At 37.5% G+C, this 138,343-nt stretch overlaps 2 protein-coding genes across 10 annotated transcripts; one reads left to right on the top strand and one right to left on the bottom strand.

The window, feature by feature from the left end:
- Positions 1–1,623: 1,623 nt before the first annotated feature.
- RNF6 (ring finger protein 6) lies at positions 1,624–11,204 on the bottom strand. Of its 3 annotated transcripts, none has more exons than XM_019736583.3 (5): positions 10,925–11,204; positions 10,172–10,251; positions 8,450–8,648; positions 7,040–7,135; positions 1,624–4,486 (listed from the first exon to the last, which is right to left on the bottom strand). In XM_019736583.3, the coding sequence occupies exons 3-5, from the start codon at positions 8,637–8,639 to the stop codon at positions 2,724–2,726; spliced, it is 2,049 nt and encodes a 682-aa protein (XP_019592142.3). In that variant the 5' UTR covers positions 8,640–8,648; positions 10,172–10,251; positions 10,925–11,204; the 3' UTR covers positions 1,624–2,723. The 3 variants fall into 3 exon arrangements, with proteins under 3 accessions (XP_019592142.3, XP_019592143.3, XP_019592144.3); XM_019736584.3 differs by lacking the exon at positions 10,925–11,204 and adding an exon at positions 10,705–10,830; XM_019736585.3 differs by lacking the exon at positions 10,925–11,204 and adding an exon at positions 10,379–10,518.
- Positions 11,205–30,526: 19,322 nt separating this feature from the next.
- CDK8 (cyclin dependent kinase 8) lies at positions 30,527–132,069 on the top strand. Of its 7 annotated transcripts, none has more exons than XM_019736571.3 (13): positions 30,527–31,402; positions 73,137–73,212; positions 82,110–82,220; positions 86,315–86,455; positions 111,680–111,737; positions 114,029–114,160; positions 121,199–121,342; positions 123,745–123,814; positions 124,584–124,656; positions 127,319–127,416; positions 128,127–128,205; positions 128,329–128,487; positions 130,789–132,069. In XM_019736571.3, the coding sequence occupies exons 1-13, from the start codon at positions 31,275–31,277 to the stop codon at positions 130,912–130,914; spliced, it is 1,395 nt and encodes a 464-aa protein (XP_019592130.1). In that variant the 5' UTR covers positions 30,527–31,274; the 3' UTR covers positions 130,915–132,069. The 7 variants fall into 7 exon arrangements, with proteins under 7 accessions (XP_019592130.1, XP_019592132.1, XP_019592131.1 ...); XM_019736572.3 differs by having other exon boundaries at positions 30,753–31,402; positions 128,332–128,487; XM_074330051.2 differs by having other exon boundaries at positions 30,753–31,402; positions 121,229–121,342; positions 130,789–131,061.
- The last annotated feature ends 6,274 nt before the right edge of the window (positions 132,070–138,343 follow it).

Below are 138,343 nucleotides of genomic sequence, written 5' to 3'. Positions count from 1 at the left end.
CACTATAAAGAACATGTTCTAAGAACATGACATGGAACATAATATTCAAATGAAGAATGTTAAACTACTTGTTCCTTTCTACATTGGAACCATAAAGGGTACAATCAATCATTGCTAAATATGTAGCTGTAAATAGATAATGAGGCTTTGTATTTGTCACATGTGTTGTTTACTGGGAATGAATGAAAATATTAAAGAAAATGCTTCTTTGTTCCCAACTAGGATATCAGTTTACAAAATCCATTAAGCTTTCCTGCTGCTTTTTGGGAACTTTCCATACAGTACACCATTTGCTTCTATTTTAAATGTGTATTTGGGATCTCCTCACATGCTTGTCCTACCGTGTCTTGCAAAGGACTAAGTCAAAGAATCAATGTGCTTTTTTTTTTGTTAATCCCTACTTTTTCCATTTCCCCTTTTTTCTACTCTCCTCTTCATTTTCCTAACTATTCAGGCCAGGGGAGGTAGAACTTCCTGAGGAATATTCCATATGAGCAATAAATGCTGGACTTACTCTCTCATCATACTGGGGACAAACGGTAACACTGAAATCAGAGCGTGTGAATAGGGCTGTTTAAAATAAATGTCTACAGATATATGGTGATGGAAGGAGAACTGACTCTGGGTGATGAACACACAATGGGATTTATGGATGATGTAATACAGAATTGTACACCTGAAATCTATGTAACTTTACTAACAATTGTCACCCCAATAAACTTTAATTAAAAAAAATTTAAAAAATAAATGTCTACATTGGCATAATTCATACCTTGTAACAGCTCTCTCAGGTGATTCTCCATCTGTGAATAAATGAGTCTCCCACCTCTTCATACTGAATTGGAAACCAAATGTCTTTTTTTTTCCCCAACATTTTTATTCCCTCTTTCCAATTTCGTTGACACCACTAGGTTAGATAACAACTGATAATGAGAACTGATAATAAAAACTATCACAGTAATTCCTTTATTGGTGGTTTTGCTCTTCGGTCCATTGCATTCTGAGCACTGTACCACACCAATCTTCCTGAAACATGAAAAATGACCCTACCATTCACCACTAAAATTCATCAAGAGACACTCAAAGTCTGCAAGGTAAAGTAAAAATCCCTTAGTCTGGTACTTAAAGCTTTCAAATCAAACTTCGCAGTCCTATGTCCCATAACTGAACTACAGAAATCATTTACTCCAAACCAAGTCATGACCTTTAATAAAACCTTCCACTCCAGGTTAAATGTACTCCCGAACAATTCCTGTGTATGCATCTTATCTATTGGACTGAATGTAATGATGAATCATAAAGAAAAATGAAATCTTAGATGTATCTAAATCCCATAGAATCTGTGCTTGAGGTATGTGTCCTAGTGGTTTTGCTCAAGCAGCATCATCACAGGAAGACGGCGTCACATATCCATAAACAGACATGAAAGTTGCAATAGTAATTCATTTTGTCAATTGATTTGTCTTTCCTGTGAAGACTGGGGCTTTATCTTTCAATCCTCTGCTGAATTCTCAACACTAGTAAACACTGCCTGGCACCTAGTAGATGTGAAATAAGTGTGTGTTTTGTATTTTTTTTTTTTTTTTTTTTGAGTGAATAAACCACAGTGGGACAACAGAAAAGTTCACATACAGCTTTCTTTTAATATTTATTGGTAGAAATAGATCTTCAATGCATACTTTGTGTTTATATAAATTCTACATTCTCTTAAAGATATTTTGTTTCATTTCATTTGGAGTTTTTGGCCTCCCAGTGAACTTAACATATTATCTATGCATTTGATTCTTTATAGACGTTTTTTTAGACTTTAAAATGAAATCTGAGAATCCATGCATATTGTATACTTTACTTAATATAATCCAAAGAATTGTTTGCACTTTCATAAAAGTCACAAAAAGGTTGAACTCAAGTTAAATAACCTTTATGTTCTAAAATGTCCATGTTCCATTTCTGAATCGAGAAATACTTGTTCAATATTGTATATTGCTTGTTGTCTAATAAGTCAGATTGTCAGAGACGCTTCAGTAAATTATCTCTATTTTTAAATATCTCATTCCACTTCCTCCCAGAGATGATCCTGTAAATATTAAATATCGTGCCATCTGCAGTATTAACCTAAAAGCTTAAATAAGAACCAAACTGGTAATTTTTAGACTGAATATTTTAACCTTAAAACTATATATCTATATATACACATCTGGTATGCTGCAGATTAAATTCAACATTTCAAGTAACTTAAATACAGTTAGCAAACATTCAGCCAAACATTCTTTCATGAAAATATATTGTCCTTAGAATAAAAAGTTAATGAAAGGCTTATTTAGACACCAATATCTGGATATAGTACTAAGCCCCTGGAATTTGAAATTCCAAGTAAAGTCTGGTGTACTATTAAGAAAAAGAAGATTGATTTTAATCAACTGAACTGTGCAGTGTATACAAAAGTGCTTAGCATGACAAAATTACCAAAATAAAAACATTTGAAAGGTTATTTGGTTCTAGCAATATTAACTATTCAGTACTTTTGGATAATTTAACATCTGCATTTTAAACCTCATATAAATTTTCTCTTTTTAACAAGTTAAAAAAACAGTCACACACAAAAATAGTTCAAACTATAATAATCTGTTAGTTTTCATCCTGGTCGGCTCATCACAAATAACTCAACAGAAGAATGGCCTGCCTACTCAACTCGACTAAAATGCACTGTTTGAATGGCCCCATCATTCCCCAGTGCGTGCTGGACTGGCCCCCAAGACAGGCTGCCGACACACAGGACAAGTGCAATTCTCTGAGAGCCAGCGGTCGATGCAGTGGACGTGAAATTCGTGCATGCAAGGTAACTGCCTGAGCTTGTTTCCAGTTACGTAGTCACTGATACAAACACTACAGATTTTCCCCAGTTCACCGTCAGTACTGCTATGCTCATAGTTCCGGGTGGATAGATTGTCAATCTGCTCTTTGGTTAAACCACGTCCGCGGTCATCATCGTCACCTTCGTTTAGTAAAAAGAAGTGAGCCAGGCGAAGAATAGGTAGTGTTCCAGCCTCAACTACGTTATTGGAGTGTGGCGGCTGCCTACCACCTCTGCTGCCGCCGTTTCGGGTGTGCGGCTGGGTGGTCTCACTTTCACCACCCATTGCCTCGCTGCCTTCTTGGGCCCGCCTGCCCTGAGAGGAACCTTCCCGGTGCTGGCCGGTGTCACTGGCTGCACCCAGGTCACTCAGTTCTGAGTGCGTCTCTGGTGAATGCTGAGCACGTCTCTGCATCTCTGACTCGGATTCGTCCTCCATCAGAGAACTCAGTTCTCCGAATCCCGTCATGATCTGCCTTAAAATGGACCGTAGAGCCACTGAGGATGGTTCCACAAGCTCATTCTCAGAGATCCTGCGAAGAGGAACCATTATGGTGCTCACGTAGGTTCGAACACCTGACCGCTCTAAGTGAGAAATAGTTCGGCGGAAGCCGCCACTATTGCTTTCGATAGTGACTGTGTTTTCTGCGAGCCCTAGCCTAGAGCGAGTTCTGTTTGCAATACTGTCCCGATCTCTGTTTTCTCCAGGACGAATCCTTCTCACTTGAAGGTCCAGTGTGATTGTTGGATGTCGTGCAGCATCTGAGGAGCTCCCGGATTCTTCTCCCTCTTCTACTGTTATTCTTGACACAAGCCTTGAGTTAGAGAACCGGGTATACGCTGTACCTCTGCGTGTTCTATCTTGTTCTAAAAAGACACGAGTTATACCTCTCCTCCTAACAGACCTCCTAGCGCTGTGTTGTAAAGGTCTACCTTCCCTCTGTGAATTATGATAAACAGTGCCACTTTGTCTCTGAATTGGCGAACGGCTTCGACTTTGGGATGCAGACCGCAATCTTATTGGCTCTAATCTTTGGTTTGTATTCCTCACTGTAACATTAGTTCTAGCCCCATTTTCCCAAACATGTGCTGCTCCAAATCGCTGCCCCTCCCTTTGCCTGAGTTCACTACCCCCAGACCGGTTTCTGTGGCTACTGAAATTGGCCTGCGGTGCTCCAGTTCTAGGAATGCCAACTGCTCCCCCAGTTCTGTTTCTTAACCTTTCCGATGTTGAGAAAGATCCTTCTCCTGAATTCTGCCCCCTTGAGCCAAGTCTAGTCCTTGGAATGCTGGAACTACTACCACTGAAATTCATTGAGGTTTGGCTTCTGGTTCGCCTAGCCACAGGACTAGTAGATCTTTGCTGCCTATTTGTAGTATGATCTCTGTTAATACCTGACTGTGGAATGCCTGTATAATCTTCACCACGAACTTCAAATCCTCTGTTCTCATGATTTATGTGGATTTCCAGACTAAACCGAAACTCTCCACTATTTGGGTTTGTTCGACTCACAGCTCTCCACGTTTGGTTCCCATTTTGTCCACTTCGAATTGCATTTCCTGTGCGATGAAAGGAATTCAACCATTCAACCAGAGAATCTTCACTTGAATTTTCTCTAGGGACTTCTGAGTCTGGAAAGCAAACCAAATCAACTTAAGATCAAGTTTTAAAATCTGTTCTTAGATTTTTATTGAAAGCTTATAACATAAAGCTTTTATTAAATTAATCCTCTGTGCATTTTAATGAATGAAAAATGGAAAAAAAAAAACTGAACTTCCTCAAAGGTGTATACCATGAGCATAGTAGAATACATACTTACATATTATAAAATTTTAAATACTATTTATGCCAAGCTGAGAAGAAATCCTCACTCTTGCTTTCTATATGCCTGTTACTGGCAAATGAGAAATATTTCCAATACCGAAATTGTGTAATTAAATTGTTTTATTCATATGGCAATATCAACAAAATACAGTGGCAAAATTTATATACCATGCATCTTAAATTCGTGGAATCCTTCCGGTAAAGGTAACTCAATCAACATTTTTACAAGTAGGGGTTTTTGTAACCGTAGGAATTTCACCCTGTTTCTCAGGAACTGCCAAAAATGTACATCCTGAGAAATCTGGCTTTCTGAACACCATGTTAGAACTACATTATCTGTCTTCAGGGGAAACTGGGAAACTTTAGGCATGTTATTTAAGTTCTCTATCGCTGTATCCTCACCTGTAAACTGGAGATGATAGTAATATAAATGTCAGAGTTATCATGAGGATAAAATAAAGATACTGTATATAAAATGACTACCTGGCACATAGGAAGCACTCAATAAATGTAGCCATTATATGTAATATAACAAAACACATGTTCTGTTCATTTAGAGTGTAGGCTCCATGAAGACTAAGGGTTTTGTCCTATTTGATTCACTGTTAAATCTTCCACCTTACAACAGTATCTGGTATAAATCAGACTGTCAATTAATATTGTCGAAGGAATTAATTTTGAAATAAATGTGTCCCTGATAAACTACTTTGACCTGATACTGCTATTCAGGTAAGCTTAAGTTTTCCACTTTTAATCAGTGGATTACACAAAGTGCAAAACTGAATGAAAAGCATCCTAATGCACATGCATGTACAGACTTTAACCTTAAAGTCTGTTCTATCCCAAAACAGCTATTAAATGAGATTGCTTGGGTTTCATTTCATTCTCTCATAAAAAAACTTTTAAAAATGTTGACATTAAAGCTGTTAATCAGCTGCTGGTGTCACAAAATAAATAGCAACTTTAGCCATATTCAAAAGGTATAAGCTATTTTACATTCGATGAGTACATTTTCAATTAAAATAAAGGACCAGTATTACCAGTCTTACCAACATAAACAATTTACATATCTAAACATAAAGTAGAAAAAGGGCTAATATCCAATTTTCATTTTAATTTGGAAAATGAGTAAAAGGTAGGTAAACATTAGTCATTCTAAATGCTACTTCCTTCTTTAATTACTAAAATGTAGTGGTAAGGGTGTATGTCAGAGTTCACTATTTATCTAAACCTCTCCTACACTTCTTTCATTGTGAATGGGCCTGTGGACACCTGGCACTTAGGTGTGGCCATATGACCAAGTTCTCATCAATGGGACGGGGGTGGAGTGATATGTCACTTTCAGGCTGGAGCCTGGCTCTCCTTCCTGCCAGATGGAATCTAGATATGCTTGTGACTTAGCTTGATTGTGCAAACAGTACCCTGGAGCAGCAGTGTCCAATAAAAGTTTCTGTCATCGTGGAGATGTTCTATATCTGTCCTGTCCAATGCAGAAGCCACTAGCCACATGTGACTATTAAGCACTTGAACGTGGCTAACATGACTGAGGAACTCCATTTTAAATTCTATTTCATTTGAAGTTGAGTAGTCACATGTGGCTACTGCACTGAACAGCACAGTTGTAAAAACTCACTGGCTGGCTGGCTCCCAGGAGGACTTGTGGAGCAAAGTTTGCCTGTCTTCCCTGGATTGTTAACATGAAAGAGAAATAAACCTCTATCTTACTGAACCATTGCATTTCTGGGTTTTTAATTGTCTGTGCCCTAACTAATAGAACGATCTTAATATTACATGTGAAACTACTAGTAATGAATACCTCTGGGGAAGGAAGTGAAACCGGTAAGAGGGACATTATTTTTAACTCTACATACTTCATGTTTAGTTTGAATTCTTTTCACAAGCACTTTGCTTTTTATCAGAACTTCTTATACTATGACTTAGTGTTTGTTCACTAAAATGACAAAGCAAACACAAAAACAACAAAACAAAGCAACAAGAACAGGTTTCCTGACTCAGTCTTTCTGTATCGCTCTGCATAAATTTTTAGCTAAGTGTAGTTACGTTACTTTAAAAAAAGTAGTGTGTACATTCTAAGATTAAAAACAACTATGCTGATAATTAACTGCATACTATCTTATATATATGAGCTACCTGAAGGCAATCTGTGTAGGACATCTTTGTATTCAACCTGTCCTATATTGCCTCACTATACTGCTTTGCGTACAATACATATATACTAGCTGAGTAGCATATCAAAACTGGAAAATATGAAAAATAACCACATTGTACAAGATCCAGTAAGTTCATTTCTGCAATCGCTCCAATCAAATCTGTTCCTTACGGAAAAGAGTCTATAGTACCTCTGGTATTTGTCCCATTTCTCAAGTCAGGCTGAGATGCTAGTCGTTCCTTGACTCCATCTAACCGCTGTTGTAGTTCTTCTGATGTTATTTCTCCTAAAACAATGAAAAATTGCTCACTGACACTGAAAATAAAAATTTTAAATTACTAAGTTTTATTATAACTCATGAAGGGTGAGACTAATCTTTAGCAATCTGTAGAAGACATTCTATCATCATGTTCTGTAAATCAAAGTTAAAAATATTTAAATGATGCAAATACCCATCATTTTGGTTATGTTTAATTTATTAATGTTTTGTTAAAATTAAGATTTAATTTTAATAATTAATAAAGTGCTCTCAGTTGATACACTTAGGAATCTATAAGTTATAATTCCATGGATTTTTGTCTTAATTTAAAAAAAAATTAAGAAGGAAGTATTTCCACAGAAAACATCAAATCTTTATTTACTTGAATTTTACCTCCATAGTTCAGTATGAATCATCAATATACAATATGTAAACATGCAATATAAAAAATATACTAGACAAACATACAAGTTTCAATGAGTTCATCTGTGTAATGAATTTATAAAAAATTTATGGAGCACACAGGACTTTTGGGGAGTTATTAATTTAGCTAAATAAATTAATTACAATATCTCAAATGAGTTACAATTGGGTTTTAAATACAGTAATTCCCCCCTACCTGCAGGGAATACATTCCAAGACCCCCAGTGGATGCCTGAAACTGCATAGTGTTGAACCCTATATATACTATGCTTTTTCCTATACATGCATACCTATGATAAAGTTTAATTTATAAGTTAGGCACAGTAAAAGATTTTTAAAAATAATAAATAGAACAAGTATAACAATATACTGTAATTAATAGTTATGTGAATGACTTTGGGATCGTTATTAAGTAAAATAAGGGTGGCTTGAACACAAGCGCTGCGATGCTGCCACAGTCGATCTGATGGCTACTCAGCGGCGAATGTATGCAGTGTGGGTACGCTGGGCAAAGGGAGGATTCACGTCCAGAGCTGGATGGCACAAGATTTCATCATGCTACTCAGAATGGCATGAAATTTATTTATTACCATGGGTAACTAAAACTGCAGAAAGTGAAACCGTGGATGGGGTGGTAGGGACTACTGTAGAGAAACTGATTTGACACTATTATGTACATTAACCTTTTAGTTTGGCATTTGTATAACAATGCTCCATGTCCAATATTCTTACCTACATATAAAATACAGAATTAAGCCAGTGATTTTCTATTTTGTTATGGTAAAAAGTTCTTAGGTACTCACAGAAACAGTATATTAGATTTTGGGATAGGGAAAAAGGGGTGAAAAACTCTCCTTATTTTGAAATTCCTCCTTATAGTGATAAAAAAAGAATCTCCTCTTTTACCCATTCTCTTACCAGGAGTGCCTAAAAGATTGTGGTCTCTCATTAGCCGGTAATCTTCATCACTGAGTTCATTAATAAACTGATAATAGGCTTCTTCTCTGTGGAGACGCTCTTGCTGCCATCTTCTCTCATTTTCACGATGATGGTCTTGAAATGAGGTTTCTTCACCACCATCATCTGATCTAGATCTAGGTTCATTCATACTGTCTTTCTGTTCCAATATATATAAAAATCAAGGTGTTAGTCATGCACTACACACGGTTTATGCTTTTAATTTACAGTTTTTTAATTTTCATTCTTAAATTTTGTCCCCTACTCAAATATTTCATGTGCCAAATCTTGCAGTGAAGAACTTACATATAAAATGAAAAACAGCTTCTATGAGATAGAACACAATTGGACCTACTTTTTTACCTAAAGCCATTATTTAAGTCAGACTGGATTTGGTTTCACCACACATTTCCCATACCTGAATACGGAAGTGATTACCTCAGTTTTATCCTTTGAGTATCCAATAAAGTTGATCTAAAAGCCTTCAGTGATGTTTCAAATATCTGGGTGCTTCACATTAGCATACAAATTTTAAGCTTGAATCATACACATTCTTTACTTAATAAGCAAAAGGCTATTAGGAGGGTATTGTTTGCATTTATTTCCAGCAAGGGTATTCTTCCCAAAATAAAGCTCAGAAATGTAATATTACCCACCCCCATCCATTGCACTTTGCTGAGGTAAAAATGGTTTAGCCTACTGTATCTACTGAGCAGACTTGGAGTTGGTCTCTCCTTAAACCTAACAGGAAACAGTACTCACCGCATGGCTCTGAGGACTGCTCAAGTGCCGCCCCACCCCAAACCTCATCCTAGACCTGGAACGGTTAGTCCCAGAGCTTTCTGAGTGCCAGTGAAACTTCCTGGCCCTGCCTAGGCAAACACTCTTTTTGGATTATATTTAAATGTCTTCCCTAGTTTACTTTTAAACTTAAGGAAATCAAGGGAGGAAATTGTTTCATACATATTTCCAAATTTCTTAAATACATTTAGTAAGTCATTAAGCAACAGTTCTCAATGGGGAGGGTACATCAAACTCACTTGAGAAAATTTAAAGAAATATAGATACCCAGATTTCATCCCCAATCCTCGGTCAGAATTTTCCAGGGTAGGGCCAGGTCTACATTTAAGAGCTAATTTGGGTGTTCTGTGGATGAAATAAACTATTCCTTGACAATTTATGGTATGTAATAGATAGCACGTGACTTAAGGGATGCTGGAAGATCAAATGACTAGGTTGCCAATGAAGCCACTGTTCCAACTCTGACTCAGTGTTTCACAAGCAAACTACTTTAAATATAAAGTGAAATTACCCTACAAGTCTAAACTATTGTATGAGTAAGCAACTATCCAAATTCATGCTTATTCTAACATTAAATTAAAATTCCAGGATTTTTTACAGCGATTATTACATCAATTAAGGATAGATCTAGTAGCACTATCCAAATGCAAATTAAAATTACTAAAGGCTCAAGATTTCTTTGCATTTTCAGATAATCAGAACTAGACCATCAGCAAAGAGCATATTTGGTGAGTACAGTAGTAATATTTTTGTATTAAACAATTTAAGAATTTGAAACCTATCATAAAATCAAGCTACCCTAATAGTATTTAAAACTTCAGAGCTTCTCCTCAAAGGTTATTCTCACGTACAATTAACCACAAATTAAATCAAATTGAATACCTTATTTTCCTTTCAACATGCTTTTAATATATGCAATGGTATCCATCCTTCAATGGTTTGTGTTTTTGCGACCTGCCCATCTGAAGCAATAAAAGAGAGTTAAATTATTCAATAAGTTGTCTCTTTGAAGGCTAGGAACTGCTGGTTGTCTCCCAACTCTACTGCAAAATCAAAGCAAAATCTCCGGTGGATTTTGTTAGACCTCACCTAGAAAATAAGATTCCCAAACAATTAGATCATGAAAATCTCCCGCGAGGCCCTTTCTCCACCAACAGACACTAGGCCTTGCCTCCTCCCTTGTCACTCTGTTCCTGGGATTACAACTGCTCTCTCGAAGGCCTCCCTTCCTATCCCGTTCCCATTCGGATGTTGCCAGGGTTAGGTGTGCCCAGTTTACTTCGAAACCTGCATTTTCTCACCACCCCCGCCCTCCGTCCGGCTACTGGTTCCTTTCCTGGCCGTTAAGACTTAAGCTCGCGCCGGGGTACGGTTCCCACTACAATAAACAAACTGCGCTCAAGGGCCCAACCAACCTCTTCCCAACCGAGCCTCCAGTAACGCTTCCCTTAGCGACCTAGATTCCCACAGGCAAGCAGGTGACAGACGGTGAATCTGAACCAATCACCAGTTAGGGGAGCGCAGCAAGAGAGACGTTAACCAATCGGAGAAGAGATGGGGGTCCCCCAAGGACTGCCTGTTATCTCAGCGTCTCCCGGAAGTAGTGGAGGAGCCCAGAACGTTTCCCGAGCTCACCTCTCCGGGAACCGGGCCGCCCTCCAGCCCGGAGAAAAATCCGCGGCGGCGGCGGCGGCTGTCCTCTCGGGTCCCAGCGGCTGTGACCGGGAGGCGGGAGGGGCTTGCCTTCGGAGGCGGCTGCGCCTTCTAATCGTCTACTGAAGAGAGCGGCCGGAAGCCCTGCCGCAGCTTGGGGCCGTCCCGCTGGAGGGGAGCCTTGGAGGGGAAACGGCATGCCCCAGACCTTCTTCCCCCACGGCCACGCCACCCCTCAGTGGAGAGGAGACGCTCCACTGGCGGCCTGCGCTCGCGGGTGCTCTTGAGAACTGGGTCCGGCGCGATCCCGGAGGGCGACATGCCGGGTTCCGCCCTCAATGTCGCGGTCCCAGCGCTGGGCGCCGGGCCACCTGGAGTGCCAAGTACGCGGCCGCTCTGCGCTCGTAGCGGCCGCGCACTCCCAGGGACACAGCCTCCGCTTTCCGCTCTTGGGAAGTACCAGCACCTCCTCTGCGCTTTGGTGTCGCTTGTTGCGGAGCCTGGCCGCAGAGTGCGACCCAACAGTCTGTTCCTATCTCTTTCAGTCCAGGTATCACGTAACTAACCAGCCAGGCTCTTTCCCTTCGTGCGCATTGAGACCTGGAAACTCTGGAGTGCTTATATTTGTGTTTCTTCACTTTCCTGCTAGGAAGGCACTTTGAACCCCCCCCCCGCCCCCCCCCAAACACACACACACACACACACACACACATTCAGGATTCTGGTATTGTTTCTGAGGTGAGACGCTTGTCGAACTCACCATTAGTTTAGCCCTTGACTAGGACTCTGCCCAGCCTGGTTATAGGCGACTTTCCTGACATCCCTACCATCCAGAAGACTTAATTACTGCAGTGTGCACACTGCTGTTACTCTTCATTCGTTGGTTCATTCCCTCCTGGAATGGGGAGCTGCTCTATCCCCACGATTATGCTGATCACCTGGGTGACAGATGTAGTCTTGAGCATCAATGAGCTACCATTGTAGTTGGAGTAGATGGACAAGTGAAAACGAAATCAGCGCCTTGTTACAGACACTAAAATGGGAATATATAAATAATGCACTCTACAAGGCCCTTCAAATATTTTTGCTGCATACCTCCACAGACTGATTTCTTCTTGGCATGGGGGAACTACCTGACGTTCCTCAACCATCATGTAGGAACTCCTCCACACCCCCCAAACCCACTGTTACCTATTTTCCTTTATCCCCTGGGACTCAGCTCATTTTCAAGGAATTTTTTCTGATACCTCTGAAGTGATACTCTCATCCCACCCTCCAGCCCAATATCCACATATAAAAGTAAGAAGATGTCCCTTTGGCGCTCCCAAAGCTCCCTCTGTATAACGCTATTTTAACACATTCATTTACTTAAATACTTACTGATTTCACTATGTACTATGTGCTAGTGATAACAGCAGAGAATAAGACAAAGAAGGTCCATGCCCTTCTTTTCAATGGAAACAGACAGCCACTGAGCAAGTACTTACCAATGATTTTCTGCTAATCTATTTGTAGTCTACTCATCTAAGAGTCTAAACTCCTTACATTTGAACAAATTATTTTATTCATTCTTGTAGTCCCAGAACTTAGCACAGCACCTGGCAGAACATGCTCAGCGTTCTGCATGGATAAGCAGAGAAAAGTGCAAACTTTTTGCCAACAGGATCAGTGTATGTTAGTACAACAGCCTCAGAAATTGTGAGTGCAAGGCAGAGAAAACCACATGTGAGATATCCAAAGTTCAAGCAGAAATCATTTAAAATACCTATACGAGTTTTAAGGAGTATAATATTCCATCAAGTGCAAATACTTTTAAATTGAAACCCCCAAATCATGTGCACATCCTAAGAGTAAAAAAATAATGCCAAATCCAATCAAGTGATTTAACTGGTGAGAAGCTGCAAATTTTTGTGAGCAGATAGGTAATACATGTAATTTGAATCCAACACCTTGCTTCAGGTTTTGTAGTCTAAGACAAAGTGACTAGAAAAGCAGACTAGATATGATAATTGGCACAGAGAAATGAATCATTCTGGATATCAGTATTTCCAGGCCTCATGACCTGCCGAAATCTCTGCTCTAATTAATGTCAGTTTATTGGAATGGTACCTGGCCTTTTTAGTGTGTATGCATCTTTTAACACAAGGACTTCTTACAACTAAGAATTAAAAAATGTAAAATAATTAAAAATATAACATTAAAAGAATCATCTGTATCCTTGGTGTTTTATGTTCATACAATGCTTAAGTGATTTTGGCATCTTAGAATGGCAGTCTTAATTAAAATTTAAAATACAAAATTGAATAGTTGATTTAGGCATTAAAGTTGAAATCTTACCAGTTTGACAAGGAGAAATTTAGGATCATATTATGTTTTATGATTAGTTTAAAAAGTATTATTTAAAGATTCAGGAAGACATTAAATCCAACATTTGATGTACGTATGAATGAAATGAAATATTAAATTTATAAATGCATTTTCAAATGTTTGAAGATGATTAAAGAAGTATATGAACGAGATCTAAAGTTAGTCAATGGTTAACTCCAAGTGACTCTTAAAGTTTACTACATTTACCAGTAGACTAAGAAGGGCTGTCAACTAAGCTTAAAAGCCTAGGGTTTAATTGGGACACTGAATTTGGAACTTGAGAAATTGCATATTAACTGTTTAAAGTAAAAATTTTTCTGAAAAAGAGTATTTCCTTTATTTCTCTTAAGATGTATTTTTAAAAGCTTTACTGAGCTGTAATTCACATACCATAATGCTCACCTATTTAAAATATATAATTCAGTGGGTTTTAGTATACTGACGGAGTTGTGCAGCCATTACCACAATCTAATTTGGGAACATTTTCATCACCCCCCAAAAAAACCTGACACCCATTAGCAGTCACCCCATTCCTTGCCACCCCACCCCCAGGTAATCGCTAATATACTTTCTGTCTCCATAAGTTGGCCTATTCTGGAAATTTCATGTAACTGGAATCATACAATATATTGCCTTTTGTGCCTGGCTTCTTTTACTTGGCATGCTGTTTTCAAGGTTCATCCATGTTGTAGCATGTATCAGGACTTCATTCCTAAAGAGAAACTTTGGAATAGTCTTTTTCTGGTATATAGAAACTACCCTCAATGACACTCCCTGGTATGGGCTTAATTGTGTCCCCCCTCCAAAAAAAAATATGCTTTGAAACCCCAGTATCTCAGAATGTGACTGAATTTCAAGATAGGGCTTTTAAAGTGTTAAGTTAAAATGAAGCCACTAGGGTGGGTCCTAATCCCATCTGTCCTGTGTCCTTATAAGAGGAGGAAATTTGGACAGAGAGAGACGCCAGGCCACGTAAGCGAACAGCAAGAAGTGAGCGCCTGCGAGCCAAGGAAAGAGGCTTCAGAAGAAACCAAACCGGCCAACAGCTTGATCTTGGACTTCCAGCCAACAGAACTATGAGAAATAAATTTCTGTTGGTTAAGCCACTGTCTGCAGTATTTTGTTATGGCAATCCGAGCAAACCAAAACCTGCATCAATAGTTTAGAGTCCTTCAGGGAAATGGAGGACTCAATCTTCTAAACCTGTGTGCTAGAGATAGCCATCATTTCCTTTCAGAGAACCTGCCCACTGCTTGGAAGGAGCAGTTCTAACTATGTAACCCCACCTCCATTGCCACAACTATTTGAAACCAGATACATGTCCCAGATTTTCTGGGAATTTGGAATTATGTCATGGAGACTTTTGTGGGTTAACTGTGAGTAAAAAAACTGAAGGGTTGTTTAGACTAAGAGGCTAAGATCTCTCAGACGGAGGCCATAGGCAAGTAGATACATAATTAGAAAAACAAAGAGCTTTCTAGTTCCCAAGGGGCTCAGTTATTTTGCCAACTAATGGGTCTGTAAGATTCTCCTGTGTCTTTACATCATTCTCTCTCTTTAATTGGGTTCTTTCACTGAGGGTTCTTGCAGCTAAAGAATCTTCCTCTGATCAGCCAGCATTCAAGGCAGGATACAAAAATCACTCTACATTTGTAAACAGAAAGGTATTTATTACAGGGAGTTGGATACCTACAAAATCTTTGCAATGGATAGGGGAGTGGGCAGTAAACTGAGTCTCAGACTCCTACATTCTTACAGGATGGACCTGGGAGAAGTACTACCTCTGAAGTTACCGCTGGAATGTACTGCCTCAGCTGCTGCAATACAGTGTTCTGGAAGCCAACACCAGAAAACCTCTGCCACCAGAGCCTTCATTACCTCTTAACACCATCAAAGCTGGTAACTGAGGAGCTGAATCACCACTGCAGAAAATCCTCACCTCTTCAACATCATCAGAAAAATAGCCCTGAGGCGGTAAAAATATGGCCTCTGCTTTGGTTCAGTTTTCCACATCTTGATGAATACATTTAACTGGCAGAATCTGTGGTTGCAAGAAAGTCTGGGTATCATCACTTTTAATTTTCTAGATTTTATACAAGATGGCACACTAGAGGAAGGGAAGAATGGAGGTCGAGCAAAGGAGCCCAAAATACCCAAAATTATTCTTATCAATCTCACCTATCCAATTAGGCAGAGACTGTCTTGGGTCAGGTTCTCCAGAAATAGAGCCCGAGGCAAGGATTTTTGTTCGAGTGATTTATTAGGGGAATGCTCTCTGGAGAAAGGGAGTGAAGGAAGCAGGATTGGCCAGAAAGACGAGGACACAAGAATGAGCCTCAGCAGATCCCACACATTTCATCAGCAAGTCTTAACCCAAAAGGCCAGCTTTTTGTACCCCTATGCCATGGGCTGAGGTCTGCAGGGGCAGGAGGGCAGCAGTGCCTCATTGGTGATGTGGCTCCTGTTTTTGACAATTCCGTAGACAGGTCAGCATCTGGAATTATCTAACACAAGAGCTGGAATAGAGATGCATTAGCTTAGAAAGTGGGTTTGGGCAGGACACAAACAGAATTCACTATAGCCCACCCTTTATAATGCTTAGGTCACTTACTTTTCACATTAAGTTAGTCCATCTAAGCACCATTTCTCTAGAATTCACATTAGTCACATTTTCTGGGAAATGTTACAAGAGCAGAGTAATGGGACAAACGACAGTGCTGACTGATACAGCTGGGGACCAGCTGTAACTGATACTCATTATCTCCCTCCCCACCAGCCTTCCGATTGCCCTCTGCTTCAGCTATCACTTGTGAAGCTGTAGGTGGCTGGACTGATGGACTGATCCAGGCACTCATCTCTGAGGGGTTTGACACCCTGGTTATCATGCTCTTATCAGGCTCGAGTTGCTGTACTTGCCCGTTTAGTTACAATCTGGCACGGAATACCAAGACATGCCCCCAGTGGACCTCCTGAGTGCCAAGCATTTTCCTCTCTGCCTCCGTTATGTAGCAGCCCCACCTCCTTCTGATGATTTGCTTGTCAGTCTCCCGGTGTTAGGAACCCAAAGTGACCAGAGAGCAGCCATAGCTTTAAGTTTACTGGGACTCTGATAGTGTCCTCCGATGGAAGCACCCACATCTAGGTATCAGGATGTCTATGCTAGCAGAGCGTAAAATTTCAGGGACAGGAAACACAAAGTGTCCAAATGGATCACTGGGAGCGATGGTGACCCCACTTCTATCCCTTGATCTCTGGACCCGTGTATTCTACTTACTAGGATAGGGACACAGAAATACTGGGCTTACTACAAAGAACTGTATCATAACCATTGATTTCAGGAGTATAGTGCATCCTAACAGCTAATGTTCCAACTTGACAAGGTGTCATTTCCAAGCTGGAGCCTCAGCTATGCCCCCAACAAGCCATTGGGCCACCCTATCAATCTGACAGGTTCTGAGTGGTGTGGTATATGGTATGACCACTCTGGTCAAGTGCCCACCCCCATACCCTCTTGCTGTAAAGTGAGTCTTTGTTCTGAGGCAGTGTTATGTGAGATCCCAGAATGTCAGACATTCTGTGAGTCCTTGGATAGCGGTAATGGCTGAAGCGCTGTGGGCAGGAAAAGCAAACCCACACTCAGAATACATGTCGAGCCAAGTCAGGATGAAATGTTACTCTTTACAGGTCATAAGGGCCAGTGTAATCAACCTGTCACCTGGCAATTGTGTGGCCTCCTTGAAAGCTCAGTGTTGGTCTCTGCTGCCGACAGGTCAGACATCCAGTAGCAGTATGAGCTCTATCAGCCAGGACTGTCCACACTCCACCGAGGGCTTCATGTTCAGCCATCCAGCAGGAGATGCAACTCGAGAAGTCCATCCTGCTTCCTGGGATTCCTCCAGGTACCAACTATCTTAGGTCAGATGCCATGGAAACAGAGCCTGAGTCAGTGATTTACAATGGAGCATTCTTCAGGAAAAAATTCTCAGTAGTGAGGGGGAAAGGACCGAGAAGAGGAAAAAGCTGAGTGAGCATTGGCTACAATCTAGCCTAGGTTGATTCTTTTATTTAGGGAAAAACTCTCTCTCTCTCTCTCTCTCTCTCTCTCTCTCTCGTGCGCGCTCTAGCACTTTTGGGACTCATCAGTTCTGACATCTCTTATGGAGAAGATTCACTGACCTCCCTGGCCTGTTAGGTTTTCCTTCTATGTGATCTTGTAGTAACCCATGACTTTCACTTATTACATAGTATAATTGTCTTCCTACTTGTTTGAAGAAGGGACAGAGAAGAATTTTCCAAACTTCATACGGTACTCCTCTCTCTAAGGATCTCAGTGTGCTTTAGGATAAGTGGAGGGATAGGCAAGGCAATATATACACTTTTCTTTTAATTCCCCCAGGTAATCATGATATATTCACAGTCCTACCCTAATTAAACCCCTTCATACCCACTAGCCCAGTGGATCTCAATTCTCGCTACATATTAGAATCCACTAAGAAGCTATTAAAATTTTTGATGCATGGGCTGGATCGACGAAACATTTAGATTTGATTGGTCTAGGATGAAGTCTGCCCATCAATGATTTTTTTTTTAAAGCTCTCAGATTATTCTCATGTGCATTTAGGATTGAGAACCACTGGTTAAACTATGATGTCTATGGGGCAGCCTCTGGTATTATTCCTGTAGATATTTCCAGACCCTACCTCAGTATCTGTGGTAGGCACACAATAATATTGAATAAATGAATAAACGATTGAAAAAGGTAGAGAGATAAGTGCAATTTCTACCCTATTTATGATATAAACTGACATTTAAAAATATTAAATCAGAGACAACCAAGATGGCTCAGTAGGTAAATGCTGTGCTTACCTTCTCTCACAAGCACATCAAAATTACAACTAATCTACAAAACAGCCATTATTGGGAATTGCCTAAAATCAAGGTGAATTGAAGCCTTTCAATTCAGAACGTGCAGAAGAAGCCACCTCCAGACTGGTAGGAAGGGCAGAGACATGGAATGGGCTGGTCCCACACCTGTGTGTGACCATCAAAGATCAGGAAGAATATTTCAGCTTCCAGAGGAGCAAGAGGTCCCAGCTCCACCCCAGACCAGAGTTCCAGTGATGGGAAGAGAAGTCCCTGTAAATTCTGGTTGTGAAAACCAGGGGAAATTGTGACTGAGTGAGACTGAGTGTGGCTGCACTCACAGGTGCTCCTCTTAAAGGTCCGTGCGCGTACTTATCAACCAACGGAATCACTCACTCTGAGGCAGCAGCTGGAAAGGCGGCAGGGACAAATAGTGGGGAATTGAGTTGTCTGGCTTGGGACAGAGGCTGGAGAGGGAGCTTTCTCCTGGACAGGGAATCTGGTGGAGGCCATTGTTTCTTTGCTGAGCCCTCCCCCTTCCCGGCATGTGAACAAAGGCGGCTGCCATTTCTGAATCTCCACCATTAGCTCACCACACCCTGGCAATTCGAGAACACACCCCACCCAACTTTCAGGCACACCCAGGCTGCTTCCAGTGGCTTTTTTATGCAGACCGCCTTGCCTGCCTTAGCTCATGCTGCACTTTCCCAGGGTCTCTCAAAGGTTCGCGGAACCCAGACAAGCAGCATCTAGCTTGGGTGTGTCCTGTACTCTGGCTGAGCAGCCCTAAGCTGGCACTAGCGGCAGAAGGTCTTGGTTCGTGGCTCGGCCTCTCAAGGTGCTTCCAAGCACAGCACAGGCAGCAGACATCTGCGGATTTCTTTGTGGCTCCTGCCAAGTGGCCCCCGGTGAGGCACAGCCTGTGGCTGAACTTGACATACAGAGGATCCCCTCCAAGGTGGTCCTAGGGCTGGCACCCCCCACAGTGGCCAGCTTCAAAATGAGCAGGAGCATTACCCAGCCACCTCCAAGTACGATACATGCAAGAGGCAGATGGGGCAGGCACCAGAGTCCTGCTGAAGCAGATCCTGCTCCATAGGCTCAGCCCTTGCACAACAACTCTTCTGCTGTTGTCAAGGCCCGTTCTCAAAACCAGTAAGCCCAAGGGTCAGTCCCTCCCACTGATGTGCAATTATCAACCAAGGCTCAACTACAGGAGGACACACACAACCCACACAAGGGACACACCTGGACTCCATGCCTCAGGTGACCAGAAAGATTGTGCCACTCAACCCCATAGCACACCTACTACATAAGGCCATTCTACTAAGACTGAAAGACATCGCAGCCCTACGTAATACATAGAAACAAACACAGGGAGGCAACCAAAATGGGGAGACAATGAAACATGTCCCAAATAAAAGAACAAAACAAAGCTCCAGAAAAAGAACTAAGCGAAATGATGATAAGCAATATATCAGATGCAGAGTTCCAAACACTGGTTATAAGAATGCTCAGGGAGAACTTCAACAGAGAGGTAGGAAGCATAAAAATGGAGATGGAAACCAAGAATAGGAACCAGTCAGAAATAAAGGACACAATAATGGAAATGAAGAATGTATTACAGGGAATTAACAATAGATTAGACTAAGCCAAGGATCCAACCAGCGATGCAGAAGATAAGGTAGCAGAAAACACCCAACCAGAACAGTAAAAAGAAAAAAGAATCCAAAAAATTGAGGAGCGTTTAAGGGTTCTCCAGGACAATATTAAGTGTACCAATATTCGTATTATAGGGGTACCAGAAGGAGAAGAGTGAGAGCAAGGAATGGAAAACCTATTTGAAGAAATAATAACAGAAAACTTCCCCAACCTGGTGAAAGAAACTGACATACAAGCTCAGGGAGCACAGTGAGTGCCAAACAAGATAAACCCAAAGAGGCCCACACCAAGACACATCATAATTAAAAGGCCAAAGTTTAAAGACAAAAAGAGAATCTTAAAAGCAGCAAGAGAAAAGCAGGCAGTTACCTACAAGGGAGCCCCCATAAGACTGGCAGCTGATTTCTCAACAGAAACTTTGCAGGCAAGAAGGGAGTGGCAGGAAATATTCCAAGTGATGAAAAGCAATGACATACAACCAAGATTACTCTACCCAGCAAAGCTATCATTTAGAATTGAAGGACACATAAGGAGCTTCCCAGACAAGAAACAGCTGAAGGAGTTCATCACCACCAAACCAGTATTACAAGGACTCAGAGGGACTTCTTTAAGATGGGAGGGGAGTTAAAGATGGGTGAATGGGGAAGGGATTAAGAAGTACAAATTGGTAGTTACACAGCAGTCATGGAGATGTAGGGTATAGCATAAGGAATAAGTCAATAATATTGTAATAACTAGGTATGGTATCAGATAGGTACTAGATCTATCAGGGTGATAGTTGGGAATGGTGTTGGGGGAAGGGTGAAAAAGGCGAAGGCATTAAGAAATACAAAGGTAGTTAATACAGTATGGGGAATATAATCAACAATGTTGTAAAGATCATGTAAGGTGCCAGATTGGCACTGGACTTATCAGGGGACTCACTTCATCAACTGTGTCCAATGCGCTATACACCTGAAGCTAAAGTAGAATGATATTGAACGTCAACTATAACTAAATATATAGGTATATATAGTCACAGGATGTGGAGTACAACACAGGGAAGATAGTCAATGGTATTGTAACACCTCTATAAGTTGTCAGAGGGGTAGTAGCTTGGGGGTGGGTTATTCCTTTATGAGGGGTTTAACTGTCTAACTATTATGTTTTGTACACTTAAAACTAATAAAAAAATTTTAAATTAAATTACATCTATAAATAAAGTTGATCTAAGCTAACTTTCCATTTTGATGGTGATCAGTATCCCTGGAAGCATGACCCACAGAGGAGTCCCGTGAGTCCCTAATAGCTATAGGCAACTTTCTGGCTTTCAGCCTCCAAAGATAATGGCCTCTGCCCTGTATACATTAAGTAGTGGTCAAAAGTTATCAAATTCTACTCAGACTTATAAAAAGACAGCCTTGGCCTTGGCAATGGAGTGTAAAATTAAAGCATATCAATTTTACTAGAAGAGACATCAGAACAGGAATAGACAAGTTCATATGAAGGTCAATGTCAATGGAAAAGGAAACAAACATTAATGAGTACCCACCATGTTCCAGACACCAGACCAGCTGTTTTCATAGCAGCCAGCGGGCACAGAATACAATAGGGGCTGAATAAATATTGTTAGATGAATAACAGACTGGGGATAGAGCAGAGGGCAGGTGGGAGGGGGAATAACTACTGTGTAAGAAATAGTCCACAAATGCCCTATTGAAAGCAGTCTTTTTTAAACATGAAGATGTCATATCTGGAAGAGACTGCGATGAATTGGGTGGGAGTGGGGAGAATAGGAGACAAAAACATAAAATAGGAAGTGATGGAAACTAATTTCAATAAGCATTATTTGTAATTTAGAATACATATTCTGGGGGGAAAGCATGCGTGGTAGTTCCCAGGCTGTTCCAAAAATACACATTTAATCTGTAGTGGATCTAAATTATTAATAGTCCAAATAGGGGTTTTACTTCCTGGAAGCAGATGTATGTACTATAAAGAAAGTATTGTGGGGAGGAGTGGGGGGGGTGAGGGGAGTAGAAGAAGAGGATTTTCTGACAATCACTTGCCTAGAAATGAAGTTTCTCATCTACAAAGTGATTGTGTTTGAGTTTGTAATTTGCTTATCAGAACTCATTTTATTAAAAAAAAAAAAAAAAAAAAAAAAGGTACATGTTGGTTTAGTTTCTAACTAGTCCACAGAGCTTAAATGGTAATTCGGTTGAAATTCATTCATTTTTTATTTGATCCCCTCCTGTCCTTATCCTGTAGGTTTATCCTTTTCTTTTTTCAGTTTCTTCTTTTGCCATCTGTGTGACCTTGGGCACATTACTTAATCTCTATGAGCCCAAATAAGGGTGCAATTGACTTTGACTAAAATCGAGAGGGAACACAGGAGACACTGTAGGTCACTGTGGGGACAGAGCCAGGAGTGCAGTTTCCAGGCTCTCGCCCTCACATGGAAAGGTGCTCACTCAGATAGTAAAGGGCCATCAACTGTGATCGGATGGCCATCAGCTGTGGCTAGTTGGCCGTCAGCTATAACCAGTGAGCCATTGGCCACTAACATAACTGCCGTGGCTACGCTAGCAGAAAAATGGGGGGCTAGCAAGAAGATGGTGGCTGAGGTAGCAAGAGCAGATTGCAGTTAGCACGGCGAATTGCAGCTAGCAAGTGAGGTTGGTTGGCAGAGAGAAGTGGACAGCAGTTTGCGGATAGTGTGGCTCCTGCTTCCTGTGTCTCCAACCCAGCTGCCCACGAGAATATAGTGGTATGACTCCCCTATCTATGGCTCTGTGGGTGTTCCTTTTTGGCCTCACCATGTCCTGTTGTGGGGACAGAGCCCCAAAGAGCAGTTTCCAGGCTCTCGGCCTCACATAGAAAGGTACTGGCTCAGGTAGTAAATGGCCATCAACTGTGATTGCATGGCCATCAGCTGTGGCTAGTTGGCTGTCAGCTGTAACCAGTGAGCGATTGGTCACTAATATAACTGCTATGGCTACGCTAACAGAAAATGGGGGCTGGCAAGAAGATGGTGGCTGGCAAGCGCATAGTGTGGCGGAGTGTGGATTGCAGATCGTGTGGCTCCTGCTTCCTGTGTCTCCAACCCAGCTGCCAACGAGACTGTAGTGAGATGACTCCCCTATCTATGGCTCCGTGGGTGTTCCTTTCTGGCCTCACCATGTCCTGTGTTCTTATGTGGGGAGCGGGACCAGAGACCCCGCCTGCCACCCTGCATGCCAGTCACCCCAATGCTATCCCACTCAGAGGCCATGAGAACAGCAGTATTCATATTGGTACCATAGTCATCAGGTTAAGGCGAGGGTGGCTTGATTCCCAGGTACTTCAGCTTTGTGTGCAGAAAAGGGTTCCACTAGCCCAAGGGTGGTAGTCCCACAAAGAGATAAAGAAATCTGAAGGGATACGGTCAGGGCACAGACTTGGCATCTGCTACATCACCATCATCACCATCACCATCTCCCCCAAAACACACAATAATCCATAATGTGAAAGGCATTGTGTTAGGTTCCAGGAATAAAAAGAGCTGTAAGAAATAATTCCTGTCCTTCTACACCTTAGAATCCTGATGAAGAGACAGGATAAACACAAAGGTGAAAGAAGTATGTGTGCTAAGTGCCAAATAAGTGTAAAGAAGGCATTGCTATGGGAGTGTATGGGCATTGGAAAGATCCAGTAGTACCTGAGTTGAAACTCAAAGAGTGGGTAGGATTTTGGTAAGTAAAGAAGAAAAGGGGAGTATGGGTGGGAAAAGGAGTGGAATGATGAATGTTTTAGGGACAATCAGTAAACTTGTTCTAATGTAGTGGCTTTCAACCTTGAATGCTCATTAGAATCACCGGGGAGCTTTAAAAATCCCAATGCCCAGCTGTAGCCCAGATCAATCACATCAGAATTGTTGGGGTGATTCCCACATATTTCCAAAGGACACCCAAGGTTGAGAACCACTGTCTTACCGGATTGGAAGCAGCTTATGGTTCCAAACTGGTTAGGATATTAGAGATACAGAAGAGCACAGATTGTGGACAACTTAGCTATGTGGAGCTAATTTAATCTAATTCTAATGTTTCTGTTGCAAACTGCCTTAAATCATTTTCATAAGTCAAGCTAAAGTAAATAAAGAGCCTGGAATATTAGATGAACTAGTTTGAATTTGTGCTATAGGCAATGAAAGGTGACACAGGGTCCTTGAAGATTTTTGAGCGGAGGAATGATGTAAATAAAACAACATTTTAAAATTTAAACAGGATGCAGGGTTTCAGAGCAGGAAGGACAATATCTGATGGAACTTGACTTTGGCTGGTAGGGGGAAAAAGGTATTAAAGGAGAAAAAATTCCAGAGGTTCTAAGTTTGGTGTTGCATGGAAACAAATAGTTTTGGATATCAAGTGTCAGGTGGTTGCAGAGGTGACCTAACCATGTTTATGAGCGATAGAAAGAGAGCTCTGTGGTCCATGTTTGTACAGGAACCAACCAGAAAAGACTTGACTTTTCAGGTGATTGGGTTTAAGCAACATAGACCAGCTAGCTCAAAGGTGAAACATATTGGAACGAGAAGCCAGGGTAATATATTAAGCCTTGAAAAAGTAAACACAAAAGTAAACTGTGTTTATATAGATTACTTGCTATGCTGTTTATTGTGTAGCAAAATATATTTTGAACTGAAAAATAGAAAGTAAGATGCTTATGCAAGAAGTAAGATGTTCAATAGAGGGATAAGATCATAGCACCGTATATCACTTTAAAGGGGTAAATTTTCCCTAATACTTATAGAACCTGAGAGAAGAATTCATCAACAATGAATGTGAGAGATTTTCGGTGTGGGTTGCTCTTATCAGTCATAGCAATGGGACTCTATTAGCTAAGAACAGAAGAATTCATTCTTAATCTGCTACTTACACTATTTTCAGCTATTTTATTTAGTATGATGGAAGGGTCTTGCTACCATGCGTAGGTATTAAGGAAGCAAGGAGTGAGGCAGGTATTTATTTTTTAAATATCTCGCCAAAAAAATTAATTAACAAAATTCAAGCTAGTGTTATGATATAAAAGGGGAAACCCTGTCCTCACTTTCCTCCCTACCCAGCTTAAATGTCATGGTCTGTCATTTTGTCTCCTCTGCTGCCAATAATCCTAACCTCCCTGCCTCATCTTCTTTTCATCATATGCACCTGGCGAGGCCCTAAGCCTGGAAGAATCAAACATCTGTCTCTGCCCGGCCTCCACCTGGGCTGTTGAGTGCTGGTGATGAAAATCTCATAATAGTGCCGATGAATTTGGTATAAATGCCAGGCCGCACCTGCAAACAGCTCCTCGACATTGGCTGAAAGTCCTACAGTGACATCCTGCCAGTTCTCCTTCTTGTTCTGCCCGGAGATTGTTTGAAACCTGCTGTCTTTCCAGACGTGCAATCATTGCTTTTCTTTTTCCTTCCACCTCTGTCTCTTCATCATAGCAGGTGGACGTTTCTTTTACCTTATAGAGAAAACCAAAGCCATCTAAAAAGGAACTGCTTCAACTTTCACCAAATCTCCAGATTCATACGTACCTATACCTGGGTAGACCAAAAACAATATTTTTCCCTTCCTGCCATCAAGAAGTGGAGTCTACTTGCCCACTCTTTGAATCTGGGCTGGTCTTGTGTCTTGCTTTCACCGGCAGAATGTGGTAGGAGTGATGCTGTGTGAATTCCAGAGCCCAGGCCTCAAGAGACATTAGAGTTTTCACCGTTGCCCTTTTGTACATTCTTTTGAGGACACCCACAAGATGTAAGGAAGTTTGAACTTGACAGCTGAATGGGGAGAGGCCATGTGACAGCACCATGGCTACGAATATATAAATGAGGTCATCTTAGACCCTCCAGCCCATCTGGCAACTGCCTGCAGCCACATGAATAACTTCAGGTGAGACCAGCACAGCCACTCAGCTGACCCCGGCCCATCCATGGAACTGTGAGAAATAATACATCATTGTTTTACACCCTACATTTTGGGGTTGATTGTAGGGCAGCAAAATATATGTGATAATGATTCTCATCCTTTTCTCCTTCCCACCTGTTAACCACAGAAAAGATGCTCTAGCACAAGCCTTCTGCCTATGCTCTGGCCCATTCTCTCTTGCTATGTACAGAGCTATCAATTATCCCCAAGATCACCCTTGCAACTGGTTCCATCCATTTAGCAATGAAACACCTCCAGTCTCTTCTGACTCATAAAGCCTCCTTCAGTCCCAGGTTCACTTCCAGTGATAGCCCTGATGCTGTAGGCCCTATCTTTCTTCTCCCTTTCAGAGTTAACATTGTGAATGAGAAAAATAATAGCTACCATGCACAGACCACTTACCATATGCTAGGCACAATTTAAATACTTTACACGTGTCATTAACTCCCTTAACCATCACAACACCCTGTGAGAGAGTTACTACTACATTCCAATTTCACAGATGAGGAAATTGAGGCACAAGAAAATGAAGCATCTTGTCCTGTTGCTCGTTCGTGTACAGAACCAGGCTGCATGGCTATGGAATTAGTTCTCTTAACCATTCTGCAATACGTGTATCTATATTCATTGTTCCATTTCCTTAGTTCAAACTTACTCTTCAATCCAGTGCAGATTGGCTTCATCCCGTACCTCATCACCAAAACTACTCTGAGTGTCAAAAATGACCTATAAACCAATTGATAAATCATGCATTCTCAATGGTGTGATATCACCCTCAAGAGGGTAAAAGTTGGTTCTTCGGGGGCCAAAAAATTCTTACATATTACAATGGCTTGTAACCTTCCAAAGTGCCACACTACATAAACAGATATACAGTATATCTGTGAAATTAACATTCTATAGAGATGGACAATTAGGGGAAAAAGTCTGAAAATGTTCCTTGGTGGGGTGGGGAGGGGGTTGATAGTTTTAAAAGAGGTTGAGAATCACTGATATTTATCTCGCTTGACTCCTTGGCAGCATTCAACACTATTGACCATTCCCTCCTTTTCAAAACTCATTCTTCCCTTGACTTTTGTGATGTCACATTCCCTAATTTCCCAAGTAACCCTCTGGCCACCTCCTCTAGGCTCTCTTTCTGGCTCCACCTCTACTCAGCCCTTGAATGATGGAGGTGCTCAGGGATCTGTTCTCTTCCCACTATAACACACTTTGCAGGTGATAGAATTAATTCTTGCAGTTGGTAATTTCCAAAGTTTATGTCTAGCCCTGACCTTTCGTTTGAGCTTTAGACTCCCATATCCACCTGCCCGCTAGATAAGTACACCTAAGTTTCTGAGACATCTCATGTTTGACGTGTCCAAAATGGAGCTCTTACTTTTTTCTCCTCAACTTGTTCCTCTCAAAAAGTCTTCCCCATCTCAGTAAGCATAAGTCCTTAGGAGTCATTTTGACTCCTTCTTTCTTTAGTTCACACCCAACTGATCAACAAGTCCTCTATCTATCTATCATCTATCTATCTATCTATCTTTCAATCTTTCCTAGTACAATCTATTCTTAATATAATAGGATATTCTTTTTAAAGCATAAATCATATCTAATCACTCCCCTCCTTACAACCTTCCAATGGCTTTTTATTGTCTTAAAAATAAAATCCAAGCCCCTTACTATGGTCTAAAAGGCCCTATATAATCTGCCCCCTGCCTACCTCTTTGTCTTCATGTCACACAACTTCCTCCTGCACTCATGACGTTCCTGTCACACAAGCTTCTTTCTGCTTCTTGGTTCCCAGCTTAAGGCCTTTGCACTTACAGTCCATCCGATTCACCTGGACCACTCTGCTCTCTCACTTTAGCAGGTTTCGCTAATCATCAGTCAGGTCTCTGCTGAAGCATCGTCACCTCACAGAGTCCTTGGCCATCCACCCAATCTAAAGCAACCTCCTTCCCTTCCCACTTCCCATCGCATGGCCCTGTTTCCTTCACAGTACTTGGAGCTTTCTCTCTTTTCCTGTAAGCTCTCCACCCCATCTCCCTCATCCCTCCAAATAAAGGGGCTCCATCATGTGACCCTTCTGTTGTGGCTACATGGTGTTGGTCCAGGATGGGCACCTGACCCCGCTGAACCAGAGCCCTTCCTGGAATTTTTAGAACAGAAATTGAGAAGCAGAATTTTCTCTAATGACAGGTGTGGTCTGATGTAAAATTCAGCAACTGCTAGTGGCCATGTTTCCAGTCATATGGAGGAAATGAGTCTACAAGGACAAATGACACTCACATGATGAGGGGGAGAAAAGAAATTAATTTTTGAAAGTGGTTTTTGGTTCTGGTTGCTTCTAAGGTCTAAATTATATTCTGGATGATTATAGAGTTAGTTATAGTTGAGAAACTTTTTGCATCGATATTTTCTTTGAAAACTTAAAAAAGGCTAGAGTGTCCATTGATTTAACTACTTGTTCTTGTGCCTAACACTGTACTCAGAAGTAGATGCTCAGTATGTACTTTTGATGATAAAAATGATGAGCACCGCACCTTCAGAATGGAAGGTTGGTGACTTTCCATTTAAACCTCACTCTGAGACTCAGTGAGAAAACGGAATCAAAGGTTGTAGAGACAGGAAGTGATCAACTGCGAGAAGACCCACTGGGCTTTTTACATTAATGTATCAAGATGCACTAAATCTTTTTGCATGCTCCAAAAAGTTCATGTTTAGAACAAGACTGAGGCAAGATAGTAAATGTTTTAAAATGACTCCCTCCCTGCCCCCCTTTATTATTATTAAGGTCTATTTCAACCTTTAGAGAAATCAACCCAATTAAACATATTCTAATTAAATATAACTATGCAAACGATGCGTTGGGCACTGTAGGAGATGCAGAGAGGAATCAATCATTAAGGGGTTTATTAAAGGACAGATGTTTTTAAGTGTGTAAAATACATGACTAAAATACAACGTAGTGGTGATGTTTCTATGTAAGTTATGCATAAAATGCAAGGGCACCAGGGATGGAGTTCATGGTAAAGAAAGGTCATATTCAGTTGTAAGAGCCAGGACTTCATGACCAAGTTAGGCTGTACCTTGGAGGATGGTAGGACTGTAAAGGTCAGAGATGGCATGAGGAAGCATCCAGCCTTTGAGAACAGACAAAGGCATATTTGGCCATGGCTATGAAGGACAATGTACAGCAAAGGAAAGTCTGAACTCATGGGGTTGGCAGTGAAACAGTAGGATGTCTGTCTACTAACATTGCTATTTGCAGGAATGGCATGGCATGATATGTTGTTTCAGAAATTTCAAGTTTGACATGATAGTAGAATACTTCCTTAGGCTGACCAGGAGGAAGATGAAAGATGGAGCTGGTGTTTGGAGGGGCATGTTAGACTTAGGATGTAAATAAAACCACATTTTATGAAAAGAGGCATGAACATTATTTGTGCATTGTTTGGAACATGGACCAATATGGGTCATAAACTCTACAATGTCACTGGCAGTCATCATGGAGCAAAGAGACATGTGATATCAGCATGATCTGAGGTTGAATATCAAACTGAAATGACAGTTCCATGTCCCTGATATATCAATTCATTCAAACAACAATTAAATCTGAAGCCTCATCCCTTTGATCTATGGGAAGTCCATTCTAAAAACAGGTTCCATTCCTCAAGTTTTCAGAATACTAACACATGCTATGAGTCCTTCCTAGCTCATTGCTTTGGCTCTGCAGGCCACTTCTTACCTTTTATAACTGAATTTCTGGCTGCTGCTCTTCCCTTTACTCATGCAAGTATGGACACGGGCTCCTCAGGTAAGACCAGGGTGATAGCTGGGGATAACAGAAGGAAATTACTGCACAGAACAGAAAAACCTAAAACTGGATATTAGATATTATTGCTCCTAACACATTAGCCAAGCTCCCCTGCAAGGGTCCTTAGCTGCCCATCCTGATGCTGTGTTGAGGGACCAGCTTACCTCACACCATCAGAATCCACCAAACTGGAGTCCAGACCCCTAACTCCCACCCTAGCTTTCTGTTCCTGGTTCAAGGGCGGCTTCCGTTCCTGGCCCAGAATTACTAACAGTAAGAGCACTGTTAGTTAGTTTGACTATAGTAATCATTTTACTATGTATATGTATATCAAAACATCGTGCTATGCATCTTGAATCTATACAATTTTTATTTAAATAAACACTCAACTTCTTCAAGGAGAATTCTTACCTTCACCCACAGAGTGGATCGAGTCAAAACAGTAGTCAAAAGTACATTATAAGAAGTCTGTAAACTTCAGTGTTTGGGAATGTCATATGCAGGTGGTAGAGAAGACGGGTGATGGGGGCTGGCACACACAGTGCAGAGCCAAGCCCAGGTCCATGGTTCTTCACAACTTTTCCTCCAGTGTGGTGCCTTAGTTTCTTAAGATCTATGAGTAAATACATGGACCAAAAAAAAAAAAAAAAAAAAAAAAGACACATCACTCAAGATGTGTCCTTTAATACCTGAAGTTCAGAAGTGGCACAAAATGTGATGTCAATAGAAACTAGCCTCCCTCACACGTGAATTTCTTTGGTTAAGTTTACGGCCCAAATCAGACACTAACGATATCGCTGCTAAAAATAATTTTTCCTAAGTGATTGAAACTCATCTCACTTTGGACTACTAATTCCATCATGCAATGCTCCCCATGTACCCACTGTATGGGGTGGAGTCGTAGAAGGGGCGGCAACAGCGGCGGCTAGTGCATTCTGGGCATTGTAGTCTGGGGCCCTGGCCGCCGTCGGGACGGTCCACGTGGTGAGTTTGGCAGCAGCTTTGGGCAGCGGCTACCCGGCTCCCTTCACACTGTCCTGCGGGTGCCGGCCCCGGCGGGGACAGACAACCGCTGCGGAGCGGGCTGGAGGGAGGGCCGGAGGTAGCCCGAGCCTTCGCGACGTTTTTGCGACAGCCGCGGCCGTGTTCCGCGATTCCCCTCCCTCCTCCTCTCTCTGAGGAGGTACCGGCTGTTGTGCGCGGCTGCCTTTCTGTTTGAGTGTATGGGAGAGTGAGTGAGTGAGTGAGTGAGTGTGAGCGTGTGTGTGAGAGAGGGTGAGGCGTGAGTGCGCGTTTGAGAGGACGAGAGCCCGCCGTGGCCGCCCCGCCGCTCCCCGCAGCGGGAGCAGAACGCGCGGCCGGAGAGAGCAGAAGAGCCGGCGCCCCGGGAGTCCGCGGGGACAAGGGCAGAGACACCCGCTCCCCACCCCCAGCCCTCGTCCCTCTGCTCTCCTGCGCCCGGGGGAACCTCCCCGTCCCACCCCACCCTCTGCCGGCCTCTGCCCCGCTGCCTCCCTGGATGTCCCCGGCGCTCTCGCGGGGCCTCCTCCTGCTCTTGCCGCATCGGTCGGGCTGGTGCTGCGGCCGCCGGGTGTAGAGCGGGCGGGTTCCCGGGGGCTGCGGCTGCCGGTGCTTCCCGGGTCCCCACCCCTGTGCCCCGGCCCCCTGACCCAGCTCCCCGGCCTCGGAGGCTGTGACAATGGACTATGACTTTAAAGTGAAGCTGAGCAGCGAGCGGGAGCGGGTCGAGGACCTGTTTGAATACGAGGGCTGCAAAGTTGGCCGAGGCACTTATGGTCACGTCTACAAAGCCAAGAGGAAAGATGGGTGAGTGTTTGTGTCTGTGCCGGTGTCCGCGCTGGGCGGCGCTCCCGCAGGCCCAGGCAGGTAGCCGGGAGGGAGCGCGGAGCGCTGGAGTGCGGGTCTCCCACTTCCTAGACACCCGCATCTGTCCCCGCCAGCCTGGTTTGGAGAGGAAGTGGTGGACGAAGGAGCCAAACCCGCACGAAACCCTGCGTGCTGCTGCCTCTGTTCTACTTTGGTGGCTCATAGGGAAAAGCAGCCTCTACCCACGGGCTGTATACTTTTCAAGGGTTTCGGTACCAGATTTTAAAAAATAAATTCGTTATAAAATGTCAGTTTAAATGATTGTGGGGGGTGGGGAGGTGTCGATTTATTATGGTAACCTGGGGATTTCCTCACCCGCTTCTGGAGTGACATCCATAAGTCTGGAAGGGAAGCTGTGATCCTTTCCTCCACCAGTTTGTGATTGATTTTTTTTTTTTTTTTTAAATAAAATCCGGATTTTATTTGGGGGAAGAGAGCAGCCGGTAAATCCGGTTCTGAAGAGTTCCTCTGTGATCAGCTGCAACATAAATGTAGCAATTGCTATTTAGATACCATTAGCTGTGGGTTTTACATAGAACAATGGGGGTTGGTGTAGGGTGGGTGGTGGGGAAAAAGGCCAGTGACACACAGGGGTTATCTTGTTCAGGCCGTTCCCCCCAAATTTAGCAGCTGGCAGTGAACTTTAAATAGGCTCTTTGCTTTAAAGATTCTCCCCTAGAAATAATTAAGTCTATGACTGGTAATGCTCCCAATTTAGTTTCTGAAACAGGCAAGTGAAGTGTTCATTTTTCCTTTGTCAGTAGATGAATGTCTTGTAATATTGACAAAAGAGAAGGCAATTCTTAGTTGAGGAGAAAAATATATTTAATTAAGTCCTTGTTTTCCTCTTGTAAAAATGGATGTTGTCGCTGTTGCCTTAGACACTATAGAAAATTGCTGGAAAGACAATACCAGAGCTTATTATATAATCTTTAGATTTTATTATAAACAAAGTAGCTTTACTTGAACATCACTGTTAGTTTGGTTAGCTGCTGTTTAACAATTAAAATAATTGTTTTTTCCCCCCAAAATTAGCTAGGAGGGTATGTTTAGAACTATATGAGCACTAAAAAATGAAACCATTCATAAAGCTGAAATAAGTTACCAACGGGGTGGGAGGGAAGCCATATTTATAACTACTTTAGTATTCTGGATATTGGAAAGGAAGTGTATATCAACATTTTTCTTAGATTTACGGAGATACCTTTCAAAAAAACTTAAAATGGACTCTAAGAGTAAAATACTAATTCTAATTAATTTGGAATGTGCATTTCAGTGCTTACATGCAGCAGTAAAGCAGTACAGATATCTGCAAAAGGTAGGGATTTGCAAACTTGATACTCTGGGTGCTGCATGTATTGAAAAGTACTTTTTAGCAGAAGGGGTAGTCTGGTGACATTTGAGACATCAACGTCTGGAGATGGTGTTGACTCTTTTTTAATTATATTTCTCGTTGAAGTATTACTCTGTAATAACATATTTTAAAAATTGTCCTTGTTAACTTCCCATACAGTATTTTTCAAGCCTTAAACCATTTTCCCATCCCCCAATGTTATGTAATTTGGGGTATATTCATCAAGTCCCCAATCCCATGAGATTAGATATTGCAATACATTTTTGACCAGTCTGTCATCTGTTTTATAAAATTCTGGTGACTTTAAATTACTTTTAATCTCTTTGAGAGAAGCCAGTTCTGTTTTCATAAATTTTTCATAAATTTAAGATAATAAAATATGTAAATTTTATTAACTTTGATTTTTAATTTAAGAACTGTGATATTGCATATTGGCAAGAGGTACTTTTAACCACATTATATGTCTCATGGTCAGATTTTAATTTAGGCCAAGAATAATTTTAGAAGAATTATATAATTTAAAAATAGCTGAATGTATAGTATATGAACATTTCTTGGTCATCTGTGATAGCCGAAGAGTAGCACTGCATTTTGGGGGAAAAAAACAACTTTTTGTTAATAATTATTTGGGCTTGTTTTCCTGCAACCCTTAATGATTTTGTTTATCGCATAAACTTTTTTAAAAAATGTATCAAATGTCAAGAGAGTTTTAAAATTACTTAAAAACAGTTTTGTTTTCCAGAGGGAATATTTCTTGGTTTAGCCTCTTTTTTTTATAACCTAACTCTGGTAAAATACTGCATTGTATTTATGAGGTTCTTTTGATCTTATGTCAGTGAAATGTAATTTAATGCATTTTAGTCCTGGTAAAATAAATTTTGTGGCTGTTTAATCTTTTATAAAAAGATGATGATCAAATAATTTGTTTCTAGTATTGATTTGCTTTCAAATTAAATTATATATTATGTAACTGAAATTTCAGAGTATTCTAGGAACTCAGACAGTAGCACCTTCAAAAAGAACCCTGAGATTTACAGTAAAATGAAATGTTTTGTTTAGACGTATTTGATTATTAAAATGAATGTATGTATATGTATCCTGTCAGTTGTGCAGCGAGCATCACAGAACATGAATAATTAGTAAAAAAAAATTTAGAACAGAGGAGTTAGCTTCTGAAATAATTAAATTTTAGGAAATAAACAATTCAAAAGGTCATTTCTTTGAGTTGCAGAATTAATAATACTATTTTGCTAGTATACTACACTTAAGATAAACTCAGCATTTTAGGAATGTGGAGGAGAGGGAAATACTTTATTTGAGGCATGATTACATATGTGGAAATAGGGCCTTTTATAATTGTGTTAATTTCAGATTCTAATAGAGTTAATAAATGGACAATAAATTTTGGGAATAATTTTCTCTGTCATCATAAATGAGATGGAGAGTGTCTTTGTGTCTGAACACCAAAAGGTACTTAGTGAGAAGCAGAGGGATTCATTTTCTTTCTGAGTCAGTTGCATTTCCTCTTTGCAGAATTTAGGCAGCCAAACTCATTTTGTTCCAAAGAATGGAAAACTGAGAAAGCAGAAAACAATTTGGTTTTTAAATTCTAAAGTCACATTTATAGGCACTGGACATTTTGTAGAATTTAAAAATCAACTTGGAATAAGAGCTTGATCTCCCAAAAAGAAAAGTAAAAGGAGTTTTCTTGAATAGGATTCTTAGACACCTATATCAATGTTCAGAAGAACAGATAATATATAATTGGGTGTATGTGTGTTTTAAATATATAGAAAACTTTTATTGGGGCACTTTTGTTAAAAATCCAGAGGTTAGTAGGCAGTGATAATGATAATGATGCTAAATTATTGAGTAAGTACTAAGCCTTGGGTGGAGTGCTTTACCATCATCATCTATTTAATCCTCATAAATACCATATCAAGCCAGTTCTGTTTTTCCTAAACACTTGCAGGTGAGGAAACTGAGGCTTAGTAAAGGTTAAGCAAATTTGTCCATGGTCACATGACTAATTAAATGTCAGAACTGGAATTAGAGGATCACAAGCAGGTCTTTAGAGCCCATGCTCTTAACCATTGTGCTTCTTATAATTAATACATAAAAAAAATATCAACATAGACATTGAGATTTGGTTTTCAGTGGGTCATTCAGAAAACGTGAATGCCTTATCGAAGGACTAGTCTTTTCAGTTAACTGGTACACTTGTTTTAGTACATTTCTGAACAGTGGGGTGTTTTTCAAGTACCACAAAAGTATGTATGTAGATATGTGGGTGGTATGTGTGCACACACATATATATATGTTTACAGATACACACACGTGTGTGTGTGTGTGTGTAGGACCAAACTCTAATAAGGCATGTTAAGATATGAAAGTTCTTTGTCTAGTGGAAATAGCTCTAATTTGGAGAGACTGGAGGCCTGAGTTTGAGTTCACACTCTGCCTCTGATTACCAGTATGACCTTGGGCAAGTCATTTGCCCCTGTAGATCTTGGTTTCCTTATTTGTAAGATTAGGGGGGTTGAGTTGATAATTTTTAGGGTTTTTTCCTAGTATTATGATTTAAGGAAGTCAAAGTTGTGAATATAAAATGTAATACTTTTACATGATTATTCTTTTTGTTTGTTTGAAAAATTCACTTCAAATGTGGTTACCCAACCTTTTTTTTTTTAAGTTTATTGGGGTGACAATTGTTAGTAAAATTACATAGATTTCAGGTATACAATTCTATATTACATCATCTATAAATCCCATTGTGTGTTCACCACCCAGAGTCAGTTCTCCTTCCATCACCATATATTTGACTTTTACATGATTATTGAACAAAAACTTGAGACCGAGGTGCACTTCCGTATTTCTTAGTCTCATGCTTTAGCAAAGTGAGTTCTCATTAACTACCAAAAAGAAGTTAGGTAACTCACAAAGATTCATCAGCTACTGTACCTAACATGTCTTGTACTACCTTAACATTTCTTCATGTTTATCTCCTAAGATGTTGGGATTTATGGACCAGTGCCTGCTCCCACTCCTGTGAACCATTCATTTGGAGGCTCGCACAAGTGACTTTTCTGATTCAGTCTGAATTGGAGCTTTCATTCAGTTTTAGTGCCTTAACTATGATCAGAACTTGGTTGGAACCCTTTATTTCCCCAAAGGGTTCTAATAGTTTTTCTCCTAAATAGTTGTGAACCCTGTATTTAAGTTCACTTTGATTGAAATATGTCTTTAGATGTCAAAAATGCCAAATACAACATGTAATAATCCCCATCACTGGGGATTTGTATGCCCAATAGTGAGTATTCTTTACAACCTTTAAAAAATGTGATGCAAACGGACAAGCAGAGTATTTACCTTGCACTCCTTATCTACTGCCAGTTGAATTTATTATCTGCCTTGGGTATCAGTGCATTCGGATCCACTGTTGAGTCTACTTAGAGGTTTCATGCTTAGATCCCATTTTCTTACTAGCAAGACTGGCAAATTAAATTTGTTCCTGTGGGATTTATTTATTTGATTAGTACTTTTACTGTTTCTTCCAACATTTGGAGAAATCCATTCAACAAATATTTATTGGACCCTTCTATGTGCCAAGCACTGTCCAAGGTATTAGGAATGCAATGATGAATAAAATATGCCATTATTTGAGGATTTATCTACTGGGGAAACAAACATGTAAATCAGTTAAAACAATATAATACAATACAATATAATACAATACAACATAATATAATCTGTAATAATTAATACAAGATGCTTTGGAACACAGAGATGGATACTCCCAACTGCTTAGGGTTTTCAGGGAAAGCCTCTCAAGGATGACAAAATTTTGTTTGACTCTTAGAAGACGGGGAGAATCTCATCAGAAAGGGCACTTCAAGAGGAATGGGACAAAGAGGGGTGCTTTATAGCAAATATTGTGGGATTGAATGTTTTCTTCCCACACCTTTCCTCCCCACTCTTTTCCTTCCCACTCCTTTCCCCTTGCTGGCATTTTTTAGCTCCCGCTGTATGTGTAGTATATATATATACTACAAGTGTTCCCTTGTACCCATTGGTCATGATGAGGTCTGTTATTTAACAATGGGGATACATTTACAAGCATGCACTCAACACCTTGATTGTCTGGGTGGCAGTTTTCCATCACAAGAATGTTGGTGAATCAGAATACATCCAAGCAGCCTCTGAAATCCCGCTGTCTGGCCTCAGACATGTAACACTGCCGTGGCAGAACGCCGTTTTGATTGGGGCTCTGGGTAACAGATGATTCTGCTTTGGCCTCACCTACGTGAAGAGTAGGAGCCAGACCAGACTCTTCTGTGCTGCTGCGATGGTGCTGGCAACAGATTGGAGGGGGGATTTCTCTTGGTGGGACTCTCTGATATGTGAATACACGGGAGGTAGGGAAATGGCTTCTGGCGCACTGGATTTCAGCTAGGAAAATAGAAACCATGACAAATTATTATAAATTCCTGTAGGCCATTTGCAAACTTAAGTACTTTTTCAAAAATTATTTCTCTGGGAAAATGTGTTCGGAGTTGTGATATACAAACGTTTGCAATGTGATCCGTATGTAAGTTGGGAACTGTCTGTGCCAATCAGTGTTGATAAATATGTATATACCCTGTGGCTGGTGTCATCTTTCTTGTCTTTTATTGTTGAATCCAATCCTCATTGTCTCTTTATTCTGTTTTATTCTTTTTCTGTCCTTAGCTGCGTCTAGAGAATGAAACTCCTACTGTCCTTTCCTCCTTCAGAAAAGTTTGTAAATCCTTTCCTTCACTCCATCTTAGGTGGGCCTTGGTCATCTCTTTGTTACTTAGAACCTACTGTGATATTTTTTGTCCTTAGATATCTATTGTCGCCTCAAGGCAGGTCTTGATGTTGTCACTAAAAAGTGACCTGTTGTTTTGATCTCGAGGCTTGAAGACCCTTTAATATAGTGATTCTCAAGCTTCTTTAATATCGTTATTGTCAAAGTCACAAAACCAGCTCCTGCCGTACTCAGCTTCCTTTACTGATGGGGCTGCCGTGTGCCGCGGACGTGTCATGGCACAGCCAGAACGCTGCGACCCCCTTTCAAATTGAGATATGTCACAAACCATAAAACTCATTCTTTTACAGTGTGCAGGCCCCTGGTTTTTCATATATTCAAAGGCTGTGCAACCATTACCACTATCCTATTCCAGAACAGTTTTATTTCCCACAAAAAGAAACTTTATACCCATCACTAGTCATTCCTCATTCCCCCTCTTCGTAGCTCCTAGCAACCGCTAATCTACTTCCTGTCTCTGTGGATTTGCCTGTTCTGGACATTTCCTATAAATGGAATCATACACTGTGTGGCCTTTTGTGTCTTTACTTAGCATAATGTTTTCAGGGTTCATCCGTGTTGTGCATGTATCAGCATTCATTCTTTTTTTTATGGTTGAAATAATATTGCCTTGTATGGATAGACCCTATTTTTTTATCCATTCATCAGTTGGTGGACATTTGGATTGTTTCTACTTTTTGGCTCTTATGAATAATGCTGCTGTGAACCTTCCTGTGCGAGTCGTTATGTGCATATATGTTTTCATTTCTTCTGGGCGTATACCCAGGTATTAAATTGCTGGGTCAGAGGGTGACTCTTACGTTTAGCTTCTTAAGAAATTGCCAAACTTTTTCTAAGTGGCTGAGAACCACTTTTGAGTGGCTTTACCTTGACTTTGGTTTAGGACCAAGATGTTTGTGCATCCTTCGTCTGTAAGACCCGACTAGCCTGCCTTATGCCCAGGACGGTGTTCATTTCACACTCTAGTCTATCCTAGTGATTCTGAAATACAGATTGATACAACTACTCGTGCATCAAATCAGACCACCATTCTCAACCTTTTCCCAGGCAGCCTCTCGTGCTAGGAACATTTTTATCCTCAGCTGACATAGGTTCTAACATTTAACTCCAGAAATCTTAACTATTATACTTTATCTTAACATACAACTCTGACAATTCCCTCGTCACTCATCACCCCACAAAACATAGTCCTTCGTAGATGTGTTATGTAACTACCTCAGTGTATATGTGGTTAATGTTTATATGTCCTTTGGGTCTTTCTGGTGAATGTTTATGGGATAGGTATTATAGATTTCTTCTAGGGTAGTAATTGTGTTCCCCTCCGTTCCTGGCACGTTGCCACGTGTTGACAGGTATTTAGTACTTTTTTTATTTTTGGTGTTCCTAAAATTTGTATTTGAAAGTCTTCCTTTTAAACTTGCTAAAATTAAAAACTTGAGCATTTTATAGGAGAAGAGAAAAGCAGCACCTCGTGGAAATAACCAGAGAAGGAAAGTTTGATGGGCTGGCTCTATTGATACCAGGTGCAAAACCAAAAGCCAGAGGCAGAGGCAAGTTTTGTTAATTGGCTGAACCAGATAGAAGGCCCAGATATTTGAAAAATTGAGCCACTATAAAGAATAAAGTATTTTTTGAAATGTATCTTGTAAATGAATCAGTTTAAATGGGAATCAAACTATATTTCTCAACTTAAGGAAAATATAGTTTCTGAACCAGAGTTGGCATCTGATTTTGTTTAAATGCATGATTGTTTCATATTTGAAGTTTACTTTTGTTATACGAGTAAAAAATTATTTAGGTTAACTACTACTCAAGTTAACTCAGTTACTCATCTCTCTAGACAAACTCTTTAAAATCTATAACTCTATGATAGCCTATGAATTCTAACAAATAATCACCCTATGGAGAAGAATTCTTTGCATCGTGATGCAAAGCCCACGCTGGGTATTTCTATACACCTGCATTTATAGGTTGTCTAGAGAACTAAAGGGATCACAAAAATCCAAAACTTGTCCATTCTTGGTATTATGGTTTATGTTAAATAAGTCATATTTTGGGGGAAAGAGGAGGCATATATTGAAAAATTATTGTTATAAGGCTTCTGTTTTATGGAAGGCCAATAAGTCATGTGAAAATTTAAGTTTATTTAGAATAGATAAATTTGTTTGGATTTTTTTTTTCACTTATGAAAGAATCTCTTTAAGTATGTGAACTTGCCTTGTGAATTTATCGTGTGACTCAGTTTATAAGAAGTTCCGTTTGTATACAATTTCCAAGAAAATGTCAAGCACAAAGTAAGACATACTTGTAATTTGTTTTCTAATGCTGACTTAACATTGAAGTTTCTTTTAAATGTAAAATTAAATCATTTAGATATTTGACATTTCATTATAGTTTCATTTTTAGCTGTAGTTGTTTTTGGTAACTTTGTATATCTGTAATTCATTTGATAGCTATTTCCCAAATGTCTGTAATATGCCAGTTTCTGTTCCAGACACAGGTGACTGAGCAGTGAGCAGCCCCTTAGGGAACGTCAGACTTTTGAGTAAACAGGTACTTACAATATTGTGGGATAGGGCTGCGATAGGGAAATTGGAGGTGGCTGTGGTGGTACCTCATCTGCTTTTGGGGGCCCAAGGCTGATATTTCAGTTGTGACTTGAAAGATAATTAGAAGGTACGCAGGTGAATAGGCAGTAAATAAGAGCGAGTGGGGTTGTAGTGCAAGACTTATAGTGCAGGCTAGACGGGTAGCATTTGGTTCCGGAGTTTCTTTACACAGTATAGGAAGGGGTACAATCAGGTTGAAAGGGGAGTACAGTAGGGGTTGGATTATGGGTAGAAAACAGATGTTAATCTGAGGTCATTTGGGGAGCTTGTATGTTGTAGGGGAGAGTAAGGCTCTTCCCAGCACCCATTGGAGCTGCCACGAGAAGCGTTTACAGAGATTGGAAGGAAAGATGCTATGGTGAGCGGATTGCCAGAAAGAATTTCCTTGCCAGATCTTAGAGGGGAATAAGGGGTGTGGCGAGAGGTAGAAAAAGTAAAGTTGGGAAGTAAGTGGGGTCTTGTAAATCGTGCTCTGGGCTTCGTCCTTTATTCTGAAGATAGTGTGGACCATTTGTGGATTTACAAAGGTAGCATCAAGTTGATGAATCATCTGAAAATATTGCTTGGCAGTACAATGAGAATGGCTCTAGGAACTGCAGTTAGCAGAACGTAATAGTCATCCAGGTGAGAGGTGCTGGGGGCTGGAATTAGGGAAGTGACGGGGGAGGGTAGGACTTGCTGAATTATTGAATGTGAGAGAGGAAGAAGTGAGAAGAACCAAGAGTGATGCCGAGGTTTCCGGCTTGAGAAGCAGGACATTGCCATTCACATCGCGAGCCAAAGCAGGAAGGGGAGCAAGTTTAAGGGGGACGATGACAAACGGAGGTTTAATATACTGAAGTTTAGTTGCCTGTGAAACATCTAGAAGAAACGTCCCTTGGGCAGATAGGTGAATCTCGTGCTCGAGAGAGAGAGCTGCATAGAGACAGATGTGGGAATTACCAAGTACTGGAAGTGGTAGCCTCGAGTGGCCTTGAAATTGCCTAAGGAGAGAGTGTAGAGAGAAAAGGACCTAAGGAGGGATGTAGAGAAAGAGCTGTCTATCCAGGAGGTCAAGAAGTTGAGTCCTGAGAAGGAGCAAACCCAGGGTCACCCCGTGTGCAACAGGAATTTGCAGTGTGCAGCTTATTGGCTGTACACAGCTGCTCGGAGAAAAAGCAGGGCCTTGTAGGTACCGTCCTAACAACCAGGGAGAGCATTTCCAGAAAGAGTGGTAGGCAGTACCATGTGCCACATGGGGCAAGGGGAATACTGAGCTCTCTGGGTTAAGTAGTGAAACAAAACAAAAATTCAGCTTAAGCATTTTTGATATGAGAGCTTAAATTATAATACACTTTGCAGATTTCATCCAAAATGTTTCGGTACTTTCATGATTAGCCTTATATTTCGGGGCCAAGTAATGAAAAACTTCACTTCCATCTTTGGTTCCCCATTGGCTCTATTTCTTACTGAAGCTAAACCTGTAGATGCTGGTTATTTATTTCTTTATTCTATGCTATTCAATATCGTTTTTATGTTTTAAAAAGAAAATAGCCTTTTTTCCCCCTGATTATGATGATACACGTTCATTGTAAAAAAAATTCGTAGTCCAGAAATGTATATAGAAACTAAAAGCTCTAACTCTGCTACTAGGAGACAATTATTTTCCTCGTTGTCTTTGCAGATTAACAATATGAATATAAGTATAGATTAATGAAATCTACAATGATCTTATATTTTTTCATTCAAGACTATTATGCATCTTTCTTGTCAGTAAATACAGCTCTAAGTTTTAATTACTGCAGGCATCACGTTATATGTATGCATGTAAATATGTACCTAGTTAACCAGTTCTCTAGTGACAGGCAAAATTTAAGTAGTTTCCAAATTTTAACCATTACAATTAGCAAAGGACCTCCTGCAAAATATGTCTGTGCTTTTCCATTGTGTCAAGTCCTTGAAGTGGAATTTCAGAGTCAAAGGTTATATACTTTCAACAACTGTATTTTTATTATAAAATAAGATTAGATTATAAAGTTAATATATTCTCATGGTAAAAAATTCAAATAGTACATAAGGGTACCCAGGAAAAATCTGTCTCCCTCTTTAGGGACAATCGTTGTCAGCAGCAGCTTGTGTGTACGCATATGAAAGCATATATGTATGTATGGTAGACTTTCCCTCAAATTTATTTTAGTGCTTTATCCATTTTGAGCAGATAATACACGCATATGGAAACAATGTAAATATACTGAGGAAAGGAAAACTTAAGTCTTCTCACTCCTATCTTCCCAGCCATTCATTTCCTCATCTCAGAGCTGTCTACTGATTTGTTTCTTGTGTATGTTTTCCAGTTTGTGGAAACAAACATCTTTTCACTTTGTTTATGATATTTTCTTTTTCTAAATTAATTATTTTAATTTTTTTCTTTTATTATTTCATTTACAGTTGACATTCAATATTGTAGTTTCGAGTGTATCTACTAATTTATTTTTATTGTAGACATAATATTATGGTATTTTTCATGTGTAACATTTATTTTTATGAAGTCATATTTATCAATCATTTCTTTAAAGGCTGCTGGGTCATGTGTCTTAATTAGTTAGAAAGGTCTGTATATCATCTTTAAGCACAAATTGCTTGATACCACATGTATTATCCTGTGCCTTGCTTTTTTCAGTTCCTGTGTTTTGGAGCCGGTATCAGCACATACAGTGCAATTCGTTTCATCAGCTCATCATTCTGTTTTATGGATATAATGTGATTATGCGTATACTGGTCCAATGAGAGGACATTTAGGTGGTTTTCATTTGTTCATGCTCTTACACAGTATTGCAATAAATGTCCTTTGCTGTGTCCTTGTACACCACACCCTCTCACATGGAGACAGAGCTTCCCCGGTCCTCCACGCTCCTCGCAGGGATGCTTGCTGTGGATGAGGCCACTGGCGAGAAGCGAAGTGTTCCTGAAGCAAGAGAAGCTCCCTGCTGTGATCGCAGGGAGTTTACCCGTCCTGGCCCCTCTCAGCAGGTCCAGAGACCGAGCATCATGCCCACTGGTGACAACCCCAGTGCATCACTGCAAGACCAGTGACGTGCACGTCGCTTTCCCAGGAATCTCTTAACGGACCTGGGCTTCTGGTGCTTCTCAGGGCCAATCTTGTGTCTTCTGAAAAGGCTGCACCAATTCCATTCACAGAAAAACTCCCAAAACAGAACTTACCTGGAAGGAAGAAATGGAAGTAGATACAGTAATGCCACATTTCAGTCCTGAGCGTTAAATGCGTTATAAAGTTAGAAATGTTTAGATTATTCTTTTGGAAATTCTGCTTTGGGTTTTCTTTCCCCACAGAATCCTATGTGTTTTAGATTACTAAAAAATGTATGAGCCATTGTGGATATTTAAACTTACAGTCATCGTTAAGTTTGCCTCTTCTTTTATGTTCACTTGCATCAGATTTCTCTATTCCAGCTTAATACTGCTGCTACTTTGTTCCTGTCAGAAATGATTGATGCTCTTAATATATTCTCTCTGCCCAGTTATTTAGCTCTGGCCCTTAGTACTCTTTTGCTCTGCTTAGATGATCTCTCTATTTTTTGTTGCTTGGCTTTAGTCTTCCTCTCATTCCCTGCTCAGCACTGACCTTCCTTTACCAGTCTTTTCCTTTCTCCCCCTTTTTGGCTTGTTTTGTACTGCTTTTGGCTTTGGCTTTGTTCCTTGTCACCTGTTTTGGTTGCATTCACCTCTGGACTTGGCTCCATAGACTAGGAAGCTAGTGCCCCTTCTGCTGCCGGTAATTGCTTGGCTTTGTGTGTTCAGCAGAGGTGATGGTTCCTGCTAGGTAAGCAGGCAGGCTTACCCAAGACGGTCCTGACGTGCTTTGTTAATTTCGAAGAGATTTAAAAAATGTTTTAAGTGCTGCGAAACAATTCTTCATAGACACTTTCTGCTCAACAGAAGTTGTCAAGTACTTACTCCTTATGGATGGGGTGCTGAAGAAGTACACAGCTATTTTGTCTTTTGGTCTGAAAGTCTGTTTTAGTACAAATGAGTTCAGCTCTGCTAGAGAATTTCAACCAGATCTCCTGGAGCTGAAAGTTGTTACTATTGTCCAACACGAACTGACCTCTGCAGGTCCCCTTTGGGCTTATGACACAGGCTAGACTCGGACGTGCGTAAGTCACAAGCATAAGGAAATCTATCAGAGTAGCGCATACTTCTCATACTTCCTCTATTTTTCTTCTGGATTTATTTTTGGATGGGACTATTCTGTTCTAAAAGATGATTCAGATGGTCTTTAAGTACTTGAAGTATTCAGTGCAAGCCAAAAATACTAACCAAATAGACTACTCTCGTTTTTTTGTGTGTGTTTTTTATTTTTATTTTTTACTTTGGTCATGAACTGTATTTGCTCTATTTCTATTGCATTTTGTGTAACTGGACTCACTGAGCTTAAGTATGTTTTCTGGTTTCAAATTAGAATGCAGTACAATTACATTTTTCCTTAGTGAAATTCTGTACTATAATTATCCCTGAAATGTTTTGCAATGTAAGATAACATTTGCCACTAGTTATTTATTTTTAAGTGTTTAAAAAGTAGTTTTGATTTAGTTGCGGTGTACTAAGTAGGGAAATTACATCTCTGTTATCTTCATGGAGAAAATATTATTAGTAATCCGTTGCAAGAAGTTACAAATTTGTAGTTTATGATGTTTTTAATAGCTTTATTGAGATAGAATTCACATACTATACAATTTACCTATTTAAAGTTTACCATTCGTTCTTTTTTAGTGTATTCATAGGTTGTGTAGCCATCACCACAATCTAATTTTAGAATATTTGTGTGCCCCCTGAAAGAAGCCCTGTACCGTTAGCGGTCAGTCCCTTTCTTTCCAGCCACTGATCTGTTCTCTGCGTTTGGATTTGCCTGCTCTGGACATTTCATTTCAATGAAATCATACGATATCAGCTCTTTTGTGACTGGCTGCTTTCTCTTAATATAATGTTTTCAAGGCTCATCCTTGTATCACATGTGATACATTTAGCATGTATCATATTTTGTTTAGTCTCATCAGTTGATAGATATTTGGGTTGTTTCCACTTTTTGGTTATAATGAATACTGCTGCTGTGAACGATCGTGTACAAGTATTGGAGTCCCTGCTTTTAATTATTTGGGTTTATTCCTAGGATTGGGATTGCAGGATCATATGGTAACTTTGCTTAACTTTTGACTAACCACCAAACGGTTCCCCCAGCAGCCGCACTATTTTATGTTTCTACCAGCAATGCATGAGGATTCCAATTTCTCCTTGCTAACACTTATTTTCCTTTTCTTTTTAAATATAAGCCATCCTTATGAGTATTAAGTGGTATCTCATTGTGATTTTGATTTACATTTCTCTAATGGCTAATTATCTGGAGCATCTTTTCATGTGCTTACTGACCATTTGTATATCTTCTTGGAAAAATGTATTCAAATCCTTTACTCATTTTAAAATTGGGTTATTTATCTGTTTGTAATTGAGTTGTAGGAGTTCTTTATATATTCTGTATACTAGACCCTTATCAGGTATATGATTTGCAAATATTTTCCCCACTCTTTGGGTTATCTTTTTACTTTCTTGTTTTGTTTATGGCACATAATTTAAAGTTTTAAATTTTGATGTAGTCTTATTTTTCCTTTTGTTGCTTGTGCTTTTGGTGTCCTATCTGGAAAAAAAAAGGAAAACATTGTCTAACCCAAGGTCAGAAAGACTTATTAACTCCTATATTTTTTCCTAAAAATTTTATAATTTTAACTCTTAGATTTCAGTCTGTGATCAGTTTTGAGTATTGTGTGAGATTAGGTCCAAGTTCTTTTGCTTGTAGATAGCCAGTTGTCTCGCCATCTTTGAATTGTCTGGGCATCCTTGTTAAAAATCAATTGGCCCTAAATGTAGGATGTTTTTCCTGCACCCTCAGTTCAGTTCTGTTGATCCATATGTTTGTTCTTAAGCCAGTAAGTACTACAGTGTATTGATTGCTGTAATTTTGTAGTTAAGTTTTAAAATTGGGAAGTGTGAGTTCTCTAATTTTGTTCTTTTTCAAGATATTTTTCCTTTTTTCTTCTTTTTTACTGTGGTAAAATACATATAATATAAAATTTGCTATCATAACCATTTCAAGTGTATAATTCAATGGTATTAAGTAACATTCCTACAGTTGTGCAGCCATTACCACCATCTATCTCTGGAACTCTTTTATAAAAATTTTGAAAAATAGAAACTTGGTCTCTGTTAAATAATGACTTCCCATTCTGCCCGCTCCCCAGCCCCTGGCAGCCTCCATCTACTTTTTGTCTCTATGATTTTGATTGCTCAAAGTACCTCATATAAGTACAATCATACAGTATTTGTCTTTTTGTGACTGACTTATTTCACTTTGCAGAATGTCCTCAAAATTTACCCATGTTGTAGCATATATCAGAATTCCCTTTTTAAGGCTGAATAATATTCCATTGTATGTATACATCACATTTTGCCTATCTATTGATCCATTGAGGACACTTGGGTAGCTTTCACATTTTAGCTACTGTGAATAATGCTGCTATGAATCTGGGTGTACAAATATCTTGCAACCCTACTTTCAGTTCTTTTGGATGTATACCCAGGAGTGGAATTGCTGGATCATAGGGTAATTCTATTTTTAATTTTTTGAGGTGTCACCATACTGTTTTCCATAGTGGCTGCACCATTTTACATCCCCACCAACAGTACACAGGGGTTCTAATTTCTCCACATTTTTGCCAACCCTTGTTATCTTGTTTTTTTGTTTGTTTTTTAAGTAGCCATCCTAGTGGGTGTGAGGTGGTGTCTCATAGTTTTGATTTTAATTTTTCTGATGATTAGTGATGTTGAGCATTTTTTATGTGCTTATTGGCCAATTGTATATGTTCTTTGGAGAAATGTCTACTCAGGTCCTTTGCACATTTTTTAATATGGTTGGTTCTTTTTTTGTTGTTGAGTTTTGGGAGTTCTCTATAAATGAGGTGTGATCAAACAATGTGGTAAATGTTTAAATAAAAAAAATTTATTACAGTAAAAGACGCATTGCCATTAATCCTCCTCAATATACACCCCTCCCTTCGAACACACTTATTCCATCCTTCTTGCCACTTTCTGAAGCAGTTCTGGAAGTCCTCTTCCATGAGTGTCTTTAGTAGCTCTGTTGTGGCTGCCTTGATGTCCTGAATCGATTCAAAACGTTTACCTTTCTTGGTCATTTTGACTCTGGGGAAGAGCCAGAAGTCGCATGGAGCCAGATCAAGTGAATAAGGTGGATGAGGACACACCGTAATGTTTTTATTTGACAGAAATTGTCGTACCAGAAGCGATGTGTGACACAGAGCCTTCCTGTCGTGATCACAAAACACGGCGAATGCTGCTGCCGAGTGCCATCCAACGGAAAGGAAAGGATCTTCAATATGGGAAGTGGCGCGTTGACCCTTAGGAGCAGTGTGTGACAAGTTTCAACTTGTTCGGTGCAGTCAGTTGGGTGTGAGCCACGGTTGAGAGAAGGTGTATTTTAAAGTGTGCCATAAATCATCCTCCATCGTGACAACACTTTGTATCAAATATCGCTTCTGGTATGGCAATTTCTGTCAAATAAAAACATTACGGTGTGTCCTCATCGACCTTATTCAACGGATCTGGCACCGTGCGACTTCTGGCTCTTCCCCAAAGTCAAAATGACCATGGCAGATAAACGTTGTGAATCGAGTCAGGACATCAAGGCAGCCACGACAGAGCTACTAAAGACACTCATGGAAGAGGACTTCCAGAACTGCTTCAGAAAGTGGCAAGAACGATGGGATAAGTGTAGTCGAAGCAAGGGGGAGTATTTTGACAGGGATTAATGGCAATGTGTCTTTCACTGTAATACATTTTCTTAATTTAAACATTCACCGTATTTTTTTATTACACCTTGTATTCTGGGGATTAATCAATCCCCTGTAAGATACGTGATTTGCAGATATTTTTCTCCCATTCTTTGGGCTGCGTATTTACTCTGTGGATGTTGTCTTTTGATACACAAAATTTAAAAATTTTCATGAAGTCTAATCTACCTGTGTTTTCTTTTGTTTCCTGTGCCTTTGGTGTTATGTCTAAGAAATCACTGCTAAATCCAATGTCATGAAGCCTTTGCCCATTTCTTATGAGCGTTTTATAGCTTTAGGACTTACATTTAGGTCATGGATCCATTTTCAGTTAATTTTGGTGTATGGTGTTAGGTAATGGTTCAGCTTCGTTCTTTTGTATGTGAATATCCGCTTTTCAACCACTTGTTGAAAAGATGTCTTTTCCTTCATTGACCAGCCTTGGCATCCTTGTCAAATATCATTTGACAGTACATGCAAGGTTTTATTTCTGTACTCTTTATTCTGTTTTATTGGTCTGTATGGCTGTCTTTATGTCATTATTACACTGTTTTGATTACTATAGCTTTGTAGTAAGTTTTGAAATTAGGAAGTATGAGTCCTCTAGCTTTATTCTTTTTTTTCAAGATTGTTTCGACTATTCTGTAGTTCGTAAAATTTAAATTCTGACTGCGTCTGGTATTAACTTTCATTTTTCTAATGGATCGGGATGTTTTAGAAATAATGTGCTCATATGGTTCCAGGTTACTAAGTTTTCTGGGTAACTGATTCACTTTTTATTCACCAAGCCTTCATTTTAATCATTGTGGATAAAACCCATCCTAAAATATGTAATTTATTTATTTATATGTTTATATGTGTGTATGTATGTATGTATGTATGTATTGGCTCCTGGACTAAGTAGTTTTGTATGTATTGGAGTTCATCTGTCTATGTTTTCTTTTACTCTTCTCTTGTTGTCAGCTGTCACTTAAAAGAGAAATGTTTTTTAAATGATGAGTAATACCGTGTTTCCACAAAAATAAGACCTAACCGGAAAATAAGCCCTAGCATGATTTTTCAGGATGACATCCCCTGAACATAAGCCCTAATGCTCTTTTGGAGCAAAAGTTAATATAAGACCCGGTCTTATTTTCAGGGAAACATGGTAAGTATCAATTGCAGAAAATGCAAAAGATTCTAAGAAGAAAATAAAATTCACTTTGTTTGCCCATCCAGACCTTTTTTTCTAGGCAAGTTTTAAATCATATTATATTGTGCCTATTGTTTTGAAACCTGATTCGTTCCCTCAACAATTGATTATGTATATTCTATGTCATTAACTATCTTTCTGATCTTTCCATTAAGTTTTAATGTGCATATTTATTGTATTGTGTGGTGGCATCATGTTTTGTTTGTTTTTTATAACTTACATCACATTTTACTTTCATATTCCAGTTTTTCATTGCAATTAAAATTTTGTTGTTACATCTTTGTCTCATGACACTCTTAGGAAAAAATTCTAGAAGTGGACTTGCTGGATCAGTTTTTAAGATTTTTGATATATAAACGCCAGGTTTTCTCCTAGAAAGTTTGAACCAATTTATAATCTCATTCATAATGAACAGAAGTAATGTTTGCTGCTGACTTGATTTGTATTTTAATTGTTTTTTTTAATCTTTGCAAATTTCATAGGAAACCTATGGAATCGTGGTTTTATTTACACTACATTTGTTTCATTAATATTTAAATTTACAGTTTATTGTTTATTCATTATTTAATTTCTTTTGTGCCCAATCATATTTTGCCCCTTTTCCTATAATATTCTTCTTAAAACTTTTTTTTTGGTAGTCTTTTGTTTGTTAAGATGTTAACTCTTTATTCATGTTACAAGTATTTCCAATTTTTTGTCTGTTCACATTTATGATATTTTAATGATAATCAAATTTGTCATTCTTTTACTGCTTCTGACATTTTTCTATTATATATTTTTTTCTTACATTCTAACATTTTTATGGATTTAAACATTTTTTGCAGTTACATTTTTATTTAATCTTACATTTATTTGTTATCAAAGGGCAATTGCAGCCAAGAAATCAAGAGAAGGCTGAAATTTAGAAGGCGCACAATGGAAGAATTAAGAAAGGTCACTAAGAACAAAGGTCTGTTATTAGACCCCAAGGCTAGGATCACCCACAGCCTTGTGTTCCCAATGACTACCTACAGATGCTAAAGTTGCAGAGTGAAGAAGGCTGCTAGGAAGAAAATGGGTTCATTTCAAATAGGGTGTTGGGGGAGAGCACTACGTATACCCCGGAAGGCCAAGTATGAGTTGGAGTGATTCCATAAAGGAGCCAGAGGCATGAGTCACAGGAGCTGAGCAGGGCAGTGAGGACAGGACGTGTAGATGTCACTCATTCATAGGGTCGCCCAGTCACAGCCAACTCTGTCAGCCGACTCAACAACACGTAATGCATGTAACAGGTTACATAACTGGAAACTTTCTAATCCTTTTAATGCTGTCGAATAATGCTGCACAGTTGATTTGAAATACTTTTAATGCTGCACAGTTGATTTGAAATACTACTTTTATCATTGCCCTAAATTCTCATGTATGTCTGATGTTTATTTCTGGACTTTATCTACTGTTTTGTTGATCTGTTTATTCCTGGGCTACTTCCCTATTCTTTTAAGTCTTGCACATTTATAATATATGGTAAGGCCATACCCTTTCATTACTCTTTTAAAACATTATAGTTTTTCTTGTCCATTTATTACAGGTAAACTTTAAAATGAATTCAAGGTCTAAAAAATATTTTTTGACTTGGGTTTAAATTATGTTAAATATCTAGATTACTCGTCATACGCAGAAGTGTGGTTATATTTTTTTCATTTCAAATTTTATGAATCTTGATAAAGTCTTGCAGTTTCTTTTATATAGATCCTATATACTGTATTTTATTTATTTTAGTAGGCTTATGCACAGTTTTATGTACCAGTTGGTCTTGTGCAATATTTGTCGCATACTTATACTAAAAAATATGTATTGACTATTTGTTATGGAATTAGCAAAATATACCCCAACATAAAGACAGTTTAAATGAATTAATGTACCATAGCGCTCAAATAGCCATAAACTTTCTGCTGTTCCTGTCTTAGTTAAAAAAAGTTTATTATATTTGTTAATCTTTCCTATTGTATTTTTAAAATGCTTATTTCTAGTATGTAATGATGTTTGTATAATATATACTTGTTTCTAAACACTTTAGTTTTTTGTCTTGGATTTTTCTAAGTAGGTACTCATAAAATCTGCAAATACTAATAGTTTTATTAATTCCTTTCTAGTACTTCAACTTTAGAAAATCCGATGTTATTGCATTGATTGTAACTTGTTAACAAATAACTTTTTAATAATGGCAGTGTTGGTATTTTTGCCTTACTTTTAATTTTAAATGGGAATGTGTCTAGTGTTTCTCTGTTAAGTAAGAGTTCTTATTAATTTTTTTCTCATAACATTAGATATGAGACTGACATCTTATATGCAGTGCACTAGCTTTATGAGCTTGAGCAATTCATTTAATGTCTCTGAGCACTTCAGGTTTCTCATCTGTAACGTGAATTCAGCTCACAGACTTCTTTTGTATAACGTAATAAGATAACACATGTAAAAGTTTTCAAGTTCTCACAAGGCCATGTAAGTTACATGTACTTTAATATATTTATTAAATTAATCTCATTTATTCAGTCATTCATGACTTCCTAATTCTCCAGTGCCCAATTATGCTAATTCACATTTTTAGAGAAGAATTTAAGATGTAAATAGTAAATGATTTTCCTAAATATGTCTGTTTCCAGGTAGCAGCCTGTAGTGCTTCTCCTCCTGCATCACGGTTGTGTTTCTGAGAAATCGCTCATAAAAAGAGCTGTTTCATTGGGGGTGGGGGCTAGAGGGTTAATGTAGGACCTGATATAAATATTTTCATAGCTGTAATCTAAAAATAATATAACTGTTGACTAAAATTAAGAGAAATAAACCAAATGTTTCCTCCTTTACATTTACTCCACTCAGAAGAGTCTAGGATTCCCCTGTCACCTTTGTCCTTGACCTGCAGTTCTGCTAGCAGTACTGTTGCCCCTGCCAGTGGTAAACAAAAGAATAGAAGAATGCTTGGATAAACACAACCGTTCTGTTCCAGAACAACACCCAGACACTCAAACAATGCCTCTGTATGTGCCTGTTCTTTGCATGCAGTTATTATTTTTCCTCTTTACCCTGTGCTCATTCCAGTTTGCATTGTAATAATGTCTTCGTGTGGTGATTTTTTCCCCCTAATTAATTGGTGATGTTACAGCCACATTATGTTATAAAAACTCATGCTATAAGAGATTTGCCTATATTTGCTAATACAGGGTAAATAGTAAGTCCTGTAAATACTTGTTGATTGCAGAGGACCCATGTCATATATTATTTCAAGTTTGGCTTAGTAAACTATGCTTAGTGGATAAATATGGTTGTTCTTGTTATAAGTATTTGAACGGGTTCCAGAAAATTCCAAGGGGGCAGGCATCTCTAGAAAACACATGTGGGGGGTAGGAGTTGGGCGGATGAAACAGGTATTCAGTGTATCATTTAGACTATATGTTGAAAACAAAGTAGAAAATATAATCCTATTATACAAAATCATAGTACCTCTTTACTTTTGACAAGTGTTGTCACATTGTAGGAAGACAAGAACTAGAACAGGTTTGGAGAAAGACAAAATGATTAGGGTAAGGGTACTGTAGTATATAAAGGGAAAGGAGTGGATTTGAGGTATAGAAAACTGTGACTATGCAGGTAAGTTGAACATGAACTTGTTTCTAAATCTCAGGTTCATGAGCTGGTGTTTCTTTTCCAATCTTGAAGTAGGATGATTGGATAGAGGCTCTACAGGCCTTGCTGCTGAAAACATCCTTAATTTCTATATAAAGTTAGGTATATTCATGGATGACAGATCTATCACTAGTTACCAAATGAAATTAAGCTATTTTAAGGTTGTATCCTCAGTCCTCCGAGGTTTAAATCGAAGATGTAAGCATACTTGCCCGGGCCTGTGGGTGCTATTTCAGGTATGTGGAAGAGGAACACAACTTCTTTGTGACCCTAGATGCAGACTGTGACCAATGACTTCACACTAAAGAAGACACACGTGGGCACTGTCACACAGGGAGCAATTTTGTAACAAAGTGGCCTAAACACAAGTGGAAGGCGGAGAATTCATAGTTTCAGCGTGATCCATTGATGGAGTTGTTGGAGAGGAAACTCAAGTACTAGATGGGTGTTTGGATTAAATCACTGATACGGTCCTGCAGTTCTGAGATTTTGAAATAAAATGTCAGGAACCATTATTCAGAAAACATTGGACCGAATGGACTAAATCTAGAAAAAGTACTGTAAGTTTTGCTGAGAGCTGGACATGTTTGGTTTGCCTTTAAAAGTTGATGAGCACAACAAGCTCATCATTTTCACATTTTTACACAATACTTTTTAAAATGTGAAAGTAATGAAATGGTCGTGGAAAGAAATATAAACAGTAAATACACGGTACATGGAAGGGCATGAACTGGGAGTGGTCGTGCTGCCGTCCTCCCACCACCCTGTGTCCTCGAGGACTAGTAGGGAGACAAAGGGAGGGTGCGGGTTAGTCCGCGGTTTCCGGCCTTCAGCACCGAGTGATGGGGGTGCGGCCATTGACGCCGAGACCGGAGGCGACTGGGAAGAACAGGAAGCTGTGTGGGGCTGTCCTACTGCGTTGTCGTCATTGTCTGATTTAATTATTTAGGTCTCGAATTCTGTTTGCTATCTAGTGACATCTCTTAAGCTGTCACATTACGAGTATTTCAAAAGGAATAGGAGTGACTTGAAGAGGTTTTTACTGGACAAACTTGGGATAATTTGAACATAAAAAGAATAATAGATTACACTGTGTCATATAAAGAATCCGTGAATCCCTATCGATAGTAAAAAAGGGAGGGAGAGGGAGTTCTTTACAGAAGAATGCCGGTTGATAAATATGGAAAGAATGATAGAATCAGAAAGACCATTTTGTAACTCCCAGTGTAATAATTGATTCAAACAAGCATCTATGGATACTGAAGCTATTTGATGAAAGTTTGTTGGGAAGTAAAATATGCTTTTCATCTCCAAGTATCACCTCATGAGTTATATACTACTAATTGCAAAGGAGAAAGCGGACCTTTATGTATGGAGAGATCTGGCCGCTTAACAGAATGATCAGTCTTAGCATCGTGAATAGTAGGAGAGCCTGTCATTATATGTCCTCCGATGTGATGCAGTAAGAAAAAAAATCACTTACGGTGTAGGTGTATTCTTGTCCCAAATGTTTAACTTAAATCTATCTACAGGTGTTTATTATACTATCCCTTCAACTTTTCATTAAGTTTAAAAACTTTTAAGTCATAAATTTTTTCAAAGCATGATTTTTTAATGACTGTTATAATCCTGTGTAGCTGTGTATGACAGTTTGCTAAACAATTAAATGTAAATCTTTCAAGATTAGTTAGGGATGATTTTATACATGGTGGCTTAGGACTTTAAATAAACTCTCCAATATTCATTTAAACCTATATTGTAACAAAATAACACTGAAAGTAACCTTGAGTGACTCCGTAACTTTGTGAACATTTTACCTATTCCTCCTTGGAGCTTCCTCCTCATTAGAAGCTGATCCCTGAGCCTTCAGAAGACTAAATAAGGACATGGGAATAATGAGATAGGGGCACTGGCAACTAGATAGGTCCCGTGGTCCCATAACAGTAAGGAGCTCAAAGTGACTCCCATAGTAACTTGGTATTATCTGTCTACCGGGGGAACCAAAAAATGTGTACAGGTAGACACTATGGTTAACGTTGCTCAAGCAGTAGTTCGCCGTAATCAGAAATGTCTGGATGCCGATGGCAACCACTTTGAGCACCTCTTGTAATTGCAGTAGACAAATGTGACTTGTATTCATCTTTTGTTATGAGTATATGAGGTCTGACAATTAAGTTTGCAAACTCATCCTAGAAAAAGTGCTACGTATCTCATTGCTGAATATCACTATGGTCACCTCCAAAGTACTCCCCCTGGGAAGCTATGCACTGATGCCAGCGCCTAGTCCACCCTTCAAAGCAACTTTGGAACTCTTTTTCTGGAATGGCCATCAGAGCCGTCATCATATTACCCTCGATGTCCTGAATGTCATCAAAATGTCTTCCTTTCAGTATTTCCTTTCTCTATGGGTAAAGAAAGAAGTCATTAGGGGCCAGATCAGGTGAGTAGGGAGGGTGTTCCAATACAGTTATTTGTTTACTGGCTAAAAACTCCCTCACAGACAGTGTCGTGTAAGCTGGTACATTATCGTGATGCAAGAGCCAAAAATTGTTGGCGAAAAGTTCAGATTGTCTAACTTTTTCACACAGCCTTTTCAGCACTTCCAAATAGTAAACTTGGTTAACTGTCCAGTTGCTACAAATTCATAATGAATAATCCTTCTGATAGCCAAAAAGTTTAGCAACATCATCGCAACAAGTTCGCAAACTTAATTGTCATACCTAGTATATTGAGTATTACAATTTTAATAGTTTTTTCCTTTCTTAAAATGTGTATACATTTTTTTTTCAGCACCCTCAGTATATATTTTGCCAGTAAGCCAGTGGTGGTATGTAGTGGTTCGTCAACGTCATTTTAGTTTTCTTTACTGATAATTAGTGAATGTGAGCACCTTTTCATATGATTAATGGCCACTTAAATATCTTCTTTTGTGAAATACTATTTAAGTCTTTTGCCTGTTTTTCTACTTTTTTCTTACTGATGTAGAAAGTCCTGTCTTTAGTGGACTATAGATATATTGCAAAATTTTTCTATCATTCTGTGGCTTGCATTTTTACCTTCGTAACTGTCTTTTGATAAACAGAAGTTCTTAATTTTAGCACAGTTTAATCCTTTTTCTTTTGTGAACAGCAATTTTTTCTGTCCTATTTAAGCAATTGTTGCTTACCTCAAGGTTGCTTTTTCAGCATTTAGATCTACAATCCTTTTGGGATTTTTGATTTGTGTATTTTTTGTTAGATAGGGTCAAGATGCATTTTATACACTGTTGTAATTACTGTAACTTTATAATAAGACTTTATAATAAGTATAGTAAGTCAGGTAGTATAGGTCTTCCAATTTGTTCTTTAAGGTGATCTTGGCCCTTCTAGCTCCTGTTCATTTCCATACACATTTTGGAATTAGCTTATCAATTTCATACACACACACACACACACACACTACTGGAATTTTGATTGTGATTACTTTGAATCTGTAGATTACTTTGGGGGAGAATTTACATTTTTATGATACTGAACTTTCTAACCATGAACATGGTGTACCCTCCATTTATTTAGAACTTGAACTTTTCCCAGTCTTCATAGTTTTCAGTGAGGTTTTTACACATCTTTTGTTAGATTTTTACGTAGGTATCTTTTTTGTCTTATTGTAAGTTGTATTTATTAATTACATTTAATCTTTGTTTGTTGTTAGTATATAGGAATGTAATTAGTTTTTGTATGTGGACAATGTATCTAGCAACCTTTTAATTTGCTTCTAAATTTTAATAATTTGTCAAAAACTCTTCTAATTCTTGGTTTTTATCCCTGAGATCACCCTACCATAATCTAATACATCAACACTATTTTGTGTAAAAACTATTAGATTTTCTTGAGTGCTATATTGCATTTGGATTAGAAGTCAGATATTTGATATTCAATTAATGTGTTATAAAGGTTGACTTTATTATCTACCAGTTGTAGTCCAAATATTTTATTAAACAAAATCACATATATATATATATATATATATATATATATATATATATATACACACACACACACAAAATTAGAGAAACCAGACCCATAAAGACGCTAGTTCTTACCATGAGTTTTCTTCTGGAAATAATTTTAGCATAACCCTGTATTGTGTTAATTAAAGCAGTTTTAAAAACTGTAATCTGATTTATGAAAGTTGTGCTTTTCAGAAATACTTCTTATTTTTCTTTCATTTATTATTAATTTTTCAAGCATTTATAAAGTACCTGTTGTGTACTTAACTACTCAAAGAGCTTAGAGTTCAACAAGAGTAGGAGTGGGTGTTCAGAAGCAGATAAATAGTTATAGAGAGTGATACTAATCTGATTATAGTATGCTCTGGATGATATAGGCGCAAACCAAAGGGTCATCTAACCCATGCTGGAGGAGGACCCTATGCTAAATATTAAAAGTGCAATTGGAATGTGATTGCTGAATACAGTATATATACTTTATACAAACCTTTTCTCTTTGCCTAGGTTCCTATGAACAGATTTCTTGAAAGTTATTTTAAATCTACCTCTGTTGCTTTCTTTTCACTGATGAGTTAACATGAGTTGATATCTCATTATATTGAGGTATATGTATCTCAGTATATTCATTGTATTAGTATTTGGGTTTTTAAGGAAAATAACATTTGTTTTTTCATATCCTAAATGTAAGATATGTTTACTTGTTAAAATGAAAAATTTTTTAAAATCACATGAAATATTAAAATGAACACATATGTAGAAAGACAAACAAATTCAGACTGGGAGAGAACATGCCAAGGCAATGAATAGTTCTTTCTTGAGGCAAATAAATGACTTATATTTCAAAATTCAAAATTTATGCAATGAACTGTGTTATTTCCTACTATTTGATTATAATATAATATATTTAACAGAATTCCTGTATTAGAACATTAAGTTGTGATATAATCTAATCTGAATCTTGGTTTAAGAGTGTTCCTTGGACAAGATTCCATGTGTTTATTTTAATACAAATTATAAATCACTATAATTTTTTTGGCAGAAATATTGTTAAACCTTGCATGTGCAAAGAATGCCTTTATTTAACTTTGTATTGTTCACAACTTTGTATTAGTTAGGTTCACACATCAGAATCGTTAGGTTCAGACCCAAATTTTGTGTATTTAGAAATATTTTAAGGAAAGGCCATTATTCCTTGTATTTTTTAAAAAGTCACTTTGGAATGTGTGTCACTTCGGGCTGTGTGTGTGTGTGTGTGTCCCCATCTGATATCCTCCACCCCATCTCGCCCCCTCTGCTAAGTGGTTGAGGGAAGGTAGAGTGGGTCTCCAGGGACCCGAGTGCCTTCTCTCTTGTTGTGACACCATTTTCTGCTCTTAAGCCTTGCAGCTCAAAGTATGATTCCCAGAAACAGCAGCCGCACCATATGAGAACTTGTTAAAAACACAGACTCTCAGGCCAAACCCAGGCCTACTGAGTCAGAGTCTGCATTTTCACAAGACTCCAGGAGCTTCATGTGCACATACAGAACTGTCTGTGGTTACTCTTGACCTGTCTGCTCAAAGGTGGCTTGTCACCCTGTATTCTTATGCCATCCAGTGAGACGGGGGAACAGGAAGCAGAGGACATGCACATTTGTTTTAAGGGCGTGAACTGGAAGCTGCCCCCATCCCTTTCACTCAGATCTCATCAGTCAAGTTTGTCATATAGCCACACCTATTAGTAGAGTAGTGACAGGGGAAGCAGGAAATGTAGTATATTAATATTTAGTTACGTGGGTATGTGCCCAGCTATACTTGGCAGGCTCTGTTACTAAAAGGAAGAAGAGAAGAATGGATATGAGGGTAACCTAGCGTGATACTTTTGCTTGGTATGGAATTCTAGGTTGCAGGTCCTTTTTAAAACTGCAGAGTTTTGAATATATTGTTACTCTTTTACCTTCTGTGTTGTTGGGAACTCCAGTGCCATTCAGACTCTGGATCCCTGTATATAACTTGTTTTTCTTCCTTGCTTTTAAAATCTTATTTTTACACTTCCATTTTACATAACTATAACAATTACATACATATGTGGGTCTTATTTAATTTTTTTTTATTTTTTATTTTTTTTTTTTTTTTGGGGGGGGGTCTTATTTAATTTATTGTGCTGAATATTGAGCTGTAAGACAGGGAGTTTCAGTTAGAAAACACTTATCCTTAAGTTCTACAAAATGTTCTTGTTTATTTGATATTTTTTCTCTTGCATTTTCTTTACCTTTATCTGGACTTTCATTTTTCAACTTAGTCTTTCAACCTTTTTTATTTTTTATTTCTGCTTCACGTATATTTTCGAGTTTTCATCTGAATATTCTTTTATGTAATCTTGCTTATATTTTATGCATGTAATAACATCTCTTTGTGATGATATAGTTGTTTAATGTTCTTTTCTCCTTTGTGCATTGTCTGTTTCCTCTAAGCTATTTTGGTCTCTCCTTATTAGAGACTGTTCTTAAATATGGTGATTCTCAACAATTTATTGACATTTAAGCATAAAACACCAAAACATTGAAAGATCTGCCTGTGGAGGCAGATCCTCGCTTTTAAGAAGATTAGATAGGGAACAAGCCATTTTTTGTGGTCTCCCTAAATTTCGGTATCTGTAGATCTTTTCTCTTGGGCTTTCCCAAAAGTTGAGCAAGGTATCTTAATAAAGCAAAACCTCGTTTAGTGTGTACTGAGGTAAGGGAGTCATCTGCTTTTACAGAATCTTAGTAGTGTCTCAGAGTGGGGAAGGACATTTACGAGGTTTTGGGGGCCTAGTTCAATGGAGCTCTTTCACCGCAGAGGCCTGATTGGGATGAGGCAAAGATAACGGCAATAGACAAGTTTCAAATTGAGTCTTAAAGAGTAGAGTTTTGGTAAGCTTAGTTGAGTGACTTGTTGTCCTGATAAGAGGGTAATGAGTAGTTTATTTTTTAGGTAAATGTATTTTAGGGACATTCCTGAAACATACAAGGTTATTTGTAAGTTCATCTTCCTGGGCAAGTGTTCCTGGAATAATAAAGTCATATTAAATCAAATAGTAAAGCCATGTTAATATAGACAGTGTGTGTTTTTAGATGGTTTGGGTTCTCAGCCCCGCCATCCCCCCGGCCCGAGCATTACCATCTGGGAATACGATCAATCCAGATCTTTATCACTTTATGAGGTCTCATGAGGAAATAAGCTGTGGGCTGTGGGGGGAGGGGGACGGGTCACTTCAACCTTTATAAGAATCCAAGTTTCCTTTATTGCATGGTCATTTGTTGGACCATTTGATTGGGCAGCGGCAGCGCAGCAGCATTTAATCCTCTGGAGGTCACACACTTAAAGCACTACAACACAGACAAATACTAAAAAGGATTATGATTAGAGTCTGCAGTCCACTTAAAATTAAAAAAAAAATTAAATTATAGTTGACATACAATATTACACTACTTTCGTAATACAACACAGTGATTCAACATTTGTAGGCTTTGCGAAGTGATCACCACGAAAAGTCTAGTAACCATCTGTCACCATGCATAGTTATTACGATATTAACAACTATAGCCCCTACACGCTACATCTCTGTGACTTACTTTATAACTGGAAGTTTGTACTTCTTGATCCCTTTATCCTTTTCCACCCATCCCCCCACTCCCTTCCCCTGGCTTGTTTTCTGAATCTATGAGTTTGTTTCTGTTTTGTTTGTTCATTTGTTTTTTAGATTCCGCATGTAAGTTAAATCATAGTATTTGTCTTTCTCTGTCTGACTTACTTTGTTTAGTATAATACTCTCTAGGCCCATCCTACATTCACTTCTAATCTGGGAGCCAGGAGTGCCAAAATTAAACCAAGAAAATAGATCCCACTTTATTCAAAAAGCCCACAAAACCAGATGTGGGGTTATTGGCAAAGTAACAATTTTATGACTATTTTCTTTGCTTCTCTAGTCTTTTTAGTAGTAGTAAAGACCCCAGAAATGATTGAAGGGTGGTAAGCATGACATTCCGCCCTTAGAACAATATTATATCTAAAGTGGCTCTTTTCTGAACTACAACCTATCTGTTTTCACAAGCCTCTTAGACGAAGCATTCTTTGGTCTTGTTTGTGTTGTCTAGTTCCCTTGCTGTTCTCTGAACCTCAATATGTAGAATTCTTCATACTTAATGGGCCTCTTGTTACAGCTGGAAGTGAAGAAGCTTGATGTGAGCAGGAAGCAATTCAGAATCTTTCTGAGTGGTTAGGGAGTCAGATTCTCAGATGGTTTCCCAGCAGGGAGACTGGTGGGCCTACGTGGGCTCTGGGTGATATTAGGAATGTCCCAAAGGAGGCATCCGTTTACCAAGGTTACAATCCCTGACTAGTTGGCAAGTAGTAGCCAATAGACTTTTATGCCACAAATTTAATATCAGTCTTTAGGAGCCACATGGTGAGCTGTTGGGACCAAATACCCCTGTTGGAGTTGTCTAAGAGTATTGTAAGATTTTGATGTCACCTATCAAGAGTGATCCACTGGCGGGTGATGAAATTTGTAGTGTCAGTATCATAAGGTAGCTCTAAAGCAGAAGAGCTTGGAGCTGAATGTAAGTAGTCTGTCTTCACTGTGAGGTCTGTGAAAGGGAGACAGCCTCCACACATACACCATCTATTTTCTAGTCTTTTTCCAAGGCCTGTTCCTCCCATGAAAGATTCCTGTGTATTGTTTTGGTGGAGATAGCAACCTCTTTTCCTATGAACTATATGATAGATGGCCTTTTGTGGGACTTGGCATTTAAAAAGTTACTTACCACCTGAATCCAGTTGCACAGAACACAAATTGATTCATTACAAGGATCTAGTACTAAGGGAAGCTGGGTGACTCCCAAAGGAAAATATGTATAAACCCAGTAGTCAGTGTTATGGACTAAATGTTTGTGTCCCCCCAAATACATCGATTGAGACCTAATTGCCATTGTGTTGGTATTTGGAGGTGGGTCCTTTGGGAGGGCAGGCCCTCATGGATGGGGTTAGTGTCCTTATAAAATAAACCCCACAGAGCTCCCTCACCCCCTTACCCCCCACCAGCACGTGAGGACACAGCAGCCAGACAGCTGTCTATGAACCAGGCGCTTAGCACACACCGAATCTGTCAGTGCCTTGGTCTTGGACTTCCAGCCTCCAGAACTGGGAGAAATAAATTTCTGTTGTTTGTAAGTCACCCAATCGATGGTATTTTTTGTTACTGTAACCTAAATAGACTAAAACAGTGTGATTGTATGCTTTAGCCACGCATGAGTACATTTTAGCCGGGTATTGGGCTCATGCCAGGGAGTGACTGAAAATGGAAAAAACAGTTTTAAGATTAGGGGCCTTAGAGGTGATATAGTTAAAGGTAACCTTCAAAGCAAAAGAGGAAAGAAGAGAGCTAGGAAAATAAAGAACAGAATAGTAGAGATTAAAGCATGACGATCACTAGTCTTGTTCCGGAGGTCTTTAGTTGGAGCACTCTCTTTCCAAAGACCTGCTTCTAGAAGATTCCTGAGAACCTTCAGCTTGAGGTCTGATTGGAAAGTCTTTCAGTGACTCAAGACTGACTTAATGCTTTTTTCGTCAAGAGACATGATTCCAAGCTGTTTCACTGCCATACTAGTTAACAGTAGATACGTTCTTTCCATCAGATTCAAGGACTGTCTTCCAAATGACTGTGTCTCCAGATTTTAGTCATACAGAAGTTGTTGAAGAGCATGTTGAGAAAAGGCTGCTTGTACCTGTTGGTGGTGAGCCTGGGTATATTGCATGGGTTCCTGGCAGGCGTATGGCTGTGCCTGCTCACAGCAGTAGTGGAGTCTAGTGTTGGAGCTAGCATTCCTGAGTGTACGGGCTGGCCTGTGCTGACTCGTCACTGAGCCCTGGAAGGAACTGATCTCATTGTCATTAAAGACAATGGCAGTAACTTAGGCCACAGAATTTCTAAGACCTTTGCTAATATTAGTTTTAGAATTCCCTTTGCTCTTTTTACCTGTCTTGAAGATGAGAGATGATGTGGGCAGTGACGTTTCTGAGTACGTGGGAGGGCTTTGCAAAGCTCTTGAATAAGAGCTTCAGCAAAATGGGTACCCCCTGGTCAGAGAGAGAGGTTAGAATTCCTCAGGCTGGGAACACAAAATTGAGTAAGTTTTTGGCTACTGTTTGAGCTGTAGATTTCCAACAAGGAAAGGCTTTAAGTCTACCCCAAGAATAAGCAAAGGACAACCAGGACACATTGAAAACCCTTTGGAAAAATGTTTGGACATGTTTAAAGGAACCTTGTGGTTTGGACTCTTGTCCTTGCTTCACTTTCACTGTTTTACCCAAGGATTATCTGGTGAGATGAGACACCGACCACAACATGCTCAGCAATTTCAGTAAAGCTTCCCACTGACTGAGTTCACTAACCGCTTTCTCCTTGTTTCATTGGAGGACCTCTGATGCCACACAGAAACTCCCGAGAGCACCGGACTTAACTTAGTAATGTTACTGCACTCAGATTTCTCCTACGCCCCTCTTCCGACCCTGGAGAGTCCCTGGCATTCTCTAAACCCTTTTTGAACCTCTTTAAAGATTTGGTCTTTTCTTATCCTGAGGGCTAGGATCTTAGTAAGTGAGGGGACACGTCTGCTATACTGGTCAGCCAGGGCGTTTTCTTTAACCTTCATGTTATCTCTCTTTTCTAAGTGGTCTTCTAGCTTTATAATAGTTACCTCTTTAGGAAGCACTACTGTTGAAATCAAGAGCCCTCGTTGTTTCTGGAGCATTCCAAAATTATGGACTACCCCAAAAGCCGATCCACTCTGTTTGTGTATATTAACCCTTTTCTCTCTAGCTAACTGGCAAACTCTGGTGAATGCATTGAGTTCTGCCATCTGGGCATACTCTAGCAAGGGGTCATTCTGGGGGTAAGTTGAGATCTGGTCCAGCATATCCTGCTTCATATTTTCTTGTTTCAGTCTTAAGATATGACCCATCAAAAAGGAAGGGTGTGTCAGAATTTATAATAGCAGCTTATGGTAAGTCTATTCAGGGTACAGTTTGCCTGTAGGGACTTGTTTCCCCCTTTTGGGGGGAATAGAAGAGTAGCAGGTATCAGCCAACTTGTCCTGTAAAGTAGTAAATGTTTTAGGCTTAGTGGGCCACATAACAGTCTGTTGTGTATTCTTTTTTTAAAAAAACAATCCTTTAAAAATATAAAAACCATTCTTAGCTCATGGGCAGTGAAAAAACAGATTGTGGGCTGAATTTCGCCCATGGACCGTAGTTTGCTGATTCCTAAAGTATTGCTCTAATGAATGGAAATGTGTGAGGGGTAAAGTAATAGGATTTTGTATGAGCTCAGCCTCCTTGCTGAGACCTGTTCTGTTTTTTCAGCGAACAACAAAGATTGTACAGCATGCAGGCCCTGTCAGCCAAAGGACAGAATCCTTTCACTTCTGTGGCTATTCTTAGACAAACCAGATCGCCTTTTGCCACTGGGGCAAGAGAAACTTCGATATCTCTAGATTTCTGCTGATTCTCATGAAGTTAAGTCAGAACACAAAGGGATTGTTCAGATTGCTCATGGATCAATAGGTAGGAAAGTTTATGATCATTAGGTAATAACCTCAGCAGGAAGTTGCAGAAGATCTGTTCCGGTTTGGATCCCCAGGGAAGAGGTTTGGTTGTTGAGGACTTGGTGAAATCATTTAATCATCATACAATTAAAGAAAAATGGGAACCCATCGCCTGCAATAGTCAGTGAGATCTAGGAATCTTTGTCATTGTCTCTTAGTTACATGCCTTGGAGTTTTGAACTATCTGGAATCATGTCAGTAGTAAGGGATTTACCTCTGAGGGGTAAACCATGTATACTTTCATGAGGTTGTAACTTCTCTGTGGAAATCTTACGTCCTTTCTGAGCTAAAATAGAAAAGCGTAATCAGCCTTACAGCTGATCGTGAACTTCCCTGAGCTACTACTGGTTGAGGACTTCTTGAAAAATTGGAGGGAGCCTCAGTCAACTCCAGTAGCCTGACAGTCCAGATGTATTGGCGACTTTCCCAAGGCAAGTAAATATCGGCAATTTTGATCTTAAAAAACACTACAGAAAGACAGAGATCTACAAGTGTGATACATGTTGCTTCAGGAGGCTGCGAAGACAAAATAACGTTTTGGTTTGGTTCTATGGGAAAGTGAAGTGGGAGGAGAGATGAATTTTTATGGCCCTGAGATCCTGCATAAATCTGTATCCCTTTTGTGTATGTGTGTGTGTGTGTGTGTGTGTGTGTGTGTGTGTTAATTACAAAGATGGGGGGAATAGTTCAAGGATTACTGTGAGGTATGAGTCCTTTCTCTTTAAGGATTTCAACTGTTGCTTTTAGTCCTTTTCCCTTCTGCTTTAGAGAGTATTGTCCAAATTTGAGTAGATGTTTGGATGGGTCATTCTGAACCTCAGTCGTTCATTAGAGCTGATGGTCTGGCTAGGTCTTATTTTCGGAGAAACATGGTAGCCACTTCAGTCTTGAGTACTTACAATACTACTTGGCATATAACACATGAACATTTAAGAATATTCAGGTGTATTCATATGCCTGATGTAATAGTACTTTTAAGAAAAAAAAAAGGGGACAAGTAGAAATAAATTAGCTATTTGAAAAAGCAGGAAAGGCCAAGAAAAGTAGTGTATGTTAATTTCTGTTTTTAGTGTCACTCATTTCTTCTCGCATGACTGTTAGGGAGAAAGGAATGATTAAAAATGACCAGTGTCAAAGTATGGTTCTTGAAATCAAGATGCAATGAGTATAACTTTAGAGAGGTGTTTTCAGAAAAAAGACACTTTGGGAAGATGATTTAAGAAAGATTGATTGATAAGCAGTTTGCTTTGATGGAAAACCCCCACATTCAGTGATATCTGATTATGTTACAGTAATCTTGTAACTGAACAGACAGGAAAGGACCAAGAGTTTCTTTCTAACGTCCAGAGTTAGAAATAATTTCTTTAAATTCTGCGTAGCTGTTTCTCCAAACAAGGTAAAGATGAGTTTGAAGTATGAGAACTAAGACATTTAGTTTGAATTTCATCAGATAATGCAGACGAGAGATATTCATTGTGTTTTATAAGAAGCTTTGCAAGTCCTTGGAGCTCGGCATCTGGAGTGGCCCAGAAACTTGTAAGTAACTCCTGTTGGATCCCTTGTGCACTGCTGTATCTCAGGGACTAAAACAGTGCCAAGCTCCCGAATTGCCAGGAAATCCCCTCAAATCTGGAGGGAGTCGTTCTAATAATATTTTAAATAAACTTATGTCAGTAACCCAAAAATTAACTTGTGGATTTTGTTTGTCAGAATGATCCAAAGATCAGAACATGTTAATACGACAAAGGATTTTAAGCAGACTATGTAGCGTGGCCAGCTAGAATGTGCTCTGTCATCAGAGTTCACCCAATTGAAACGAAAGGAAGTGTTGTTTCAATTTGCTTTAATGCATTGTGAGTTTATGTAAGATAATTAGGCATAATGAATGATAAAGGCCACCAGGAATGCACCTACAGTTAAATAAAGTTTATTAGCCTGCTGTAGCCTGGGAGAACACACACCTGGGCACTGAGCTGTCTCGGTAAGAGAAGTGTCAGGAGCTTCATAGGGTCTGGGCTAGGCTGTGGGATTCTAAGGCAAGACCAGGAAAGTAGTCTGGATTGGAGACTGTCATGAAGTGGGGTTTGGTGATTGGGTATGTCAGCATTCTGGTCACGAGTAGGAGGGGACTCCTTGGTAAGAAAGCAGTAATCACTTAAACAGGGCCATTTAGTCATTTTGCAGCTGTGGCATGGCCTTGGGCAAAACTTGATTTCCTGTTTTCCTTTCTCCTGGCCTTGCCACTCATCTGTGAAGGATACTGCAACCTGTTTGTCAGTGGGGCTTATTTTCACTTTCTCAGGCCCTCTTTTTGGCCAGATTCAGCCATTCAGGACATTGTTCTATGAAATCCAGATCTACTCTGTTGCCAGAATTCCGTTGATCGTGAGACTATTCAGAAAACCTCATCTCTTGTTGGACTAACGTCAGTTCTCTTTGTGTACTTTTTGTTGTTGTAAGGTTAGTTATTGAATCATCTGAAGCAAAAATGGCTATGCACATTTAAGACTCTGGAGATCACATCTGAGCACGCCAACACTGACAAATGCTGAGATTATTAACAGAGTTTTAATCTACTCCTAAGCCAAGAGCTGAGGTCCCAAGTGTGGTTTTGTGTAGACAGAAACATTCCTAGGTTTAACATCATAGGGGCTGTCCGTTGTGTTTACTGTTTTTAGCTACTGTTTAAAGAGTTGCTTGGAAGTTGAGTGTAATTGCCTAGGAACTAGAGTGAGCTGAGGCACCTAAAAGAAAGTGGCTACAATCTCAATAGTTGGTCTGTTTACATCGTTTAGTGAAATCATGAGCAAATTGTAGCCAGGAATCGACTAGGGATGCAAAGAGCAAATACTATGGGGATAGTTGTTAAGGATAACAAGTATCTGTTAATAGTTCAGAAATTTGAACCAGTAGAGAGGTAAGCAAAGAGTTTGGGGGAAAAAAGAGAGCATGCAGATTAAAGCATGATAATCTTTGGTTCTGGCCATTGAGATCTTGTTCTGTGGGTCCTGGGAGGCAGTTTGTCACGCTGCTTGTTCCAGAGGTCTTGGGTAGAAGCTGTGTCATTCTCTAAAATCATCTGGAGGATTCTTAGGAATCTTCAGTTTGAGGTCTCTGGCTGGAACAGTTTTCCAGTAATTTGATGATGTGTTTTCAGTGTAATTGAGAGCTATGGATCCAAGGAGTTGTACGGCTGTTTTAGTTGTTAACAGAATATGACAAGGTCATTTCCATGGGAGTTCAAGTTTAGTCTTTCCCTAGTGATGCTTCAAAAATAGCCAGTTACCTAATCTAAGAGCATGTAGAGCTGATTAAGTGTCTAGCAAGATAGCCGTTCATCAGTGAGAAGACTGAACAGCTCCGCGATGTTATGTTAAGCAGCAATATTGGAATGGAAGAGAATGGCTCCTGTATTGATGTACAGGGCACGGTTAATGTACAAGGGGTCAGTCAGTGATTACCTGGGGAGTTAGAACGCAGTGAGGGCTTGGACAAACCTGCACGGCCCTTGGATTTCTACCATCAGTGACACTGTACTTGTCCCCGATGAACAAGGATATCAAAAACCCTAGAAACAAAAAGCCATTTGAAGCAGTTGTTGTTGTATCAGTTTTTATATATGAACATGAGTCTGCCTCTTCTTAAAGTACATAATTACTGAACACACATACATTAATGTATTTTCTTTACATTTAACTAATCTATAAAGACTGCACTTCTTTTTTGATTTGTCAAATAAATCGATTTGGAGAGAACAGAGTTTTCACAATAGGAAATCCAAAGATATTTTAGATGTCAAAGACAACTCGTCACTTTTATTTTGATCTTGGGACCTAAATTCATAAAAGGCAAAATCCAGAAGAGTTTTAAATGATATAATACATGAACCTTAGTCGTGGTATCCAGAGGTGAGATATAGCTCCAGGCAATATTTGAAAATATAGCAATAAGAACAATAATTATTAGGACCTTTAATCATTTTAAGTTAATAAATTTTATTCAAAATGATTTAAAATATCACTAAGGCCCAATAATATGTATTTAAGAGTATTCTTTCCCTAGTTGGAAATATTAAAATCATTAAAAATACCAAAAGTAGCACACTAAAGCAAGTCAGGTGGTGTAGTTCACATCTCTGCAGGGCTGGGTCCAAACTGATTTACTGTCTCGTATAGTCCCTAAGATTTCATTCTGAAATCCAGCATTCTCACAGACCTTTCCCCCTCGATAACTGTCATATGTCAGCAGACGACAGTTGCCAGTTGCGTATGATCTGCTTCCAAACTGTCACACAAGGAAGAGAAGTAAATCTTAAATTTAACACATCGGCCTTTATGTAACTCACAGTTTTGACTATGTAACTAAGCACAGCGATTAGTTCAGCTGCTTATTTACTTTATTTTATTTTTCCCTTAAGAATGCCTTTTTCCACGAAGGGAGCAGGGCACTGATTTACATTCTGGTGCAAGCTCTTTCATCTGGCTGACTACTCCGTGACATTTTCCGATCATTGCAGCTGACGATGTAATCCTCTAGAACAGACTTACACAGAGCTTCAACTGCAGGGCACATCTGTTGACAATATAATACAGTACTTCTTGATTGTATATAGTGCAGAGCCCGTCTAGAACTTCTAGCTTCCAAAACTGCTATTGAAAAGTCCCAAAGTCCTGATTCCTGATCCTTTCTCTTTTTAAAAAAAAAAATTATTTTTATTGAGACATAATTGACATATAACATTGTGTAAGTATAAGGTGTACAGTGTGTTGATTTGATAAATTTATATATTGTGAAATGATTACCACCTAGCGTTAGCTAACACCTCTATCGCATCACATAATTTTCATTTCTGTGGTAAGAACAATTACGATCTAGTCTCTTGGCAAGTTTATAATAAAGTGTTGTTATCTATAATTACTATACTGTGCATTCAAACCCCAGGACTTATCTACTGGTTTCAAATTTATACCCTTAAACATTTCCCCAATTGCCCCAACCCCCCCACACCCCAGCCCCTGGTAACCACCCTACTCCATGTTTTTACAAGTTTGACTTTTTCAGATTCCACATATAAGTGATATCATACAGTATTTGTTTTTCTCTGTCTGATTTATCTCACTTAGCGTAATGCTATCAAGGTCCACTCATGTCACAGAGGGCAGGATTTCCGTCTTTCTCATGGCTGACTAGTAGTTTTGATTCTTTTTGACTGGCCTGTTAACCAGCCCCACTGGAAGCCTATAAAATCTCCTTGTCTGTACTTTTCTAAAATGTCTAAATATTGTGTCTTGATGCAGGTCTATTTCCATCCATTTATGATGCAACTCATTGGACCTTCCAGTTTTACAAATCCTGTCCTTCAGTTTGGGAAGTTTCCTTGAATTACTTTATACATTTTCTTCCTCTCTTTGTTCTTTTTTTCTGGAACTCCTAATTATTTGTATATTGGATTTCATGGACTAGTTCTCTAATTTTCCAATTTCTCTTTCACATTTCTCTTCTTTTGTTTTATTGTTCTATTTTCTAGGATCTCTTCAACTTTATCTTTCATCCGGCCAATTCTAGTTCCAGAGGTATCTCGTACTCTCTCTGCTTTGGGAGGATTTTGATGTGTAAATCTAATTGGTTCTCACGTTTCTTCACTGTTAGCTTCTGATTTCGTTTTCTTGGATTCTCTTAATCATTAGCTACTGTTTGTCCACTTCCTTTCTAATTTCCAAATTTTTATGTTGTCTTCTCTCCCACTTTTCATCTTTACGGATTTATGCTCTTTTCTTATGTGATATTGTCATACGCAGTTGTTTTGTACACTTCTGAAGTGAAGCACATATTTACACCCCTCTTTGGAGACGGTGACATAAAACGCCTCTTCCCATCTTACCTCTGCCTCTTTCTAAAATCCCATCAGTCCTCAGGGCTGTCAGCATATTTCAATGATATTAAACTGCTGCTGCTACTCTTTGCTATTCTCTGAGCGTGGCAGACCCTGTCTGTGCGTCTTTATTTCTGTCCACGCTGTTCCCACTTCCTGGGATGTCTCGTAGTAACTACTGATTTTTCTCCCTAACCCCTCCCTCCTTTCCTGACAACTTCAGAAGTCTTAAGAATCTTCACTTAAGTAGATTCTTTCTGAAGTTTTCTTTCATCTTGCTTCAACCCTTCAAGGTATAGTTGGTCATCCCGTCTATGTACAGTACTTACACTATATTGCAATTATTTATTTATATAAGGATCGTAAGTGAAACGAGGGAACAAATCTCTTCCATTTCCAGAGTGCCTTTTTACTAAAAAGTGATTGTGTAGCTGGGTGGATAAATGTGCTTTATAAACCACAAACTACTGTTATATTTTGATGGCAATTGTATTAGGTGATTTTTAAGAGGAGGTTAACTTTTTATAATTGAACATCTTTTTAAAATGTTTTGTATATTCTCCCATTTCACCTTTACTTCTGGTAATTTACTTTTATAAATATAAATATATAATTACTTAAGGATGCGGAGAGGACTGATAGCAGATTGGAATTTTTAGTTCATTGAGAAGGAATTTTTATATAGCAACTTGGCCATTTTTAAATGACAAAGTTGGGGGCTTGTTGTTAAGAAGGTGAATGGGCAAGTCTTTGGTTTAATTCATTTCCTTTCCCACCACTCTTTCTCTGTAGAGGGCTCACATCCAGGATATCATCCTCAAACAGTAGATAAAACAACAATCTGTTACACTCCAGGGTTAACTGTCAGGTTAAATTAATACCACGTACGTGAAAGTGTCTAATAGACTTATTCTGATCCCAGTTTCATTTTATTTTTGTGTCACCCTGTTTAACTTTAAGTTTTTCAGAACTCATTCAGACTTAGTGAGCATCGAGTACAGATATTCTTAGTGAATTTTTAATATAACGAGTGCCCATGGTACTTTCTTTACTGGAAAGTATATTATAAAGCTGATTGTCATCAAACAAATCTTTTTCCAGAAAAATAATGTTGTAGTTGGAATTTGTTTTCCTGACGAAGGATTAGGTATAAAATAGGGTGTAAAAGCAAAGATAAAGCTATGTAAGTTTTAATAATCATTTAAAATAACAGTATTAAATGACATTAAATGAATAGATTTTATAAGGAGCTACTCATTTCAGTCAAACCTTCACTCTATTCAGATCCCCAGCTGTACCATCCCTGCCCTCCTTTTAGCATATGACCTCATTTCCAACATCAAAGAGATACGAAAGCCATCAAAATGAGAACTCCCCCAGTTTTCTGACTCTGAACAACTTCTTTGCACCTATATCTATCCTTTCCTCTGCCTTTTTTCTTCCTATTACAATGGAAGAAGTATTTCTCTTTCTAGCCCTGAGTCTCATTTCTCCTCAGTGTTTCAGTCTTTGTTCTCTAAGTCTCTCTCTCTCTCTCTCTCTCTCTCTCTCTCTCTCTCTCTCTCTCTCTCCTTCCCCCACCCCTCCATCTCTCCCTCCCTCCATCCCTCCCTCCTTCCCCCATACTTCAGCGGTTCTCAAAGTGTGATCTGGGAATCCCTAGGTGGGTTCCTTTCACAGGATCTGCAAGGTCAACACTCTTTTCATAATAGTGCTATGAGATGATTTGCCTTTTTCACTCATGAGTGTATGGCAGATTTTTCCCTAAGAGGACATAATGTGAGGATGGCATTGCTGTGGTGGTGAAGGGTTATGTGTTTTTATATTCTGTTTTCTAAAGTTGGCACTCTTGAATTCTAATAGGGTAAATATTGATACACAAAGTATAGGGGTCCTGAGTCTGAGAAGTTTGAGAACTGCCAGGTGGGCCTCAGTTAGATGGTATTGCTTCTGAGAAGTCTGCTTGGGTCCTCCCCCAGAGTGACTTTAGGGTGACATTCTCTGCGGTTACCTACCAGTATTTATCATACTGTGTTGTGGTACATCAGTTATTTATCTGTCTAGACACAGAAAGCTCAAAAGAAGGAACTCCGTTGTATCCCTAGCACCTAGCACAGTTCTGGGTACATAGTAAGTGCTTAATAAACACTTGTTGAGCAGATCTCTTTGAAGGTCTTCAGGGGTATGAGGACTGTAACACATTTTAAATTATAACCATTTTGTACTTTAGTGATGCATTCATTTTTTTTTTTTGACCCACTAGTATGTGAATGGGTTTTAGAAAGCAAGTGTCACTTTATGTGTGCACCATCACATGCATGCGTAGAGAGAAAGTGTATATATATTAGAGCAGAAGGACCTGTTACTGGAAGTCAGAAGCTCTGTTTCTGAATCTCTGTCTTCCGCAAATAACCGTGGAGACTTGGGCAAGTCTTTTTATTCCTTCGACTCTAACGTCTCTCATCAAATAATGGGATTGGACTAGATTATCTAGAAAGTTTATCCTGTATTACATTCTGAATATATGTGAGATATGTCAAATGTATATTAAATGTGTGATTTATATTTATGTTTTTTATTAAAATGTACATAAATTTAGATTTATGTATTAAAGTAACTTTGTTTTTACAGGAAAGATGATAAAGACTATGCTTTAAAACAAATAGAAGGAACCGGGATCTCTATGTCGGCATGTAGAGAAATAGCAGTAAGTGGAGCTCTTTTTATCATCATTATTATCAACCGACTTAAGAGTGACAACTGTGCAGGTCTCTGAATTGTATTTGTCATATATACACATTAATTGCAAGTTAACGAATATTTTTCATATCAACTATCTGTAGAAAAAGACTAGTTTTTTTAAAAGAGAAGTAAAGGTGGTATGTAGATCTAGTAAACATTTCTGTATAAATTCATTTATTTGAGGTTAAGCCTATCTCAGTTGCTTATATAAATACATATTTTTCCAATAAATGTCACTAGTTAATTATTTATTATAGTTATTATTTCATTGAGTACAATAAAAATGGTGTGTTAGTTCATACAAAATTAATACTTCTATTTTAATGAGACAAAATTAATGTTACTTATATGAACTTAAAATGAGATTGTGTTGCTTGATTTTCATCATATCTGTGTTCATTTGAGTATGTAAAAATACATGCCTTTTTGTTTTGGAAGCATAGCTTTCCATATGGTATTAGAATCTCATTTTGTTTTCAAAGGAAGATATTCTTCATGTTAATCCATTAGTAAATAATTATTCATACGATTAAACTGAGTATTACTTCATAATATTTTATTTCAGTTTTTACTGTTGTAAAACTTTGGGTCCAAATTTGTCTTTTCAGGCTTTGAACAGAATATTCTAGAATAATTACTATAATCTTTCCTTTTTGGGACTTCCAGTCCTTCTGTTTACCCGTAGATATAGGTTATTGTGACCTGGTGGTATTAATTTAAATAATTTTACTCATTTAACAGATTCTATACCACAGGGTTTTCAACTAACATTTATTGTGTAGCATGTTGACAGGAACTAAAGTACGTAAAAGTAAAGAAACAGAACAAGTCAGAGTCCTTGGCCTTAAGTATTTACATGCTGATGAGTAAAGAGACTCATAAATCGTAAAATAATATCAGTGTGCCATGCCCTATGGTAGAAGTGTATAGCGAATGTTAGAAGGGTAAACATCTAAACGAGAGAATCAAGGAGGGTTCCGGGTTTTGGAGGACATGTAAGAATTACCAACATGAGGGAAGAATAGGGATGAGACAGAGTGTATTCTTAACCAAATGTATGCTGTGTTGGAAATCGTATTTCATTTAATTGATAAATTTTTCATATTCTTGAATCTTGAGGCAAGATATCTGTACATTAACTGTAAGTTTTTCAACATCTATTCTGTATGTTCTAGTCAGCTTTAAAAAATTAAAATCCACTGAATGACGGTCAGTAATGTTAGACATCATGATAGTGATTACCTTTGAGGGGATAGGTAGTGGCAAGAAGGGGAGACAGGAGTTTTCAGAATGCTAGTAATGTTTCTTCATCTTGCTCTGGGGCTGGTTTTATGGATCAATATGTGAAAACTCACCGAGCTGTGCACTCATGGCTCAGTGATTTTCTCTATGTTTGTTATACTTCAGAAAGTTTTAAAAACAAAAAAATTTGGTTTCGGGAAGAGACATTCTCTTTATGTTTATATTGATAACTAAATGCAGTTTAAGCACAAAAAGGAATATGAAAGCTTAGTTTTAATGTATTTGATTGTGGTTTTTCAACCTAAGGTGAACAGAAATTTGTAATTTTGATGAAGTCTAATTTATACATTTTTTCATTTTATGACTGCTGTTTTCTGTGTCTGGCTGAAATCTTTATCGACCCACTGATTGTGAAGATATTTCTCTAAGTTTTCTCTAAAAGCTTTGTAGTTTTAGCTTTACATTTTAGTCTATGATTAGATTTTGTTTGTGGAATGATGTAGGGTTTGAGGCTCTCCTCTCATCCCATATGAATGTACAATTGTTGTACCATCATTTTTGGAAAAGATTCTTCCTGGTTGAATTCCTTTGGCCTCTTCCTAAAAACGAAATGGTTTTTTAAGTGTGGGACTATTTCCAGGCTCTATTTTGTTCCATTGATCCCTTTGTCTATTCTTATGCCAATACCAGATTAATCTAGTGTTACAGCAAGACTTGAAGTAAGATGGTGTAAGTCTACCATCTTTATTCTTCTGTTTCAGGATTGTTTGGGCTGTTTTAGGTCCTTTGCATTATTATATAAATTTTGTAATCATCTAGTCAATTTCTAATTCTAAAAAATGCCTACTGTGATTATCGTTTGGATCAATTCAGAGAGAATTGACATCTTAATAGTGTTGAAACTTCCAAATCATGAATCTAGTCCAATTTTTAAGGTTTTCTTTCATTTCTCGCAACTGTTTTATGGTTTTTAGTATAGATGTTTTGCAGACTTTTTATTAAATTCAGTCCTAAGCACTTCATGTTTTCTAATACTGTTGTACATGGAATCATTTTAAAATTTTTATTTTCCATTTGTTTGCTTCTGTAATCAGGAATAGAATTGATTTTTTTAATATTGTACATATGTATATTATATGTGTCTTATATATCTAAATTCACTGGTAAGTTTTTGGTGATAGCTCGGGATTTTCTATATATGTAATTATGTCACCTATGAATAAAAATAGTTTTACTTCTTTCCATCGTTATGCTTTTAATGTTTTTCTTTCCTTATGCACTGGCCACGGCCTTTCATTCAATGTTGAATAGTAGTGAGAGCGGACATCTTTGACTTGTTCCCAATCTTGAGGGAAAGTGTTTTCAGTGTTCACTGTTAAGTAAAATGCTAGCTGTAGTTATTTTTAAAGATGCTATTAGTCAGACTTAGGATGTTTCCTTCTATTTTTTCATAAATGGTGTTGAATTTTATCAAATGCTTTTTGTGTTCTTAAAGAGTTTAGGTCTATGAGTTTGAAGGATGTTAGTCTATGATTATCTTTCTTGTGATGCCACTGTCTTTGGTATCACAGTTGTGCTATCTTGATGAAACAAGTTACAGAACATGTCTTCATTGTCTATTTCTGACAGTTTCTATAGGACTGGTAGTTATTCTTCCCTAAATGTTGGATATTATCACCAATCAGTATTATTTTTTTAATAGATACAGAACTACTCAGATTTTATATTTCATCTTGTGTTTGATAAATTGTATTTTTATGTAATTTGTCCATTTGATTTAGTTGTTGAATTTATTAGCACAAAGTTGTTCATAATAGCCCTTATTATCTTTTTACATCTGTGGCTTCTGTAGTGATGTCCCTATTTCGTTACAGATTTGGTAATTTCTGTCTGTATCATTTGGTGTTTTCTGTCTATGTCATTGATTTTTGCTAGGATCTTTATTTTTTTTCTTTCCTTGTACTTACTATTTGGCTTACATTTCATTTTTATTTTCTTAAGCTGGAACGTTAGGTGATTAATTTTTAAACTATTCTTTTCTAATATAAGCAATGAAAACTGTAAATTTCCCTTTAAGCTGTGTTTTACTTGCATTCCACCCATTTTGTTATTTTCATTATTTAGTACAAAATATTTCAAATTTTCTTTGTGATTTTTTTCTTATTCATGGATTATTTAGAAATGTATTGTTTAATTTTTAAATATGTGAGGCTTTCTAGATAATTTATTATTGTTGATTACTCATTTCATTGCAGTCAGAGAAAAGAGACCCTATGTTTTAGAGATACGTACTGAAATATTTATAGGAGAAATCATATATTGCCTGGGATTTACTTCAAAATAATCCAGGATATGGTGGAAGGAGTGGGTATGAATATAGATAAAACGAGATAGGCTGTGAATTTACAATGAACGGTATATGGGGGTTTCTCTTACTGTTTTATTTACTTTTGAAAATACTGTCATAATGAAAAAGAAAAAAAAATCCCATCTCCGGGCAAGTCTCTCTCCTTTCCATTTATGAAATCTTCCTCTGAGAAGTCCTGTTTCCCCACCACTCACCTCTATTATTCTCTCGTGATCTGTACCCAGTTTCTTTCATAGCACTTACTATAAATTATAATTACAAGGAGTTTCTTTTTATGTGTTTATTTGTTTACTTATTTTCTATTTGTGGTTTCTACCCCCACTACACTGTAAACATTTCTTCACCAGTGTATACTAGTCTGGCATGTAGTATTTGCTCAGTAAATAATTGTAAAAGGGTAGAAGGAAGGAAAGAATTCTGAGAATTTCTGCCAAAGTTAAGAGCATTGCCTGTCTTCCTCCTCACTGCATTGTAAGTGGTTTGTTTTGTATTTCTAAAATTTCCTGTGAGCTGGAATTTTCTAGCTTACTGATTTTCAAACCATGCTTCAGTGGTCCATCTTGTAGTTGGGATTGGGAAGTTAGGGGATCTGAGGTAGAGTTCCAGACTCTATTTTTTTAAAGCTCACATCTACTTTAACCTAAGCCCCTCAGTTTTTTCAAATTAACTTGAAGAAAAGGATTCACAGCTTCTTGAAAAATTGAAATAAATTTTGGAATATTTTTCCTTATGCTTTTATAGTAACTTTAACTCAACTATTACACTTACAGCATAAATATAGAATTTATTTTTTTGCTGTGCTCTAAAATTTTTAATATTAGAAATCAATGTCGTTTTGAGATATTACAGTTTTCTTATTGTTTTCTCACCACCCCTGTAGGTGGTATTTGTTGACAAGATGTGATTTTAAATATTATTAATTTTTTATTTGTACTTTAAAAGTTCAGATTAAGTGCGATATTTTATGGCACAATTGGAATGAATTAAGTTTTTGATGAATGATGTATTGAAGCACTTGTATTTTTAGCAGTGATCTTAGTACTCAGGGAATTATAAGATTTTATTCCAAGTAGAATTGGAGAAATTTCAGTGGTTTTTGTGATGGAAGCCATTGCATACATTTATTTAAACCTTTCCTTTAAATTTTTTTAACACCAAATTTTCAAAGAGGCAAAAAGTAACATAAAATGTTAAGAAATAGGCCCCCATATGCTATGAGCTCTGTATGGGGTGATGAAATAGTGAAGTTCTGTTCATCAGATATGAAAATTGGGGAATGCTCCCACAGGGTCAGCCCCAGCCTCGCAGTATTGCACGCAGCAGTTAAGGCCCCAGCCAGGTTACTTGAGCTCTCAGCCTGGCTTTACCTCAACTGGCTTGTGGGGCCCAAAGTAAGTTACTCACGTAATTTCCTATTTTAGTTAGCTCATTTGTAAAATAGGAATAATAATGATATCTCATCGGGTTATGGTGAGGAGCTCAGAACACCTCTTTGGACATAATAATTCATTTATTCACATATTTGTGTACTCACCAAACACTTCATGAGTACCTGTCAGGTGCTGGGCAATGTGCTAGAAGTGAGCAGTGCGTGGTGAGCAAGACACAGTGTTTGCCCTGGTCCGGTTCACAACCTAGTGGATACGTAACACATCTGTGTGCGGGCTGGAGAGAACTAGTGCCCCAGGGTGCTAGGTCTCCTGAGGCATTGGTATTAGCTATAGAGTACTGGCCGTGTATTTTAAAAGTTAATTAAAAACATTTAAATCCTGATTCTAACCATTAACTAAGGATGTGACCTTGAGCAAATGATTGAATCCCGGGACACCACTGTTTTCTCATTTGTGAAGTGGAAGTACATTAGTTCTCTTTATCTGCGGGGGATGTGTTCCCCCAGTGGGTGCCTGAAACCACACGCAGGTGGTACTGAACCCTGTGTGCTGTTCAGTTAAACAACATGGGGGTTAGAGGCACCGACCCCCACACGTTTGAAAATCCAAGTATAACTTGACTCTCCGAAAACTCAACTACTGTTTACCGGAACGCTCACCAAGAACATAAACAGTCTATTAACACATATTTTGTATGGTATATGTATTATATACCGTATTCTTACAATAAAGTAAGCTAGAGAAAAGAAAATGTGATTAAGAAAATTGTAAGGATGATTTACAGTAGTTATAGAAAACAATCCACATCCAAGTAGACCCATGCCGTTCAAACTCGTGTTGTTCAAGGGTCAACTCTACTATGTTTTTTCCAATGCATACACACCTATGACACAATTTAATTTATAAATTAGGCACAGTAAGAGATTAACAATGATAACTAATATTAAAATAGAACAACTATAATAATATACTGTATAAAAGTTGCGTGAATGGCTTTGGGGCCATTATTAACTAAAATAACGGTTACTTGAACACAAGCACTGTGATGCCACAAGAGCTGATCTGACAACTGAGACAGTTGCCAGTGACTGATGGGTGGGAGTGTATGCAGTGGATACACTGGGCAAAGGGAGGCTTCACGTCCTGGGCTGCGTGAAGCAGGACGGCACAAGATTTCATCACACTACTTAGAATGGCGCACAATTTAAAACGTATGAATTATTTCTGGAATTTTCTATTTAATATTTTCAGGCCATAGTTGACCACAGGTAACTGAAATCACGGAAAGTGAAACTGTGGATAAGGGGGGACTACTCTCCTATAAATATTTCAGAGGGTAATCATGATTAAGTCAGATAATGCATGTCATATGCTTAGCACCGTACTTGGCAGTTGGGAAGAGCTTAATAAAATGGTTGCTGCTTTTTAATTTTGTTGTGTTTTTTTTTTTTTTTAAATGCAGGAGCTAAACCTCATCTTGGAGGTGAAATTGGGGAGATATCTAAGAATAGCTTTATATGTACATTTCTAATAATTGGAGAGAACTTTTGCCAAAGCTTTGGAGTTTGTTTGTTATAATTTCTACCTGGCCAGTTTCCAGAAAGGACTTGAAATAGCTGCCTAGCTGAGAAGTGTGTTCCGTTTGTGAGGTAATGGAGAAAACACTGACCCAGAGCTAAGATGGACTTAGTACTGGGTTTAACTCTTTCAGCCAGCTAGATGGAAGGCTAGGCTTTCCCTTTCCAACTTGCCTTTTTGTTAATTAGAAAATGGTCAATTTTAGATACTGGCCTTTAGGTTTCTGAGGATTTATACATAATATCTAAAGTCTCATAAGTTTGAAATTATACGAGTATTCTAAAAGCCGAAATATATAACTTGAATTTAATCTTGCTCCTAAATAAAATAATTATCACTTTCACAGAATAATTGTTAATATAGGTGACTTAATATATAGGCCATTCATTGTCTTTTCTTTGCTGAATTCATTTTAGAGCCCCTAATATATTGTTCATATCACATTTGTATTAATTCTTTTGGGGGACAGCAACGTTCTTATAAAAGGTACTGAAGTCATAAGTTCTAAGACCGTGACTTTCTCACATGGCTGTGACTTTCTCACACGACTGTCATATATTTGGAACACATTTGGAATGCACTGTGTCAGTTAGTTTTAACTGATAAAAACATAGTATCAGGTTTTTAAGAAGTTTTTTTCTTGTCATTGTTGCTGTTTTGTTTCTGCTTGGTGTGGTGGGAGTGCTTTTTAACTGATGGATTATTAGGGCCACTTTGGTTATTAACTGGGGATAAAAGGCAATAAAAGATTTTAAATTGAAGAATGTCCTTCTAGGAGATGAGAAAGGTTAAACTTATAAAAATGTTTCTACTTGGATGTTTCTGTTTGTATAAGTTCTTTATCATTTTATGAAAAAGTTTACAAAAATTTAATCAACTTTACTGTATAATTTAAATGCCTGAAAAAAAGTACCCTGTCTCACAGTTACAGATATGAATTTCCATTTGATATTAGATGTTGATGAATGTTGTATTTTCTAATGTTGCAATTAGTTTTGAAAAGAATCACAAGCTACAGATTTGTTTCAAGTACAATTGTTTTGTGATGTCAAAATATAGACAACTAACAAAATGGGAGAAAATATTTATCAATCATATCTGATAAAGGTTTAATATCTAGTCTATATAAAGAATTATAACTCAACAACAACCAAAAAAACAAATCCAATTCATAAATGGGCAAAGGACTTGAACAGACATTTCTTTAAAGAAGATATACAAATGACCCATCAGCACATGAAAAGATACTCAACATCATTAGTCATCAGGGAAATGCAAATCAAAGCCACAGTGAGACTGCTTCATACCTATTAGGAGGTGGCTGTTAAAAAAAAAAAAAAAGGAATATAAGTGTTCATGAGGATGTGAAGAAGAAGTTGGAACCCTCCTGCATAGCTGCTGGAATGTAAAATGGCCCAGCTGCTGTGAAAGCCAGTTTGCTGCTTCCTCAAAAAGTTAAACATAGAATTACCATATGATCCAGCAATTCACTTCTAGGTATACACCCAAAGAACTGAAAGCAGGTAATCGGATACCTGTATAACAGTGTTCATAGCAGCAGTATTCAAAGTCGCCAAAACATGGAAACAAGTCGTGTTTATCAGCAGATGAATGGGTAAACAAAATGTGTATACATATGAGTACAGTGGGCTATTCAACCATAAAAAGGAATGAAATTCTGGTACATGCTACAACATGGATTAACCTTGAAGACATTATGCTAAGTGAAATCAGCCAGTCACAGAAGGACAGATAGTATAATTCTACTTCCATAAAGTACCTAGAATAGGCAAGTTCATGGAAGCAGAAAGTAGAGTAGAGGTTTCAAGGGCTGAGGGGCAGAGGGAAATAGGGAGTTATTGTTTAATAGGTACAAAGGTTCTGTTTAGGATAATGAAAAAGGTCTAAAATGGATAATGGCGATGATTGCACAACATTGTGGTGTACGTAATGCTAGTGAATTGTGCACTTAGAAATTGTTAAAATGGTAATTTTATGTTAGATATATTTTACCACCATAAAAATTAAAACAAAACAAAAAAGTAAACAATAACAAGATAATTATATTTTATCTTTTCAGTATCTTTTCCCCGCAGATTTTTTCTCTTTTATTACTGAAGCACCTGTGTGGGAAATTGTGTGGGTTCCTATTAGATTTTTAGGATTGAAAATTATTAGATTTTAGGGTTGGGTTTGTATTGCCTTTGAATTACAAATGGTGTGGGTTTTTTTAAACATTATTTCTATGGCAAAGATTTTTAATGGATCTCCTTTGTTTTGCAGTTACTTCGAGAGCTTAAGCATCCAAATGTCATCTCTCTTCAAAAGGTGTTTCTGTCTCATGCTGATAGGAAAGTATGGCTTCTGTTTGACTACGCTGAACATGACCTCTGGGTAAGGTGAATGGCTGGTAAGGTAGCAACTGGTTTCAGTCCAGGATAGTAAGAATAGATTTACATTTTTACAATAAAAGTAACCTAATAGAATATGCTTGACCTATTCCCAAGGCTAGAGTATTTTGCTTTGTATTCTTACTTTTTTATCTTAACAGTTTGACTTTGTAACATACTATAGGCAATAATAGAATCTAAAGAGTATAAACAACTACTTAGTATTGTAGCCTAGCTATAGATTTTTGATAAAATAAAAAATTAACTGTAATAACTTTTGTTATAAAATTTAAAAGCATATTTCCTTTTATTCTGTAGTATAAAGGAATATAAAATGAGAAGGTGGTCTGCTCGTGTAGGGAAATGAATATATTACATTTGGAAGACTAAACTGAGATCCAGTGGGTCTGTTATTTGTCACATGACATTATGCAAGTCTCTTAATGGCTGTGAAGGGTAGTTTCCCCCATCTGTAAAACGTAATACTTTTCCTGCTTCTTTTACAGGATTTTTCTGAAGAGCAGTTCTGTATTTGAAAAGCTTTATAAATTAAGTGTACTATACAAATGTAGGAAACTATTATTAATCATTTATTGAATATCATTCATAATTGATATTCAGTATTCTAATGTATTTATTTTCATCAGAAATTCAATATTATGCATATTGGAATTGGACCTATTCTTGTATAGGAAGAATTCTTTGTGGAAGAGAGCTCTACTACAATATTAGGTTGGCATGAAAGTAGATTCTGTTGTGGCTTTTAGTTATTTCGTGTTTGTTGGCGTATATGAGAATATTTTTAGATACCCAGACTCAAATATTTGAAGATCCTCAAAGTCAAGTAATTACAGTTGATCAGTTTAATACAATGAAAAATGATGTGATATTGATAAAAATTATTATAAACTACGAATTTAAGTTTATTTTGTCGAAATAGCTGAAATACAAACAATTATCTCAGTATTTTGCATTTACTAAGGAGATGTTTTTAACATTGGTATTTTAAAAAGTCTTGAGTAACTAAAAGTTTATTCCTTTGTTAAATATAAGTTACATTTTAAAAAAAATCTAAAATGCCATCTTGTGGATAAGACTTTCTGATATATATAATAAAAATCTATAACAGACTGGCCAAAGTAATTTTGAAACATAACAAATTTATATCTTGATCAGTTGCGTTAACACAATTACAGTTTAAAACCAAAACTTTGGTAAACAAAACCCAATATTGTGTTAATTCATTAATAGCTTCTTTACTACTGTAAACTATATTTTTTCTGATATTTAATAAGTATTAAGGTTTTTAAACACTTCACTGTGTTTTGCATACTGGTCTATATTTACTAAATTAGCATGGCTGTGCATTTATTGAGATGAAAGAGAAAATATATATACTGATATGCAAGGGATTATATAGCGTGACTCAATTTCAAAAATCTTCAAAATAATTTACATTTCTCATTCGGCTGTAGTTTGTAATTATAAATACAAAATTTTGGAATAAAACCAGCACAAATTCCAATAAAACTGTTTAAAGTAAATTCACCTCAAAAATAGTAAAACAGTTTCAAACTCTTTTGCTCATTTCAAGAATTAGCCTCATTTATATAATTTTAACTTTAACATTTCAGAAATTGAAGCTTATCTGGATTTCATATGCTTCCAGATTTATAAGAAATTGTTTCACTCTATTTGTAGATTTCTACCAGAGGTGCCAAAAAAATGTACACACATGACTTGTGGTCATCTTGTGTTATGGGTATATATTGCGTATTACAATTTTAATAGTTTTTTTCCTTTCTTAAAATGTGGATACATTTTTTGGCACCCTGTGTATTTTCCATGACTAACTGGGATTTGATTCTAAATGTTTTTATAAGTTGTCTGGAAAAAAGTTGTTTCAAACACAAAATAGACATATGAAATTTTCTCTCTCTGTTTTGTAAAGCTATTGTCAGAGGTCCTTGCTGGTTGCAAATTTTCTTTCATTGTTAGCGTCTGTTCTTTTAGAAGAAATCTAAGCAAATCAAATTGGGATTCTTTTAATAAAAATTCATTAAATCAGGTGGCCAATATTGAATTGAATATTCACCATACTCAAACGTAACATGAAATCAAATTACGTAATCCAAATTTATGAGAAAATTTCCAGGCTGGTTTATAAACACGATTTGTAGTAAAACATAGTTGAGTATAGGAGATAATTGTATTCAGTATGATTCCTAACAGGATGGTGTGTAATATTTCATTTTACATGTAGGTATAATATTTATACTTTTGCAAATTATCCTGCATGTTATTGCTGCCAGGTGTGTATAGTCACCATTGGCGTTATCGTCATCTTATTAATAATACTTATGTAAGCCAGATAAGTACTTCTAATGTTCATTTTAATGAAAAGCAAATGATAATTCTGTGTGCTAAAACCTACTTCTTTATCCATTTTATTTTCTTATTTTAATTGGAATATTGAACTAAACTAGCTGGGGTGGAAGGCAACAGAGGGTGACCAAAACAGTTGTAGTAAAAAGAGTCATTTTAAAAAATAACTTAGGTGTCGGTGCAATTTCATGATATGCATACCACGTATTTGTTACCTAGTCCTGGAATAAAAATGAAGATAACAAATGTCCCCAAGGTAGTTTTTTGTAGTTATAAAATATTGGTAAAAAAGTAACTTACAATGCCCTAATAAAAGTGTTAACTGAAGAAACATATATGGCACCAGTTAATTATCTTAACCTCCCCTGTGTATTTGTTGCTTTCATTCTTAACTCGGGCAGGGTTTAGGTTGTTAAAAAATGATGTATTTTAATTTATTTTTATTAAGCTCTGAGAGCCACTAACCCTTCTTAAAGTGAATAGAATTATCACATCATACTTAGGATAGGTAACAAAACATTCTAGTTCATTACGAGTTGCTGGAACTGTATTTTGTTTGTCTGCTCTTAAATACTTTGCAAAAATGACTGAGAAGAAACTTAAAACAATGTAATTCTGCTAACAAAATATAGATTAACCATAGAGCATATGCACCAGTTGGTACCCTTTACCTTCCCACCGGGTAGTCTTTGCTATATCTTTTTGCCTTGGAAAGTAAAACTCCTTCACTCATTAATCATTAGTTAGTTATTCCTTATCCATGTTCTGCTTTCTATGTCATAAGAACATAGGAAGTCAAAATGTTCACCTACAGTATTAAATATCTCCTGTTTTAATTATGTTTGCTAATTTCAAGAGCACGGTTAGTGTTCGCTCGCCAGTACTGGTGAGGAGTCCGCTCTTGTGCGAATCCGATGCCAGGCATGTGCACACTGGCGCCCAAGCAGAGCGGGCTGCCGCTGACCTCTAGATTTTCGTGCAGTCTAAGAGTGCTTTAATTAAAATGAAGTAACTGTTGAGAGTTTGAAACATTGGATCTTGTTTCTGTTGAGAGGTACATTTATTCATAAAATGTTTCTGTTTATAAAGTAGTATTTCTTTTACAGGATGTCCATCAACACTGTACCTAGAAAGCTTTGATACATGGTACAAGGCTTTTGTTTTTTCGTCCGAACCTTTCATATTTCTAAATATTTCCAGTGTGAACTGGTCATTTGCATGTTATTTCTTTGTGCTTGTGTATATTTTATTGAAGTATTTCCCTGTTTGCTTTCTTTATAACACATATATAGGTACCATATCTATGTTACATAAGCCAGCCAGATATAGCTCTTGAAATTTGCTCTACTTTTTTTTTCTTCGTTTAATCACTACAGAATAAAAATGATTCTGTTCTAAAAATTTTCTACCAAATGAACAGGGGTTAAGTATACTCTAAAAGTAATTATTAATCATACTTTAAAAATAAAACTTTCTCTGTTGTAATCATTTATTTTCCAAGACACTATCATATGCTTAGGAAATGAAATTTTAGCTCTAGTGATTAGGAGATTTTAAAGTTATTTCTGTTATTCAGCAGAATGTGAAATTACATTTTCAGTATATGTGGGAATCCCTGAGTGTTTCTTTTTCTGTTAGGAAAATATTATACATCAAATTATCTTTCCCTCTTTTCTTTTTTTAAGCTTCCGGTGATATTTTCCTTTCTTTCAGCATATAATCAAGTTTCACAGAGCTTCTAAAGCAAACAAGAAGCCAGTTCAGTTACCTCGGGGAATGGTGAAGTCACTATTGTATCAGATCCTCGACGGGATCCACTACCTGCACGCTAACTGGGTGTTGCACAGGGACTTGGTAAGTTCATATGCAGTTAGGCTTGAGCTAGAAGGATGTATTTCTGTTTGGATGACTTTCTAGGTGTCTGTAGATACCAGTGCGACCCATGCCTGCAAACCTTCTAGAGTGGGAGTGCTACAGCCTCAAAACAGCCTCGCCTTGAGCTTTGTATGTAATTTGTCCTGCTCCTGTGACATACAGTAGCTGTTGTCTACTGAAGAGATGAAAGAGGGCACGTTTGTTTTCCTAAGCTTTTGTTTTTAAGTCTGTAAATAAATAATTGGCTTGCTTTATATTGATTATTAGATGCTAGGCAACCTCTAGAAATTGATATGTTTATGAGTAACTTGGAAACTTTGGAGCCTACTGCATACTAAGTTACATATTAAAAGAGGAGATGTTAATCCACTATATTAGTGGCAGTCTTATAGCCAATAGCCTTTATTAATCATAGCCGAGTACATTATTGAGAAGCCTTACCATGTTAAGGTGCATTAAATTTTACGAACTAAGCAACTTCAAAAATTGGCTTTTTAACTTTCATTTTATGTCGCAGAATAGTTTATGCTGTTTAAAATCCATCTAGCATGAAATTGTTCATTAAATTGTGCACTGTCCATTAAATCTTCATAGATTTAAATTATTTAAACCTCAAATTCCCATGTTGCATAATTATATTGCGCTTTTTTTTGTTATTTTCTTTGTAAAGGTAGTAACTATAGTAAGGTTTATAACAGGGCCTTCATTTCAAACAATTATAAACACAATGCTGGAAATGATGATTTGGTCTCTACTCCTGAGTACACAGGAAAAAACCCTGTAGATTGGAGGTGGAGCTCGTCTGCTCCTCACGCAGATATTCTTTCCAAGCTGCTCTCTAGTTAATGCATTTAATTCTGGCCTTCAAATCAGGTGATCCATTGTCAGAGTTTCTAGTTCTTTATCCATCTTCAATAAATCTCCTTGAAATACATTTAATGGTAGTTACTTCATCACCAGTTCTCATACCTAGAAAGCATTTAGACCAGGACTGATAACACATCAGAAATTTGGTTGAAAGAACTTTTTTCCTTATGCAAAGTTTATATTTATTAGAATTAGAATATTTTATTTACAAAATTGATTTGAAGAACAGAAATAAATTCTTTGGCTCTTTCAGGAGCTGAAAATTTCAGCTTTTAGAGGTGGAGTCAACTTAAGGAAAGACTTACTATTTTTGAGCTACTGACCTGTTTTATGATCTCTAAAAGAATAAAATCTGGGCTAAAGGGCATTTTCCCCTACCGAGAGTTAATTTTATGCTAAGGTAATGCTACATTTTCTTTTTATTGTAAATTATTTTTCATCATTAAAATCTGTATGTTTATTAAATGAATAGAAAATGATTTTTAAACCAGTATTTAAATTTTTATGTTAATATATGATGTATTTGAACCACTTGGAATAGTACCGTGTTCCCCCGAAAATAAGACCTAGCCGGACCATCATCTCTAATGTGTCTTTTGGAACAAAAATTAATGTAAGACCCGGTCTCATTTTACTGTAATGTAAGACCAGGTCTTACATAATATAACATAAGATCCGGTCTTATTTTACTATAAGACCCGGTCTTACGTAATATAATACCGGGTCTTATATTAATTTTTGCTCCAAAAGACGCATTAGAGCTGATGGTCCGGCTAGGTCTTACTTTCGGGGAAACACAGTATTAACTACGGTAGTGAAAATAATAATGAAGTCTAATTTCTTTTCCTTATCTTTTGGGAAAGCTCATTCTGTCACTTCCACGGGTTCTCTTTGACACAGGGTTAGTGTAGAACAGGCCATTTCAGTCGTCTCTGTGTGTTAGTGCTGTGCCTAGAGTTGGGGACGGTGGGCGCAGTGCCCCCAGGTGCAGGCAACAAAGGGGCACTGTCTATAGATGATTTAAAATAATAATGAAACAGACTAAAAATAATTACTTTTTATTGTCACCATATGCCAGCAATTCTGAACAATGTCAGTGATAAAATACTTACTCACTGAGGCAAACCACTCCCACTCCTCAGTCCCTCTTGATATGCCACTGTTATCTGTTTGTTTAGTAGTCTCTTTTCCCAAAATATTTTCCAAAGTGTAATATATCTTTTGTCTGCTGCTCCCTCCTTTGATTTTCCCTGTTTGAAGTGAGGTTTCCCATATTGTCTATACATGACTTCTTAGTGCTCTTTCTAAACACCTAACCCTTCTGTGTGTCGCAGGCACACACAGGCCCACTGAACCATTGTATCATTGAAATGATAACCTCTGGCCCTAATCTGGATCTTACTGGTTCAGGTGCCTACCTCTTGCATTATTCTTCAGATCCTGGAGGAAAGATTCATTTTCATGTTCTTTAAAAATGTGCCAACCTTCCTGCCAACTGAAAATTAAATTTTGGAGTTTTGATGTTATATGTTTCAACTATAGCTACATGAGATACTAATATATAGTAATAAAGTATTTACTCTGAAGGATACTCTTTAGAAACTGTATAACGTGACTTTTTATACCCTTCTCAAATATTTGTTGTTATTTGCAGATGAAATATTTACCCTATAAGACCAAATACAATTAATAGTTAATTATATTCTTTGCTCCTTTTCAATCACATTTAGATGAAATGTGGGAATACTGATCTTGACAGATCTACATAAGTTTCTAATGTTATGAATTGAACCAGTTGGCTGAGTTGCTGATTCGCCACAAGAAACTTCGTACTAAGTTGGATAATTGGCACAGACCCCCCAAAAACACCATTTTAATAATACCCCAAAATGTTATTGAAGCTTTTGTTTATATAAAATTGACTTGGTTGTTAATAGAAATACCAGTTTGGGATAGTAGTTAGGAAGTTTTTTGTTTGCTGTGTAAAGTTGAACTTTCACAATTAATCATCCTATTTAGTAAATAAAGGTTAATTTTGTCACTATTAATCATCACATAATAACAGATCACTAATTGGGGTCTGTCATCCTTGCTGGGAAATAGAGATTTAATAATTCTGGAACCGTTGTTGGCTGAAGGTGATAATAAGTGCATATGTACAGATGTTTTAAGAGAGATGAGTTGGAAAGAAAGCACAGTATTTATTTTTGTGAGATAATTTATGAATCCAAACTCTTTAGTTTTAGAACATTAAATTATCTATGTATTAGTTGCCTTGCTTATACTCTTAATCTGTTTGCTATAAGTAGAGATTTAAAAAAACAAAGGTGTATGTGTTGTTAACTTTGTTTTTTCCTTTGTCTACACTTTTTACCTTTCTTCTTTTATTCTCCTCTCCTTGGGAAATTAAAATAGTTTAAGTAACAGTCTATAGCCCTGGTTGTGGCATTACTATCTGTATTGTCAGGGTTCTCCAGAGAATCAGAATATATATGTGGAGAGAGTGAGATTTATTTTAAGGAATTCCCTCTGACAATTATGGAGGCTTGTAAGTCCAAAATTTGCAAGGTGGGCCGACAGGCTGGAGACCCAAGGGAAGGGTTGCAGTTTAGTCCAAAGGCCACCTGCTGGCAGAATTCTTTCTTGCTCAGGGGAATTTAGTCTTTGTTCTGTTCAGGCCTTCAACTGATTGGACGAGGCCCACCCACATTATGTAGGGTAATCTGCTTTACTCAAAGTTCACCAATTTAAATGTTAATCTCATCTAAAAATTCCTTCATGGAAGCAGAATAGTGTTTGGCCAAATATCTGGGCACCATGACACAGCCAAGCTGATAATATAAAATTACCATCCTATGCAAATGAGTAAACAGAGGCACAAGTCGAAGTAATATGGAAAAAAATATTTCAGGTTTTTTTCCTCCAAGTTACCTGCTTATATAAAATGTGAGTGTTGGGTTAAGGACCATGAGGAATTTTTGCCTGGCATTATAAAGAAGAACTAAGTATGAAATCTTAATGAAAACTTCAAATAACAATACATATAAGTGACTCCAAATAAGGAAAGGTTTAAAGTCTGTTAGGCTGATTGGATTGAGTGTGGTGGTTTTCCTGAGCCCAGTCAAATAAAAAGACATGAAGCATCCAAATCATATTTGATACTTTTGTGAAGAAGCCAGGGGTTGGCTTGGCAATCATGTCTGAACTCTTTTCTCTGAAAAAGAAGCCCTACTGTATTGAGTTAAAGCATGCTGGCAAGGACATGCGAAGTTTCCGCCACCAGTGCCTCTGTTGTAACCATTTTCAGGACATCCAGCCAATTCACTCACTTGTCTGTCTGGCCTCTTTGAGTAGAACTGATTATTTTTTATAAAACTTTCTGAATTTAGGAATAATTTTCTTGTGCAATTTGTGAAATAAATTTCAAAATGTCAAAAATACGAGTAATTTTTCTTTCACTGGGAAAAATTCTGTGATAAATTAAAAATTTGAGAAGCACTGTCGAATATATATATGCTGGTATTTGTGCATTGAAAACTGATGCTAGAGTCTGGCTCCAGTATCTTTTTCTTCCATCTCACGCCTTATACTTATTTTTCAGCCCACCCAGAGCTTACCTTGCCTCCTTGAATCCCCTTCTGCCTTTATCTCCAGCAGTTGAAATTCTGTTCATCCTATAAAACTCCACTCCTGCTACCTCATTAATAAAGCCCCCCCCCCAGCCACCCTAGTTAGAAATGAGAATGTTTACATCTAAAATCCGACAGCAGTTACTTTGAACTGCCCGTGAGGGACTTACTAGTATTAGTAATATGTTACCTGTTTGATTATAAGCTCTTGAGGGCAAAGAGTGTGACTTAATAAGTGTTTGTGTCCCTCTCAATGCCTAGTAAAATACACAAGCTGTATATACAGTATTGCTTATATTTGTTGAATGAGTGAACTGGTTCATTTATAACAGAAACAAAATGGCTTCCAGTTATTCTCTGTTGGTTATTTCTGATATCACCTGATGTTTCTCCATAACCGCAGATACATGTATACTCTGTTGCATTCTATTTTTTACTATCCTCTTATCTCTGCTATGACTTACTGCAGTGGAACGTGCAGAAAAACTTTTCGATTAATACTACATTCTAGTCCTTTCAGCAACCTCCCTCTTCCTACCTGAAAGGACTCAGCTCTCACCAGTCAGTTCAAAGACCAGTCAGCTAATGATATTGATCTGTTACTCTCTTTCATCTGTCACACTCTTCCACTACCCGGTATTTGTGTCCCACCCTGTGAAACCTGTTTCCTGACCCTGTGTCTGTTCCTTCTGATGTTCTCTTTGTGTCATTTTTCCCAATTTTTTTCTTTAATCTTAAGGTTAGAATATCTCCATCATAGTTCCTTTACATCCCTCACTTTTTCCCAAAAGCATCTTAATGTTCCTTCTGGGTAAATTACTCTTTAACTGTAGATAAGGGAGCAAGACGTCCTTTCTCCTAAACACACCAGCTGTTGTGGGCTTGCAACTCGCGTATTTCACTTTTACACAACATTTAACTGAGCAATTCATTTCTAATCACATGTCAATACTTTAATTTCTAGGTAATAGAGGTAATAGTTCATTTTTAATTTTCCAGTGCACTCAGTGTTGGCTGAGTGTTATGTTTTTTGCTGAAAATATTTGTGCAGCCATATCAGACAGTCCATAGAAATGTTTTATACTCAAATCAAATTCTAAGTATTAAAGATGGGCTTTTGACATACCGTCTAAGGAGCTTAATAGAGAGTAGAATAATTAGTTAATACAACTGGCCTACTTGCATTCATTTTTGTATTCGTTAAGTATATATTGAGTTTTCATATGGTTGTTAACGTGTTCTACTTTTTAAAAAATCTGATATTCAAAATTTCATTTGAATTATTACCTTAATGATTTTATCATCATGGTAGTTATCTTGGAACTGCCAGGCACATAGGGTTGTATTTTTGCCCTGTTACACCAAGTGGAGTATAATATTAAATGATATATACTATAACCTTTCATCATGGTTTATATTTTTTTTTCAGTCAAGATGAATTACAAAGCTGTATATAAAATTTGGAGTGTTTTGTAATATTGCAGCTATCTGCTAGTTGGGAACTCCTCCCCTAAACCAATTCAAAATGGTTTTTTATGCCATGTTAAAACTTCCTGGAAAATAATTCTCTGCAGAGATTTCCTTTGGGAGTATCCCAGTGGGGATATGCTACTGTGAATGGTACATGATGTGAAGTAGCCCAGGGGGCCCTGCTAAACATATTTAAAAGATGCTGGAGCTGTTTCAAAGCTTTAATCTAACTTATTTTCTTAAAAATCTGAACTGCTGCCCTGCAGTTCATTTTAATTATACTGGGTAACTTGAAATCACTGAGTGGGGCTTTAGCTGTCCTTGGTGAAGGATGATTTGGTTTCCTAGCAACCTAAATTAAATAAGATCAAACTCTCAGAGTGAGCCATTGACTAAAACTCAGTTTCATAGGGCTTACTTTATCAAGGCATGTTATTATGTATTGATGGTAGCATGATGAATTATTATGGTATTTTGGATCCGATTCTTTTCATTTGAAAGATTACCTTGTTTGTAAGTTTTGCTTACTAATACCGGTGCTTCCTTATGGTTATATGGTTTGTTTGTTTGTTTGTTTGTTTGAGGTGCATTTTCTTATTGTCCACTGAACTCTACCCTAGTAAGTGGAAATACTGAGAAGCAAAGAGGTTAAATGACTTGATTCTGGTTACCTGGAGAACTGTGACAAAGCTGGACTACTGAACTTAGGGATTTTTTTCCTCTAGGTCAGTAATTTTTAAATTGCAGATTGTAAACTGTGAGTCAGGAAGTCACACAACACAGCCAGTCTTTTTATTCATCATTTATTTATTTATAGAGAAAAGATCAGAGTGCATCGTATGTATTGAGGGCAATTATTATTTCATGAAGCTTCTGTTTGGTTAAATATGTTTATTTGTGAATATGGTCATGTAATATTAAATGATTTTATTCCTGTGGGTTGTGTTCAAAAAGATTTGAAAGCCATTGCGCTAGACTGTTTCCCAAAAGCTATTTGATACTGTTAGGAAAAGAGACAGTCAAGGGAAAAACTAAGTCAAATCTGTAGAAAATGCTTATTGTAAGTACTTTAATGTTTATGCAAAATTCTTGACATTGATTATAAAGTCATTTTGAATAGCAGCAGCCCCTCAGCGAATATGTTTTTCTAAGTAGGATTTCTATATAGGTGGGAGAATTTCAGAGAAAATTTCACTTCCTTTAATATCTTTATAAGTTGTCTGAATAGTTTGCAGTTAACATGTTATTGTTAATCAGAAAAGAAAAAAATGTTTCATTTGGACCAGAAAACCGAGGAAAATGTCTATTTAGTCTGTAATTAAAGTCCACACATAATGTGGTTTTGTGTATTTTATGTTAAAAGATGAGTGCTATAAAAAAAGAAAACGGCATGCATACACTTTCTTTTTGCCTAAAAAGGAGGGCCAGTACATTCTTTAGGAAACACAAATAAGCTGAAAGGACCCAAGATTATCCATATGCTGAAAGAGGCACAGCAACAAAGTAAGTGAATAGCTGGGAAGAAAGGCACCTGCATTCTCGGCCTCTCTTCTGTGTTGTGCCCCTTTTCTGTGCTTTTGCTTCCTTGAAGTGACTGTTGGGAACATATTAACCATATGTCTTTAATACAGAGCTTCTAGGAAGAAAAATGCTTTGTAATTATCAGGTTTCATCACTGCTTATTACTTGAGATTTGCTTCATTTATTGGAAGCTCCAGGGACTCACTCTAATTTTCTTGTTTGTTTAATTGTGTAGCTAGTAAAACATATAGGATTGCAGCCATAAAATTTCGGCTTGAGGATAAAACATGGGTTTTATTGATAACAACTGATTAAGGCAAACTTAAATGAGTTTGTCATATATTTTAGTTAACATTATGAATATTGTGATTATTCTAGAGTATGTTTACTTAAATAACCAGTTGGGTAGTTTTCCTTCTTGAAAGTGTTTGTAAATGGTCCATTTGGTTTCCTGATAAATGCTCCATTTGCTTAATTTTGATAGTGATCTTAAGCATACACAATGGACTGTGTTCTATTATTTGTAAATAATTGAAAAGTGGCCCACTTAATTTTACTAAATAGCACAACTGCCAATATCAGACATGTTTATATGGGCAGATTACAAGTTGATAATAAAAATATGTTATTTTTTTTGCATATTGCTTCTAGTCTACTTTTCTTTAGATTCCAAATGAGTATTTCCAACGCTTTGTAAACACAATGCTGGGATCCTTTTAGTCAAATTTCTCACCAGTCAAAGACGATGATTCTAAATAATCTGATTGAGATTTTTTTTTTTTTTTTTTTTTTTTTTTCAGTAGCGTTTAAGATAATTTTCAGTGATCCTGAAAATTGACTAGAAGATTTTCTGAGTTTTGAGTCAGGTATATCTTTTCTCTATTTTTAACATAATTGATGTGTCACATCATTTATGTAATTACATAACTGCTCCCATTTTTGTAAACAAAATTTACTATCATCCTGAGCAGTATGTTTCCAAAACAAGACAGATTTGGGATGGTTTTGTTTAACAGACTTTTGAATCATATTATTGGAGATAAGAATTTACCAGGTCTCTGCCTGCATCCGAGGAAGCTGTGACCTTATTTAATATGATGTTAATGGTGGTGAATCCCCACTTTTTTCTTTTGGCCTTTCGACTTGTACATTAGCGAAAGAGAAATACCCTGTCTGTAGTCAGAAATGGTTTTTCCAAAAGAAAAATTTCGGATTTCTCTGAATTACACTCTGAAAAAGCATATAAAGTTAATATTTCAATTTAACTTTCTAATAATATACTCAGGCCTTAGAGTATTATATGATTTTCTAGATTTCTGAAGATTTGCCAAAGAAATTTAATCTTTAAATATGGGCTATATTAGATTAGATTTTCTCTTAGCTAAAATTGTTATCTAAACCTGTTGTAAGTCACTGGTGCCCATGGCCATATATATTTTTCATTAAGGCTTTTAGATTTGACAACTGTCACTTTACTAGATACAAACAAATGAGAAATTATCAAATAAGAGGTAAAAGTAAGTCTTACAGAAATAAGCACAAACAACTAACCATATTTCAAAGTTAGTTCAACATAAAAGTTCAAGATTTTCTGTAAATTTTTGTAAATGTTATTCTAATCAACACATAGAAAATTTTATTTAAATTTAGTGAAGCTAAGTTTCCTTAGGCACAATTAGATATTAACTAAGCAATAGTTTTTGAATTAGCTATTGAAAAAATATTTCTTTATAAGTTCCCTACCCTCAGGACAGCTGGATTTTACATTTTCCTTTATATAGTATCATTTTGTTATAATTACCTGTGTCCATTTTTTATTTATATATAATTTGCCTTCAGACTTATATCATGCCATAGAGATAATACTCTAATTAGGTATATAATCTGAGGATTCCTAACTTTCTGTTGTAAAATAGATGTCTGAATCTAAGATTAGTTGCAACTCTCTGAATTTGCGGTCATTTCAAATCATAAATAGGCTCCTGATTTCAGCTCAGTACAGTTTAAGATGCCTAGTTAACAAAAATATAAGAGGTGGAACATAAGCTGCTAATTTTTTTTAACTCATTAGTTTAAAAATCTGTTTAAACACCATATATCATTTGAAGTGAAGAGCATATTTTGTTTTCCCTAATTTCAGAAACTAATTAATAGACCATAAAGTTTGAAGGCATCTTCGAAGTGATCGACCATTCCCATCCGTTGCATGATGTGGTCATTAATTCATGGTAATACCTGCAGCAGATAACCGTCCTACATTTCCAAGTGTTCTGTCTTATTAAGACAGACTTTTTGTTACACAGTTTGTAAGCCTTTGAAGTTTGAGTCAAAGGACATTCATCCTTTGTCCTCTCTTCTTTTGACTGATCTTCTCTTTTATTGTTTTTCCTCTGATTAACACGAGGAGGGAAAACCAAATATCTGGGACTTCGTGGTGAAGGAGGAGAGGGGAATCTAAAAATAAATAAAAAATAGGCGAAAGCTTCGGAGAAGTGAAGAATCACACAATGAAACATTACGAAGAAAAATAAGAAAGGATTGAATATGGTAGGGAGCAATAAAAGATCTTGTTTTCTGTCCCTGGATAATCATTTTCTATCATGAGCTAAAGGAAAAATTAAGCCCCTGTTATAGTGGGCCTAAGATTTGTTTGAATCTTAATGCCACCACTTAATTATGTAACCTCTGGGAGGGTTACTTTCCTCATCTATAAAATGGGCCATACCTACATTTTTATCTTTTTGACAGAGATTCATCGAAGTGTTAGGACTGTGTCCTAACATAGTAAATGTTCACCTTCCTTCCATCATCAGGTTACCCCAGGAATGCAAGTGCCTTAGGAGCTGGAACTTGATCCATTTTATTTACTGCTTTATCATCAGGACCCAGAATATCGGATGTATAATACATATTTGTTAAATGAATAAATGGATTCTTGTCAGCTCTACCTTCAGAGCAGCTCTCAGATTGAACCCCAGTAAGACCTCTCTGTAACTCAGGTTTGAATGTGGCATAATTGGCCATTGGTCCCACTTATCTTCTTTCTCAAAGAATAGTAAACTGTAGTGCTCATTTTCAGGGAGAAGGAACTGCAGGGAGAGTAAAACATGCAGGGAAGAGCACATTTGACAGAGACTGCAGTTCTCCTAGCTTACGATCCCTGCATCAATCCAATAAATCAGGTGCCAACTACCAGCGAGATTCCGAAATTCCTTGCTGCTTGGACATGGCTTTGGATTTCCCAGGACTGCTACTGTACAGGCTCACCTTGTTCATTTCATTAATTTCTGTTCATTTACCCTATGACGATAACCCCCCCAGTTTAAACAGTTGAATTTTTTGGACTCTGCTTACTGCCTTGTGGCTTTGCTTCTCTTCATGTCTGTCACTGTTTTAATCCAGGCCATCTGGGTTACTGCAGAAACTCCCAAGTGATCTCTCTCATTTGTAGTCTTGTATTTTTATGATCTAATATCTACGTAACAATCAGAATGATCCCTCTGAAAAGTAAATCAATCATGTCATTCCCCTACCTAAAATTCCTCAGTGGCTTCCCACCTATGAAACAAACACACTCAAAATCTATCCTAAACATATCATGTTTATACCCTTTTACTGCAAAGTCTAGAAAAGGTGAAAGCTGCAGCATTGTTTTACATATCACTAAGAGAGAAAACGTACTGCCACTTGACTGGCACACCACAGAGGTTACAAGACATAACCCAATTACAGAAATACTAAAATTTAAATAGGAATGTGAACATTGGAATCCATGAAATGCATTTTTCTTATCATTTGGTAATATAAAATGGCTAGTACCTGTTTACTAGTACAGTGACAATAATTGAGGAGACAATTTTTGTCTTTAATGAGTTCTTAAATTTCAACATTATATTTGACACTCATTCTAGGGTTTTGGTGGAACCTTTTATCAGGTTAAAGATATTCCCTTATTGAATCTGATTGTTTCTAAATCAAGAATGAATTTTAGTAAATGCTTTTTCTGCATCTTTTACGATGGTCATATGGTTATTTCCTTTAATCTGTTGAGATGGTAACTTACATTTATAAGGTTTTATTATGATTTTAATGCTGAACTATCTTGCATTAATGGGATCAACATTACTTGGTCTAGATTTTTATTTTTTCAATCATTGTTGGATTCCCTTTGCTAATATTTTCTTCCATTTATATTCATAAGTGAGATTGGTCAGTTGTCTTCTGTTTGTATACTGTCTTTGTTCTCTTTTGTTATCATGATTCTATTAGCTTCAGAAAATGATTTTAGTTCTGGACTCGTTTGTATAACATAGGAATTATTCTTGGAAGGTTGGTAAAACTCATCTGTACAACTCTGATTCTGGTACATTGAAGTAGGGATGGATGATTTTTAACTATATTTAAATTTCTTTAGTGGTTATTGAACTATCCTGGTGTTCTATAAAACCCTAAATTAAATAAACATTTAAAAATAAAGTACAGGGGCCGGCCCGGTGGCTCAGGCGGTTAGAGCTCCATGCTCCTAACTCCGAAGGCTGCCGGTTCGATTCCCACATGGGCCAGTGGGCTCTCAACCACAAGGTTGCCAGTTCGATTCCTCGACTCCTGCAAGGGATGGTGGGCTGTGCCCCCTGCAACTAGAAAACCGGCAACTGGACCTGGAGTTGAGCTGTGCCCTCCACAACTAAGATTGAAAGGACAACAACTTGACTTGGGAAAAAAGGCCTGGAAGTACACACTGTTCCCCAATAAAGTCCTGTTCCCCAATAAAAAAAAATCTTTAAAAAGATAAAAAATAAAATAAAGTACAAATTACTATAATTGGCCCTAGAAGTAGTAGAAAAATGAAATAGACCAGTAACTATGGAAGAAATAAAGACACTTGTCACAGAGCTACCTCTAAAAAATGTAACAGACGCAAATAGTTTGACAGTTGCTGCAATCCTCAAACAACAGATAATTCTACATTATATAAACTGTTCTAGAGTAGTGCAAAATAAAGCTTCCTTAATAATTTTGTAAGAAGAAAGTATAACCCTGATACAAACCTGATAAAGATAATACATACAACCCTGTCATGTATCTTATTTATTTATGTATGTGTCTTCAATAAAATGTTAGCAAATAGGATCCAGGGGGCATTGAAAGAATACTATGCTATAAGTAAGTGAAGCTCATTTCACGAATGGGAGCAGGATTCAGTATTTGGAAACAGATTAACAGAAATCACCATATTAGTAGTGCTAAGAGAATAACACTATGGTTATCTCAATAGTTGTAAATGTAACACTTTTGCAAAATTCAGTCTTCAGTATTTGGCAAAATTTAACTTTTATTTCAAATTGAAATTCTTAATAAAAATAAGAAAAGAAAGAAACTTCCAAGCATAGAAAGTATATACAGTCATGTACCCACGTAATGACGTTTCAATTAACGATGGGCCCATATATGTCTGTGGTCCCATAAGCTTACAATGGAGCTGACAGATGCTCCATTGTCTGGTGATGTCATCGCCATCACAGTGTCGTGGCACAGCACGTTTCTCCTGTGTTTGTGGGGATGCTGGTGTAAACAAACCTGAGCTGCCAGGTGTATAAAAATATAGTACAGAGAGTTAGGTACACTACATACTTGATAATAATAAGTGACTGAATGACTGGTTTGTATATTTACTATACTATATTTTTTATTGTTATTTTACAGTCTACTCTTTCCACTTAAAAGTTTGTCTATAAAACAGTATGCTGTGTTACATCAGCAGCAGCAGCATTTTCTCTTGTGTTGCTCTATAATTTAGTGTATACGAAGTATACAGTGTTTATAGTCCACAGTATATACAGTCATGTCCCCTAGGCCTTTACATTCACTCCCCACTCACGCACTGACTCACCCACAGCAACTTCCAGTCCTGCAAGCTCCACTCATGGTAAGTGCCCCAGACAGGTGTACCATTTTTTATGTTTTATGCCATATTTTTACTGTTCTTGTATGTTTAGGTACACTTAGATGCACAGATACCTACCATCGTGTTACAGGTGCCTACAGTATTCAGTCCAGTAACATGCTGCTTGGGCTTACAGCCTAGGAGCAGTCGGCTGTACCCCACAGCCTAGGTGTGTAGTGGGCTGTACCATCTCGGGTTGTGTACATACGTGTGCTCTGATGTTTGCACCACGAAACCGCCTAATGATGCGTTTCTCTGGTACGTAACTGTACACTAAATTAACAACATTATCATTCTAACCTATCACCACATTGTTATTTAACAGTGTTTTGGAACTATTCTGGCCCACACACAACCTAAATAATGATAGAAAAGGTTAAGTAAAATAGGATAACTGCAGTACTTACTGTGCATTTATTATTCATTTACTGTTGAACAAATACAGGAATCAAAAGAGCCTTTATAAGAGATTTATAATAAATGTAAGTAATACAGAGTTAGAGAAATCTGGAATTCTACCAAAATGTTTGTAATGACTTAATTCTGAGGTTGAGATTTCTGGTAAATTTTACTTTCTTTATACTTTTCTATATTTTGATTTTCTACAGGAATGTGTATTTTATTTAGTTTTTTAAAAAGCTGTTGTTAATAATAAAGTTTTTTAATCTGTAAAAGGCTAATAAATAAATAAAGTTTTTTAATCTATAAATGACTGAAAGTTAGAAGACGATCAATAGCAACTAAATTAATCTGATCGAGTAATAGAGAAAAATCGCCTTGGGGGCGTTGTCCAATCATGAGTGGGTATCCTCTCCCCGAGGAAGGTTTTACTGAAGAAACACTACAGTACTGAATCACTGTTCAAAGATTATAGTGTTAGCTGCCATTATTATCATCATTATAAAATTTTATGACTTTTTATATACCAAGCATCAGACTAAGCTTTTTATGTGCATTGATCACAAATAATCTTAGCAATATCACTAGGTTGTCATTTTTATCCATGTTTCATAAATAACGAAATGGAGGTTAAGGTCCCACAACTAATAGCTGATGGCATTTTTGATTTTTTTTAACCTTATTTATTAACTCAATTCTGCTTATCTTCTGGTAAGTCCATCATATTTCTCAAATGTTTAAGGGAAGAAAAAAGTTGGGAGCTGTTGATCTAAAGTCTGTGTTCAATTACAGAAAAAAGTTATAGTATCAGATAAAGGATATTTTATTTCAAAAGATTGAAACATTTTATAACAGCAGGATGATTACAATAATGAAAATACACCAAAGAACTTACAGTTTGTTCAATTTGGCAATTGTACAAAAAGAATTAGAAACATAATTATGTACCTTGACATTTTCCCATCATATTATGATAAAATTCTTAAAGAATGAGCAAAAATTATAGAATAAAGCAATATGATATAATAGATTTGCTTGGTATTTGGGGCTATATTTAAAAATATGTTTTTAAAGTAAACGTTTACTCAAAAAATTGCATGTCTAGAAAAGTTCAGTGTGTGCTAGGTGATAAAGATATACATGGTAAGTATTCACCTATTTTCTTAACTGTTAGATACCGTCAATTGAAAAATTTGCCATTTAAAATACGGTTTGAAAGTACAAGAGATACTCAAGTTAAATGTATGCAATCCATTGGAAATTGCAAAACACATCCCAATGTAAGAATTCTTTGAAATCATACAAATAGGCAGAATATATAGCTTCAAACCAATTGTTTGAAAGGCAAATAAAAAAAAACAAAAAACTTTTGGAATATATTAGGAAAGGGAATAATAATAGATCATATAAGTTAAGAAAAACACCAAGACTAACCAAAAGTCAGACCACAAATGATACAAGCAATTAATTCACTTTACATACATAGACACATAGATACATTGTTGTGTGTAAACATCTATTGCTAAAAAGTCCAATTTCACTAACGATGTAATGCAATATTTAGGAGACGCCGTTTTCTCCTATTAAATGGTGGTACTCAATTGTGCACTGGCCGTATAATGCAATAGTTAAGAGAATGGACTCTGCCTGCATTTGAACCTTAGTTCTACTGATGAGCCAGTGTGAAATGGTTAATATGAAGTCAATTCAATTGAGGCCTTTCTGGCTTTGGTCATCTCCTCTATAAATTGGAATGATAATACCTACTCATATAGAATTATTGTGAGGATTAAATGAATTAATCTGTGTAGAGGACCTGGAACGTAACTAGCATTCGTGTTGCTGTGGTCACACTGTCACTTCCCTGCTTAAAAGTTTTTATTGAAATTTCATTTTAGAGATTAAAAAGGAAATTATATCTGCAAACTAGACACGCTGCACTGTCTGGACCCCACCAATCTTTGCAACCACGTTTCCTGCCAGTGTACCCCTGCATATCATGCTCTGCCCACAAATGCCTTCTTGAATAAACCCGAGCCATTTCCCACTTCAGAGCCTTCTTCTGTCTGAAAAGTGCTGCCCTCATCCGCTTACATAACACATGCACATGTAACCCTTTCCTCTGGGTAGCTCCTTCTCCTGCAGGTCGGAGCTTAAACGTCCCCTCAGAGGCCTTCCCTCACCACCCGTCCAAAATAGTGCCTCCATTTATCCTCTTCCCACCATCGGATTCAAAGTAGAGTCCCCATTATTCTCTGTAATGGAATCCGGTTTTTCTTTTTATTACACTGTATAATTCTTTATGTATTTGTTGACCTTTTCTAATGTTTGGCTCTTCTATGTGACAGAGACCACATCTGTTTTGTTACCCACTATCTGTCACATGCCAGGGACAGAACATAATATGCCCTCAATATGTTGAAGGAATGACACTCCTTTTGTGACATAAATTACAACCTAGAAAAGAAGAATTATCAAGAACTTTAAAAAACCTTCATTCCTTTAGATTCAGCAATCTTACTTTTAGTAAACTCTCTTAAGGATATTAAAAAAAAATGGAGAAAAGGCCATCACAGTATTATTGATAATAATGGCAAATTGAAAAAAATTTATGTCTAACTAGAAAATAATTGAACAAATTATGATAGAAAAAAATGAACTAATGTGTAGTCATATAAAATTTTGGTAAATTTAAATGTTACAATGTTAAGAGAAAAAGGCACAAAATAGTAGAAATAAACAAAAAAATCCATCAACGAAAGAAAGGATACCAAAAAGTTATGGTTAAATCTCTGTAGCAATTGTATTTTCTTAATCATATTTGAAAAAAATTAACTTTTCTATAAGACCATGTATTCTAGAAGGAAAAAAATATGTTATATTTTTTAAAGTGTCAGAAGTATTAACAAAAATTGTGTAAATAAATTCACACATTATTATGAGAACTTACATAATAAACCAGAAGTTATTTCACAATAAAGAAGGGCTTTACTCTTTATTGTCATTAGGAAGAAGAATTTTTTGCCTATAATAAATTTCTTTTGTCATTTATATCTTAAAACTACACTGAATCCCATGTGGATCATAGAATATAAAATGTATTAAAAAATTAGGATATGTATTCCAGCTACAACTGGAGGTAAATTCCTAACTATTTAAGAATTGACAGCTATCACTAAAGATATGATAGATCTGCCGAAATATAAAAGCACAAGTAAAAATACTCTTACAGAATGTAAAACATAAAATTAGTAGCCAGAGGAAAGAATTATTAGAAAAATGGCAAAAATAATTGAATACACCTTTGCTATTTAGAATGTAGAGGGTTGATTTGAATATGTAAACTTAATAACCAAATTCTCTTCAATAAAAACAACTACAGAGAATAAATCATAACATCAGTAAAAAATATTTAAGTTACTATTATATATCAAGCTAATAAAAATGATAAAACCTTATGTAATAGATATTAGATATAGGTATACGTTGCTGTTGGTTTTGGAGATTGGTTTTATCATACTTAATGTTACTGTTTTTGTAAAAGAATGTTGGATTTCCAAAATTGGTACTTGATCCTTTGAAGAGCAAAGTCTGTTCATGTGTATCAAAGAAACCTTAAAAATGTTTATAATCTTTGCCTGACAATTTGACTTTTTAGGAATTTATCAAAGGTATACACAGAAATGATTGTCATGGAATTAGTTTTCTTTTATTAAGGAACTAGGGACAAACTAAATGTTTAGTAGGAGATGAGTTATATAAATCATGATGAATCTATATAACCCATAAAGATTTTATCAGAGGAGTAATTTCCAGATTAAAAAATCTTTATGATATAAAAGCGAGGAAAGAAGGTGCAGACAACATATTTAGTGTGATGCTATTCTTTTTATTTTATAATTTGGAAAAAGAGACAAAAAGGTATACCCTGAAATGTTTGTAGTGGTCATCTGATAGTGTAAAGATTGTAGATGCTTTGTTTTCATTCATCTGTCATCAAACATGTTGTGCTTTGTTTCCCAACTTATATCCATTGAACACATATTATCTTTGAAACTTAAAAAAACAAAACAAAATTCTAGTTTTAGAACAATAAGGCTATTGGTATTATTTGATCTGATATTTCTACTTCTGAGATTTTATCCCAAGGAAATTGCTCAGTGTATGTGTCATGCTTTTTTCTTATGTGGGGGGAGGTAAAGGTGTTATAATTCATACAAACAACATCAATGGGAACATCATAAGGGTTGGTATCAAAAGTGGAGGTTTGGGAACTACAAGCAACTGTCTGTTAATAGAGGAATACAATGGAGTTAGTAAAAGTCATATGCAAACATCTAGATTTGTCAAGAAAATAATACTTGAGCACAAAACAGTGCTCCTCGCGGATTGCCATTGTACAACGTACGTACCAAAGATACAAACGTTTAGAATAATATTTAGAATAACAGATTTGAATGTAAACTAGGTACATTTTTTTGGGTAAATTTAGTTATTCACAATGATGAAAAAATTTAAATCTATTTTTAAAACTAAAAGATTTTTGATATTCTATCTCTGCCTTATAATAGCTCTCCTTTAAGATGCATTTGATCTCTTTAGTGTTATTCAGTTTCTAGTCTTTGGGTAATAGTCATTCTTTCTTATTTGACTCTTTATTAGAATCTTTGTTTAAACTGTCAAAAACCTTTACAGCTATACAAAAATGCAGCTAAATAAATCAGATTTGGAAAAATACATTTTCATCTATAAGAAAATGCACACATATATATTAATATGTGTCGACACACACTCTTTACTAGGAACAAATACGATATATCTGTTCTTAAAGTTTATTTTTATTGCCTGCCACGTGCACCCATGTTCCATTGTTATTGAAATGGATTTTGCCTCTAGTAGTATTGACAGTAAATAATCTTTGTGTCAGTGAAAATCAGAGGTTATATTTCACATTGATCTCTTAGCACTTAGTCATATTCTGTGCCTCAACTGCCTAAAATGGACAGTTTAAGAATTTTGTAGTTTAAAAACTAAAAATTCATTGGTTTAAAAGATAGCAATTTTAAACTAATAACCTGAATCTTTATTATTTTGAATACTTTTGATGATATTCACAATTTGTTGAAAGACTGTTTTAGTTTAACTTTATCATAGATGATCGTAGATGAAAACAAAAAGTAGAGTTAGTAGGCTGGACTGGAGGAAAGTATGAGGGGCTTATTGAAAGGAAATGCCATCTATTATTAGCAGGATTACGCTCATGAAATTATTAATACTTTTTTCATAAAATATTTCAATTTTCATCGAGTATGACAAAAGAAGCTTATTCCTATTCTCCTTAAAAGAGGATTTCTTAGGTAAGTGAAAAACTTGTCAACATATCTGACACTCTACTAAGTATACCTCCAGCCTGCTATATGAGGTGCAGCCCAGCTCTGGGTTTTAGTGGAAAGCAGTAGGAAATGGTTGAGGCACCCTGCCTCCTGCTTCTTACCTTCCAGGCCAAATCCTGCTCTTTCACATTTCAGGCAGGTCAGGTCTCATCACCTCTGAAGCTTTTCCTTACCTGAATTTACCCCAGCCATTAGTCTAGGCTGTGACCTCTTTGAGATCCGGAACTGTTTGTTTGTCGGTTGGTCTCTAGTTCTTCAGTGCCTCTTAATTCAGTAAATATATGAATGAATGTACAGTGCTTGAACTGTTTACTGTAGAGGATGAAATTAGGTCTTAAAAGTAACATTCATGTTCTTACTAGGAAACAGGGTCTGTTAAGAATTCTCCTACACATTTTTTCAAATTTATACAAAAGGCAAGATGCTATTAATACTTTACTAGAAGCTGGTCACTTCTTCTTTAGCCTAAAGGTGTTACAGCAATACTGGAATAAAATTTAGTATTAGAGGTGAAAAATACAAATTCATAGCTCTGAATAAAAAGTGAAAACTGGATTAGAGGGTTATCTTCCAGACCTCATTCATTGGATTTCCAATTTTCTATCTGTAACATAACTCTTTAGAAGATTTTATTTAAACAATTTTTTAAAATTCCTGAATATATGTCTGTTTAAGACTTGGATGCCTACGTTTGAATCTCATACATATATAATATACATAATATATATAATATACATTATATATTAATATATTGTATATATAATACACACACACATACATACATACACAGTGGGTGCCAAAAAAATGTATACATACTTTAAGAAAAGAAAAAACTATTAAATTTGTAATAATATATACCGATAACAAAAGATGAATACAAGTCACATTTGACTTCTGCAATTATAAGAGGTGCTCAAAGTGGTTACCATCAGCGTCCAGACACTCCTGATTATGGCGAACTACTGCTTGAGCAACGCTGACCACAGTGTCCCCTTGTACACATTTTTTTGGTATCCTCGGTATATTGCCAAAAAAATGTACACATTTTAAGAGATGTTATATATGTATTTCAAAGTTGAATTGAATTATGGTAACAATGTGTAGTATGACTTTCACTCAAAAGAAGTCAACAAATGAATGCTAGTGTCACTATGCGACAGGCAGGACAGTCAAAGAAAATGGAGGAAGCACGGTTGTTGTTCAAGGAGCGCAAGACCATTTTGAAGTGGTATTTGGAATTCAAGAACCTTCTCCTGAGTTAACACCCCTTGACTTCTACCTATGGGGACCTTAAAGGGTATGGTACATGGTAGAAAACTGGCTACTGGTGATACTTCGGGAAGAAATTAAAAACAGCATGTGCAGCGATACAAGTGGACACTTTGGTCAAAGTTGCTCAAGCAGTGGTTCGCCATAATAGAAGTGTCTGGACGCTGATGGTAACCACTTTGAGCACCTTTTGTAATTGCAGAAGTCAAACTTGACTTGCACTCATCTATTGTTACCAGTATATATTGAGTATTACAATCAATATAGTTTTTTCCTTTCTTAAAGTGTGTATACATTTTTTTGGGCAGTGTGTGTGTGTGTGTGTGTGAGTGTCAGAGTTAGTTAATTTTTTCAGTATGTGTTGTAGTGCAAAACGATTAACAACCAAAGTGAAACAAAGTCATTGAGTATCTAGAAAGTTTGCCATCAGGTTGTATTGTTTGCAATGTTTGATGTTTGTGAAAGTTTAACTGAACAAATCTTGGAGAAAAGTGCTGACTGGTTTCTTATGGATTGCTGTCTTTTTCATAGATCATCAAGAATCAGCTTTTCCTGTTGATTCAAAGTCTCCTTTTTGCCTCGATGTGTTAGTGAACATATGAGAACCCCTTCTCCACCCCTAGAATAAAATGTTTGCGCAGTGAGCCTGACAGACATGTTGCCATTCCCCACTCCCACACCTACGTCAGAGACATCTGATTGACAGTGGCAGTTTCCTGATCGGCCCAATTGCTGTCGTTTCTCAACACAGAGCTCCTTGTAGTCTTTTCTATCAGAGTTGACTCCTTAAGTGAAACCAATCTGCCATTCCTACTGGATGCCAAAATCGTCAGTGTACTCTTCCTCAGCATGTCAAATTCTGAAAACAACGGAAGAGCCTGTATGAGAATGGTTGTCTCTGCAACACAAAGATCTTGCTTTCAGAGATACCAGTGCGATTTTTGGGGGGAGCACAACCACAGAAAACAAGGAGAAAAAGCCATGAGACCATAAAACAAGGACATGTTCTTTTAATTACAAACATAGTTTTCTGTGGTTTTTTTTTTCTGGGAGAAATAAAACAATAAGATAAGGATATCAGAGTTTCAAACAAACAAGTATACTTCAAACAAGTATCTCATTGATTTATGTCATTGTTCAGCAGGCAGTAAAGGGTATTTTATAGTTTCTGTGCATAGTATAAGTAATACTTGAAGATACTGCCATGATGCTGCAATACTTTTAAGTCACATTGGACCTCTGTGCTCTGTAGCAACAATACAGTTTAACAGTGCGTGCCTCATCGGCTGTCACTGCGCAGTTCTGTGTGTTCTTTCAAGGTGATTATGTTTGGGAGCATATGAGAGGTCACAGACTGGTTATCACTCATTGTTTCATGGATTATCACCAACTACTTGATAGTTTTGGCTCTAGAGCTAAAAACTACCAAATCGAAATCCTCCTACTAATAGACAAAGAAAAAAAAGAAAGAATTTGCTTATTTGGAGAATAGAATATTGTTTCAATGTGGCATTAAGTACTAAAAAATTGTTCATCAAGTCCTTTGAAGTCTTCCTTAATGCTGATTAAGCAACAAAACAAATACTGAGGAGTGTTTGTGATCATTACGGCCTTTCTGCCTTTTTCTAGTGAGATTTCCATTAGATTCCATTTACAAAGGAAATGTGCTCAATCAGAATGCCATGCCCTGGAGCATACGGAATGCTGTCACGGAGGAAAACCTGAGGAGGGACCCACTCCTTATTAGTATTATTAAAACAACACATAAAGCCATTCTTTTTTGTTTATAAATTTAAATTCACTTACAGAGGTAGGTCATGGCTTTCCCTAATACCTGCCTCAGATCATGCAATAGGCAGTGAGTTGCCTAGCAAAGTAATTTTTAATTAACTGGAGCTTTAGCCCCAAACCCTAATACTAGGCTAGACCTTGACAAAGAAACTGTTCATTTCCCATCAATGGTTAAATCCAAGTTTGGACCTGGACCAGTCCACTAAGTCTAGAATGAAATGAAGAACAAGAGAGGGAGTTTTTCTCCTTTGCCTAGTTGCAGGCTGACCAATAACTACTACCCTCTCAGGGCTTCTCAGACCTGGGCCCGGCTGCTGGACGAGGAAGAAAGCAAAAGAGGGATTTTCCCCACGATCCAAAATGGAAGGAGAGAGCTGCCCATGTGTGCTTGTGCTTTTGCCAGATATGGAGACAATCTTTTAGGATCAAGCACTCCCGTGTTAGAAAAATCCATCACAGCAAAACAGTTAATTTGTGCCCCTGGAGAAGGGAGTGGGATTGGGGTGTGGTGGAGGAGTGATGGGTGGTGAAAGGGCTTTAACTTTTAACTGTATGTGACGTTATAGTTTGAATATTGATAATCAGATTGTATTCATGTATTATGTCATTGAGTGGGGGCAAGAATCAGGTTTTGCCAAGTAGCAAAGGATAGGTTTTTAGGGACAGAAGTAATGGGATAGCAATGGCATAGTTGTGAAAGGCTTGTCACAGAACACTGAAAACACGTGGCGAAAGGCTTGTCACAGAACACTGAAAACACGTGGCAGGAGCAGTATGGAGTGGTGGAAGATGGGGCTGGAGAGATTGGTGGAACAAGCTCACAGGTGCCTTGCATCCCATAATAAGGACTTCTTTTATTCACAGGTGGTGAGGGACCAGTCAAAGTTGAAATAATATCTTAATAACAATAAGCATAGCAAAAGCCTTCAAAGAAATTTTTGAAAAGGTTCATAACCTCTGTCACTCTTTTTGTTCTAGTCCTACTCAGCGCTTTGTTTTAAACCTAGTTGCAATCATAGTTTGTGTATTATTTTATGTTCTGCTGTTTGCACTAATTTTCTGGTAAAGTTTTCTGTGTTACAGTGAAAAATTGTAAGCAAGGGAGTGATATGATCAGCTTTGTCTTTTAGAAAGCTAACCCTGGCATCTGGCATCAGTATGGAAGATGGACTTAATGGGAAGAGAATCAAAATGGGGTTAAAGAGAAGGGAATGTGTTCAAGGGGTATCTAGGGAGTCCTGCCCTGATGGACCATGAGAAGACAGTCCCAGCACAAACAGGAAAGTACCCTCCTGAACCCTGTGAGTTGAGAGCAAGCCTTTCCCGTCAAGCAAATAGAAGAGCTGCCTTATCCCTCTGCCTTCAACAGTTTACACAAGTCTCAGAGATCTGGTTTTGTTTTGAAGTAGGCTGAGCTCTAAGAGTCTGCAGCGACGAGCCCAGTGATGATAGATTAACAGTGCACGAAAGCAGTTTTATTTGTGTTGGGCAGCACTCGTATGCAGCTCCCAGGTAATACTGTCAGTGCCGTGCTTCCTTTCTGTGCTTGGCCGACTCTCGGGTCAGGAGTGTGTGTATGGCGGTGATAGAGGTTCTGGAAACGTTTTCTTCAGGAAAACATTTTCATTATTATTGCAGTGATATGCGTTAATTTAAAAACTTGGTACATAAAAGTACTTTCAGAATGATATATCAGGAAGGGAGCCCTAGTCTGTTCAGAGATGGGGTAGACCCTGCTGCTGCTCCAGTCTTGATAATACTCAGGACAAGTCAGTTAGCCTCTCTGGTGCCGATTTTCCTCTCCTTAAAACATCTGAAAATGTTTAACTTCTAAAATGCATATGTTACCATTTCAGCAATATTTTTTCTTTTTGCTGGGGATAAAAAAGTAATTTTGATCTTTACTAGTTGATACAATAGAATACTATAAGTTACACTTCGTCTGTAATAGCATAGGGGCTGGGCTTTCACTACATAGGTTAGGGAAGACTGAACTAGTTACCACTGGCAACAGCCTTCATGAAAACCTCCAGTGTGATTTTAGGGTTGCTTTGATCAATATTTGAAAGGCGTTCTGATCCAGCTTCACTTTCGCTTAGCAGACTGGTGGATTTAGATCAAGTAGATAGCAGGATGAGTAAGGGTTGGGGATTGCTCCTTCCCTCTCCCTCCTCCCTCAGCCTCCCCCCTTCCGGCTTCCCCTTTTCTTCCTTCTAGAAGAGGGGGCAACCCTTTTCTGTTACTATAGTAGATACCACTGTAATAGATTTTAGATGACACTTAATCCTGTGTATTTTTAGATTTCAAAACTGAAGTATTACTTTTGTAAAATCTTATTTTAAATGTTAGCTTCCCTTTTTATTTCAAAATAAAAACCTTAAAACTGTTCAGATCATGGAAAATTCCTATCACTTTGCTAACTCATTTAGAAAAGACTTGAATAATTTGGTTTTGCTATAATCTATTAAACATCGATGCATACCATGCTGTTTCCAGAAAACGGTGTTAGGTGGCTCCTTCCCTGTAATTAATTTGCTACTTAGTATTAAATCACCTTTGAAAAATCATTGTCCCTTAAAGTTACAGGACATTCTATATAACTGAAAGAATCAAAAGGAACCACACATTATAACTTTCTGTCAGATGCTCCACAGTGGTGAAAGCAGACTGATAAAAGGGCCAAGAAAAGCCTTAGCCCTGCGTGGAGAAAAGTACTGCCATATTTGGGCGTTCATGAAAGTTGCATACTGCTTTGCATATATACATGTAAAGTTTCTTTGGTGACTTCCTGTTTCTTTGATTTTAATTTTTGAGTAAACGAGGTTTTTTTAAAAGGTGGATTTATGTTATTTTGGCATATTGTCTATTTAAAAGAAACCACTACTGTCTACTGAAAAAAAACACTATTTTGTTTCCACAGAAACCTGCTAATATTTTAGTTATGGGTGAAGGTCCTGAGCGAGGAAGAGTAAAAATTGGTATGTTATATCTTTGATAAGTCACAGTGTAGCACTCTTTTAAGACTTTCGCAGGCAGCTATATCACTTCTAATTTTTGCTTTAATAATATGCATACATTCGTGTACTTCCATATGATCAAATCCATTTTTAAAGAGTATACTTGAAAAGTGTTTCACACTCTTAAAGGTGTCAGACAGTCTTTAGAGACTGAAGCGTTCTAATTATAAAATAAGCCATGCAAGTTTCTTAGAAACCTTTGCCTTCATTAAAAATAGCTGGTAGAGGTGAGTGGCTTCTATCCACGTTAGACGCCAGCCTCACCTTTAGAGCCAAGTAATTACACCATCAGTTCTGTTCACCTGAGCCAGATTGGATCAGAATGTACGCCTCTGTTGCCCTCATCTAGGTTAGGAATTACAAACTAGGAAAGCCACTGAGGCCAGAGAGGTACAGAACCTTACATTCTAACAAGCCTGTCTTGTAGTGGGCCATTGCCCGATGGGAAAAAAGTTAATGAGTGTTCTGTACCTTGGCATGTTTTCTAGTAGCTCTATTTTCTTTCATATGAAAGAAAAATTTGACCCATTTCTGGTCTGATAACCTATAAGGCTAGAAGTAAATTAATTTATCCTAACTGGTTATATTTTTCATTGTCATTTCCAAGTTGTGTTTGTCACATTTATTGAGTTTGTTTTGTGTGTGGGTAGAAGAAATATTGTTACTGAATTGTATTAATTTAAACGCAGCAGGATTGTGGGAGTATTTAATGAAGTAAATAGTAATTTCTGAGTGCATAAATTAACACGAATTAGAATTATCAGCTGATTTGTACCACTTCACCAACGAAGAAAAATGTAGGTGTTTCTAATCCTTCTTCTCTATCCTCCCGTATAAATTCCCCAGATCCCACCTCCACTTTTAATTAGGCTGAAAATCCTCTTTTATAATGTCAGCTTTGCACATTTGTTAGTAGTGGGAGCATTTGACGTGCCTCACAGGGCTCCTCCCAGTGCCCGGCTTCCTTAGGGAACCAGGCCCCTTAGCACTGTCGTCAGCGCCATCAGAGTCCTTCCAGGTGCTTTCCAAGTACTCTGTCCAGTCCAGTTTGGTGGCCTCAAAATCAAATGTAAGTTCAGTGCATGCAAAATATAAAAGACCCAGCCGAACAGTAGTTACAGATGTATTCTTTACTGTAAGGTTTATGGAAAACTTACATATTAAGATAATCTTGTTTCGAATTATACTGCTGCGTAGTGCGTATGGGGGACAGGTTGGGGGGACCCTCATGGCTTCAAGCATTCACATTTAAGAAGAAATATTAGTTCTTCTATAACCCAGTATTTGATAGTCTGACTCATGGTTTTAGTTCTTTGCCAAATTTCTGTGTTGTTTTCTTTTAACCTCCATAATTAAATAGATTAGACTAGGGTCTACTTCATTAAAATTGTATATTGGGAGAACAAAACTAAACAAATGGTGAGTTACTCTGAAACTTTCGAATAGGTGGTATGATAGTGATTGTTCATTCAACATGTATTTGGCCAAAGCTATGTGTGACGACACCACATGTGACACTAAACAGGATGGAGGGATGAACAAGACACAGTTTTTGCCTTTAAGAAGATTACAGTTTAGTAAGATAACTAGCCATGCCTGAATAACTATCCTACATGTTAAACCATGTTAAGTGCTATGAACTGTATCTCACCACAGCTCCAGCTTTGAGATATGAGTTACAACATTTGTCAAATCAATTTCTTCTAACCTGTTTCCTCATTTGAAAAAGGAGGTGATTGAATTATATGACCTTTAAAGTCTTTTCCAGCTTAACAAAATACTATTCTTTAAAATTAAATTAGTAAAATTCAACCCAAATAAATGGTGGGTGATAGTGGTGTTAACATACCTTTTGATTACACCAGTGAACCGGCTTATTGATGCAAATCACGGAAAGCCTTCCCCTGATGTAGTTTCACCAGGCTGGAGAACAGTGCAGAGAATGGAACTGCAGCTTAACAATCATGTCCCCACTAGTGGTGTGACAGATGGAAAGAAATCTGCCCAGAGGATAGGGTCACCCTTGACCTCTGGCAGCAGAGCCTGTCTCTAACCCAGCTGAAGAGTGACAGTAGTTTGCACAGAACGAAAATCTTAGACTTACAGATTTCTGCAAAGGTTTTGTGGGCTTTTTCTCCCAGAATTCAGCACATTTCTCATATCTTACTAAGTAACAATGGTAAAATTAGAGTAATAAATTAAATTTGTTAAAGTCAATTTACTTAACATTGTTATTATTTTTTCTTTCACAGCTGATATGGGCTTTGCCCGATTATTTAATTCACCTTTGAAGCCTTTAGCAGACTTGGATCCAGTAGTCGTAACATTCTGGTACCGAGCCCCAGAATTACTTCTTGGAGCAAGACATTATACCAAAGCTATTGGTGAGTAGACCTCATTAAGATTCCATGATGTTTTAAAAGTGGCTTTGTTGTTGTAAAAAAAAAAAAAAAAAATATATATATATATATATATATATATATATATATATATATATATGTATTTCTATATATTTTTGAATCAAGAAACATAGAAAATTATAAAAATAAGAGCAAAAACTAACCTAAAATTCTCCTACCTGGAAATACCATTGTTAGCATTACGGGTATATCATTCCAGACATATCTCTCTGATAGATAAATAGATATTAAAAACATTTTAAATATATGGGATCACACTATGCATTCTGAATAAAAAGTATTTTAAGTTTAATTTTACTTGAAAAGAGAAATAAACATAGTAAAATTTCTAAATCATTGAACTTCAGACAAATGATTCTTTCAACAAAAGAAATGTTAGCTTCTAAAAGATCCCCTTACAGTTAAGGGAAAAAAAAATTATTAAAAAATTAGGACATTTTAATTCACTTTTAAATCTTTAATAGTATTGGTTACCTCCCTATTATGAAGTATGAGGAAATCCGTGCTCTTATACTTCTCTCCCCACCAACCTCTCAATTTATAAGCCGTATTAGTAATGTCATTATCATCATTATTACTACGTGTCTATGTTTACAACATTTATATTCTGTTTGCAAGTTCTAATTCCCATGGTTTATACTTAGATTATATTAGGCTGGTGCAATAGTAATTGTGGTTTTTGCAATTTTTTTTTTAAACCGCAATTACTTTTGCACCAACCTAATATATTGTAATAGATTCAGTGTTCAACTACCACAGAGCTTCTACCACAAGTTTCCATTACTGACATCTTTATTCTGCTTCATTTTATTGGGTTGAATTTTATCAAGTAGCTTTTTCTTACGTTCTTTGCCTCTTTTTGCCTTTGTGTGGGTTTGCTGCTTACTTAACTTGTTCTGTGTCCCCGGGGATGGCGTTAAAGTCAACTTTCTTGTCTTAGATCACCCCATCCTTAAGTTTTCTTTTCTATGCTTTGCTCTATTCTAGATTGGTTTTCATCCTGGCTTTTCCCTTTTTTATTCCTCTGGGTTGGATCTATTTCTTTCTGGATTTCATTAGTTCATTCCTTATTTTGCTACAGCATATTCTCAAGTAACTTCCTTTGGAAGGGTGTCTTAGAGGCAAAAGGTAAATTTTCTAGTTCTTGTATTTCTCAAAAATGCCTTTATCATACTTGACAGTTCGGTCAGATTTAAAATCCTAGGTGCACGATAATCCTGCCCCAGAATCTGATGATGCTCCTCCATTGCCTTCTAGCATCAGTGTTGCTAATGAACTTCTCATGCCAGTGTTATTCTCATTCATTGGTGAATGACCTGGGGTTTTTTTCTTTCTGAAAACAAATAGGATTTCTCATTCTTACAGTTCCCAGTGATGTGCTGGCCACTTGGTAGGCACGTTCGATCTGAGATTCATTTTCTGCATCCCTATTTCTCTTTCTCCTGAACCGAGTGTAGGCAGATGTTGGGCTTCTTGGACTATCCTTTGATCAGTTTTTCTGCCTTTGTCTTTTTTATTTCTAAGAGCCCCTTCTTATTCTGTGATTATTAATGTTTCATAACATCTTGTACTGTTTCGTGGAAGGAAAAGCTTCTCAAATATCTCTGAGGCAACTGATGACACTGCTGTATGGCCTGGTCTCATCCCTCCATGTGACAAGTGTTCTTCAACTGTTCGTTGACCCTTGATTGTCTCTTCATATTTAAGAATCAGATTACTAAAAGCCACTTGGGAACTCTGGATACATAGATTATAGGACTTTAGAGTCATCCAGCAGAGAACTGCCAGTAAGTGGGGAAACCTTAAGTGCCAGTATGCACAAGTGTTCGCTCTGAAGCTATTCAGATTTTTAAAAGAAAGAATGCTCCAGCTTTTGGCCCAGTCTTTGTATACCTGGCAGCCGCAGGGCAGTGCAGGAGAATGGTACAGTTGACCCTTGGATAATGCAGGGGTAAGGGGCGACAACCACCCTCAGTGAAAAATTCGCATACAGCTTGTTGGCCTTCTGCATACCCTCCATGGATTCCCAACTGCAAATTGAAAATGTGTACAGACTTTGTAGATGGTATTTCAAGGTACAGAATCTTCCCAGAGTTGTGCAGGACAAATCGCTTTCCACTTACCAATAATACTGTGGCCTTAGGACCTTCTCTGAACTGTTTCGTCTGTCTTTCATTTTCTAGAAATGTTTTTATATTTCTCTGCTTAGCTGAGATCCTCACATGTCCAGTTTCTTTGTTTCGTTCAGACTGTCGTCCAAATATGGCCTCTTCACAGGGAACTTCCTTGGTCACACAGTCGAAAGTAAGCACCTTCCCTTCCCTATCACACCTCTGTCTTGCTGTCTTGATAGCACTGATCAGTGTCTAAAATCCACTGAAATAGACAGACCTGGCCTAGCTCTGGTTCCCCGCTGGAGTTCAGTGCCTGTAGTGAGAACTCAGTACTCTGTGGTGAGTAAATGAATGAGTCTTGTCCCTGATGATCTCCTTCTGTTCTTTGTATTACTGTGGATTTGTACTTTTATTACTTGGCTGCCACTTCAGTGTGTACTCAAGAAGAGAAAGGGAGAAATACTTGTGCTCATTTCCCCATATCAATTGTGAATCCAACATGTCTTTTTTTTTTTTTCAAAAAAATCTTTATGTTGACTAATCTTCATAGCTGCTTTGAGATCACATTTTATTTTATAGAAAAATAAAGGTATGTAAAGTTAAGTCAGTTAGATATGGGACTTCTCAACTATCTTTGTGACTTTTTTATAAATTAAAATTATTCCAAAATATAATATATAAATATATATAAATGTGTGTGTGTGTGTGTGTGTGTGTATGTGTGTATACATTTTAAAGTCAGTTAAAAGGAAAAATAAAAATTATTGAAGGTAGTTCTGTGTTTGAGTACATATTATTACCTAAACACACATTTGGATATAATTTTTTACAAGTATATCCTAAATGTACTTAAGCATATAAACTAATAAGATACATCGATATTTTTTTCCACCTAGGAAATGAATATTTAAAAGCAGCGTTACTTTGGTAAGACTTATTAATAGACCATACAAATAGAAATGATTATGTAATCTTAGCTACTGTTAACTGAAAACTTCAGACTTTGAATTAATTTAAATTAAGAAATGTACTATCACATAAGCTTGTGACTCTGGCTTATTATTATCTTTTTCTTTTTTATTAAGAAACTACTGTGAACATTAAGGTTTGTATAACCTGTTATTCACTAGTAAATTCTATAGCTCAGCAGTTTTAGTGCAGAGCTGTTTGTCACAAAGCTAAACCACCAGCAGTTAGGTAGGTTCCCTTGTTCAGATGGCTTTATAATTTGGGAAAGAGGCCTTTCTTCATATTTTTCTTCCCTCTTCCTCCTTCTCATCAACATAAAAATTTATTGGACAACTATTAGATAACCTTTTTAAAACTTAAGAGAAACCAAAATGAATGCAAATAATGTAGATTAACCATAAAGGCTTTCCAGTCCAATTGAGAAAACAATGTGAATACGTATATGCATGAAATAATTTAGTCATCCTTGAACAGTGGAAGTAACAAAAACTAGCAGCCTGACTTAGCCTTAGCGTTGCCACTCTGTGGTGTGTGAATGTGTGTGAGTGTGAGTGTGTGTGTGTGTGTGTGTGTGTGTGTGTGTTTAGGCACACACACACACATTTTCTGAAAATGAGGATTGAGCCTAATTCATCTCTTAGATGAGTCAGCTCTGAAAGTCCTGTGACCTTAGGTGGAAACAACTGCCCTCTGAGGTAGGTGGGGGGATGACAGAGGGAGCTGACTTGGGTGTAAATGATTGAAACTCAGGTCAGGGCCAGTCCCTCTGCGGTGCTGATCCCCACTTGCTGTCCACCTGACTTGGCCAAGGACAGTCTTGGAGAACACTTTCTTCTATCAAAACATTAGCTCAAAAAAGTTATGTAGGTATCTTACAAATTGCTTTTTATTTGAGAGAGAGAAATCATACATAAACCATTTTTAATCTAAATTTTTAAAACTAGAATAAAGGAGTAAAAAAGGAAATTTCTTTCTTGTTTTGCACACCATCCCATTCGTCCCAATACCTGTGCAGGTAGCCCAAGGGCCATCGAAGTACTTAACATATTCCCCACACCACAGTTAAAGCTACATACCGAGAACTTCCCCAGCGTTTGACTTCCCTGTCAGATAGTTGTAGTGTGAGCAGCTGATAGAAGAACCTTTGTGGTTGAATTTATACATTAATTTGCTAAATACCTTCAGCATCATTTAGAAGGGTGATATCTGCTAGTGGACTTGGGTGGATTATGTTACACTGTAAGCTACGGAGAAGCAGCAAAAACACAGGGAAAAATCCAAACACATTCAGCTAACACATTCCTACTTTCCATTACAAACAGATTTTAGTGCTGTGGTCATTTATTCAGTTGTTCAGAACTGCAAGCTGAATCATTAAACCAAAGAGTAGAAATAATAGGTTAGTAAACATTGTACTTCCAGAGACAAAGTTGAATTCAGTTTTGAGTGTTTGGGTTCAGTTTGTTTGATTGACTCGGTGGAGAAGTCTGAAAGAGGGTTATTAATTTTAAATTAATTGTCAGTAAAGAAGTCTCAAGTTTTACCAAATTATGGACTTTTAAGCTCAGATGTTTGTCCTCACATAATTGAATGCCCACCAATTATGTAGCATTCTTTTAAATGGAAATAGACAATAAATAGGAAGAGTGAGAATTTACTCTTTTGTTAAGATAGAAGCTTGCTGTTAGTACACCTACCTATTGATTAAACTATTAACACCTGCCCCCCTGCCCCATTTGGGTCTATGTAGCATACCACTCTCTATCCCCTTTGCCTGTTTAGCTCAGTAGCTGCATATAAACATCACAGATTTTGAGAAGTAGATGGGATTTACATGTTTTTAATTTGGAAAAATCTTTCTAGAAGGAGTTTAGCAAGTAGGTGAGCAGGAAAGAACTTTCCCATGACTTGGCACGATCTGCAAAAAAAAAAAAAAAAAAAAATAGGCAAGATAGGAAGGAGAGATTTAATTACAAAGATTTAGAAATTTGTCTGAAGTAATAGCCTGATCAGCTAACTCAAATTCCTGATTAATGTCTGGATCAGGATTTTGAAGAAAGGAAGGTTGGTGACATTGACAAGAGTGAAAACTCATAGAAGAGATAGAAAGAAAGAGGTTATTAGGGTGAGGTTAAGCAAGGTTCAATGAACTTTTTTTCTCCTTGACTTTTTATTTTAAAAACAGTGTAGCTTTAGGGATAGCTAACCTATTTATTCACCTCTCATCTTCCTTTACATATTTCATTTTCGTCTTTAGAATTTTGCATAGCTAAGCAGGAGGCGTTATTGCAGTGTCTTTTGGGTCCTGTCAGCAGAGTGTTCAATGTGCGTACTGACCCCTGAGCCTTTTTTGTGATCCTACTTAGCTTGGCTGCCTTTCATTTGAGTAAGATTATCAGAGGTCAGTTTTGTATGGGGTACCCGTGTAAAACGAAGAATCACAAACTCCCTAATTTTCCCATTTACTCTCTGACATTCAAAACAAAATAGCTTGGTTTATATTTCCTGAGGAGGCTTGTTCTATAGTGAGTGGTGTGGGCTAGACTTGGTTCTCTGATGTGGAATAAAACTGATAATGCAAATTGTCACTTTTTAAAAATCACTTGCTGGTAGTTAGGGTGTATAATCTTTAAGTAAATAGATGATTAACTTGTTACTCTGAAAAGTAAATGTGATAATTTTACATTAAATTAAATATCTGTATTCCAGTTTTGGAGTTTTAAGAGTTCTCAGTCATTTATAAATTTGTGTTTTTTCCCTCATTTTCTATTTAAGTGGCAGCTACTAAAATAGCTGAAAAATAAACTTCTTTAAAATAATGATTTTTATATATTTGTCCCCCTACAGTTATTTATATCTACCACAGGTATTGGTTAGATCAATCAGAAACCACTCTGAGTATCTGCTATGTGCACACAATGCAACTCAGGGTGGAAAAGTTAACATTGTCATTTTCGGGATTTGTTAAGAGTAAAACTGGAATACTTTCAGCTTTAATTTCTAAATATAGGTCTTTCTAGTATGAAGGAAAGTTAGCCAATATCTTAACATGAGTGAAGGGAATTTGCTGTATACAAAGAAACCCATTCGCCTGCCCTGTATAAGTAATTCCTATGAATTTGTAGCCTTTGCACCCTTAATTTTAAAGGTAGTGTTTTACCCCCTATTTTCTTGTCCATATTAAATACTTAAACTTGCAAAATCTGACACTTGCAAAATCTATAGCATAAAGAAACACTTTGAATGAAAAACTGTTCAAGTAGAAATGCAGTTTCATTAGACTATTTGAGGTCAGGCACTGTATTTTTCTTGTTGGAATAGCACCTTCCTAAATAGTGCTAACATGGGAGAATAATTATTAGACTTTACAAATTAGCAAGTACATAAACAAGATAAAGAAAAATATATTTTTTACCACAAAATAATTGTGCTGATTGTTTTGGGCAAGTATGCCCAATTTCAAAAGCTGTTTGGGTTTTCTGTTTGTTTATTTTTTGTTTACTTTTGTTTATTTGTGGTTCCCATGCTCCATATATAGCTTTGTATGTATTTGATAGATAAGGTAATGTTTGAGGCGTTTAAAACTTGCCGAAAATTCAGCTACTGAATTTGATTTAAACTTGGAATGAAGCCATTAGGTGGGGTGGAGGTATAACAGGGAATGAAAAATTGGGGTGGGTGGAATGGGAATATGTATTTCAAACCATATTCCGTGATATTTATAATTGTAATTGCTTAGGAATTAATATGATTATTAGGGAAAGAAAGGAAAGAAAAACATTCCCCGCCAAGATAAAAATGCATTTTCTTTTGGAAAGAACCACTTTATTTTCCTCCTTTCTTTTTCTTTTTTCCTTTCCTTTTTTTTCTTTTTTCTTTTCCTTTTTTTTTTTTTTTTTTTTGTCTTTTTGTTTTAAAGATATTTGGGCTATAGGGTGTATATTTGCAGAACTACTAACGTCAGAACCAATATTTCACTGTCGACAAGAGGACATCAAAACTAGTAATCCTTATCACCATGACCAGCTGGACAGAATATTCAATGTAATGGGATTTCCTGCAGGTACACATTATGTTTTTGTTTTTGTTTTTAAATCACTGTTGTTTGAACTTAGATATCTTCATTGGAAAGGTGTATAATTTTAGCTGATAAAAGCTACTCTTACTCAATTCTTTATATATATATATGACTTGCATTAATCAAAGATCCATAGAAATAGCAAAATTTGTAGAGTTCACATATTAGCAAAAAAAATTTGTGGGTTTCCTGAATTTGAGGGTATATTTTTCTTTCATTTTGTTTTTTGTTCTGTTTTGTTTTGTTGTTTAATATTTGAAACGATAAAATATTTGCAGTATCTGTACTAAAAAGTTGCCTTTAGTTCTTACCACTGGGCACTATAAATAAAATTCAGTAGGTGCAGTTTTGTCTGGAAGCACCTATAATATTGCCATTACTTGGGATCTGAATACAAATTTCTGAATGTGATTTTTATTTAGGGTACTATACAGAATCACATTATGTTGAATAATAGTATGTTTTGCTCTCTAACCCTTATCAATAAGAACATTCTTTTAAGTGTTCTGTTAGAAGAGTCAGAATGTGGGTGAAAGGCTGGCATTCCACAGCGACCCTGCCTGCATCGTTTGCAGCTGCTCAGGTGTCTCATGGCGGGCGTTGGATCGCAGTCCTTCATTGTACCACAGTCACCCCAAAACTCTGCCCAGTGGTTCAATAACACACATTTGTTTAAAACACCTACATAATTTTGGTTTGTTAAGTACTTATTAGAAATTGGTTATTAGGAATTTTTCTTAGATCAGTGTAACTCAACTCAAGACTAATACAGAAATATCTAGGAGTTATCATTTCACATTCCCTTACAAGGGTGTTACTTATCAGTAAACACACAATAACTACACATATATTACCTTTATCCAGAATTGGTTAACAGTTCTGCAAAGACTGCTTTGTCGTGATGGGAATTTCATTTATTCACTGAATATTTATTGAGTACCTGCAATGTGCCAGGCACTGTGGTAAATATAAAGTATTGTTGACATATCAGACGTGATTCTTGCCCTCTTGGAGTTCACATTGTACTGTTCTAAGTAGACTATTTAAATAATGGGTATGGTTTGAATAGATGGAGCAGAATGGCCTTTGCTTCTCACTTCTGAATGGGCCTACCATTTCTAGGCCCCCAGGCCTGGGGGTGCAGAGGTGTGGAAGTGGGGAAGACCCCTTTAGGAGGTGGTTCTTAATGTGTGGTTCCACAATTAGGATAGGCTCAGCTTATAAGGAACTTGAAAAGCAGGCAGCAGAGTTCAGACTTGATATGCTAAAGAGTGAGAAAACATGACAAGTTCTTGGGAGCAGGCAACACGGTTTATGTTATATTTTGTAAAGATTAGTATGACAGTGGCATGTAAAAATCAGTGAAAGAGAAGTGGCTGGTCAGGGAGACCAGCTGCTTGCCGACAGCAGTAATCTAGGTGTGAAGTGATAGTAAAGATGGAGAACAAAGCACAAATGTATAATTTTTATAGGAAGTGTGTAATTCAGGGAAGAGTAAGATTATCAGGATTTCTGTCTTGAGAAATTGACAAAATAGAGAACTGGAGCAAGGAAATAGTTAAGAAGAAAATTCCTATTTATGAATTTAAAGTATGTATTTAGTTTACTTTATAATATGTGATTTCTATGGAGGAAGGTAGGAAATATTTTTACAAGTAAATGGAAAGAAAATCGAACCTCTAAAGGCCATTTAAAAGCTAAAGGTGACATTAAGCCACAATGCTGTGCGCCTAGTGGACTCTCAGTAAAGCCCACTGACGGTGATGGAGAAAACACGTTATCTAGCACGTGTTGCTAGCATCTCTAATGCCAGCAAAACTAACCGAAACGTTTTCTATCTAGGGTTGTTTTTGTTAATGTTACTGAAACTAGCCAAGGCAACAGCTGATTTATTAATATACTAGTTATATCCTACTAGTTATGTCTTACATAGATTGCTCACGTAAAGCAATGTATTTAAGTGAGGAGGGCTATATAAAAAGAAGTGTATCTTAAAGCTACTGAAGGGAAAGTTATTACATTTATCATTGAAGAGATTGGTTGCTGATGTAACCAAGAAATTTGATAGAAAGGGGGAAAAAGTGGTTTTACAAGTAGAACTTGTAAATAGGAGTATTTATTATTTATAACTTATTCACGTCTAGTTTTAGAAATCGAGGTAACATAGTAAAACACATAGGAAGTCGACATTAAAACGACAGATCCAACACTACGCAGAATGGAGAATTGTATTTACACCACAAGATGTTTACTATAGCTAGCCATTTATTTGAAGTCTGTGCTTCATGGAGGTTAAAAGTATAGGAAATGTAATGAAAATTACATTAATTAAAGGTCTTAAGAATAGGAACCTAGACAACATAAAATTTTATCAATGTATTTCACAGATAAAGATTGGGAAGATATAAAAAAGATGCCCGAACATTCAACATTAATGAAAGATTTCAGAAGAAATACGTAAGTTGGAAAGAAAATAGACCCTTTGTTGATTTTTGCTTTTCCAGAATACTCAGTGGAAGATTATCTACTCGACATAAGATTATTCCAATAATTAATTTTACATATTTACTCTAATAAATAGTTTACATTATGACAGTGTTTCTTAAGATGTCTAAATGATACAAAGAATATCTAATATTAGCAGCTGATTTGGATATGAGTAAAACTTTCATTTCTTTCCATATTTATTACTTTCTGGAAACATCAATGGAAGGTATCATAGCTGAAGCAGTAAGAGACTGAACTAAGCAAACCTGTAATAGCCAGTTGCCTACCTACAATTACTGGGTTGTGTAATTTTAAGTATGTTTTCATATAGAAGAAGGAATATTTATTTACAATGCAAGATTAGGGGATTGGGAGAGGGCAGTTTATAGGCCTATAACAATTTTTTTTTTCTTTTTTATGTATTAAAGACTAAGTTAAGCTTTTGACCTATATGTTATTTAAGATAATTGTTGAGATGACATTCATATGAAGAAAGCTATTCAGTATATATTATTCATGAAATTATCTTGCATGTAATCAGTGGTGTCCATTCAGAAATGAGCAGTTGAATACAGAATGAAGTATAAACTTGTTGTAATCCTCCTCTTACTGTGCTGATCATAGAGTTTCCATCATACTATATTGGTCGTGATTAAAATAATTCTGTTTGGAAAAACTTCAGCAAGTTTAAAATTAACCTTAACTCTAATATAGATATTTCATATTGTTTCTCTTTCAGATATACCAACTGCAGCCTTATCAAGTATATGGAAAAACATAAAGTTAAACCGGACAGTAAAGCATTCCACTTGGTAAGCTTTAGAGAACAGCACTAATGGAATGCATTTTTTCCCCTAACTGATTAGTTCACACTGAGACTTTTTGGGTCAATTTATATGGCTCCTGAGCCCATTTAGAGTACTTCCATGGTAAATGCAGAGATCGTGTTGGTACATAAGAGCTTTTTTCCAAACCCATAGCATGGTTAGATTAGATTTCTTAAAGATAGCCATTGTACCAAGTCTGTCAAGAGCGTTTTTTAAATTACATTATTGGTTTTCATCAGTTATTTTAAAATTTCAAAAATTTCAGAGAAGAGTCAAGAAGGAAACAACCCCATCATTCAGAAATATTTTTTACAGATTATTTTGTTTCAACTCTGAAAGACTTTAGAAAATTTTTAATTCCCAAGATACCTCTTACCAACTTGGCCATTAGAAATCCTTCAGTATTGTATGTATTAGTTGCTTTTTCTGAGAGTGAGAAATTCAGTATTTATCAGTGTATAGTGGAACACTGATTTGACCTAGAATCCAAGTTAATTCGTGCACTATCAAGATAATTTATGTTGAGGTTATATTCAACAATTGCCAACTTAAATTTGTTTACAATAAACTTTCCATTTTTACACCATAAAAATTAAAAATGTTTTAAGTTTTATGTTTTTTGAAAAAGTTATATAAGATAAAAGGCAGAATCTGAGGAAGCAGGTTATATTTTGCTTGGCTTGAAATTCTTTTACTCCTTTATTCCCAATATTTTTAAATGAGCTCATTTTTTTTTTTTTTACTTTGAAAGGATTAAATTTTATTTTATTACAGTCCAGGCCACTTGGCAAACATTTCTTCTATTTTTTCTTTTCTTCTCCTTCTACTGTTTCTGCTTCTACATCTTCTACTTATTTTTATGTTATCATATATTTCATATCTTATCAGCAATTTAAAAAGCTGTGCTTAACGTATCATATTACACACAATGTATTAGTATCCAAATAATGGTTTATTATAATGTACTTTCCACAGGACCACAATTCCTTCAAAAGCATGGAAAGATTTATTCTAACAAAATAATGATAATAGTGTTACATCAAAAGTCACGATTTAGGGGAGCTACTCTTCCCCCTAACTCACTACTACTCAGTATAGTCTGAAGTTACTTTATCGTCACCACTGAAATTCTAGAGCTATATTTCCTTCGCAGCTTCTTTGCTTGTTTTTACTGGAATGAGCTATCTTGGGTGGTCCCACTATAACTCCATTAAATACAGCTTCATTAAAACTATTGGCTATTTTAAGTAGCAAATCCATGCTTTTCCTTTCAACTCTAAAAATAAAATTGTACTTGCATTGAAAAAGCAGATCATTAAAATTAAATTTAAATCTCATCATCCCAAGCATTTCATCTGCATTTTTAATTATTTTATATCCTTCTGTTCTCTAGTTGTGACATCTCTCATTAAGGCTCAACCTGTCTATTAGCTCCTGGGTGTTCCAAGTGTGGCCCTTATCCCACGGCCTTAGACTCACCTGGGGGCCTGTTGGACAGGCAGGTCTTCGGGCTCCTGCCCAGGTGGGCCGGGCAGGAGCTGGAGAGGGCCCAGCGGTCTGTTGTAAGGAGCGCTCCAGGGCTTCTGTTGGACTCTGTGGTCTGAAAACCACTGCAGTCTCATCACAGCCACTATTTAGATAATCTCTTAAACGACATATTAAAATCAAATATTGTAGGTCATAGTGCTTTCAGTACATTATGTTTTAACAAAAAATACCGAATTTTCACATCAGTGTGACATTCTATATATGTAGTGATAATGAGGAGGAGGAGGAGGAAAAAGAGGAAGAAGAAGGAAGAAGGAAAAAGAAGGATTGCTAATACTTATGCAGTGCTTTCTTTGCACTAGGCACCATTATAATTGCTTTCCATACTTTAACTCATTTAACCCTGAAAACAAACCTGTGATAATAGGTGCAGTCTTTAGTCTCCATTGACAAATGGGGTTGCAGAGAGGTTAAGTAACTTGTTCAGAGTCACTCAGCTAAGAAATATCAAGTCAGGATTTTGCCTAAGCAGCCTCCTTCATAATCTCCATTCATCACCACACCTCTGTACTCTACTAGCTCTAGATCAATTACCGTATTTATTTTCAGACTACTACCACACTGCTCAGGAGAACTTTCTCTGATGATCTGTGCTGTCCAATAGGGTAGCCCCAAGCCACCTGTGGCTCCTGAGCTCTAGAAATGTCCCTGATAGGACTGAGAAATTGATTCTTTTAAATTTAATTTTGTTTTAGTTTATTTGGATTTAAATCTGAATGGCCACATGTGGCTAGTGTATTATTTGTGTTATAACAATTTTCCCCCTTAATGGAAAAAGAATAAAAAATATAAGAATTGTAGTCCTGTTCTCAATTGAGTAAAGCAGTATGGATAACGTGGGAAGAGATAACTAGCTTACAGTAAGAGGATACAACTTCAGTTACTTCTTGTAGAAGAACCACATGAGATAATAGATACCAGAGTGACTAAATGTGAATTACTATATTAAATGTAATAATTAGTTTTTTGTTAGCTTGGGGGAATAAATGCCCTTCAAACTGTGGTATTAGTCATTAAAAAACATCAAGTTCCCACATATGTGCCGTGGGGTATAACTAGGAGAAGTAATGCGTAGTGTTTCTGTGGTTTATGATTTCAGCTTCAGAAGTTGCTTACGATGGACCCAATAAAGCGAATTACCTCAGAACAGGCTATGCAGGATCCCTATTTCTTAGAAGATCCACTTCCTACGTCAGAGTAAGTGATCAATTTATTAACTCACTAGTGCGATAGAATTTGGGGAGGCCGGCTTTCTTTTAGTTTCAACTCCATGTTGCTATTCCTCTTCTGTGGGGACCAAGGAAATCCTTACGGCAAGCAAAAAGTGAGCTCTGATGAGTGACGTGTCATGTAGGGGTTTTATAGGTAAGAGGTGCTCCTGTCTTCGTGAAACATTCTAGCCTTCGTTTCCGCAGTCCTCTCATTGTCCAGTGACAAGTGACTTGTGCTGTAGCTCACTCAGACTCATGAGATTGCTCCCTGCCTGCAGTTCCACTTCTGTGTTCCAATTTTAAATCCCTTTCCCGAGTAAATCTGTGTTCTCTGTACTATCTTTTATTTTAAATGTAGTAGGGAGGCTTAAAAAAATGTGTTTGAATAGTGACATTTCAGCTGGAATCTATACTTTGGTTGTCGTAATAAAAGAGCAATGCTGGGATAAAAGAAAAAGATGAGTCATATTAGATAATTATTGATTATTTTTATACATTGAAAAGCCCTCAAGTGACCTGCTGTAATGTCACTAGTGAGAAGAAAAGATTCATTTTGTCCCAGTTGATTGAAAGGTTTTTATATTATAAATATGGAGACACAGTCCATCTTAAGAGATTAAAATGAAAACCACTTAACTGAAGCATCTGAAATATTGAGTAGTACACTGGAAATCGTTTTTTTCTCTTTGTGGTCAGTGTTTTTGCCGGTTGTCAAATTCCTTACCCAAAACGAGAGTTTCTAACAGAAGAAGAACCGGATGACAAAGGAGACAAAGTAAGTGTTGAAGCACAGTCGGCCGCCTCTTGCTTCGGCCAGTGCTACCGTGACATGGTCTGGTGGGGGTGTATGTGGTTCTCCTTCTGAGCGGAACTTTATTTTTCTGTTGAACCAATTGAGAAGAACCAGCAGCAGCAGCAGGGCAATAACCACACTAATGGGACTGGTCACCCAGGGAATCAAGACAGCAGTCACACACAGGGACCCCCGTTGAAGAAAGTGAGAGTTGTTCCTCCTACCACTACCTCAGGTGGACTCATCATGACCTCAGACTATCAGGTATGTCGGGCCTATTTTGTACTGAGCCGCCATGTCCGTTTGCATGTGGGTTTGCGGCCATTGGAACGTGCAATGTCAGGAAGCCCTCTATGCACCTGGGGAAGGACGCTGACAGGAACGAAGTGTTATTGGCCTGGGAAGTGCTGATGGCGGTGCAGTGTGGGGAGCCTGGGCTTCTGTACCAGACAGACTCGGGATTATGCCATTTCTTAACTGTGTGACCTGGGGCACGTAGAGCAGGTAGAATGTACCATTTCCTGGCTTAGTTTTCATCTGTAAAATCCGACTAGCGCAGCCTGCTGTGCGGCCGTGGTAGGAGCAGACGTGATAGATCTTCGCACCTGGCGGGTGGTAGGTAGGAGCGCAGTCAGTAGTATCTGTTGTTTTGAAACAATGGACCGTGGTGATTAAGAACCAGGTTCCAGGCCTAGCCCAGCCACCGCCTTCTGGGGACCCATGAGTCAGTGGGTCAGATGTAGTCAGGTCCCTCACTGCAGAATGTAGATGAGGGTAAGTGTGAGGCAGTACGGACTCGGTGGGAGGGTGTCAGCCAAGGCGCAGGAGGTGTGGAAGGCGAGCCGGACATGAGCGCTTCACACGTGATGCGAGTCACTTGTGCCACTTGGATTATCATTGTCATTACGGTCTTAGTAGCCTTCCTGGGACACAGTAAGCACGTAAGTGCTGGTGGTGGTGCTGGTGGCGGTGATGATGCTGATGGCTTGTTGGGTACTCACTGTGTGCCGCTGTGTACGTAGCCTTCAGTCACTGTAATAACTCTGTGAGGTAAGGGTTACCGCTGTCATTGCAGAAAGCAGGCCCGTGGAGGCTAAAACCTCGCATGTTCGCCCAGCGAGCCGGTGAGAGGCCAGGACTCAGACGCAGATCTGACCACAGAGGCACCTGCACTGCCTGCTTGTGGAGCCCAGCAAGTGACCTTGTCACTTCCTTTGCAGAAAGACCTGTTTTGAAAATCACGTGCCACCTCCCTGCTTATTTGAATCATATTCCCAATTAACCTGGGTGTCAGTGTGGGAAGGATACTGGAAACTTGACCAATTCAAGTTATTTATTTACTAAAAGAGAAAAAGAGAGCGTGTTAAACTGGTAAGGTTTCCAGAGCCCGCTACTGCACTTGAAGAATTAGATACTAACTCGCTTTGCTTCGGGAAGGAGAGGTCCAGCTCACCAAACCACGGAAACCATTGCCTGAGAGTAGTTCTCTTCCAGAAAGCAAAACAGGGAAATCAAGGCAGACATCTGTGGGGACAGGGGCTTGTTCGCATGTCCTTCTCCCCGTCTAAACGGGGCAAGTGCATGTCTCTGGGCTCCAGAGGTGTGTGCACACGAGCGTGATGGCGTCCTTAGAATGCAGCGGGTGGTGCTCCGACCTTTGCTCCTGAAACCAGTGTGTTTGCACCGAAGTGCTGGGCTTCTCTGTCGATATTCTTGTGGCTGGTTTTATGGGTCATTTCAAAACCAGTATTTCTGACTACAATTTCACGTGCCCACTCTTTTTAAAATGTCATTTTTGCTAGGATTGGGAGAATTTAGAATTATATGACTTATTAAGTAGGCTTTGAAAGAGGAAAGTAATAAATTATGGCTGATCTTTTATAGCATTTGTCTTGGGAGCGAATAGTATGAGGGAGGTGCAGGAATGGCAACAGTATCACTGACCAAAATGAGAGGACTCTAAACCATCACTGCTCTTTCCCTTGGTGCTAGTTTTAGAATTGAGAATACCGCTCTTGCATTTCAATCGTTGTAATTTTACTTTTGTACATAACTAGTAGCAGAAAATAAGACTCCTTAGTAGAAAGGGCATAAAAATATTCAGTGCCAAAGAAAATGATTCTGTGGTACCTTTTCTTGTATTCATTTTTATTCTTTAGTCATATGTGTGTATTGGGACAGTTTCTGTTGAAAAAAGTAGTATGTGGATGTCCTTTGAATTTCTTAATGTATACATTATTGAGTTCATGTGTCACCCTCTCAAGTAAGTTAGTTATTATTTATGAAGTTGATATAAAACAGCATAAAAGGGGGGTGACTGCTGTAGACTTAGCTTAGTATTCTTTACTAGCGGTACTTCTGACCTTGATAAAGGAGAGCTGGTATCAAAAGATCTGGGGTTTTTGTCATTTAATTGTAAAGCGATAGTACATAGTACAAGACATTTAAATTCTTACTGCCTTGAAATAAATAGCATTTTGAACATACATAATCAGCCTGCCAGCTTGGGACGCAGCCAGCTCGTAGAAACACCTGCTCACCCCTCTGCTCGCTCTCCTTTCCTAGCGTTCCAATCCACATGCTGCCTATCCCAACCCTGGACCAAGCACATCACAGCCACAGAGCAGCATGGGCTACTCAACTACCTCCCAGCAGCCTCCACAGTACTCCCATCAGACACACCGGTACTGAGCTGCGTTGGAATGTCGCCAATGCACTGTTGCTGACGCTGCAGGACTGGCTGCAGCTCTGCGGGAACCTGGTATGGGCCGTGAGAATGTACTGTACAACCACATACTCAGAACGTCCAGTAGCCAAGTTCCACCACTTTTCACAGATTGGAGTAGTGGCTTCCAAGTTGTACCTGTTTTGGAGTTAGACTTGAACAGAAAGTGCTAGCACAGTTTGTGTTGTGGGTTTGCTACTTCCATAGTTTACTTGACATGGTTCAGACTGACCAATGCATTTTTTTCAGTGACAGTCGGTAGCAGTTGAAGCTGTGAAATGTGCTAGGGGCAAGCATTTGTCGTTGTATGTGGTGAATTCTTTCAGTGTAACAACATTATCTGACCAATAGTACACACACAGAAACGTTTAACTGGTACTTGAAACATACAGTATATGTTAATTCAACAAAATAACTGAGACTCAAAATGAGATTATTTTGGTACACCTTTCATCTTAGTGTCTTATCAGTGAGTTGATCCATTTTCTACATTAATCAGTGTTTTTTGACCAAGACTATTGCTTGGATTTTTTTGAAAGTACAAAAAGCCACATAGTTTTTCCAGGAAGGTTTCAAAACTCCCAAAGATTAATTTCCAACTTATAAGTTTGTTTTTATTTTCAATCTATGACTTGACTGGTATTAAAGCTGCTATTTGATAGTAATTAAATATGTTGTCATTGATATAAACCTGTTTGGTTCAGCAAACAAACTGAAATGATTGTCATAGACAGTGTTTTATTTTTCCTGTTGGTGTTGCTGATTTGTGAGCATGCTTTAAGATGAAAAAAGCATGAATGATAACTTCCTTAAAAAGGTGCGGCATCCCATTCAGATATTTTGTCCTGATTTTAAAGCTGGTTGGTGTAGTGCTATTAAAATTTTGTTCAGTTCATTTTCTTTTTTAAAACTTGTTCGCACGTTGTTTAGGGTGCCCTTACTTCAGCAAAGGAGAAGGAGTAGGAGAGCCTTAGAATTTTTGAGGAAAAAAAAAACCTATAACATACAATGTACTGTATCAAACTATTTTACATGAATGACACAAGTATTCTGAATTTAAAAAAAATCGAACATTGTTAAAAACAAGGTGTTATGTAATAAATTTATTTTTCATAAATCAATATGGAGTGAGCTGTATTTTTATATACACAAAGGTGATTTATTTTTTTTTTAAATGTGCCTTAACAAGTGGCCTCTGAGTCACTCTCTTCAGTTGTTTTCATTAATAATATCTGTGTATTCTGCCTCCACAGTGAAGTAGACTAATGATGTATGATTTAGATGTCGGTTCTTTTCTGTTACACTTAGTACCACACTACTATAAGCTATGAAATAGACAACTTCGTAAGTGAAAGAAATTGTGATGAGCCTTCCATTTCTAGAATAATGCCTAATTCTTTGTTATGCTAAGAGCAATTTGTTTTATCTCAAATAATATTTTTCCTCCCTCATTTTGCACAAAATACAGAAGATAAAACAACTAACAATTTCTTAATTCAACTCATTCTTATATAAAACATTCTAAGACATTTTAAGAACTGAAGAATTCCAATACTGATAGGCCTGACCATAACAAAATTCATCAAACTGTACACTTTACTTTTATTTCTTTTATTATTTTTTAGGTTTTTCAATAATTTTTATTTTTCAATTATAGTTGACATTCAATATTATGTTAGTTTCAGGTGTACAATATAGTGATTAGACATTTATAAACCTTATGAAGTGATCCCCCTGATAAGTCTAGTACCCATCTGACACCATACATAGTTATTACAATATTATTGACTATATTCCCCATGCTGTACTTTATATCCCCATGACTGTTTTGTAACAACCAATTTGTACTTCTTAATCCCTTCCCCCTTTTCACCCACCTCCAAATCCCCTCCCACCTGGCAACCATCAAAATGTCCTCTATCTATGACTTCGTTTCTGTTTTGTTTGTTTATTTTGTTTTTTGATTCCACATATACATGAAATCCTATGGTATTTTTATTTCTCTGTCTGACTTATTTCACTCAGCATAATGCCTTCTAGGTTCATCCACGTTGTTACAGATGGCAAGATTTCATTCTTTATTCTAGTACTGTACATATGTACCACTTCTTTATCCATTCATCCATTGATGGACACCCAGGCTGCCTCCACATCTTGGCTATTGTAAATAATGCTCCAGTGAACATATGGATGTATGTGTCTTTTTGAATTAGCGTTTTGGGTTTCTTCAGATAAATACCCAGATGTGGAATTGCTGGGTCCTTCCTCGGCTCTTGTTATAGCTTTTGTTTTAAAGTCTATTTTGTGTGGTGTAAGTGCTGCTTTTTTTTGTTTGGTTGTTTCCATTTTCACAAAATAGCTTTCCATCCCTTCTCTTTCAGTCTGTGTGTGTCTTTCGATCTGAAGTGTGTCTCTTGTAGGCAGCAACAATGAATAGTTATCACAGTATTCAGCTCACCTAGGGACAACTATGAAGTTTCTCATAACCTGAGAACATCCTTTGAGGGAGCAATAGAATCGAATTTACTAGATATTTACTAAGCATTTGGTATGTGTTTGATAGTCTGTTGGGACTTGTGGCCAAACTGAAGTGAAACAAACCACAATCCCTATCCTTAAATATGCAAGGAACTTAAATTTGGTGGGAGAGTCAGGATACACACATGGGAAACAGCAATGGAAGCCGTTATGGGATTGAGCATAAATGGAAAGTTAAGAACCATGACTGTTTCTCTTTTGAGAAGAGACAAAAGAATGGTGGGAAAGGTTCCTAGGGGAGAGGATCAGGGTGGAGCATCAGAAAGAACATGAGGGTTCGTGGGCCTGCCAGTTACTTAATGTAAGGCCTCGGTCAAGTCCTTCAACTTCCCAAGCCCTGTAAATAATAATCACAGTAATAAATGTGATGCTTTCACCAAGTCACAGAAATGCTGAACGACATTGTGTCGATCAAGTTATAAGTCACTATTCAAAGTTGCATAATTAGCTATTATCTCAGCGGGACCCTAAAGTAACACTGATGCCTACCAACTGCCAGGCGTTCCGTGAAGCATTTTATACATTCCTGATCCTCACAAAAACCTTGTGAGTTAAGTATTACTTTTCCCAGTTTACAGCTGAGAAGAATGAAGTTCAGAGAGCCCGTGCCCTGCTCAAACGCAGCCAGCTGTGTGGTGAAGTCACATTTGCTTTATCTCAGCTGCCAGGTCCCAGAGAAAGGACTGGGCCTCAGGTGGCCACACATGGTGCAGTGGCCACACTGTCCGGAGCACAGCATGTGACCTGGGCAACTGTAGCCAGGAGGGCTGTTCTATTTCCAAATGAAATCATGTTTTAAGTGTGCTTTCCCACTTACGTTACGAAGTGCAACGAGGATTTGTATTTTAGCAGTTACTGGTAATGTCTGGTGAAAGCACACTCAACAGGACTGATGGATTTAAAAACTGATGCTGGTTTATTTTAATAAGACCTAAACTCAGCTTGGTTAATATGCAGTAATTGCTTTTCCAGTTGAGTTTCTCCATTGGCAAAAAATAGGCTGTACATATGCATATTTAAAAGTAGACAACTCACAATTCCCTCCGATTTAATCGAAGCTTGTACTATGCCAGATCCTACAGGACTCCTCTTGTGTACCCTCAGAATGCCCCTGGTCCCCTTCTTCCTCCAGCCACTGCTGCCCTGACTGGTTCCACACGGGCTGCGGCCATGTTTGGGGAAGTGCTTGGCCTGGGGCCCTGGTTGGTGTGTCCTTCCTGCCGTAGTGCAGATGCTTTGGTGCAGAATGCCCGTTGGCTCCACCCTGAACTCAGGAATCCACACCTGGGCCGTGAGGGGGGCGCGAAGGCCCAGGCGGTTACCCTTGACCTGGATTACAGGAGTCCATAGGTAGATGCTTCCTCCGATTTCCAAAGTCGAACAGTTTGGGGATGCATGACCTTCTAAAAGGTCTCGGCAGGATGGAGCGCGAGCCGCCCAGTGTCAGCCAACTGAATGCTGCAGCCTTGTGTTGGTTTTCCTTCCTGCCTCCCCTGTTCTCCCCCTTATCTCACACGACTGCTCCCTGAGATCACATTCACAAGTACACCACTGACACACAGTTCTTTGTCTCGGCCTCTGCTTTGGGGGAGCATGGAATCCAGGCTTAAGAAGTTTGTATTTAAATGGATCTTCAAAAGCAGTAAGGTAACCAGTAAGGTAGTAAGTCGGTAGTGAGATGGCTGCTGCTGGTGGTAAGTGGATGGTGCTCACCTCTGCAGCAGCATCAAAATTACGTTTTCCTTGTGATTGTCTGGGCTGAGCCCACACAGCAGAAAGGTGGAGCTTGAATTATGAAGAAGCTGGGGCACTTGAACAGTAATGGAAACAATGATATTTAAAATATTGTGGGATTGGCTGGCTTTCGTTCACTGCTTTGGAAAACTTGGAAATATAAAATGACAAGCTCAGGTCAGCTGATCAGCAACCCAAGACATTTTATTAAAGGCAGAGTGAAAGGTAAACTAATGCAAACTTAATGTAAACTGAACCAACTAACAGCCCTAATTGCAACTGCTCTGCCAGATGTGTTATCTTTACTAGAACAAATCAACATAGCCTCTGGCACTTCATATGTGGTTTAGACTTGAACACATTGTTTTCAATCCTCATCAATAAGGAAGATCAAAAACACTTGCTGTTTATCTGGGAAGGACAATAGTATAGTCTTTCTTCTGCAAATGGTAGAGTTGGAAGTTGCCAGGACTCCACCTCCACCTGGGAAACAAGCGAATACAGGCAGAAAGTCTGAAGTGACAATGTTCTAACTCTGGAGTTTATTTGAACACTTGCAGCTTCCAGGGAACAGCTTGGCTGGTAAATTGCAGTTTATTCAGCAGTCAGTGTACCCACCCTTCATCCTGTAGCAGGTATTTGGGGGGACACAGCAACCCTCATTTCTGGCACAGTTTGCTGCAGCCAAAATGGACAATAAGGACCTTGTCTTTCAAATATTGGGGTTCTTTGTTTTCACCGAGTGCTGCTTGGGTCACTGAAGGAGTCTGGATGCCCTTGTATCAATTTCCATCAACTGAAGCAGCTTCCAGGAGATTTAAGGGAGCTGAAAATGTACCTATTTTTTGTTTTGTTTTGTTTGGGGGTGGAATGGGGGCGGGGGGGCTAAAGGTTGTTGAACATTCAAAAACAACTGTATATGGGAGAATTTAGAAAGCCACCACACAGACTCAGGGAAAACACAGGCTCAGATAAAGCCTGAGCTTTCACCCTGGCACAACCATCCTATAAAAAGATTTTTAAAGCACACAAACCCTGGAGGAGAAGAATCTGATTTCCAGAGTTTCTATATGATAGGATTCGAATGTCCTATTCTCAACAATAAAAAAGTCACACAGCCTACAAAGAAACAAGAAAGTATGGCCCATTCAAAGTAACAAATTAATATAAAATGTACGTGAAGAAGCCCAGGTGTTGGACTTACTAGACAAAGACTTTAAAACTTTAAGGATACTCAAAGAGCTAAAGGAAAAGAGACAAAAAGAAGAAAACAATGTATAAACAAAATGAGAATATCAATAGAGATAGAAATTATTTAAAAAAAAAACAAAATTTTGGAGCTGAAAAGTGCAATAACTGAAATTTTAAAATACACCAGAGAGGTTCAAAATTAGATTTAAGCAAGGAGCAGAAACAATCAGTGAAATGGAAGATAGGACAATTGAAATTAACAAGTCTGAAGAACAGAAAGGAAAAAGAATGGAGAAAAGTGAACATAGTCTAAAGGGGTCTGTGGGACAACAACAATATACTGTGGTAATCCCAGAAGGAGAAGAGAGAAAGGGGCAGAGAGATTATTTGAACAAATAGCTGAAAACTTCCCAAATTTATACCTTAAGAACTACGTAGAAGAAATACAAAGTAGCCCAAAGAGAGCAAAAAGAAATACTTTATAAAGATTAGATCAAAGATAAAATAAGAGACTGGATAAACAATAAAGAAGATAAATGAAGCCCAAAGTTGGTTCTTTGAAAAGATCAACAAAACTCACAAATTTTAGCTAGACTTACAAAAAGAGAGAGAAGGTGCAAATCACTAAAATCAGACATGAAAGTGGCATTACTACTGACCTTACAGATATAAAAAGGATGATAGGAGAATATGATAAATAATTGTACACTGATAAATTGGGTAACCTGGGTGAAATAGACAATTTCCTTGACACACACAGATTACCTAAGCTAAATCAAAAAGAGAAATCTCAACAGATGTACAAGTAAAGAGATTGAGTCATAATCAAATCCTCTCAATAAATAATCTGGACCAGATGGCTTCGCCAGTGAATTCTTCCAAACATTTGGAGAAAAATTAACACCCATCTTTCTCAAACCTTCCCATAAAACGTTTAAGAGGAGGGAACACTTCCAAGCTCATTTTATGAGTCCAGCACTACTCTGATACCAATGCTAGATAAACACAGGACAAGAAAATGACAGAACAGGATCTCTTACGAATATGGATGCAAACATCCTCAGCAAAACATTAGCAAGTCAAATCCAATACCATATTAAAAGGATTATTCATCACGACCAAATGGGATTTATTCCAGGAATGCAAGGGTAGTTCCACACAAGAAATCCAATCAATGTAATATATTGATATTAGGAAGAGGGAAATGATCATCTCAATTGATGCAGAAAAGGTATTTGACAAAATCCAATGTCCTTTTATGATATAAACTCTGAGGAAACTAGGAATAGAGAGAATATTCTTCAAAACGATAAAGGAAGGGTATTTATGAAAAACCCACAGCTAACATACTCAGTGGTGTAAGACTGAAAGCTTTCCTAAGGTCAGGAACAGGCCCTGGATACCTGCTTTCACCATTGCTATTCAGCATTGTAGTGGAAGCTGTAGCCAGAGTTATTAATCAAGAAAAAGAAATAACATCCAAATTGGAAAGGAAGAGGTAAAACAATCTAATCATAGATGACCTGAAGTTACATATACAAAATCCCAAAGAATCCACAATAAAGCTACTAGAGCTAATAAATTCAGCAAGGTGCAAGGCATAAGATCAACATACAAAAAATCAGTTCTGTTTTGATACACCAACACTGAACAATCCACAAAGGAAATTAGGAAAGCAATTCCAATTACAATATCACCTAAAAGAAGGTAAATAAGAATAAATCTAGCCAGGATGGTAAAATACTTGTACACTGAAAACTACAAAAAAAAGTGCTGAAAGAAGTTGAGACCAATCCAAATGGAAAGTCATCTGGGTTCATAGATAGAAAGACAACATTGTTAAAATATCAATATGACCCAAAGCAATCTACAGACTCAATGGGATTCCAATCAAAATTCCAACAGCCCTTTTCTTTATAAAAAGAGAAAATA

This window comes from Rhinolophus sinicus, chromosome 16 (assembly GCF_057876585.1).
Source record: "Rhinolophus sinicus isolate RSI-liver-muscle chromosome 16, RSI-T2T, whole genome shotgun sequence".
NCBI lineage: Eukaryota > Metazoa > Chordata > Mammalia > Chiroptera > Rhinolophidae > Rhinolophus > Rhinolophus sinicus.
Note: the sequence above shows the minus strand (reverse complement) of the source record. Positions and strands in the feature narration are given on the sequence as shown.

Coding starts and splice junctions, on each gene's coding strand:
- RNF6 (XM_019736583.3), bottom strand. CDS start 8,639: ATGAATGAACCTAGATCTAGATCAGATGATGGTGGTGAAGAAACCTCA. Junction 7,136..8,449: donor CAATCTTTTAGGCACTCCTG/GTAAGAGAATGG, acceptor TCATTGTTTTAG/GAGAAATAACATCAGAAGAA. Junction 4,487..7,039: donor AAATGGGACAAATACCAGAG/GTACTATAGACT, acceptor TTTGCTTTCCAG/ACTCAGAAGTCCCTAGAGAA.
- CDK8 (XM_019736571.3), top strand. CDS start 31,275: ATGGACTATGACTTTAAAGTGAAGCTGAGCAGCGAGCGGGAGCGGGTC. Junction 73,213..82,109: donor CGGCATGTAGAGAAATAGCA/GTAAGTGGAGCT, acceptor TTTGTTTTGCAG/TTACTTCGAGAGCTTAAGCA. Junction 128,206..128,328: donor CGGATGACAAAGGAGACAAA/GTAAGTGTTGAA, acceptor GAACCAATTGAG/AAGAACCAGCAGCAGCAGCA.